This window comes from Achroia grisella, unplaced genomic scaffold (assembly GCF_030625045.1).
Source record: "Achroia grisella isolate CSIRO2021 unplaced genomic scaffold, CSIRO_AGI_Agris_v1 utg2156, whole genome shotgun sequence".
Taxonomy (NCBI): Eukaryota; Metazoa; Arthropoda; class Insecta; order Lepidoptera; family Pyralidae; genus Achroia; species Achroia grisella.
Genome location: NW_026712714.1, coordinates 791618 through 902682, shown reverse-complemented (window position 1 = coordinate 902682; position 111065 = coordinate 791618). Strand labels below are relative to the sequence as shown.

General features: G+C 36.3%; 3 protein-coding genes across 4 annotated transcripts; 1 reads left to right on the top strand and 2 right to left on the bottom strand.

Moving 5' to 3' along the window:
- Window positions 1-5009: 5009 nt before the first annotated feature.
- On the bottom strand, window positions 5010-23984 carry LOC131842291 (acidic fibroblast growth factor intracellular-binding protein). The gene is made up of 11 exons (XM_059190831.1): window positions 23574-23984; window positions 19743-19839; window positions 18913-19014; window positions 17220-17301; window positions 15662-15807; window positions 13771-13870; window positions 12131-12258; window positions 8608-8676; window positions 6947-7033; window positions 6170-6268; window positions 5010-5237 (listed from the first exon to the last, which is right to left on the bottom strand). The coding sequence occupies exons 1-11, from the start codon at window positions 23656-23658 to the stop codon at window positions 5159-5161; spliced, it is 1074 nt and encodes a 357-aa protein (XP_059046814.1). The 5' UTR covers window positions 23659-23984; the 3' UTR covers window positions 5010-5158.
- Window positions 23985-24186: 202 nt separating this feature from the next.
- On the top strand, window positions 24187-28336 carry LOC131842289 (zinc finger protein 808-like). 2 transcript variants are annotated; one of them, XM_059190824.1, is made up of 3 exons: window positions 24187-24246; window positions 25476-25677; window positions 26484-28336. In XM_059190824.1, the coding sequence occupies exons 2-3, from the start codon at window positions 25481-25483 to the stop codon at window positions 28054-28056; spliced, it is 1770 nt and encodes a 589-aa protein (XP_059046807.1). In that variant the 5' UTR covers window positions 24187-24246; window positions 25476-25480; the 3' UTR covers window positions 28057-28336. The 2 variants fall into 2 exon arrangements, with proteins under 2 accessions (XP_059046807.1, XP_059046808.1); XM_059190825.1 differs by lacking the exon at window positions 24187-24246 and adding an exon at window positions 24372-24431.
- Window positions 28337-45267: 16931 nt separating this feature from the next.
- LOC131842309 (tau-tubulin kinase homolog Asator) lies at window positions 45268-108192 on the bottom strand. Its single transcript, XM_059190848.1, has 30 exons — window positions 108137-108192; window positions 93723-93793; window positions 93005-93093; window positions 91405-91466; window positions 90796-90934; window positions 81359-81509; window positions 80182-80323; window positions 79389-79461; window positions 78663-78792; window positions 77083-77222; window positions 75266-75463; window positions 73028-73108; window positions 71815-72003; window positions 70867-70944; window positions 68916-68997; window positions 67797-67886; window positions 66882-66950; window positions 65963-66051; window positions 61141-61242; window positions 57809-57943; window positions 57205-57343; window positions 55852-56068; window positions 54713-54825; window positions 52531-52630; window positions 50299-50376; window positions 49472-49541; window positions 47959-48082; window positions 47588-47699; window positions 46400-46613; window positions 45268-45354 (listed from the first exon to the last, which is right to left on the bottom strand). The coding sequence occupies exons 1-29, from the start codon at window positions 108190-108192 to the stop codon at window positions 46400-46402; spliced, it is 3333 nt and encodes a 1110-aa protein (XP_059046831.1). The 3' UTR covers window positions 45268-45354.
- Between the last annotated feature and the right edge of the window lie 2873 nt (window positions 108193-111065).

The window sequence follows — 111065 nt, the reverse complement described above, 5'->3', positions numbered from 1 at the left end:
TAAATATCTAATTAAACACTCCAAACAACACATTCTTACGAATAATATTTATTGTTTTAATTAAAAAAAATACAGTTATATTCATGTATTTAGCATTTTATAGTATTCAATCCACGTTGTAATTGATAACACACTTGACTCTGTTATCCGAGTACTGCTTCAAATCCTGTCGAATCACTGCTATTAAATCTTTCAACATTATATTATAATTTTATTAGCGTTTGCTGGATAAATGATAAAATTTACTGTGATTACACGGTTTGTTAATAATAAAAATATTTAGATTGTAATATGTGAACGTACGAACGTACAGTAGAGGCCGATGAATATCGACCAAAGCGCCAACGTTCAGTGTAATTGCTACTATGAACGATGATTAGCGAACCGACAATATTATGTACTTAATAAATAGTTTTATTGCAATTGTTATAAGTTCTACAGCCTTTCAGATACAACAAACAATACAATTTGTAATTTTCCTAATACTTTTTTTTTCTATGTAGTCTGATACATAGAATAAAAAATAGTTCTTTTTATTCGACATATTTAGTAAACCATATAGTTAGTGTATAAAATGAAGAAATAAAAAACCTTTTTATATTGATATATTAGTATATATAATTACTTTTATATCACTATTTCAATAAAAAACGCGAGATTGTTAACAAAATATGTCTTATAATAAAAAAATGTAGGTTAGAATTAATATTTATGTATTCTACATAGGAAGGGAAATTACAAATTATGTTTGTATTTTAAACTCCATAAATATTAATTACTAGTACATGTGCAACTGTTGTACGTTTTTTTTTTATTATGTACTTACCACCCTCTGCTCTATGGTCCCCACTTTAGGGGAGAAAAATATTACTTAGCGTGATCACATCCATTCCTAACATGTATGATATGAACGTAAATGTGATTTTAGTGATAAGTTACTTAGTTATACATAGCATTTCCAAATGTATTTGTGATTGAGCATTTGTTATAAAAAATATATATAAAAAAAAGTATATCGCCTGTTCGTGACTATGTTATAGGTTGTAGTTTTTTTTAAAGGTTATAGGTACTAAGCTAACAGCCAAGTAGAGAGTACCTCATGAAAGTGATTAGTTACTTTTATAAGTACGCCCTTTCACGAGAAAAGAAAGCGTATGCTTGTAAAGGTTGATAAAAAGAATGTGAAATCATTCCTGCACGATTTTAGTATACAAGCGTACGTGGTTTCTCGCCTTTTTTAAATTAAATAAATATGATAAATAGATAGTAGATAAAAATCTTTATTCGTATCCCGATAACAAAGAGTACAAACAAAATTCAAATAACACATAAGAATGCACATCTCTGCAAAATGACGGATATCTGCCCCTTTTAGCAAAGACCTAATTACAGATTTGTTGAAATTTATAAATCTTGTAATATTTCCACAGGAGAGAATATAAATAATTATTTTAAAGAAAATAAATAGCACTTTGTGTAAAGTAATTAAAAATTTTTCTCATTTTCTACTTTTGCTTCTTTGGAAAGTTTTCATTTTCATTACTTCAATACTGGGTTTTATTTCGGTATACCCTTTAGTGTATATTTAATAGTAAAACTATCGCATAGAAAATATTTCTAAGAGACATGATATCTGGAATGGCTAACCGTGAGTGATAAAGTGGTAACGTGATGTGTGTAGTACTGTTCATAGGCGACGGTTACCACTTACCATCAGGTGGACCGTCGGTTCGTTTAAATATATATAAATGTATCAATGCTTATAACTTTTGTGTGTATTATACTATGAAATTACAGTGGTCTGTCTATGTAAATACATAGTACATTGTTTGTACTTTTAACTCAAGAAAATCTATAGTTTTTTCAACAATCATTCTTTGTAAATTTGGGTTTTCGAAAATGTAATCTATTACAGTTGTAAGCAGGCGATATAAAAAAAAAGTCTCACATTGTATTGTGAGCGACATTCCATAAACAAAATATAAGTTTTCGGAAACTTTTGTTTTTTTTTTTCGTTACCACCTATATACCAGAGTTCAAATAAAATTGCCATAATTAAAATATTTAAATAATTGTATATCAAATAAAAAAACTATTAGATAAAGATTATTTATTTCAACAACAATAACACAAAACAACATTGAAATGACAAGACAGATTTAATGCCTATTTTAAATTCTTCATGGAAGGTAGAAATCGTATTTACGATTTAGGTAAACTGTTATTTATAATTGTACATGTTATATAAACGGAATAATATTATATATATATAATACTAGCTGATCCGACAAATGGTTTACCATATAATTTGTAGTCACATGGCGATTTTTTTATATAAAAAAAATTAGAGTGGTAGATGAGTGAAAATTCAGGAAAGTATATGGTTTGATGTCACATCACAGAAAAACAAAATATATGTCCAAAAATAAAATAAAAATTGGTTGGTCACATCCCCTATGTGTATAAAAATAGATAGCTATTCTCAGATCTACCGAGTATACAAATATAATTTCTTGAAAAAAAATATAAAACCATCTTATCTAATTATCATGGTAAATATTGCATTTATATAGCTAGCTACCCGCCAATGCTTCGCACGGGTGTACATGTATTATACATACATAAACCTTCCTTTTGAATTACTCTATCTATTGCCAAAACCTGCATTCAAATCCGTTGCATAGTATTAAAGATCTAAGCGAACAGACAACGGAAGCGACATTACTTTATACTATATAAATAAAAAAAATATAGTAATATTTTTTTTAATTTCCGCCTATAATCACAGATAAGGTAGAAACACTATCAACTGTCGACGTCGTTCTGAACACATCACCAGACAGCCCACATTACTCTTAGAATATTTCAATGCAAATCTAACTGACTCTCCGCTGATGGAGAACACCGTCAACAAAGTATCTCGGCCCATTTGCGACTGAAGTAATGAAGATATGTATAGATAAATGGAGATAAAATTTCGTCCGTCCCTTTCACACTATTCCACACCGTTCTTTCATATTAACTACTATCCATACAATAGCTTTTGTAAAACATTATTATTAATAATAAATATGTACACTATAATACACAAGTCAATACATAACAATAATTTACTATAAGCTAAATTACAAATACTGTATTTAATTTTCTACGGACCTAACTTGGAGTTGGGACGAATGTGATTGTAATGTGCACTAATAAACCCATTGCTAGCAATGTACCAAGTCAGGTTGCCTGCAAGCGGTCCCTCCTGAAAACGACAATGGTTAAATCGCGGAGAATTCGCTACTACGAAGGGCTAATTAATCTTACTTCGTTCTCATATTAAGCGAATTCGCTGCGAAGGGTTTAATTCGTGTTCATAATAGGCGAATTCGCTAGGAAGGATTTAACCTAACTTCATTCTCATAATAGGCGAATTCACTACGGAGGGTTAATTCGTCCTCATAATAGGCGAATTTTCTACGTAGGGTATAATTCGTCCTCATAATAGGCGAATTCGCTACGTAGGGATTCATTCGACCTCATAATAGGCGAATTCGCTACGTAGGGTTTAATTCGTCCTCATAATAGGCGAATTCGCTACGTAGGGATTCATTCGACCTCATAATAGGCGAATTCGCTACGTAGGGATTAATTCGACCTCATAATAGGCGAATTCGCTACGTAGGGTTTGATTCGACCTCATAATAAGCGAATTCGCTACGTAGGGTTTAATTCGCCCTTATAATAGGCGAATTCGCTGCGTAGGGTTTAACCTAACTTCGTCCTCATAATCTCTAAATTCAAATGGCAAAATAAGTCACCTCATGACTTACAAAAAGTGACTTAACCTATGCTTGAAGCGACAGACAAAATTTCACAAATTACACATTATAAAAAAATCACACTTATATTAATATTAGTTGGCAAATCGAGAATTTTAAAACAGTATATAATCTTTTAGTAGTAGATATACTAAATATCTGCCTTTACTCATACGCTCTTTTAAAGCGAATAAGGGTTTCCCGCAGGAAATAATGTTCATGTGAATGTAGATAGAGAGAACGAGAAAGATCGCGCGCGCAAACTGTGAGCGCGGTCACGCGTACGACAATAGTGCTAGGTTTAGCGCCATTTTGTAATAATTGATTGTCATTGCAAATGGCGGACTGACTACATAGAAAAGACATATTTGTATAGTTACTAGTTGGGCTCGCGGTTACACCCGCATGAAATTTATAGTCTACGTTATTCTGATGAATAAGCTATATTACTGTAATATTTCATCAAAATACGTGCCGCAACACCGACCACGGCAATGTATCTATCCTGCCTACACTACGCTACCAAGGAACAGGACATTGTTGACTACATCCGGACTAAAAGCAACCTGACATTGAGGGTGACGCAGTTGGAATCGAGCCACAACGCGAGCTTCAAAGCGTTCGTGGCCCTGGTCCCCACCAATATGCTGCCAACCTTCATGAAGGAGGGCTACTGGCCGAAGGGGGTGGTCTATCGGCGCCACCGTGGCAGATTGCCGTCGTCAGTGCCGTGACCATAGAGACAATTTTATTTTACATATTTTATTATTATTTCTTATGTATGTTAGTCTATAAGGTATTTATAATATGGGCCATGTAGCCTGAATTAAATGAATAAATAAATAAAAATCCGGTCAGTAGTTTCTGCGTGAAAGAGTAACAAACATGCATCCATCTATACTTACAAACTTTCGTGTTTATAATATTAATAAGATTGATGATTTATGAGTCCTAAATGTTTGGAAAATAATCTGTTGAATAAAAAATAAAATTTTATAAGAAAAAATGAAATGACATAAAAAAATCGCGTTGGTACTCACGAAAGTGAGTATAAAATTATTTAATTGCATTCTTGCGCACGTCCAATTTAAATGGGGATCGAAATTACAACGGCCTTAGGCGAGCTTCAAACCCCCAGCGGTGCCCTCAGACTAAAGTCGTATCCGTCAGATGGGAATTGCTCTTCAGCCGCTCCATCTCCATAAGTCTTCCCTTTGGTTTGGAGTGCCATCTGCACTCGCCGCCTATTGTCCGGTGAAGCTGTAAAGGCTAGTTGCGGCTAACAGCATTGGAGTAGTCCGAAAAAACGTGTGAAAGAACGTGTGTAAAGGCAGTTAATGTTTAACTTATGTCTAGCCGTGATACATAGTTATTAAACATTGTGCTATAACCCTCATGTACCGCTCCCACACGCTTTTCAGGTCCGCCTCTCTGGAAAAACAAACATTTAGGTATATCAAGTGTTAGCTTAGATGGTCTAACGGTTTAGCACACCACCTCTCTTCCAATGGTCGCGGATTCGATTTCTCGCATAGAACATTTTAATTTGTATCGGTCTGCGTGTTTTCTATGTATAGAAAATAGTAATAATAATCTCAGGACAATTCCCACAGCGCCATCTAGACCCAAGTTAAGCTAGCTAAAGTTTATGTTATGGGTACTAGATAACTGATACAAATACATAGACATTTTTTTTTCGTAACATACATACATAATATACATAGAAAACACCCAGACAGACACAAACAATCATACTCATAAATACAAATGTTTGTGCCGTGCGAGGAATCGAACCCGCGACCATCGGACGTAAAGCGGTGTGTTAGACCGCTAGACCACCGAGGTCGTCATAGATATTTACAAATAATATATTTCTAATAGTTGTCTAGTACCCAGAACACATGCTTAGCTTGGGTATAGATGGCGCTGTGTATTGTACAATAAAATTATTATTAAAAAAGCCTTTTCATACATTGAGAACAATTATACACATGACTACAAATGTTTGTGCTGTGCGAGGAATCGAAACCGCGACCATCAGAAGCTACATTTATTATCTGATTACACTAATAATGAGTGCGTAGCGATTTCTATGTTGATTATCGCATGCCTCTTACTTGTTATACTGTAATTAATTATACAAAAAAAACATCTATAACGACATATAAGAGCAACACACAAGTTTCTTGCTCATTCTTCTTGTGATGAATCTGCATTCCGAATGAGTGGTAGAATCAAAATATGACTATTCAAAAGTGCTTGTAATGAGTTTATTTGAATAAAAATTATTTCTATTTCTACATCATTTTCTTTTGTTCCAATTGAAGATTGTTAAAATAAAAGAAAATATACATGTTGCTTACCTTAGTACGTCCATTTGCAATGCGCACTGCTCGTAAGCGCATAAAAACTGAGCCAAGTCAGTCTTGGGCCAGCCGCCCAATCTCAAAGGTTCAATGCATCTGGAAAATTTAAGTTTATTCACATCACCAATATATAGAAAATTTTCAATAAAAAAAAATTTCACTCTATTCTCCCAAATTTGAATATAACTGTATTTATCATAAACATGTTCCACTATTATTTGAAAAAAAAATACGAGCCGAGTTTCTTGTCAGTTCTTCTCATCTCGATATCATTCCGAACTGACGGTAGATTTGACATATCATAAGAGTCTGTAATAGACCTACATGTATAAAGATATTTTGAATTTTGAATTTGAATTTGAATAACAATTAACCTTGAATTTGTCCTTTCCTAATGTACTCAATACATTGGTAGTAAACCCGTCGCTCTGTTTTTTGCTGGGACTGTTTTTCCCCACCCCATCGAAAATAATTACAAATTGGTACCCCATAGAAGTATGGGGTCTCTGTTTCTAGAACTCCTTTCCCACATATTTAGCTTTGTTTTCTCTTATTGCATTATTCATTATACGATCTTTCAATTTTAATCCCAAGATGCTTCGTTGGCAATCTAACATATAAATCATGATTTGTAATCACATAATTATTGTAAATTAAGTCGTAATATGTTTTTACAGTACTTATTACATTCAATGATTTAATTACAAAAAAAAAATTTTAGTTTCTTTAATTTTTTTTCAAACTTTATAAAGACTGCAGAAAAACAACACCAACCTCTCCAATAAATCGATGAACAACGACCGCAATTCTCGTCCCCGATGCAGGTTGCACGCGAGTCCGACCAGCGCCCGGGTGTACAACCTGACACAGACAGACAAACAGATAGATAAAGTATCTATCTATATGTATTCTGAACATGGATTTTTAGAATTTATTATCTATATATATATATATATATATAACTCAAAGGTGACTGGCGTAGTGATCTATCAACGCACAGCCCAAACCACTGGACGGATCGGGCTGAAATTTGGCATGCAGGTAGATGTTATGACGTAGACATCCACAAAGAAAGGATTTTTATTAATTCTACCCCCAAGGGTATAAAATAGGGATGAAAGTTTATATGAAACTTTGTCAATTTTAAACCAATCGGGCAGAAACTTTGCATGCATAAATCTACTATGCCGTAGGCATCCCCTAAGAAAAGGATTTTGATAAATTCCACCCCTAAGGGGATAAATTAACGCGAGCGAAGTCGCAGGCAAAAGCATATGCATAAAAATATATTAATCAATAAAAAAAAACATTACGCACACTATTATATATTCGATACACACGCATATATACTCTTTTGTTTATAGTAATAGTCTGTTGTCAAATTGAGAATAGATTGTACGGTCCTACACTAAGGACTTTTAAATTAAAGGTGATTATGGACTGTACTTGCGTATGTCGGCATCATTGTACTTGGCAAGTCTCAATTCTTAGGAAATTCCTTTTCATTTCTCGCTGATCGGTTATGGAACAAACCACCAGTACGGATACAGGAAAGTCCATCAATTGGTTGTTTTAAGAAAAAGTTGAAATCGCACTATTTATCGACCTTAGTATGTTTAGTTTCATCGTGTATTTTATTATTTGTATTTTATGTAATATATGTAGATATCTATAGTAATTGTATATGTATGTATATATATATATATATAACTATTATTAATGTTTCTTTTATTTATTATTATATAGTTTATTATAATTAGAACATTATTTAATTTGTTGAATTTTAAATGTTTTATTTTTCTCAACTTTTGGACATTTCAACATAATAGTGTTAATTGCACAGATGTTACCTACTCACTACTAGCTATGCCACACTGTTGGGTTGACTGGTAGAGATCTCTCTTAGAGATAAGTCCACCTTTTCTCACTCTGTATATGTTTAAGTTTACAACTGTATCTAAAAGTGCAATAAAGAATATATATAATAATTTCATCATCATTGCCTTGCCTTTATCCCGTTATTTGTGGTCGGCGCAGTATGTCATTCTCTTCCACTGCTCTCTATCGATCGTCATATCTGAACATACTCTTCTTTTATTCATATCATCTTTCACACAATCCATCCATCTTTTCTTAGGGCGTCCCTTTACATCATTTAGTATAACAATTTAAATATAAAAAATACAGAGAGTGATATAATATTGAGCGCCCGTGTAGTAATGGTGCGGTGCTATTCGCACCCCCTCGAGCCGCGCGTAATATATAAACATTCACGTATATATGTATGTATGTATTTAATTATAGGAGCCAATAGAATATCAGCGCTGTAGAGTTATCTGTAACTTCATGCTGAGTTGGTTGCCTCTTCAGCATCATCATTGCAACACATATAAACACACAAAATACTACTTTATCAGATATTTATAGGCACTTACCTAAAGTTTAATTCCAACTCCTGATATGATTTCTCTAACAATTTCGGCTTTAATCTCATGCATATTAAACTGAAAAGTAAATAAATATTATTTCTTACATATACATGTCGCAGAATCAACAAAGAGGCTCAATTGATTAATTTCTACTAGAATAGCGCCATCTATTATCGTTGTCGGAAACGTCAAGCGGTTTGCTTGGGTGAGGTCGGTACAGGGTAAAGCAGTTTTAACAATTACGAAATGGCACTTTTGAATTGGGCGCGAGCGTGAGAGTTTGTGCAGCACTCTGTACCGAACTTGCCGCGTTTCCCTGAATAATCCGTTTTCATCCGGCTGATTGTTGGTGATTTCATTATTTTGTTATCGGGAGTGAGTGAACAGACGATTATATTTTGAATTAAGACTATTATTTCTGGCCTACACCATGCCCAACATGGGTTCTGATGACGAGGTATCCCAAATAAAGGAACTACCCTCGTTAATATAATAATATATACCTAAAGCATTTTTCTATCTTGAACGGGTAGGTTTTTGTACGTCAGATGGCAATCGGTACAGGACTAATATCCAAAAAAAATGGCAAATCTTTGGAAAGAAAATGAAAAGACCATCTGACTACGCTGGCAATCTGGCGCTACAGCTTTCCATCTCTGGTAAAAGAGACAGACCGAGGAAGGGGTGTGAAGATTAATTGCTGGAGACATGGAAGAGAGAGAGAGAGAGAGAGAGAGAGAGAGAGGGGGGGGGGAGAGACTCTACTAAAATAATAGCGCCATCTATTATCGTTGTCGGAAACGTCAAGCGGTTTGCTTGGGTGAGGTCGGTACAGGGTAAAGCAGTTTTAACAATTACGAAATGGCACTTTTGAATTGGGCGCGAGCGTGAGAGTTTGTGCTGCACTCTGTACCGAACTTGCCGCGTTTCCCTGAATAATCCGTTGTCATCTGGCTGATTGTTGGTGATTTTAATATTTTGTTATCGGGAGTGAGTGAACAGACGATTATATTTTGAATTAAGACTATTATTTCTGGCCTACACCATGCCCAACATGGGTTTTGATGACGAGGTATCCCAAATAAAGGAACTACCCTCGTTAATATAATAATATATACCTAAAACATTTTTCTATCTTGAACGGGTAGGTTTTTGTACGTCAGATAGCAATCGGTACAGAACTAATATCCAAAAAAATGCCAAATCTTTGGAAAAAAATGAAAAGACCATCTGACTACGTTGGCAATTTGGCGCTACAGCTTTCCATCTCTGGTAAAAGAGACAGACCGAGGAAGGGGTGTGAAGATAAATTGCTGGAGACATGGAAGAGAGAGAGAGAGAGAGAGAGAGAGAGAGAGGGGGGGGGGAGAGACTCTACTAAAATAATAGCGCCATATATTATCGTTGTCGGAAACGTCAAGTGGTTTGCTTGGGTGAGGTCGGTACTGGGTAAAGCAGTTTTAACAATTACGAAACGGCACTTTTGAATTGGGCGCGAGCGTGAGAGTTTGTGCTGCACTCTGTACCGAACTTGCCGCGTTTCCCTGAATAATCCGTTGTCATCTGGCTGATTGTTGGTGATTTTATTATTTTGTTATCGGGATAGTGAACAGACGATTATATTTTGAATTAAGACTATTATTTCTGGCCTACACCATGCCCAACATGGGTTCTGATGACGGGGTATCCCAAATAAAGGAACTACCCTCGTTAATATAATAATATATACCTAAAGCATTTTTCTGTCTTGAACGGGTAGGTTTTTGTACGTCAGATAGCAATCGGTACAGAACTAATATCCAAAAAAATGCCAAATCTTTGGAAAAAAATGAAAAGACCATCTGACTACGTTGGCAATTTGGCGCTACAGCTTTCCATCTCTGGTAAAAGAGACAGACCGAGGAAGGGGTGTGAAGATAAATTGCTGGAGACATGGAAGAGAGAGAGAGAGAGAGAGAGAGAGAGAGAGAGAGGGAGAGACTCTACTAAAATAATAGCGCCATATATTATCGTTGTCGGAAACGTCAAGTGGTTTGCTTGGGTGAGGTCGGTACTGGGTAAAGCAGTTTTAACAATTACGAAACGGCACTTTTGAATTGGGCGCGAGCGTGAGAGTTTGTGCTGCACTCTGTACCGAACTTGCCGCGTTTCCCTGAATAATCCGTTGTCATCTGGCTGATTGTTGGTGATTTTATTATTTTGTTATCGGGAGTGAGTGAACAGACGATTATATTTTGAATTAAGACTATTATTTCTGGCCTACACCATGCCCAACATGGGTTCTGATGACGGGGTATCCCAAATAAAGGAACTACCCTCGTTAATATAATAATATATACCTAAAGCATTTTTCTGTCTTGAACGGGTAGGTTTTTGTACGTCAGATGGCAATCGGTACAGAACTAATATCCAAAAAAATGCCAAATCTTTGGAAAAAAAATGAAAAGACCATCTGACTACGTTGGCAATTTGGCGCTACAGCTTTCCATCTCTGGTAAAAGAGACAGACCGAGGAAGGGGTGTGAAGATTAATCGCTGGAGACATGGAAGAGAGAGAGAGAGAGAGAGAGAGGGGGGGGGGGGGAGAGACTCTACTAAAATAATAGCGCCATCTATTATCGTTGTCGGAAACGTCAAGTGGTTTGCTTGGGTGAGGTCGGTACTGGGTAAAGCAGTTTTAACAATTACGAAACGGCACTTTTGAATTGGGCGCGAGCGTGAGAGTTTGTGCTGCACTCTGTACCGAATTTGCCGCGTTTCCCTGAATAATCCGTTGTCATCTGGCTGATTGTTGGTGATTTTAATATTTTGTTATCGGGAGTGAGTGAACAGACGATTATATTTTGAATTAAGACTATTATTTCTGGCCTACACCATGCCCAACATGGGTTCTGATGACGAGGTATCCCAAATAAAGGAACTACCCTCGTTAATATAATAATATATACCTAAAGCATTTTTCTATCTTGAACGGGTAGGTTTTTGTACGTCAGATGGCAATCGGTACAGGACTAATATCCAAAAAAATGGCAAATCTTTGGAAAGACAATGAAAAGACCACCTGACAACCCTGGGAATCTGGCGCTACAGCTTTCCATCTCTTGTAAAAGAGACAGAGGCAGACCGAGGAAGGGGTGAGAAGATTAATTGCTGGAGACATGGTGGAGTGCGAGGTTCCTGAAGACGATGTGTGGGACACGGAAAAGTCGCGGAGAAAACAAGGAAAGCTGACCCCATTACCATGTGGCATATATAGCTAGCAAGAGAGAGAGATAGGGAGAGGGAGAGGGAGAGAGACTCAACCCATACTAAAACTATTAATGCGAAATTTACTAACTTCACACATTTTAACTTAAAAATGTAAAATTACAATCATTGTTTAAAAGAGCAACACGTAAGTAAGTTTGCTCTTTCTGAATGAACGGTAGATTAAACAAACTATGGCTATTCAGAAGTGTTTAAATTTAGGTTTATTTGAATGTAGGATTTTCTATTCTATTCTATTCTGTAAATATAAGTGTGCACTTACTGTTTATGCTCCTTCTCCTTGTCGAGGAGTATCCTCAGGTCGCGTAGTTCTAGAAGGAACTCGCGGTCCATCTCCGTGTCGTAGTACTCGGGCCCGGTGCAGCTGTACGTCCAACTCACCATTATTGCCTGCAATTAAACATATTACAAACATTACCAAAAAAATCCTTTTTTTTATGTTTATTTTTTATAATATTTTTTTTGGCCTGAGCCACCCTTAACATTTAGGGGTATAAAAAGTAGTTATAAACCTATTCTCAGATCTACTGAATATACTATATATAAAATTTAATCAAAATCGGTCAAGCCGGATCAGTCGGATCGGAAGATCTGTTTTGGAGGAGTATAAACACGAAATCTCTGACATGAGATTTATATATAATAGAAGATATAATCTGGAATGGGTAGCAATTATGGACGGAAGATAACAAGCCGCTGGATACAGCGAGTAGGGTATATAACCCAGCGGATGTTCAGCTTCAACCAAACGGGGACCGATATTACAATGGCTGGTTTAGGTTCGACCCCTAGCAGTGCCGTCAGAGTAAAGTCGTATCCGTCAGGCGGGAGTTGGCCTTCAGGCGTTCTATAAACCCTGCTTTGGAGTGTCATCTGCACTCGGCACCTATGGTCTGGTGAAACAAGCATATGGCAAAACTAGGCCTATGCACGACAAGTATCTGCAGATTCTGCCAAACTGAAGAGGAAACGCCGCTTCACATCCTATGTGGTTGTAGCCCACTCATGCATAAACGAAATATCTCCTTTGTAAAGTTTACACTTATTCCCGAGGAGATAAAAACCATCGCTCCTAAGAATATCCTTCAATTCTTGTCCCTGACGGGTCTAGGTAGCGAACTTTGAAAAAGGGCGAGCACAATAGATCTATGTAGGTTGCAGTGCTACAGGTGCTACAAACATCTGGCAATAGACCACACAACCCAATCAAAAAAAAAATGGTCTGGTGAAGCTGTAAAGGCCAGCTGCGGCCAACAACAGCAGTCCGAAAAAAAAGGCTCCAATTAGCAGCTCGTTGAAACAATAGCTTATACGGTGAAGAAAATAGCTACTGCTATCTATCTACAAACCTTTGTTAGTGTATACACTACTGTTAAATGAAGCTGTAAAGGCCAGCTGCGGCCAACAACAGTAGTACGAAAAAAAGGCTCCAATTAGCAGCTCATTGAAACAACAGCTTATACGGTGAAGAAAATAGCTACTGCTATCTATCTACAAACCTTTGTTAGTGTATACACTACTGTTAAATGAAGCTGTAAAGGCCAGCTGCGGCCAACAACAGTAGTCCGAAAAAAAGGCTCCAATTAGCAGCTCGTTGAAACAACAGCTTATACGGTGAAGAAAATAGCTACTGCTATCTATCTACAAACCTTTGTTAGTGTATACACTACTGTTAAATGAAGCTGTAAAGGCCAGCTGCGGCCAACAATAGTAGTCCGAAAAAAGGCTCCAATTAGCAGCTCATTGAAACAACAGCTTATACGGTGATGAAAATAGCTACTGCTATCTACCTACAAACCTTTGTTAGTGTATACACTACTGTTAAATGAAGCTGTAAACGCCAGCTGCGGCCAACAGCAGTCCGAAGAGTAGTCCGAATAAAAAAAACCGGTACTTGCTCACCTGTGCACAATGATAGAAATCGTTGAACGACAAATACTGCAGCTTCCGCTTGGCCGTCTCGAATCTCATGCAAGCTATGAACACGACTGCTCCATATTTTCTGTAACACACCAATATATTTATTAATATTAAATTAATTTTTTTTTTTTATTTTATTTATTTAGGTCACCAACAAGGTTTACATCAACACTGTTACATTATATATATTACATTACAATCTGTTTATACTAAGCGGAACCTTAATTATAGGCAACTACGACATTTATGTGACAAATTTGTGCTTACAATTAACAATTAACAAAACATAAATCATGTAGGTCTATTACAGACTCTTATGATATGTCAACTCTACCGTTAGTTTGGAATGATTTCGAGATGAGAAGAACTCTTTATCCATGTATGTTTATTACAGACTCTTATGATATGTCAAATCTACCGTCAGTACGGTAATGATTTCGAGCTGAGAAGAACTGACATGAAACTCAGCTCGTATTCTTTTCAAATATGTTGTACATGTTTACAATAATACAGATTCATATAAATTCTAATTTGGGAAAATAAAGAGACCACCAGTATATGCTATTGAAAAAGCAAAAAGTTTAATCAGTAACCCGAACACACCAGGCCCCACAAGCAGCACCTGTTCACGAGTATGACGGATGCGTCATGGATAATGCGTATGAATAAAGATAATATATTAAGGAAGGTGTTACATATGAATGTGGATGGTTATAAGGGCTGAGAAAGGCCGAAAAAGAGATGGATGGACTGTGTGAAAGATGATATGGTAAGAAAGGAAGTAAATAACGAGATGACTGTGAACAGGGATGAATGGAAGCGAAAAACATATTACGACGACCACAAATAAATGGATATGGCTTAAGGAAATGGTGATGACTAATATAATATTCTTAAAAAAACTCGACTCAACAACTAAACAAACAGGGACCAACCTGAAAGTATATTCTTTCAAATAATACTTCCTTACTGTAATAATAGAGTAAGCCAAGTAGAGCAGAACGTGTATATGTACGGGAAAATTACATATTTGTTCATATTATATATATAAAAAAATAGATAAAAGAATTTTACAAATTTGAATATAATAAATATATATAAATAAATAACCCTAGACAATTAACACAGCGCCATTCAGTTCCATGGTAAGTAGAGCTTGTGTTATGGGTACTAGACAACTGATATAAATACTTACATTTTAAAACAAACATAGAAAACACCCGGACCAATACAAACAATCATACTCATGAATACAAATGTTTGCATCGTGCGAGGAATCGAACCCTGACCATCGGAAGTGAAAAGGTGTGCTAAATTGCTAGACCACCGAGGTGGTTAAAAGATTCTAACTGTGATAAGATTTCTATCTATCTATGTCATATATATAACTTCTTGTTACGTGCTATATTTTTAAAACTTAAAAAAATTCTCGTCATCCCCCCGGTCAGTTAAGGAAAGGAGATGGCAACTTACCCCCGGCAGAAGCACAGTCGGCCGGGGTTCAGGGCCACACCGACCACGGCAATGTACCTATCCCGCCTACACTACGCTACCAAGGAACAGGACATTGTTGACTACATCCGGACTAAAAGCAACCTGACATTGAGGGTGACGCAGTTGGAATAGAGCCACAACGCGAGCTTCAAAGCGTTCGTGGCCCTGGTCCCCACCAATATGCTGCCCACCTTCATGAAGGAGGACTACTGGCCGAAGGGGGTGGTCTATCGGCGCTACCGTGGCAGATTGCCGTCGTCAGTGCCGTGACCATAGAGACAATTTTATTTTACATATTTTATTATCATTTCTTATGTATGTTAGTCTATAAGGTATTTATAATATGGGCCATGTAGCCTGCACCTGACGGTTTACTCACTTGGCGAGTGGTTCTGATAGGAGGAACGTGCTGCGTATATTGGAGACCACGTTTCCAGGCATCTCTTCCACTGTTTTGAACACGCGGCGCACGTTATCGAACTGACGGCGACAGCAGCGGAGCGGCGCTCCAGAACGTTCCGCCACCTGCAATCGACTTTTTTTATATATATATCCTACCTGACCCGCGTCTCGTCTGCATCACACTTACATGACTTAATATCTTTTAAAATTATATCCTATGTGTTATAGCATAATCTCTACCGATCGATCTAACGGTAGAGAATGCGTGCACGCCTATAGCATAATCTACCGTTAGATCGATCGATCTAACGGTAGAGAATGCGTGCACGCCTATAGCATAATCTACCGTTAAATTGATCGATGTAACGGTAGAGAATGCGTGCACGCCTATAGCATAATCTACCGTTAGATCGATCAATCTAACGGTAGAGAATGCGTGTACGCCTATATCATAATCTACCGTTAAATAGATCGATCTAACGGTAGAGAATGCGTGCACGCCTATATCATAATCTACCGTTAAATCGATCGATGTAACGGTAGAGAATGCGTGCACGCCTATAGCATAATCTACCGTTAGATCGATCAATCTAACAGTAGAGAATGCGTGCACGCCTATAGCATAATCTACCGTTAAATCGATCGATGTAACGGTAGAGAATGCGTGCACGCCTATAGCATAATCTACCGTTAGATCGATCAATCTAACGGTAGAGAATGCGTGTACGCCTATATCATAATCTACCGTTAAATAGATCGATCTAACGGTAGAGAATGCGTGCACGCCTATATCATAATCTACCGTTAAATCGATCGATGTAACGGTAGAGAATGCGTGCACGCCTATAGCATAATCTACCGTTAGATCGATCAATCTAACAGTAGAGAATGCGTGCACGCCTATAGCATAATCTACCGTTAAATCGATCGATGTAACGGTAGAGAATGCGTGCACGCCTATAGCATAATCTACCGTTAGATCGATCAATCTAACGGTAGAGAATGCGTGCACGCCTATATCATAATCTACCGTTAAATAGATCGATCTAACGGTAGAGAATGCGTGCACGCCTATATCATAATCTACCGTTAAATCGATCGATGTAACGGTAGAGAATGCGTGCACGCCTATAGCATAATCTACCGTTAGATCGATCAATCTAACAGTAGAGAATGCGTGCACGCCTATAGCATAATCTACCGTTAAATCGATCGATGTAACGGTAGAGAATGCGTGCACGCCTATAGCATAATCTACCGTTAGATCGATCAATCTAACAGTAGAGAATGCGTGCACGCCTATAGCATAATCTACCGTTAAATCGATCGATGTAACGGTAGAGAATGCGTGCACGCCGTTTTATTTCTAACTAGCTCCTCGCCCCGGCTTCGCACGGGTGTACATATATTATATATACATATAAACCTTCCTCATGAATAATTCTATCTATTAAAAAAAATCGTTTCAAAATCCGTCAATTCATACGCGTAGTGTAACAATAAGTTGTAGTGAGAATTAAGATTGTGCCACTGACCTCGTCTAAATCCTTCCGATGTCTGGACGACAGCTTCCGCCCGAGTAACTCTCTAATCACCGCATCATCTAAGTCATAGTATCTGCCATTAAAAAAAATACAAGACTTGAGTCAATTCACATTACTCAAAATCAAATTCTCGTGTCACAATTGTTAGAATTCACATCATTATTGTAGAAAGAATCCGATATTTGAAAAATATATTAAACGAAGGTAGTTTGTTTTTAGTACTAATGAAGTACCCAATGTAAGGATTACGAATACGAATATTGTAAATAGCGCCATCTAGTATTTATAGACCAACCTACTACACTGACTTTGGTAGACCAAAGTCAGTGTAGTATTTATAGTATTTATAGATAAATACGGAGGTCGGTAGTTGAATAATCCTCTTTCGTTGCGTGAACCGCGGCATTCAGTCGACGAGCGCAGAGCGTGCCGGTTGTGTTTTGGATACTAAAGTGAATTGTATTAACAATGGGTTTATCCCGGTCTTAGTTGGGCCTGGGGGGAAACTTCAAGTAGTTTCATGGCCATAAATGATGGTTAACTCTTTTTTTTTTTGTAAAATTTTTTTTACAATGTGGCATTATAAAATACATTTAACTCTAAATTTTCACCCATGTATCACCAACCCTTATTTATTAATTGCCATATTAGTACTTCAATTTATATAGTAAAACAATGTTTGCCGGTCTACTACCGAATTTATAAAAAGGAAATTGTATAGTAAGCATATCCTGAACATATGTCATCTTCGAAACTCATACTTACTAATCTATACATATAAATAAAATTGGAGTGTCTGTTTGTAATATTGAAATAACCGCTTTTTACTACATGCACATGAATATAAATACGGTACATAAACCAAAATAACATTTTTAACCATTTTTGTCTGTCTGTCTGTCTGTCTCTTTGTTCCGGCTAATCTCTGAAATGGCTGGACCGATTTTGACGAGACTTTTTTTGGCAGCTGATGTAATAAGAAATAACTTAGGCTCCTTTTATTTTAGAAAAATAAAGTTAAATTCCACACGGACGAAGTCGCAGGAACGGATAGTCTATACTAATATTATAAAGCTGAAGAGTTTGTTTGTTATTTTGCACGCGCTAGTCTCAGGAACTACTGGCTCGAATTGAAAAATTAGGTTTGTTGGATAGTCCATTTGTTGAGGAAGGCTTTAAGCTATATATATCTGACAGATGTCAAAGGTCAAAAAACTGACATCGAGCTGTACGTGTTGTCACTAATGGCAGGCACAGAATACCAGCGCCGTGACAGTTAGCTGTCACGGCATATGCTGAGTGTCAGCCATGTTGCCAACCATATTTAGAAATAATATAAGATAAATTATTATTGTAATTGTTCTAAGTGTGTATGTATGTATGTATATATGTATATGTAAAAATGATTGACAATAAATGTTTTTCTTTTCTTTTCTTCTTTTTTCTTTTATATAACATTATGCTAGGACCAATAGAAGCGAATCATCAGTGAAAAATGTTGCAATAAATGAGGATAATTATTCACATTTGAGGACTTCTGTTGCATGCGCTGTGCAAAGTTGCAGGCACAGCTAGTAATCAGTATATGCCAGTCTAATAAAAAAAAAACTATAGAAGCCATGATCCTCTAGTCTTCTGGAAAGATGATATAAGTGGCATCAGGTGTATATAAAATAAAACTTACTTCTCAATCAGCATGTGTTTAGTGGCCTCGTCAATTTGGAAGATCATCTGTTCAGACAGCTTTGAAGGCACTGTGAGTAGCCTCTCCAGGAGAGCAAACGTTCTAGAACATTTTGGAAGTAGTATTTAGAATTGTATCGTATAAGATATAAACCACAAAGGCTGTGTCTTGCAGTTCGGCACTCTGCCTTACTTCTGATGGTTGCAGTTCAATTACTTGCAGGGTAAAAACATTGTATTTGTTAGTGTGTTTGTTTATATTGATCAGGCTGTTTTTTATATATATTGTGTATGTATTTACTATTTATACATATATATTTTAAGTATTTCTATTAGTTGTCTAGTATCCATAAACCAAACTCGGCTTATTTATTGATGACTAGATAGTGTTGTGTGATTTGTAGTGGGTTATTATTATTAAAATATTACTAATAGTAATTAGTTTTGGTTAGCTAGTAAGCTGACCAAATTCTGCATCACACATTCTCTTCACATTTATCATTATATTTCATCCAATTTACATATTATTATATTTATATATATATTATATATATTTTTTTCAATTATAGCCTCTATATTATTCGGTTATATAAGTTATATTACTGTAAAGTTTTATCAAAATCTGTTCAGTAGATTTTACATGCCAAGAAGCCAATATGATACAGAGTCATCAGATTAGACAACTGTATAAAAAACAAATTGCCAATTAGCAGTATACTAAAAGAAAAGTAACATTTTATGTGAAACATCCATGGATGGATGTTTGTTACACTAAACCTTTCTCTTCTATTATATTGTGTTTATGATATTAGTAAGATAATTACATCTTACCTGTAATGATCAAGTACATCGCTAGCAATCAGTTCTACAGATGCACCGGTTTGTTTGACAATCGCTCGTTGATGCAATGTGGACACTGCCTCACTGGCTGCAACATAAACAAAATCAGTTAAATTAGGAAGTAATGTATATCCAAGAGGAAAACCAAGAGATTCCTGGCAAACCTCCATAATTACTGTTAGTGTATAATAAAGAAAAGGTAAAAGCATACTATTATGGTATTGTTAGTGATAAAATAATATGTTATACATAAGAGGTCAAAACATAGTACATATATGTATAAATGTTTTTTAGGCAATTAACTTTTTTTTTAATATTTATAAACAAATATATAATACTTATATTAAAAAAATAACAAATACATAATAGTGCCAGTAAAATTCATTGTAGGTCCATTAATTAAAAAAAATGTTTTTTAAATACTTGCAAAGGCAAAGGAAACTAGTTTATTTAGCGAGGGAAATGCCGTCGAAAACTGTCGGGAATGTTATAAACGTGAAAATGAATTTGTTTTTATATCTTAAGAGGCCTTTCACATTTTTTGGCCTAAAAGCAGTGTCTTTGGGGTTCTGGTTCTAAGAAATTAAGAGTCGGATATACATTTTGATTCCTGAATTATATAGATAGATATCTAATCTTAAAAACAACATCTTTGAAATGTTAATTTTCTCTTTGTTAGTCTTCCTAATTTCTAAAATAGTTTATTCAAAAACGCTAAATGACAGAAGTTTGGGGTCGTCGTTCATTAATAAACAAACATAAATTGATATGATATCTTTACTAAAACTTGATAATTACTTTATAAATTGAGACAGCATCGTCCTTTTTTTCATTTTCAACTTAAATATCTAAAAAATTGATCATAATTAAACCCGAAATTTCAACAAAACTTTGCCATAATCATTTCTAATTTTCTCATAAATACAACAAAATTTTTGCATAAAAAAAACATAATAATAAAGTTAATATACTTATAAATTAGAAATATGAAAAAAAAATATAAGTTTCTAAGAAAAAAATAAACAATAATAATAATTGAAAGTTGTATAAATTCCGTTGCGCCAAAAGTAAATTCTCATAACTGCGCTAGCGCTCGTCGAGGTAGTACCTATGCCATTTTTTACAACACCGCTAAGATAAGACATTCGTCAGTGAACATTAGTATAGAGCGACTAAACCATTTTGATAATTTAAGTAATATTTAATTAATTTTGCTAATATATACTTATTTCTACGAATATTAATTTAAAGTTGTTGTTAAATATATATATATATAATATTTATTTTAGCATGCCAAGACAAAAGTACAGTTATGCTACAAATAAAACCTACCTACCCTGCTGGACTATGAAAAGCACAAGAGCATGGTATTTCGTCACACTAATGGCAATTAATTGTTAAAATTAAAAAAGAGAACATTTTAGTATTTTTAAAAATAACGCTTATCTGAGAGAAAAATGTAAGAAAATGTAAACCAATTTTACTCTATGTTTATTTTGTAGTTTTTTTTCTAAATTAAAATAGGGTTATTGTTTATAAAAATACCATTATTATTTTTACGTACATTTGTCTTGTGTTATATAGTGTATATCATCTAGTATGCAATGTGGATTGTAAATAAATTACCAAATTATATATAAATTATATTCCTTAATGTTTAGAGATATTTTATCCAATTTTATTTTATTTTACACAATACAGATATTTCTAAATTGCAGCTATTCTGTTATTATACTCGTTGGACTTTCATTACTGTACAGTTATGTCAAATAATTATGCGTGTTTGGGTGAAAAGTCAACAACATTATAAATGTTTTTATTTAGAGACTAGCTTTTAGCTCGCGGCTTCGCCCGCGTGAATATGGGATATATAGGTTATCGCGCGTTTAAAGATCCGTGTACAGTATTGGGACGTTATATATAAACCTTCCTCTTGAGTCTATCTATTCTGTCTATTAAATAACAACGAATCAAAATCTGCGTAGTTTTTTAAGATCAAAACATACATAGATCTATTACATGTGTAGATGATATTTTAACCGGAAATAAGCCGTTAAAATGGTATTGGCAGATCAGTTGGAATCATCGGTATTCTTGGTATATAAGCTGGTTGCCCAGCTAACGTACCGGTTATAATGGTCTACAATTAAATTGTCTTTCAATTCTTTAGTAAGCAATATATCCAATGGGACGCCATTGCACATGTTCGGCGGGCTTAAATTTCATGACTGGATCATGCTTTTGAGAAATTCCTTCCTCAAGTTTGAGCATTTAGTGTGGGAAATCACTATCTGTGCTTCCATAAAAATGAGCTCTCAAATTTGTCAGTAGTTTTAAACTTTCAATTAAAGTCCATAAGGGAGACGATGTTAATGACACAGAGAGTCTTTCAGAAATCTCCAGCAAAAGTATAAAAGTAATCCCGCCAATGAGAGCAGAGGTGTTTCTAAGGTTTTTAAGGTTCTGTCCAAAATCTCTATAGCTCATGGTGATTTCATTACATATAATCAATGAGGCGTCTTATAATAATTTATAAAAAGGTTTGACATTAACAATTAATTATTTATCAAGAATCAAGAATCGGCCAACCAAGAACGAGAAGCTGCAATATCAGCCAATATCATGCGGCGACGTCAATGATGCAGGAACAGCAATGATAGCAGTTGAATCTTTTTTTTTACAACTTAGAATGGCAAACAAGCTGACGGCTCTCCTGATGGAAAGGGGTAACCGTCGCCTATATACATGAGCAGTACCTGCCATGTTCATATCAGCACATTGTTTCCCTCATGCGTTATGTGGTGTTATTCCCCTGTACCTTGTAAATTCACTACCATATATATACACAGGTAGTCTATATAGATAGATATACATATACACAGATAGTATACCCTGAGAAAGGTCATAGACTACTTTATAGTGTATTGTAAGGGATTAAAAGCGGAGATGAAAGGTTGTATAAAAGTATCGTCATTGTTTAAGTGAAACAAAGAAACTTTTTTGGGTTATAATCTAAATATATTTCCTTTATTTGGTCAATTTCATTATACCACGCTGACGAAGTCGAGGACACACCATATAAGGATGGGACCTTTAAATCAAAACAAAGCCTTGAAAACACAACTATGATATATAAATAAAATAATTATTTGCTAAGTATAATATTTAGAACAAGTGAATATGGCAATAATGTATCCGACTCTTATAATAAATTATATTGTATCTATTAATAAATAAACTGAATTAATACGTAAGAAGAATTAATTAGTAAATTTATGTTATAGTAATTTCGTCTTCCTGTCCCAATTATTTGTTACTCATATTACTTAAGGTTTTGGCTTTTAGTTGTACAATCGGCCAGCATCCTGACATCAACCCTCTAGGAATAATATAATAAAAAAATATGGTCATTATTAGCACTTTGATAATTAAGACAAATCACGTTATTTAAAAAAATACAATAAGTAGTTTATGTTACTTAGTTAAGTACAAACATATCACATTATTAATTAAAATATTACAAGGATCAAAATGGTTCATACTAAATCCACACCGATTGAGCTACACGGTTATTTGCGTCTGTGTGCGTGTATTACTGTATGTGTGCGTAAATCCATGCGATTAAACCTAAAGTTGAGCGGCATCATTTTGTAATAGGCCTCTTAACGACTTAACAGCTCTATTCAGATTTAGCATATCTAAGCTGGAGATGATAATACTGATTACTACGTAAAAAGTGTAGCAGTTCGAAACAGTAAGGGTACAAATTTATGTGATCGGTCGAATAAGATTAAGATTAAATAATATTATTCAGAAACTTACAAGAACAGCCTTCTATCCATAACTGGTATATTTCAGGATCTATTAGTGTGTAATTACTGACGAAAACATCCACTTCTGTGTACATTCTTAAGACTTTTAATAAGCGTTGTTTCTTATAATTCTATATCACTGAAAACGCTGAATACGTAACAAAAATAATCTATTAATGACACAACTATAATTAATAATACAAAATACAGAGAGAATGTTTATATTTTTAGATATACGAAAGTATTCTATCTTAAGATCTGTGATAATTTTTGATATTGTGATTTATTGTGTGTGTCATATTTGTTTACCAGTAACGTCAACCACAAAAGTTGTCAAAGCCTAAAGAAATAACATCAACGAAACATTTTTATTTTTGCTATTTAAGGCGTTTTCTCTCATCTTTAACTTGAACAAGGAAACAGTATATTTAGGTAATATAGGAGTTTATATTTTATATTCTATCTCGAAATAATTAAAACATTAAGCAGCATAGTTATGGACATTGGCCTCGACCCTGTGATACAAACAAAAAAAAATTAAATTGACGTGTGCGGTGTCGTTCTAAACTTATAATTTATTTTTATGTAAAAATATTATTTACATTACGTAAAGAATAATTATTTGTGCAAATATTTCATTTTTTTCTCTTTATTAAATAATTATGTTAAAAAATAATTAATAGGTCAATACAGTTTATAAAATGATCAATATTTGTCGTGCGTTTATTGTTTTTCTCTGTTCATTGATGGAAATTTGATTTGATTACATATTTTAAACGTATTTTTACCATTGATTTTTTTTGGTTCATAAAAATTAATAATTCTAAAGAAATAGTGTTTTGTTAAAAAGTAATTTGTAAATAATTATGTAAGTACGTTTTTTAAAATGTATCAACAGTAACAAGTGTCATAAATAAATGTCATATAAATACGAATAAAATAATATTAGATGTTTGTTTAAGATGTTTTTAGTGCCAAAAATAGAATTTTAATGTTTTAATGTGCGTGTATCTATATTTCGCTGTTGTATCAGTTTGTTAATATTGTATGTATTATCGGTAGAGCACTGTCAATACGAAATGAATAGTTATAAATTTATCTTGAAATGATACCATAATATGTATTGTGTATGTTTACCGGAAGCTACTAAATCTTTAGAAACATACTGAAGTCACTTAAAGATAATAAATTTCAATACATTTTGAGGGTTCTAAGCTTGACATATACGTTCAAAGAAATATTAAAAAAAAACAAAAAATTATGATATTTATTTACTTACAATTTAAAACAGTTTAATGAAGTAGAGTCGTGTACTATATATATAAAACTTACTTAGTTATGAACACCCAAGTGAAGCCAAAGAACATCACTAGTCGTAAAAATAAGTATTATTATGAATGGATTTTTGTTATTATTTACTGTATGATGGATAATTTTTAAATATATATTATTATTGAATAACATAGGGCTATATTCAACATCAAAGGCCTGAATTTATTTCACTATTAAGTTCTTAATAGTTTAATGGATTTAGACCTTTGATGTTGAATATAGCCCTATATTATTTAATAACTAGCTGTTTCCGCAACTTTGTGTGCGTGGAATTTATTTTATTTTTCTTAAATAAATGTAGCCTAAGTTACTCCTTATTACATCAGCTACCTATCAAAAAAGTCCTGTCAAAATCGGTCCAGCCATTTCAGAGATTAGCTGGAACAAACAGACAGACAGACTATTTGTATATATAATTGGTGTATATAAAAACAATTATTTCAATATTACAAACAGACACTCCAATTTTATTTATATGTATAGATGTATAGATAATATAGGTATTAATACTATCATTCTTCTATAAGATTATATAAGTTCTTAATAGTTTATAATAATAAAAAAATAATTTATTTTGCAGACAACATGTCGGACAATGATGATTCTGTACAAGAAACCACATCATCAGATTCAGAAAACATTAAACAGGAACCAGCAAAGTTGAAGAAAGAATCTGATCGCATACAGCCAGACTCCCAGGATATTATGAACATGTTTGCTAGTGTCTGGGTGAAGGTTGAGGTTGACGAGGAGCCCAGCAATGGAGTAAATTCTGAGGAAGTGTAAGTTTTTGTTCTGAATTAATATAGAATGATACGCTCAGCATATGCCTGTTAGTGGGGCATCAGTGAAGGATAGTAAGATGAGTATACAGTCAGATAAGTTAAATCATCATGGTGAATTAACCAGGTATTAATAATCTATACATATAAATAAAATTGGTGTCTGTTTGTAATACTGAAATAACAATTTTTTTACTACGTGCATATGAATATAAATACGGTACATACACCAAAATAACATTTTTTATAATTTTTATGTCTGTCTGTTTGCTCGGCTAATCTCTGAAATGACTGGACATTTATTGGCAGGTAGCTGATGTAATAAGGAGTAACTTAGGCTACTTTTATTTTAGAAAAATAAAGTTAAATTCCACACAGACGAAGTCGCGGGAACGGATAGTAATAAATAACTGTTGACCATATACACAGAGTAAACAGAGATTATGTTATGAGTATATGAACTACTGAATAAATAGAGATATTTTTTTTTCCTGAAATTCATTGAAGACACCCAGGCCAATACAAAGAATACAAATAATAATATACATAGAAAACACCCAGACCGATACAAACAATCATACTCATGAATACAAATGTTTGTGCCGTGCGAGGAATCGAACCTGCGACCGTCGGACGTAAAGCGATGTGCTAGACCGCTAGACCACCGAGGTCGTCGAAATAAATCAATCATATTTATCAGAGCAGATCAGTCCCTACTAGCAAAACTGTAAGACAGTCTAAATACCACTTAAAAATTCTATTTCTTCATGGAATAAAACCTCAAGTAATTTTTTGTATGTTTGCAGAAATTCACTAGAGGAAGGCACCACGAGAAGGATCACAAGGCAACGTCGCTTCGCTAAAACGCTCACCTGCGATGTATGTAACTATTCTACCGTCTACAAAAATTGTCTAGAGCTACATATGCTCGGGCACAACAACTCGAAACCGTACGGTTGCAACCAATGTGAATATACAACGAAGTACCCAACGGCCTTGTACCGGCACGTAATGATAAAACACGAGAAAAAGACGTCCTCAGAAGAAAAGCAAGCGCCTGTCTATAAATGCGACCAATGTGATTACACGTCTTACTTCAAATGGAACTTGAGTGCGCACAAACGCAAGCACAAATTGGAGAAGCAGTTCAAATGCAAGCATTGCTCATATGCAACCGCGTACAGACATAACTACTTGAAGCACGGTAAAATACATAATGACACTATGTGCTTTAAATGTGACAAATGCCCATTTGTGACGAGGTTCGAAGGCCACATCACTAGACATTTAGCAAAGATACACAACGAGGTGACAGAAAGAGCGAATAAGTGCGACATGTGCGATTTCTCAACGATAACAAGATGGCGGTTGAATGTCCATAAACAAAGGAGTAAACAAGAGACACTATTGAAGTGTGGGTATTGTGAATTTGAAACATACTTCATGTGTGAGAGTAAAAAACATAAAGTAACACATTACAACCTTATCTATGGTACTGGCAGATCATTGAATAGTGTACGGAATAACATGCAGAGTAATGTAGAGAATACTATACAGAATGCTCTAGAACCGGTACAGAATCTAGAGAAACCTATGCATAATCCATACGATGATGGCACAGATAATGTTATGAATGATAACGTGATGAATGATGAAGCAGAGAAGTATTCGCAAGATCCTAACTTACAGAAGTATCACTTGGATCCGAATTGCGTTGATTGGAACAGCATCCAAGTTCTGGAGTCTGAGGATAAGGAGAGACCGTTCCAATGCCATATGTGTGCATACACGTCACGATTTAAAGCTTCAGTCCAACGTCACTTCCAAAGGCACCACACCGGCACTCAAAACAGACCCTACAAATGTGTCAACTGCGATTTCTCCACGAAAACGAAGGACCAAATAGCTCTACACAACAAACGAAGCCAATCAGACGTGGAATTATTCTGTGCCATATGTAAATACACGACTACCTTCAAATGCCAGTATGTAATGCATCAAAAACTACACTATGAGCACAAATGTCCGAAATGCAGCTACTCTTGTAAGCATAAATATGAATTACAGAAGCATTTCGCTACAATACACTTGGGGAACGGGCTGAAATGTCAGTATTGTGACTATAAAGCGGCTAGAAAGGAGAGTTTGCTGTGTCACGAAACAATCCATACAGGTATCAAGCCATTCAAGTGCAACTACTGTGACTACATGTCAGTACGGAGGTCGTTACTCACAAATCATGTTAAAAGATATCATACAGATGTTGTCACGGATGTCACAGTGGTCAGCGACAGTCGAGTGGAGGAGCTAAGGCTGCCCATAGACAGTTTGGACAAGTTTAAAAACATAGACTTAGACTCCCAAATAGATTTAGCTTGAGTGAGTTTTAGTTTTTAATTGTATATATGTGTACAGGTTTTGGTTTCGTGGTCTCCAATAAATGCGGAACAGTTTCAACGGCGTATCAAAGTCATATGCCGTGCGTCTTTCTTTGTTTCACAGACTCACAAAAATCGGATGAACAATTTATATTTTTAACTAGCTGTACTCGCGACTTCGTCCGCGTGGAATTTAACAAACAAGAATTTTTCTAAAATAAAAGTAGCCTAAAGTTAGTCCTTACTATATCAGCTACCTACCAAAAAATGTTCCGTCAAAATCGGTCTAGCCATTTCAGAGTTTAACCGGAACAAACAGATAGACAGACAAAAATTGTAAAAAATGTTATTTTGGTATATGTACCGTATTTATATTCATATGAATGTAGTAAAAAACGATTATTTCAATATTACAAACAGACACTCCAATTTTATTTATATGTATAGATTACGGTCCCTCAAGTGCTTTATAAATAAAAGCAATAATTCATGGACTGCTTATAGAGCGCCATCTAGCCCCAAACTAAGCAGATATATGTAATAAATTATATATATACTTACATGTCGACTCAGTTATTGAAGAATAACGGTATATAATATTTCATTTATTATTAAAACTTAATTTATATGTTATTTCTTTTAATAAAAAATCGCAGATTGTGGTGCATATTTTTTTATTAAGAGGTTTGGGCTTACTCGGAGCTTGGACCTGTAGCAATGCTACCTACATAGATCTATTGTGTTTGCCCGTTTTTCAGAGTTCGCTACCTAGACCTCTTAGAGACAAGAATTGAAGGAAATTCTTAGGAGCAATGGTTTTTATCAGAGTGTGTACTTTCCGAAGGAGATATTTCGTTTATGCATGAGTACCACATAGGATGGGTAGAATCATAGTCAGTCGGATATTATCAACCTACTTACTGAGTCAGTTATCACATTTGACTGACTCTGATTCTCCGTTAAACTGACCGACTATATGAACGGCTTTTGTACCAATGTCAGTAAAACTAAAATAATTTAAAAAAATCGTCAATTAATACTGACATTTTTTTACTTATAGTGACTCAAATTTTCTAGTAAAACAACTTAATAATAATAATCTCAGGACAAGTCACACAGCACCATCTAAATCCAAGTTAAGCTAGCTAAAGCCTGTGTTATCGGTACTAGATAACTGATACAAACACAAATATATTTTTTTCTAACATACATGTTATACATAGGCAATATTCAGAACAATACAAATGTTTGTGCTGAGGAATCGAACCCGCGACCATCAGAAGTAAGGCGATGTGCTAAACTAGATCACCGAGGCCGTCAAAACAACTTAATACTTATGAATAAGATATACGAATATGTATATTTATTTCTTTAATATTACATGCCCACTTAGACGTAAAACACTCTTCAAAAGCAGTAAATTGGAGGCCACGACAAATGTATATGTACCGGAATACAGTAGGCAATTTATATGTTTTTGTAATTATTTGTTAATATGAACCGTGAGCCGGCCAGTGGCGTAGTTACCAAATAACCACTGGGGCAACTCAAAAAATGGGGCCCACTGCTCAGCATTAGAGTTTATTAAAACGCACATATCGCTATCCGTCAAATTGACAACACTGCCAATGAAAGAATTTATGGGAATACCGAAGGTAAAACTTTCGAATTTCTCTCAACTGAGTTGCCATGATTAAAGTTGGGATGCAACCTGTCATATTTATTTTGAAAATGGGAGAAATTTTGAAAAGTTCAGTTCGATCGATATTTTCTGGTAAGGGTTCGAGGGCCCTTTTGAGCTTGAGGGCCCCGGGGCACTGCACCGTCTAACCCCTAGGTAGCTACGCCACTGGAGCCAGCAACTGATAAATGTTACCAATTTTCTCCTCGTTGAAAATTTCTAAAAACGGTTAAGAAAGAGAATATTCAAATAAACTTAATATAAGCACTTTTTTAATAGTCATATTTTTTTATTCTACCGCTCATTCGGAATGCAGACTCATCACAAGAAGAATGAACAAGAAACTTAAGATAAGAAAAGGTTGGTAAAATAAAGTTGACGTAAGAATTGAAATGAACTTTGTAGTTTTTGTGCATAAGGTCTATTATTGTAACAAAAAAATTAAACCTTTGTGAGGTTCTTGCTCCTCAAACCAACCTCGGGACCGCAACTGACTTTCCCTTGCCTTCATAATACAACTTCTTTCTTCATCTTAAGCATTTTAGAAGTTTTCAACCGAGAGGAAATGATTCACGGAATTTGTCTCTGGCTCGAGGACTAACTCTATGTGATAATAAAATCACAAAAAGAAATGCTGACCAATTTACAATGGTGTTTGCTTACCATTAGCATTTGATAGCAAGATGGCTGGATAATTACTGTAGTGATTTAGGTCACAGTCTATCATGTTAGAGATGTTACTTGTTTTAAAAAGATAATAAGAGTAGTTTTTATAACGTCGACTGTACAAAATGACTATCTGCTACAAAAATATTTTTTATTATTAATCTTTTCTTAAGGAGATAGACTCTATACCATTTTGTTGTATTCCCTATATATGGCGTTGACTTATTCATTTTTAAATTCTATTAGGGGAATATAGTGACCGATAGCGCATGCTATCGCATCTTTGTTAAAATGAAATAATTTAATTGTAGCCGTGACCCGAACAGAACAGTTCAAGCAGCACCCGTTCACGAGTATGACGGACGAGCCAGCTATCATTGCAGTTAACCATATTAGAAAGATCACATTGATAAATCCGTAGATTTCAAGGAGTTTTCAATGAGATATTTTGATAACATTGGTATATAATTAAGAATTTCTTGCCATCAAATATGTTAAAGCGTAAAGCAATTATATTTGGTAAAAAAAATGTCATATACGTCAAGAAAATAACCTCTTTCTTGCGTCATTGCCTACTAGTCTCTTTCGTTTCAATGGCAACTAAATATATTCTCCCCAGAATGTTGCAACGCCTTTTGCGCATTTTTTAGATCCTCCTTTGTGCAGGATGTTGGGGATAAAGGACAGAACAATAGATGGAACATAGTCTGGGATGGCGCTCCGCAATCGCCTCCCTTGAAGCGACACCCCATTTTACCAAGTTGATCCTGCAGTGGCACATTTGGGTTCGCAGTCTATTAAGCGATTTGAAAGTGGGCCATTGCAGGTCACTACCTGGGGGCAGGTGTTCGGCTGGTTGAATAAAACCTAGTAAGAAATCGTGATATTATTATGTTAGAAATATATTATATCTTTATTTTAAGTATCCAGGTGGGCATTGTTAATTGCATTTTCAATGTTTATTTTATCTTTTATCACTTCGTAGCTAGGGGCCATCCAAAAATTACGATGTACGAGTTTAATGATTTACTGACCTTCCAGTTCCAGTGTCAGCTGGTCACACATGTGGTCACCACCCAAACTTTACTTGTTTAACTAAAACAAAACTTTTTTACTTGTGCATAGAGTTGAAAATATTTTTCAGTATTTCGTCAGTAGTTATAATTTCAGGTTTTAATAATAAATTTTGCAAATACATCAAATCTTATCTGATTGACTCCTACTAACTTTTGCCAGTACGTCAACTATTTCCCCTCTTAGCGTATGGCATAGTTTGCGGATGGTCCTATTATGGATTAAAACACATTTATATTTTAGAAACATGTTTTTTAATATGACTGCTTGTATTGAGGCTTACATGGAATGATTATATTTTTGTACCCTACATATTTGACTTTTTTGATAAAAAGTTATATTGAGGGTGACAATAAAAGACACACACAATTATTGTTATACAACATACCTTTCCCTCAAGCTTAACACTAATATTAACAAACTCTTGAAAAAAATCAACAATGTATGGTTATCCTATTTACAATCTATCATAAGGGAGTTTAGAATGTCCTTTGGGTTTGTTTCTAATCTTTCCCACATTTGATGTTGATGGTATTCCCAGCATGTCCGCCCATTGGTCACAACTGGGTATCTCAATTATATCTTGCTCCTGCACTGTTTCCCATGTCTGATCTTCACCTAAGTTTTCATTTGTCAATTCCTGCTCCACTTCTGCTTCCTGTTCTTGTATTTCACTTTCTGTCCCCTGTGTTCTTAACTCTTCTGTCTCTGTGTCCTTAAGTGTTACCAATTGATCTATGTGTCTATGCATACACTCTCCATTTTCTGTTTCTATTCTATAGCTAGAAGGACCCTCCTTCCCTATTATTGTTCCAGATTTCCACTTTTCACCTTCAGTATAGTTCCTGTACATTACTTTCTTTCCAACTTGAGTTTCACGATTCTTCCTATTTGCATTATCTATAATCTGATTTTCTGTCTTTCTGTAATGATTGATATTTGGGTGAACAGTGTCTAATAAAGTCCGCAGCTGTCTATTCATCAATAATTCGGCTGGACTTCTCTTAGTTGATGTGCAAGGCGTACTACGCAATGTCAGCAAAATTCTTGGTAATTTTACTTCCCAAGGTACATCTGTCATCTTTTTTAGTTTATTTTTTAAAGTTTGAACCATTCTCTCGGCCTGCCCGTTGGTGGCGGGATGATATGGCGCTGTCCTAATGTGTTTTATTTTGTTAGCCACTAAAAAGTCCTCAAAATCCTTTGACACGAAAGATGTACCATTATCTGATACCAATGTTTCACAAAGCCCGTGTTGCGCAAAGATATATCGTAAATGTTTGATAACAACGCTAGATGCCATAGAATTTACAATGTGAACCTCAGGCCATTTTGAATATGAGTCTACTACTATCAAAAATATTTTATTTTGAAAAGGTCCTGCAAAATCAACATGAATACGGGACCATGGTCTAGCAGGCATAATCCATTCATGTGATGATCTTGTTGGCATATTTCTATTTTCTAAACAGGAATGGCAGTTGCTGATTATCTTCTCTATATCTCTGTCCATTTGTGGCCACCATACATAACTCCTAGCCAGAGCTTTAGTATGTACTATACCATTATGAGTTTGGTGTAATAGTTTTAACATGTCCTCTCTAAGTTTAGTTGGTAATACCACACGACTTCCCAATAAAATACAGCCATCTTGTATACTCAACTCCAAACGATGTAACCAATATGTATGTAACTCTTTGTCTGTAATTCGGGCTGGCCACCCTTTTAAAATGAACCATTTTACTCTATGGAGAGTTGGATCTCCAGAAGTTGCTCTTTCAATGTCTTTTGGACCAAATGGCAAGTCATGTGGTGTTTCTGCTATTAAGAGAACCTCCCCTGGAGTATCAAAATCTTGAGATGATACTGGCATTGGCCAGCGGCTAAGTCCATCAGCATTACTAATTTCCTTACCACGTTTATATTCAATTTCATAATCATGTGCTGCTAAGGTCAAACATATACGAGTCAATCGTGGTGAAAGAATATCTGGTATCTTCTTCTTAGTCCCAAATATACCCAGAAGCGGTTTATGGTCCGTTATAATTGTAAATCGACGACCCATCAAATAATTGTTGAATTTTTTAATCCCAAACAGAATTGCCGTGGCCTCTTTATCTAATTGAGAATATCGTCTTTCATGTGGGTGTAGTGTTCTTGATCCCATAGCTATTGGTTTCTCATCACCATTGTCCATAATATGTGCCAGAACGGCTCCTACCCCATAGTCTGATGAATCACAAGTTAAAATCAGTTTCTTCTTTGTGTCATAGTGTGTAAGACAGACATCATTTGCAAGTAGACTTTTTGCGGTATTAAAAGATTGTTGTTCCTCTTTACTCCATTTCCAATCCTGCTTTTGGTTCAACAATCTATGTAGTGGCTCCAAAACTGTTGCTTTGTGAGGTACAAAGCGTTCATAAAAATTATATAATCCAAGGAATGCTTGAAGTTGCTGAACATTCCTTGGAGGTGGCGTGTTTATTATTGCATTAATTTTACTTTTTGCAGGATGTATACCCTCGGCATCTATTAGAAATCCCAAGAATTCAACTTGCGTCTTTGCAAACTTACACTTGTTTTGATTAAGCTTTAGTCTCTTATTTGTTAAACGTTGCAGAACAATATTCAGTCGAGTTTTCATTTCATCTAGTGTATGACCAGTAATAATAATGTCATCGAGCAGAACAGCAACTCCTGGGACATCTGCAAGTAATGCTGTCATTGCTCGCTGGAAAATACCTGGGCTGGCTTTAACACCAAATGCTAGTCTATGTACTGAAAACAGACCTTTGGTTGTATTTAATGTCAGTAGTTTTGATGTCTGTTCATCAACTGGCATCTGTGTGTACGCTCGATCCAGGTCCAAAGTTGTAAAAAATCGTCCTCCAGCCAGGAGCGCAAAAATTTCATTAGCAGTCGGCATCGGGTATGTATCCGATTCTGTAGCTTGATTCACTGTGCTTCGGTAATCACCACACAATCTAATGCTGCCATCTTTTTTTACAATGGGTACTACGGGAGTTGCCCATTCTGAATACGGTATGGGTTTCAATACACCGTCTTTGACCAAATTGTCTATCTCTTGTTCTACGCGATCTTTCAGAGCATATGGTACTGGTCTCGCCTTTATAAATTTAGGGACAGCTCCTGGAACTAAATGTATTGCTACAGGCTCTCCTTTGTAGGTACCTAAGCCATGTGAAAAAATATTTTTATATTTATTTAGTAAGTCTTCACACTGTATGCCCTCATGCTCTATTAAATTTATATTATTTATAGAAATATTTAGAGGTTGAAACCAGTTCCGACCCAATAAATTAGGGCCTTTTCCTTTAGCAACAATAACTGTTAATGGACATTGCTTATTATTATATGTCACATCAACATCTAATTGTCCTAGTAAGTGCAGTGATGTATTTGTCCATGTTGATAACCGTAGAATCATTGGTTGTAACTTATTCCTTAAGTATTTAGGCAATTTTTCAAATGTATTTACATTTATTATTGAATATGATGCCCCCGAATCTATTTCCATTTTTGTCTCGCAACCATTCAATAGAACATCAACCTGTATAGGCGGTATTCTCTGTAGATTATTTATATCATTCACACAATATATACCGTTAAGTGAATCATTATTCTGAATATTCGAATCTTCCTCAGTTGTGTAACGGATATTCTGATTTTTACGTTTCTGTGTACAAATTTTCTCTAAATGCCCAATTTTTTGACAAAAATTGCATTTAGAGTTCACATGTCGACATGTACCACTATGTTTATCACCACATCGATAACAGAATCTGTATCTATTATTGGTGGTATTTTTGTCACGTATGGCACCAATATCCATTGGTTCAAATGTTGAACTGGATGTACTTGGGGTCGGCTGCACTGCACGCATCATTGTGACATCACGATGTGCTGTTTCTGCTGCTGTTAAACAATCCACCACTTCCTTGTATGTTAAGTTGTCTCGTTTCAGTAACTCAAATTTCAATTTCTCATCTTGCATCCCACATACTAAACGATCACGAAGATTTCGTTCCAAATTACTAAAGTTACAATGTGCAGCTATTTTCCTCAATTCTGTTAAGTAATCGAGCGCCTTTTCGCCTTCCCTTTGGTTGCGGTTGTAAAATTTGTAGGACATGGTGATTTCATTAGATTTAGGTGTATAATGTTTTGTCAATAAATCAACCACATAGTTAAAACTGACTTCATGTGATTTTCTTGGTATTATCAAAGCTAGCACCGTTTCAAACACCTCAGAGCCACAAATTGTATAGAAATTAGCAAGTTTCACATTATCGTCGCAAATTCCATTTGCCACAAAACAATAATTTAGCCTATCTATGTAGTGGCTAAAATCTTCATTCCCGGGTCGGTACTCGTGGAATTTAATTGCTTGCATGTTTGTACATTTATTATCACTATAAATTTATCACTCGTCGCCAATATTATGGATTAAAACACATTTATATTTTAGAAACATGTTTTTTAATATGACTGCTTGTATTGAGGCTTACATGGAATGATTATATTTTTGTACCCTACATATTTGACTTTTTTGATAAAAAGTTATATTGAGGGTGACAATAAAAGACACACACAATTATTGTTATACAACAGGTCCCTTATTAGTTTTGTAGTGAACGTAATTTTGGGAGTTATTATTAGGAGTATTGACCTTGTTTCTCTTGCGTCGACTTTTCTCTTTATTCTTAGTATGATGACACGTTGAATCCTCACAAAATTGCGTTCCTTGAGTCTGTCCTTCGATAAGTAAATATAGAGAATACCTAAAATACTTGTAGGTATAATATAATTATATATATAATTCTCAAACTATTTTAAATGAGTAGGGTAGAAATAAATGTTTTATTTTCAATTCAAAATTTAAAATTTATATTAGGATTGTTAACTTTTTCGAATTACATTATATGTGATTTAGAAAGTATAAATAAAGAGCACAGATTTTAAAGAGTATATTTTTTACTTTTTTTTTCTAGCTATCAATGTAAAGGGTGTTTACAATAGAGCTTCGGAATACCTCTTCCCCTAAATGAGATCTTGTCGCCAAGTGACAAGACAGTAAATTATCTATTAGTTTTTAATGGATGATGATGTGATGGTCCATCCTCCAATGCTTGATACGGTTGACACTGGGGGAGCACCACTGGATGCTTAGATGAGCTCAACGTGACAAAATCGCCACAAAGGACCCCATCTGATGATATCGCTAGCAATGGAGTCATTAGTCCATATTACTGACAGTGCCTCTCCCTCTCTATCTTATAATTAATAACACATTTCTACTGTGAAGTACACTTGCTGATCTATTCATAAATTATATTGCCCAACAATATTCTCTTTGAGTTGAGATGTTGTTGCGGATTATTCTCAAACATTCCATTGTCTTCTGGACAAATATCAAATCAAAATCTGTCGTAGGTACACTGTGCTGGGCTTGGGTGTAAATAAAACCACAATATCAAGGACAAACCTTTTATTCAAATTTCATTGTGCATATTTCTGTAGATATAAAAAAATATGGCAAAATAAAATTAACAGCGTGCATTCACTTTCAAATAAAATAAAATACAGCGTTCGCCAACCACGCTCGTTCAAAAACCATTGAGAATAAAAAAATGTCCACTAATTATAACAACAATTTTATACATAATTATCATCTGACAAAAATAATTGTCTCAACTTTTTTTATCGTCGATATCCTACAGACGGAAGCTGGTCATAGACTAGATTGTACGGAATCTGTGCACGGCTTTCCATAAAATGAATGCCAACACGAACCCCAAGCAATAACAGTTACGTTCGCGCCATTTTTATTACAAAATAACATTTTGGTAAACAAAATGGCGTCTGACATAACCTCTTAATTTCTTTCTTCATAATATCAATAATGCTTAGAATCTATCAATCGATTAGTCCAAAATATTTCAAGTAAACTGCATTTGAGTAATGTTTATTACATGAAGTCAAACTACCATGTACAGAAAGACGACTTTCCATATTCAACAAATCTATTTTAAAATGTTTATATTTCTCATTTACAACTAAACTATAAATCATTACCATTTACTTGGAATATTTTCGATTAAGAATATGTCGTATATATATTTAAACAAATTACATACAATTATCTATTCTAAGCAGCGAGAGACTAGAATTTAAATGGCATCTACGTAACGTATATATATAAATATATATTATAGTTTTTACAATTTTATAGATCATTGTTTTTGTTATGTTATTTGTATTTTTAATTGCACATACGAGTAATTTCATTTAAATTAAGCACCAATTAGAAAATACTTTATCTTATAAGAAATGTCAACTAATATAATGTATTAAGTACTTATTTAAATAGGTTTTAACGGTTTTCAACAAGGGTAAGATCATTTTTCACATATCCCACGCGAATGACAATAAACTTAGCTGCCACAATTGCCGTATCTATTTCAACGCTGCTAGGTTTGTTAACTCAGTTATATTTTCGGTAGATTCCTTTTGATATATCACAACCACCGGTACTGAAAAAAATCATAGCCATTGAATATGGCTATATAATTTAAAATGATCTATATTTTTTATTACTATATACCTTCTTATACCATTTCAAGTCCACTCTCCGTTTAAATACAATAACATAACAAAAACATATATGACAATTTAGAATTCAACGTTCTATCCGTGCCAACGTAAGATTTGCCAAATTTCAAAATGTACCGCAAACGTACAACACACTTTTTCATTCATTTTTAACTACAGCAGTCCTTTTATTTACGCCACATACCCTAACTCTTACGAAAAATATTTTTTTTTTTACAATACTTAAAACATTTTGTTGTGGCTGTATCGAAGTTATAACAGTCGAGGTTTAAGAGCGACCAATCACATGGCTTTAAATTACAAGCATTTATAAAAAAGAAAAAAATTGAAAAAGTAATCTAGATTTTTTTTCAATATATTTTCCATATTTTAAATATGTTTCAAAGACATTTTAGTCTTTATAAACAAAACGACATAAACGTTTAATAAATCTAATAAAAAATTGTCTTTTTTATTCAAAATTTGAAAGAACATATCATATTCTTTAATTAAATAGGATTCAAGTTTTTATGAATAGCTTAAAATGTAAATGTATGTGATTGGTCAGTTTTTAGGTTAGGATCAAAATACGAAGATGGTATAATGGTATTTCTGCGCAACAGACTATCAACTTCATATTCACACAACCATAAAATTGAAACCGTATAACTTCAAAACAAAGCCCCGTATTCATAAAAATTAAAACGTATAAAACACTTAGATAGTGTTTGATTAGATAGTAGTTACAGTGTTTTGTCACTGTCTTCTTCAAACCAAGAAAAAGGACAGAGCAATTGTAAATCCATTTTTATGAATAAGAGGCAAGACTTACCGAATCGAATTAAATTAAAAATATGTTAATTTGTTTGTATAATAAAAATTAAAATAGCACGTTCATTATAGAGATTTCCTCTCGTTTAAAAGCCAAATATTTAAATCCGCTGTACATATATTTTATATAACAATAATTTATTCACAATTTAAAACAAGTCCTTTACAAATTAAATAATATATATTCGGTATATAATTTCAATATCTATATATTATAAATAATTCTAATTAAACGTAATTATTTGTCATAGAAAAAAATATAAATAAATTATAAACTCCTCCAAGTACGACCGACTAAACATTGAAAGTGTAGAAATAACAATGTATTATATAAACTTGTGACAATAAATATACGTTACTAAATTAGCTAAGTGTATTAAAGTGCGGCGGAGTGTTAGGGGTAATCTTCTGCCAGGATGAACTGTACACACCCCCCCTCCCTGAAAAACATCGCGGTTCATAGGTAGACGAATGACTTTGCATTCTTTCGTCATTCACTGATGCTTTACCATGGTATACTGTTACCATAGGACGGAATGCCACGTAATAAAATGTTAGAATATATTATTAATATTTTATTTTATTGTGTGGTTGGTACCCCCGCCTGTGGTAATACCAATTTTATTCCAATTATTACCGAATTGTATCATTTAATTCATAAAAACACATGTAACTAAACTAATTCGAAAACTATTGTTGAACAATTAAATAAATAATTTTGTACAATCGTAACTTACGTATCGACATTTATCTCTTTCACACTTGTTGGTCTACCATAATTTAGAGCGAGACGCAGCTATATCGTCATCTAACAGTTGTCCGTTGAAATGCATTTAACATTTAAAAAAACATTTTAAACATCAAGTTTTCAGTCATAACTGTCACTTTGATGTTATTTAGTATTTGTGACATTATTAGCACTTTGGGTAAATTTGTTAGGGTCAATTTTAGCAAAGCTTTCTTCACGGGGAAGGGTGGTTATATTAATAAATAAAAATAGGGGTAAAATGTCATGCAACACATTTGTGTATCAACCTACCCAAAAGGCACAGATTTACCCAAAATGTACAGCAACCATTTACATACATTCCTATATTTTATTGAATGCAAATTTGCATATAGTTCAGTTATTATATGTTATATCACGAATAGTTAAAAGCACCTAAATGAAATAAATCACCAGATATAGTACTAAATGTATCTGTAGTTTTGCTATTCCGTTTAATAAAGAGTAGATACCAATAATATTATTCAACACCCTAGATTACATAGTTTTATATTTATTTAGTACTAAATCCAGTCTTAACATACTTTAAATGTTGCATATAATATAGATATAGCTCTAATAAATGCCTGAAAATATTTTATAATATATAAAAACAACCGACGATCTGGTCAAGATCGCGGGAAGGCATTGGATGCGAGCAGCGCATATATCTTTGGGGGAGGCCTATGTCCAGCAGTGGACGTCTTCCGGGCTGCGATGATGATGATGAAAAGCAATCGATTTGTTTGTATATATTTTATACACTGCTACACTGTTCATTCGCATTTCGATAAAACTTGGCAACATTTTGCGTTACTGTAGATTAAACGACGTACATACATATGCAGCTAATGTGTATATATATACATATTAACTGACCCCGCAAACTTTGTTTTGTCGTATAATACTAATATCGCTATTAAAAAATAGGGGTTGATAGTGGAAGGGTGAATTTTTCATTGTAATCATAACAAAATATTTTTTCAATGGACCACCCTTAACGATTAGGGGTATGTAAAATATCTCTAATTACGTTTACATCCTATTCTCAGACCTACTGAATATACGCACAAAATTTCATAAGCTTCGGTCAAGCCATTTCGGAAGAGATTTTTTAAAAACACGAAAATTTTATAGTTAGTTACAATATGTAGTCGTATGTAGACTACATTAAAAGCAACTGGCAATATTATAAAGAACACTTAACAACTTGTTAAGTTGGGTTAAAAATGACTTGTATCCAAAGCTGTATAACATATTAATATAAAAAAACACTTTAGCAATTACAAACAATATATGCAACATTTAAAGTTGAAAATAAATTTACAGTAAAGTAATATACTTAAATTAAATATAAGTAATAGTGAGCTATATCAGATTCTCTAGGTATCCGTCTGTATGTTTAATAGTTATATTCCTGACCATTAAAAAATCATCACCATACAATTTAATACATTCAATTGTGGGTAACAAAAAACGTCAAAACCCAGTATTGTTAGTCATGGCATTATTTTAACGTTTTTAATATCTTTTATGACGTACTATACGTCAAATTAGGTTATAAATGACGTCAACTTAAACCCTAATAACATATAAAGGGGTACATCATACATAAACTAATACAACTCAATTTCTGTGCTTTTCATACAAACATGTCAGGACTGAAAATTCGACAGATTTATTTCTCCTTGACAATTCATACAGCGCCATCTAGTCCCGAGGTAAGCAGAGCTTGTATTATGGACACTAGACAACTGATATATATATATATCGTTTTTGTAAATAAATATATAAATTTACATTGAAAACACGCAAACCGATACAAAACATCATATTCGTGAATACAAATGTTTGTGCGAAGAATCGAACTCGCGACCATAGGATGTAAAGCACCGAGGCCATTAAATATCTTAATGCAAAGATTTGTACCGTGCGATACTATTCTGTATCCGCGACCATCGGAAGTAGGACGGCGTCGAAGTTACACATGATTTTACATTTACGACGACCTCGGTGGTCTAGCGGTCTAGCACACCGGTTTACGACCGATGGTCGCGGATTCGATTCCTCGCACGAAACGTGCTGAGATTTTTTTTCATGTAGAAACTGTTTTATTGCTTTAATATCCACATGATTACAAGATACTAGTTATATTATACGGCGCTGTCTGAATAGTATACGGGCAATGTTACTAGTTCCTAATATATGCAAAGTTGAAAGGATTTTTAATTGGTTAAAAAAACAAACATAAACCAATATGAGATATAGGTATATATGGTACCTTCAATGTTGTACGTACTTTCAAAATATGATTATATTTAAGACACAGTACATAATTAGACGTTTAAAGACGAAACCTGACATTTTTAATGAAGAATATTGTCAAACACTGGTACATAATTAGCCATTCAGAGAAGATAACCTGACATTTTTAATGGAGAATATTGTCAAACACTGGTACATAATTAGCCATTCAGAGAAGAAAACCTGACATTTTTAATGGAGAATATTGTCAAACACTGGTACATAATTAGCCATTCAGAGAAGAAAACCTGACATTTTTAATGGAGAATATTGTCAAACACTGGTACATAATTAGCCATTCAGAGAAGAAAACCTGACATTTTAAATGGAGAATATTGTCAAACACTGGTACATAATTAGCCATTCAGAGAAGAAAACCTGTCATTTTAAATGGAGAATATTGTCAAACACTGGTACATAATTAGCCATTCAGAGAAGAAAACCTGACATTTTTAATGGAGAATATTGTCAAATACTAAACACAAAATCATTGGCACTGTAATACTCGTTGGCAACTCTACCTCCAATCTCAACATAAAGACGGACACCTTAACATAAAATTAACATAATTTATACATCCTTCAATCCATCCCTGTATAATCTACAAAATTGCATCAATGTCGGCCCCGCACTCGATGCGTTCCGCGTTTTCAACAGGCCCGTATTGAGTCAAACGGTTGTAGCTTGCTCCTCTACAAATCGTGAATTCATATTACTTTAATAGAACTCGAACTTATCTGCCCATATTATAAACTACCTGTGATCGCGACTACGTCCGCGTGGAATTTAAATTTATTTTTCTAAAAGAGCCAAGTTACTCCTTATTACAGCAACTTCCTGCCAAAAAAAGTCCCGTCAAAATCGGTCCAACCATTTCAATGATTAGCCGGAACAAACATACAAACAAAAATTGTAAAAAATGTTATTTTGGTGTATGTACCGTATTTATATTCATATGCATGTAGTAAAAAATGATAATTTCTATATTACAAACAGACACTCCAATTTTATTTATATGTATAGATGTTGGATATTACTCTTGAAGTCATTACATCACATATTTAATTGTTATTTCGGAGTTCTCTGCTCAAACCATTTGACTCAATACATCAACAAGGCGCTTAAACACAGTAGTACGCGCTCATCTGAGCAACACTCAAGTGAGCCGTATTGCTCATTATTGCTCAATAGGCATCTAAAAGCCAAATTAGTTCGAAAAGGCAAGTCCTACCTAGAGAGAGATCTAAACATTTTATTTATAATTATGTACCTTACGCCGTCGAGGTAAGGTGCAAATTTCAATATCTAAGAATTCATACTACTAGAAGTGACACCGGTACAAAAAATTCAAATTATATTTGATTAAAAAATAAAAATAATCAACTATGCAATAATATTTTTTTGTATGTCTTACATACACAAACATATATATAAAAAAAAACAACCTATCATTCAACAATAGAGTGGCAGGACGTATATTATTAAATAACTATCTAATTATCGTTTTTGAAACGTAAAAATAAAAAACAAAATCTTTTATGTCCACAAAATTAATAAATTCATTAAAGTTTTATTTATATTTTTTTCATATCAGTGTTTTAATCGCCATGATTGTTACCATAATTATGATTTTATGTAAACACCGGTAGAGTAAGTACATATATGAAACTCAAACTGATAATTCGCTGTTATTTTTCAATGTTAATTTTTTTATAGAAACTTTTATTTATTTCAATTCTTTTAACCGCAGTTTAACTATACAGCTTCAGCGTACGTTAGGGGAAGGGAAGGATCTCCGTCCCGAGTCTACCCCCCACGGGGGCCGGGGTGAGTCTACCCCCCATGGGGGCCGGGGTGCATGCCTTGAGAGAGGCATCACCCCACCACCAGACCCCCTGGAGGCGCGCGCGTGTGCCCACGCGCGTCCATGAGAAGGTAGGGTGCAAGTCATAGCACCCTAACCAGAGAGAGGGGGCCTGTCCTACAACACCTACAGGACAGGCCAAGCCGCCGAAGTCTGGGTTGAGTGCCAAGTACGAACCCCGGACTCCGGCCCACGGCACCTCGAGGTATACCGTGTGGTTTTTTAGTGGGTACGAGTCCCACACACCACCTCGCCATCCCTCCGGCGGGGTGACGGTCTTGTTGAAGATTTTTCCACACGTTAAAAAAAAGAGGAAGGGAAGTACAACATGAATATTACAATTATAAAGGTGATTTTAACAAAATATTACTTTCTAGTTAATGCATTGATTTTTAAATAAGATATTTGTGATTCCAGCATCAGTCGTTTAGGCTGTGTGGTGTATATCAGTCAATCAGTCACGATTCTTTAAGTATATAAATTATTTGCCACATTAAACTAAAGTTTAACCCAACGTTCATATATCACAAACGAACACACGGAGATTCTTAATGTTGTCACTTCTAGTAGCACAACCTCCCCGTTACGTTACCAGCCATTACCACACTTATTTGTAGAGAAATAAGAATTAAAATAGCTTAACACCTCCATTATGGTACAATCACATTGTTCAAAGGCGTATATGAACCAAAATTATATACAACATGAAATATATTACTATGATAACATTTTGTAATTTAGTATATGTTGGTATATATTTGGCTCAACACGACCTGACCAAACTATATAAAATATGAACTAACATGTACTATATTACTATATTTTATAATTGTTTTGTATATATTGTACATTAAATGTAATTAAATTTACGTTCGCTCCTTGACTATGTTGAATATTAAAATATAGTCCAAGAGCTCTGTTATTTTTTTATTACTAGCTACTCGCTGGCTTCGCACGTGTGTACATGTATTATATATATAAACCTTCCTCTTAAATCGCTCTATCTATTAAAAAAGCCGCTTCAAAATCCGTTTCGTAGTTTTAAATATTTAAGCATACATAGGGACGGACAGACAGCGACAGCGACTTTATTTTATACTATGTTACAATTCTTGGACACAATACTAAAACTTACAAACTCATTTTAACTACAGCAGTCTTTCGTCACTATCCATCAAATGAAGAAAATACATGTAAGAAAAGGACAAAGCTATTCAATCTAAAATACGCTCTCAAGATATTTGGCGTTATTATAAATAAGAATGTATATTAAGCTCTTAGACTATATTCCAATATAAAGTCCAGGAGACTACGTCCAAAGTCTAAACTTGTAATAGGATATGTTAATTTTAATTTTTTTTAGAAAAAATATATTCATATTTTATATAGTTTATCATAATAATTACGTTCGTAAGGCATATAAATATAGAATATATAAATATATATGTAGCGACTACATAGTACAATATTCTTGCTGCGACTGCACTCGGTGGGTCAGCTCCTATGGATAGGAAAACAGATTTTAATGTATAAAATGATATTATTATTAATATATATCCCTAAAATATGGTCGAGCGCAGTGGTGGCTGGCTCATCCGTCATACTCGTGAACGGGTGCTGCTTGTGTGGACTGGTCTGCTCTAATCACTATGACTTATTTTCTCTTATTAATTGTTTAACCAGTTGTTGTATATCGAATGTTTTTTCTATTTTATTATTTCATTGAATTAGTGCTTATCGGTGGTTTGTATTCACACACTTAAACTTAAATTGTAAGTAAGAATAAATTATTTAAAAGAGAAACACACAAGTTTCTTGCTTATTCTTCTTGTGATGAGACAGCATTCCGAATGAGCGGTAGATTAAAAAAAAACTATTCAAAAGTGCTTCAATGTAAGTTTATTTGAATGAATGATTTTCTATTCTATTCTATTCTGTAGTTAAATGGATTTTAAGATGAATAATTTTATGGTACGAAAATTATTATTGAGTGTTCGAGCACTATCGAAAACACAACTATTGAAAGCCGCCCGGCCGGCTCATTTTCACTTTGCCGTGGGCCTACGATGTCACTGCACGCGTACCTTATTAATTAAATAGTTCCAGGTAACAAATATAACTTCTAGTATTAAATATAATAGTTCAGAATCCACTAATTATTTTATTTACGAGTTATAAACAAACTGAAGGAAAAATCAAGCACATTAAAGACAAAATGGGAGTCCTGTCTTATCAAGGATTGAAGAGTATGATGGAAGATCGTGGAAAGTGGCACGAGCTCCACCGACAAGAGCGTCGCTCTTAAATTATGAATGAATGAATGAATATTTACCTCTCTCGACGTTTCGACTAGGCACGTCCCGTCGAGGGAGATAAATACCAAAATTACAAACAGACTGAACTGTCTGTATTTAATTTATTTGTGTACATAACACTTTTAGTCGTCTGCCAGATTCAAACTCATGACTATCACGAGCTCTTTCTCACCAGAAAACCACTAAGCCAAGACGCTTTTTAATAATTTCCTTTATTATAAAAAAACTCACCTATGGCGCAATAGACAGAGGTCGAAAGCGCCTAGTTCTGGCCGCGTTATGGTTGGCGTTGGCCGGCAGCGAGGGCGGCGGCGGGGGCGCGGGGCCTCCGGGGCCCGGGGGGGGCGCGGGGGGCGCGGGGGGCGGCGACCCCGACGACGACGAGCCCCCCGAGGGGGGCGGCGACGACATCAGCAGCGCGGGCACCCCGCGCGACCCACTTCTGCTGCTGACAATTCTAACGTTCAATGTCGTTAGATATTGTTAGAGTTAGTCCTGTTTTATTAACTACGTCTCTAATGCTGCGATTTGAGTAATATTAATATTAATTTAATAATATGTACATTAATTGGCAGTAACAAATATAATACAGAAGAAATCTATATGCTTATAAGTTAGTAATTTATACATAAAATTCAAAATTCAAAAATCATTTATTCATGTAGGACATTTTAGCCGCTTATAAACGTCAAAGTTTTTATATTATAATTTTAATTTATTCCAATTCGGTATATTGATCCAATTGAGAAAAACTAACAAGAAACTCAATTGAATTACTTTTTTTTTTAAAGCCAGTTTATTTACAACGTATATTTATATAGTTGTCTATGTCTAACATTAAATGAAAATCTATTGCCATGCACGTTCGCCATTCAAGTAATCGTTTAGTGCTCAGTAAATATGATTAAACAGAAGTTTGAATTTGAAAAAAAATACTAACAGATTTTTTTAAACCACGATGGAAACTCTTTTGTGTATCTTAAATTTTATCTATGTTTTTACAGCAGATAAAATACCCGGCACAGCGAGATGAAGGGAAGTGATTATAAACATTAAACATATCATTAAGACTGTTATGCCATACAGGGTAGTCAGATTCATTTGTTAACTCTCTACGTTGTGGTACATGTACATACCGATATTTCGCTCGATAGATTTAAAATACAACGTATCAGGGGGCGAGCCTACCCACGGGGGTAGGCCGATTATTAATAGATTATTTTTCATTTGTTACCGGCTAGATTTGAACTCACGACCTCTTGGGCGTAATTCACGGTACCAAACCACTAGGACACGACGCTCTCAGAAAAATGTGTTTCTATATTACTTATACACTAGTTGTTACCCACAGCGCTGCCCGCCGTTTATAACTAGTCACAATTATTTAACAGAAATCAGATAGTTTCAACTCGCGCTTACCTAGTGTGCTGTGGCGGCTGTCTGTGCCGCGGCCTCGCGAACCGTAGGTTCAATTCCCGGGTGGGGTCTGATGAATATTTGTCGTTTGCATTCTGCCGCCGCCGGCGTAACGCTGCGAGTTGACACATTGTTAGATTGAAGGTAATAAATATTAGCAATTAGAATCTATAGAAATCAGAAATAGAACAGAATTTACGTGTTCATTACGTAGGTTTAAATAGTTACGTGGTTCACGTATAATGGAGCCCGTCGAGGGAGTCCAGGGGTCCGTCCCTTGGAGTCTGTCGAGGGGTCTAGGGGTCCTTCCCAGCTCTAACACTCGGCGAGGTGGGCTGCAGTACAGTAGAGTAGAGTAGAGTGGCGGTACGTACCGGGCGTGAGGTCTGCGTCGCCAGGCGCGGGGTCCAGGGGTCCGTCCCCGCTCCAGGAGGCACACTTGGCGAGTCTCGCCTCTCCGAGAGCTATCGGGATGCGAGATGCGCTCGTCGACGATCGCTGTACAAACAATTTATCATTTTGTTGCATAACCTCCCGACGACCCCATAACGGCGGTTAACCTCCCCAGGGGTCCACCCGTTCCGCCCCGACCACACTTTTAAACATACACACGACACCGTCCTCGCCGGCGAATACGATGACCCTAAACTCACCATACCGCGCATTCAACCGGCCGCCTGCGCGCGCCCGGGCGCTCCACACCGGCGCCCCGGTCGCCCCTCCGATCGATCCCCGTCCAATTCAAACGGGGATCGATATTACGACGGCCTGAGCCGAGGTTCGAACCCTATCTCTATCGTCCGGTCAAGCTGTGAAGGCCAGTTGCGGCCAATAATATTAGAGTAGTCCGAAAAAAATGTTGTATAATAATAATTGTGTGTGTCTTTTATTGTTACCCTCAATATAATTTTTTATCAAAAAAGTCAAATATGTAGGGTACTTAAATATAATAACTGTATGTAAGTATGTATGTATCTCAATATTAAAAAAACATGATTCTAAAATGTAAACGTGTTTTAATCAATAATACATTTCAAGTCCCATGCCAAGACGGCCTCGCCGGTGTAGCGGTTTAGCACACCGCGATACTTCCGATGGTCACAGGTTCGATTCATCGCACGGTACAAACATTTGTATTCGTGAGTATCATTGTTTGTATCGTTCTGAGTATTTTCTAAGTATATATTTACAAATCAAATCTATTTATATCAGTTGTCTAGCACCCATAACACAAGTTCTGATTACCTTGGGACTAGATGGCGTTGTGTGAATTGTCCAGATGTATTATTATTATAAAGCTTTGTTTACACGAGTTCTTTATGCGCGAGAAAACCAGCGCCAAAAAAAATGTATATTGCGGGTGAGTGATACTATGTTGTTGGTCGAGACGATGTATATTACAGATGATAATAAACTGAAATATGTACATAAAAATAATCATCTTATATACTAAATAACAATAGGAAATTGTAAGGTGGGGTGACACAGTTTAGACACAGCCGTGCTTAGTACACAATATACAATTTTTTTTTATACTGATTTATATGTGAATGTATTTTAATTTATATTTTAACTTAATTTAATATTAATTTTTGATATTATTTGTATTATTATTATTTTTGTGTGTGTATTTTGTGTCTGTAGTACTGTTAATACGTACAGACGTATTAACATTAATTATAAGAAATCTGTAATACTAACAAAGTGGGCAATTAAGCCTGATAATAAATACATTATTATTATAATATTGAATTTGTCTTACTAGACATTATTAAATGCAATTATTATTTTGATGTATCTAGGTGACTGTGTCCCATATTGGATAATATTCATGGTTAAGTTAATTAAGTTAATAAGTATGCGTAACATAAAGTAAGAGTAACTCACGTCCCGCAAGCTCTGGGAGCCGTCGCCGGCAGCTCCACTGGTCACGTCCCGTTTCACACCCGGACTGCCCCTGTCAACAAAACATACCGTTACTAGCTGTAAAATAAACTCTATCCCCGTTGACATAAGCACAGATTACTATATTAGAACTTGTTAATTTGTCCCCCGTTATCTGTGACAGCACAGACCGCCAGGTCGTAGCGTACGTTCCGTTGTGTTAACTAAAATATTAATTGTGAATTGTGTGGAACAAAGTGAAAATATTACTAAGACTAGTACATGTTAAGGAGCCCAGGAAATCCTAACAGGAGTAAATAGGAAGGATGAGGAAAAAAGCCAGTCAAATATGTCTAGCCTTTTTCCTCACATACAGTATTTTTCCAAATAAAAGTTGTTATACGCCTTCGTCTGCTTTTAAAATTAAATATTAGAATAGAATAGAATCACCTCGTTGGTATAGCGGTCTAGCATACCGTCCGATGGTCGCGGGTTCATTCCTCGCACGGCACAAACATTTGTATTCATGAGTATGATTGTTTGTATCGGTCTGGGTGTTTTCTATGTATAATATGTATGTATTTACGAAAAAAAAATCTATGTATTTGTATCAGTTGTCTAGTACTCATAACATAAACTTTAGCTAGCTTAACTTGGGTCTAGATGGCGCTGTGTGAATTGTCCTGAGATTATTATTACTATTATTATTGTTTATGACATTGTAGTATATGTGGGACAGAGAAGGAAGCATTATGTCGTCTGTTGCGCACACTGCTGGCGTCATGTGGGCATTACGCATTATATTATATACGGCAGCAGGTATCACTCACCTGTCTTGAATGGCGTCTAGTCTCGTTCTCTCAACTGCTGGACTCTGACTCTTCTCCCCACCACTCCGAGTTGAGGAACTGCACATTGTTTTATAATTACAAGACGTTGATACATCATTACATAATATAAAACAAAGTCGCTGTCGCTGTCTGTCCCTATGTCTGCTTAAATCTTTAAAAGTACGCAACGGATTTTGCAGTGGTTGTATTTAATAGATAGAGTGATTCTAGAGGAAGGTTTATATATATAATACACTAGCTTTTGCCCGCGGCTTCGCTCGCGTTAATTTATCCCCTTAGGGGTGGAATTTATCAAAATCCTTTCTTAAGGGATACCTACATCATAGTAGCTTTATGCATGCAAAGTCTCAGCCTGAACGGTTTAAAATTGACAAAGTTTCATGCAAACTTTCAACCCCTATTTTATCCCCTTGGGGGTAGAATTAACCAAAATCCTTTGCCTACGTCATAACATCTACCTACATGCCAAATTTCAGCCCGATCCGTCCAGTGGTTTGGGCTGTGCGTTGATAGATCACTGTGTCAGTCAGTCACCTTTGAGTTATATATACATATATATAAATGTGTTTACTGAGATAGAAAAGAAGATATAATAATATTTATCTATCTATTTGTATACAGGATTAGTCTTATAAACTATAGTCTGTTTTTTTAATCCTGAAGCCTAAATTGACAGGTGTAAATGTCAAATTTTCAAATAATGTTACCACCTACAGCGGGGTAGTGGTGTACCTGCGATACCGATTTGTTTAATCGGAATCTTTTATTTTAACATATTAGTTTTAATGCTTTAAATGACATTTACACAACATTTTTTTTAATTAACGTACATATATTAGTGTTTCCATTACTGTTTTCGTATTACACAGCATAAAAATACATTTTTGTCGTTTCCGTACAAATAGTAATTTTTACAGTATTAGGTTACAATACAAAATTTTTCTTTCAAACGGCTAAACATTTTGAATAAGTATTTGTTTTATGATATATAACACTATAAAAAGTAATTTCTTTTATAAAAAAAAAAAGTTAGGTCATTATTTTATCTAAAAAAATTATTTTCATACAACAAAATTTATAAAAAATTGTGTTAAAGCTCTAGAAGTATTTTGTATTAAAAAATGAAACGACGTTGTGTCTTCACGGTATATTGATATTAACAAACGGTGGCCGGCCGGCACACACATATTAATGTTATAGACCAACCAACCTATACATTATTAATGCGTTTTAAATAAGCACCCACACGCTATTTCTGAATCATCTATAAAAAATGGGTAATTAATATTAATTTCCGATAGTGCCACAACCCTATTTAGACAATGTAAAAGCCTGGCAACATTGGATACATCAAATTTGTCTCCGGGTATAAAAAACCATATAACAAGCCGTAAGGCAGATCGTATTAATAGAAATGAGTTTATCAAACGTCAAATTTGTCTCCGGGTATAAAAAACCATATAACAAGCCGTAAGGCAGATCGTATTAATAGAAATGAGTTTATCAAACGTCAAATTTGTCTCCGGGTATAAAAAACCATATAACAAGCCGTAAGGCAGATCGTATTAATAGAAATGAGTTTATCAAACGTCAAATTTGTCTCCGGGTATAAAAAACCATATAACAAGCCGTAAGGCAGATCGTATTAATAGAAATGAGTTTATCAAACGTCAAATTTGTCTCCGGGTATAAAAAACCATATAACAAGCCGTAAGGCAGATCGTATTAATAGAAATGAGTTTATCAAACGTCAAATTTGTCTCCGGGATAAAAAAATATAACAAGCCGTATATAACAAGCCGTCAAATTTGTCTCCGCAAAAAACCATATGACAAGCCGTAAGGTATTAATAGAAATGAGTTTATCAAACGTCAAATTTGTCTCCGGGTATAAAAAACCATATAACAAGCCGTAAGGCAGATCGTATTAATAGAAATGAGTTTATCAAACGTCAAATTTATCTCCGGGATTAAAAAACCATATGACAAGCCGTAAGGCAGATCGTATTAATAGAAATGAGTTTATCTAACGTCAAATTTGTCTCCGGGTATAAAAAACCATATAACAAGCCGGAAGAGTGTGATATTATTATTAGTAATGAGTTGACCAAAGACAAAAAGAGGTTCCGCTTGTCTACATTTATTTATTTTGCCGGTTCGCGCGCGAAAGTGTTAAAGTGACTGAATCGAATAAACGTACAGTGGAACTTACCGTTTATCTCTTTGGTGTTCCGTAGCGTCGTAATATACGGATGCCTCTTCATGATTCAACCGGATTGGCTCCCCACCGCTCACCACAGAATGGATTTTTACTATAACAAAAAATTAATCAACATTACTTTTCATACAAAATATCAGGGAATCTGGAATCCAGTGATTGGTTTAATTAAACAAAAACATAAAACGCTATCGAAAAGTGTATTAAATGTACGTGAAGATACTGTGAGTACAGTTTGCCGAGATGAATATCGAGCGAGTTCCAGTAGTAGCAACAAACGAAGACGTGTGAAGGTAGACGCATATGTCTGCCCATAAAAAGATTTCATTTTCCATCTACCCGCTGCTCTTCAGTTTACCCGTGATCATGGTGGTTGAAACACTGCCGAAATATCGGGAACTCAGCAAATAAATATAAAACGTGGTAAGATCCCGTGATTTTTACTAATTATACGTATAAATAATGACCGCTTCAAGTTTAAAACAGTATATAAAATATACGGATGCGGATATGAAATTATTTCGGATTATCCGTTACTTTCGGATAATTTCGGTTACGGATATTAATTTTTTAAGGAATTTCAAAAGTAAAATACAAATAGCTAATAAAATGGTTACATAACGTGTCTCAATTAGGCTCCGCCCCTATCCGATATTTTCCGAAACGTTTATTTCGGATTCGGTTACGGTTACGGATATTTTATTATATCGGATATCCGATAGTTTTGGTTACGGTTCCGTAGCTCTTTATCATCCCTGCAAAATATTATGATTCGTAGCGAAGAAACGGTACAACCATATGCTTATCTTTAAAACTACGCAACGGATTTTCAAGCGGTATCTTTTAATAGATAGAGTGATTCAAGAGGAAGGTTTATATATATAATTCATTGTTGTAGTAATAAGAAAAAAGACTTGGTAGAACATAGAAAATATATTAAATAATAGAGAACTAACATATTGACAACAGAAAGAATGAATTGAAGTATCAAAAACAAGAATGTAATATAAAAAAAACTATAAATTCAAATACAAATTTAGAATATAAAATACATATCTGATTAGCCAGTTACAACATTCATGTGCACCCGTGCGAAGCCAGGTTGGGTAGTTAGTAATATTATACACGCGAAAGTTTGTATGTATGGATGGATGTTTGTTACTCTTTCACACAAAAAGTACTCGACGGATTTTGATGAAACTTTACAGTAATATATAACTTATACATCAGAATAACAAATAGGCTATAATTTTAATAGATATTATGTATATAAGTGTGATGCAGACGAAGTTACGAGGGTCAGCTAGTAATCATTATATAGTATAAAACAAAGTCGCTTTTGCTGTCCGTACCTATGTATGCTTAAATCTTTAAAACTACGCAACGGATTTTCAAACGGTATTTTTTAATAGATAGAGTGATTCTAGAATCACTCTATCTATGAAGCTTTATATGTATAATACATCTACACCTGTGCGAAGCCGGGGCGAGTAACTAGTAATATTATAAACGCTGTGTCTGTGAGTATGGGTGGATATTTGTTACTCTTTCACGCAAAAACTACTGAAGGGATTGTGTTGGCTATTAGGCTATAATTTTAAAAGGTATTATGTAAATATAATAAGTGTGATCCAGACGAAAATACGAGGGTCAGCTAGTAATTTAATAACTAAATGGGAGATATAAAGCAAATAAATAAATAAAATAAATATATTTGAGACGCATAAGGTCAATAGGAATCATTGTGGCACTGCACTCACTGGGCCCAACTTTCTGCTGCGTGCTGCTACACCGACCACGACAATGTACCTGTCCCGTCTACATTACGCCACTAAGGAGCAGGACATTGTCGATTATATTCGTACCAAGAGTAACCTGACATTGAGGGTAACGCAGCTGAAGTCGAGTCACAACGCGAGTTTCAAAGCGTTTGTGGCCCTGGTCCCCACCGACTTGCTGGCCACCTTCATGAAAGAGGACTACTGGCCGAAAGGTGTGGTGTATCGGCGCTACCGTGGCAGATTGCCGTCTTCAGTGCCGTGATCACACAGACAATATTATTGTATTAGTTTTTAAATATTATATTATATGTATGTTAGTCTATAAGGTATTTATAATATGGGCCTAGTTGCCTGAAATAAATGAATAAATAAATAATAAGGTAATCAGTACAGACCGGAGTGTCCCGGGGAGGTGGTGTCTGGCGCGCGCACTCGGATCTCGAGCCGGCTGGACACCGTGGCGCCCTCCCCCGCGCCCTCCGCGGGGCCCGCGGGGCCCGGCCCGGGGCTCCCGGGGCCCGGCCCGGGGCCCGCCGCCGCCGCGGGGCCCGGCCCGGCCGGCGGCGACTGGCACGACGACGTCGACAGGCTCTGACGATACACAAATGTTCATTTACTAGTCGCACACCATGCTGTTAGAGGTCTACGTCCAGCAGTGGACTGATGATAATAATAACTCTATTATTATAAATTATATACAAAATTTATCATTACATATGTTCGTACATATGTTCGTATTATCCTTTTGTTCTTGTGAAAATATAACAAATGTTCTGTACTAATGTAAAGGATCTCGTATTTTCCCTCCATTAATTTAGCTCTGAATGTCAAATTTAAAATTAGAGTGTTCTTTTTTTTAAAGTTATATAGTACAATGTAGGAAAATGAGGTTGCAATACTTATAAGTAACAACATCTAACATCTTAGACAACATACATTTTCGTACCTATTTATAAAATGGTCTTAACCGTAACGTTTTATTATCTTTATGTACGCTGTCTTTTGTGTCCCACTGAAAATCAGTTTATATCAATTTATATCTTCTAATCCAAAACTATGAGTAGATCTGGTATTATGTTTCGGATAGAACGTGATTTATAGTAGATCCCTCATCACGTCCACGCAGTACCGCAGTACCGCACCCCGCGCCGTGTGTAGTGCACGTGTACTCACTGGCAGGCTGCGGGCGCGCGCGCGGCGTGCGGGGGAGGGTGCGGGGGAGGTGCGGCGGGCGGCCACGCCCCTCATCACGTCCACGCAGTACCGCAGTACCGCACCCCGCGCCGTGTGTAGTGCACGTGTACTCACTGGCAGGCTGCGGGCGCGCGCGCGGCGTGCGGGGGAGGGTGCGGGGGAGGTGCGGCGGGCGGCCACGCCCCTCATCACGTCCACGCAGTACCGCAGTACCGCACCCCGCGCCGTGTGTAGTGCACGTGTACTCACTGGCAGGCTGCGGGCGCGCGCGCGGCGTGCGGGGGAGGGTGCGGGGGAGGTGCGGCGGGCGGCCACGCCCCTCATCACGTCCACGCAGTACCGCAGTACCGCACCCCGCGCCGTGTGTAGTGCACGTGTACTCACTGGCAGGCTGCGGGCGCGCGCGCGGCGTGCGGGGGAGGGTGCGGGGGAGGTGCGGCGGGCGGCCACGCCCCTCATCACGTCCACGCAGTACCGCAGGGCTCCGCCCGCGCAGCCCGCGCCGTCGAACGAGGCCTGCTGCACCAGCGGCGGACGCAGCTCGCGCACGTGAGATCCTGGACGACACAATCATCAGCTCAGTGACCACGCAAAAGCTTGTAATATTCCGCGCCGTATATATATATATCACTAACATTATATATTATATTCGCGCGCGGCGTAGCACATCGATTATTTGTATTAAACTATGTTTCCCATATTATTATGTATGTGGTTATAAAAAATTTCTAAATATATTTATCAGTTGTCTAGTATCCATAACACAAATTCATCGTAGTTTAGGGCATTACAACGCTATGCAAGTTTAATATCCAGGGTTGTAATTATATATTTTTATTCTTGTATATTCACATATATTCAGAATGAAATCCTGCTCGAAGGACCAAATAATTAAAGGCAGATTTCTGCAGTTATGAATACTACTTGCTGATGTTTAAAAAAGTAGAATCTTATCAATTAACATTAAACTGATACTGAATGTAATAAAAAATATCTCAGTATATTTATCAATTGTCTAGTACCCATAAAAAATGGTGTTATGAAACTAGACAACGCTTATGAATCCAGCTTATAATTATTATTACCATATGTTGATTCTGTTAAATTACGATTTTAATTTAGTTTGGGAGAAATGGAATTTTATATTTGATTTCAAATAATTAACGATGTCTTTTATGAATACTGATGATGTGATGTTTGATAAATCGAAGCATACTGTTTATCAATTAACATTCTGCTATCAAAATGTTAATTGATAAATATAATTTATATATATACATAGAAAACATACAGGAAGTAAGATGGTTTACTAAACTGCGAGGTCACTGAGACCGTTACATATACAGTTAAAAAATTTAATAAATTCAATATTGTCCACTAAGCACTGCCGTATTTAACTGCGTCACCCCACCTTACATTTTCCTATTGACATTTAGTATATAAAATCATTATTTCTATGTACATATTGTCAGTTTATTATCATCTGTAATATATATCGTCTCAACCAACAACATCGTATTTTTACCCCGCAATATCAGACAATCTCACGGAGTGAAGTCGTGCTCGAAGGACCAAAAAATGGCTCGCTCAATACGAGGAATCCCAGTGCCATCGGAAGTAAAATGTTGTGTTAAACTGCGAGCCAATTAAATAATTATATGTAGAGTCAATAAATTAGATAACAGTTTCTCACCGATCGCGGGCAGCGTCCAGCAGCGCGGCAGCAGTGGCTGCAGCTTGGGGTAGGCTTCGATGCCCGGGATGTACAAGCACCGCGCCCGGCGCCGCTCGCGGGGCGCCTCCCGCGACGGGGACTTCTCCGCCGTCGCCGGCTGCGGGGGAAGGGTGAGGAATACTATGTAATTATAGTGTTCATTGGTGAAAGACATACTTCGGCTGAAGACCAACCATAGTGCCTGACATTTTCTGAGCACCGCCCCTTTACATTTTTAACACTTTTAAGATACCGACAATTCCGGTTTTGTATCAAATTACTGCTAGACATAAACAGTTTATAATTTAAAAAAAAACACTAGTGCTTGCGCGACGGTTCGTTTCTCTGCCCTTTACTATGCCGATTGTAATCAAATCAAAATATCTTTATTCATGTAGGTCTATTACAGACTTATGATATGTCAAATCTACCGTCAGTTCGGAACGATCACGAGATGAGAAGAACTGGCGAGAAACTCAGCTCGTATTCTTTTCAAATATTGCAATTTGGGAGAATACAGTGACCCTGATTGGAGCTGAAATGCATAAGTTGGTTATTAGAGGAATAATTTCCAGAGTAGTACCTGTTGCGTGTGCGTGTGCGTGTGCGTGTGGGTGTGCGTGAGTGCAGCCGAGGCCGGGTGCGCGGGTAGTTGCGTGCGCGCCGCGTGCGAGCAGCTCGACACCACGCTCGTCACACGCGCTCGATGTTCCGGAGACTGCACACACGCACACAGACTTACAATCTAATATTCAATCATATTCCCCACTATTAAAAATTTGTCCGTGAATCACTTATTCAGGGTTCCACTGAAAATCAGCGTCGTGTCTTTTGTCATGGCATAATTAGATTATTACACACATATATATATATGACGCGGTGGCGATGCCCCGCAGTGGTGGATAGGCATTTTTTACTTTATTATTATTATTGGTTTTTTTATTATTATTATTATTTTTTCTTTGTATATAATGATTTCATCTCTAATTTAATTAATTGTTTTTATTTACGTTTATCTTATATAATAATTTATATGCAGCTGTCGGCATCTTTTTTATTGTGTTGAGATGTGTGATGTAATAAATGTAAATGTAAATAAATAAACACGGTAACAATGAACCTGTTGACCTGACCTGAATATCTGCTTAGTACACTACACAAATAATGAAAGTGTAGGATTAGTTCCTGAAATCCTCTAACGAACGGACGGACGTTCAGCGCGTCCGTTCCATAGCTACCGTACCAACGTGACGTAACGTTTCACATCCTTATTGACCCAAACGACCCTATAACGGCAGTTAACGTCCATCCTTACCTATCTCGCTCTCACACACACGACACCGTCCTCGCAGGCAAAGGCGACGACCCCAACCACACCATACCATGCAATCAAGCGGGCGCTCCACACCGGCATCCCTTGTCGCCCCTCCGATCGATCCTCCGTTCAATTCAAACGGAGACCAAAATTATGACGGACTAAGTTGAGGTTCGAACCCCTAGCGGTGCCATAAGACTAAAGTCGTATCCATCAGGCAGGTATTGGCCTTCAGTCGTTCCATAACTCTTTGCATGGGTTTAGAATGTCATCTGCATTGGCTTCCTATCGTACAATGAGCTGTAAAGGCCAGCCGCGGCCAACAGCATTGGAATAGTCCGAAAACAAAAACCAACCTGCCGTCACCGTGTTTGCCATTCCAGTCAATGATGACTTGCTAGTCACACTAAGAACAACACCAGGAATTCTGGGAGCTGGCTGGGAGAGTATTGGTATTCTGTAAGAGTTTTATCAACTCATTTCACTCATCGCTTGTCAAATATAAAGTTCCTAATAAGCTATCGAGTTTGCCTATACAGTGGACCCGCGGTAATCCGGCCCCCCTTGTAATCCGACATTGTCTATTATTTGTTATTGAATATTACTTTGACAATATACTTCAGAGTGCATATACATACATACATATATAACATAGAATCTTATCACTGGATCTGTAATTTGTCGGATTACAAGATACTCTTTTGTAAAAAATTCCGGACTATAAGCAGAGGACCCTTAAGGGGGTCTTCCTATGTGATGGGTTGAAAAAATCGATTTTTTTTTCATAAATTGCTCCCTTAACATGTCTAGAATACGGTAGTAAAGCGATTTTAGAAAATTCGAAGTCGTTTTAAAGATACAGCAGGTAAAAGAAAGAGCGGTTCGGAGCGGTGAGTTGGCAGTTAGAGACCGGGCCTATTGTGTACCGTCGGCTTTATACCTGGCCTCCCTTTTATTAATATATTTGTTTATACAAGTTTAGACACGTTTCTACAGACTTAAACAGAAATTTCTATTGTTATAATATTTTACCGAAGTTATTTTAGTCTATCCAAGAAAGTTATCCAAGAAATTACAAAATTCTACGGATTAGCAATTCGACGCCATCCAGATTCGCTTGAAGATATGAGAAAGGAAGTTTGGGCAACGTACTATCACAAATGTTCTTCTGATGAAAACCCTCAGCATCAATTTTGTCCAGAAGGCGAAGACAGTTGGTGTAAATGGCGTAAGGCTGAAGCTAATAATGAACTGGACCAATTTCATCACGATAAACCACCTCTAATTCCGCAAGTCCAAGAAGCTATCAAACCGGTTTTCGAAGATTTATCGAAAGACGAATTATTAATTCGTTGTTTAGGAGCAGAGACACAAAACAATAACGAATCTTTGAATTCTTTGATTTGGACTTTCGCTCCTAAACATCTTCATTCTGGTCCCAAAGTTGTTGAAATTGCTAGCTACTTAGCAGTTATTATCTTTAATGAAGGTTTTCAAGGTATTTTAAAAGTTATGTCGATTATGGGATGCCCTGTTGGTCGTGAAGCCCAAGCGTATGTTGAGAAACGGGATGAAAAGCGAATCTTACGCTCTGAGCGGCGCGTAAGTGATGTCGTTAAACAAGCCAGGATTGACTCAAGAGCTGAACAATCTGCTTTAAAAGAGTTTCACGAGGAAGAGGAAGGAATACTCTATGGACCAGGCATCGCTGATTGAGAGTAAGTTGATATTTTAATAGTTTTTAACGGACTTGAAACTTTAAACGCGTTTTTCTCAAAACTGTGTTTTTCAAACTTTCCTCCATTGTATCTCAGAAACGGCTGGACCGAATTACTTGAAATTTAAAGGGCACACTCAATATATGTAAACGCATGGAATGAACTATTATCAATCGAAAATTTTCAAAACTTCGATTTTTTTATAGCAAAAAACAAAAAAACAAACGCCTAATTTGCAACTTTTATTTCAAATGTCTATCAAAAATCCAATTTTTTTTATATTCATTTGATTATAGGTCATTCCGTGCTTTTAAGCCTACAAATTAAAACGCCGTTTTTTTTTTTTTTTTCAGATAAGCCGATCAGCTGGAATCGTGGAGGAAGTGGGAGCTCTTTTTTTCGAGGCGGGGGTGTTCAGAGCGCTGTAACTCTAGTTTGACTGAATATTTTTAGCTGAAATTTTATATTTATACTGTCCAAATATGTGTTAATAAATGATAAAAAACTTGAAGCTCTAAATATTTACTGGTCGTAGAAAAAAAATCCTAAAATATCCCTAAAAAACAGGCCGTCACATAGGAAGACCCCCTTAAGCAGCACTCTATAATCCGACAAATTCGATAGTCCGACACTGCCCTGCAAAATGATTGTCGGACTACCGGGGGTCCACTGTATTTCTAAAAAACTTCAATAGTGCCTGTTTTCCTCCACCCCGCTCTCGAGCGGGTGGCGCTGCAGTCGCTGTCGAGTTTTACAGTAAACCAACGTACAATCTCCGCTTTCGTATTCCTAAGTAATGCTTACAGAAAAGCTCTACAGCTCGGCTCGTTTAAATACGAGGCTAAAAGCCGAAAACTGAGTCTAATGTCCATTTACAATTACCTGTAGCTGCTCCTGTTTCCACTCATTGTCCGTTGTCTCTTCCGAGTCATCGAACTGCGACTTCCACAGCGATACCAAAGTTAATGCACCGCCCTTTGTCACCTGCAAATACAATATTTACATTTCAGTTTACATTCATCCTGCTCAATAATGCTGGACAATGTTTATTAGAAAGAGTATTATTCTGTACTGAGGGTTTTTTAAATGTATGATAATGGAATTGTGCACCAGCCTAACGGTTTACGCTGGCGGGCCACCAGTGGACGATGATAAGATCGGCATGAGGTCAGGTCGGTTAGCACATCGTGGTAAATTCACAAGGAATTCATCACGATGGCTTCCAGGGGGAACCGCGTGGATCTCAACTTGTCATTTTTTTATAAATGTGTGAAAATTTTGGCCGTCACTTCAAGCAGGAGACCATAGGTAATATCACATTTTGAGGGTCATGAGGTGACTTATTTTGCCATTTGAATTCAGAATGGTGTACCAGTGGAGGATGATAATATGAGGACGAAGTTAGGTTAAACTCTACGTAGCGAATTCGCCTATTACGAGACTCTTCGTAGCGAATTCGCCTATTATGAGAACGAAGTAAGGACAATTAGGCCTTCGTAGCGAATCCTCCGCGATTTAACCATTGTTGTTTTCAGAAGGGACCGCATGGATGTCGACCTGACTTGGTACATTGCTGGCAATGGGATCCTTAGTCCACATCACTAAATTGAAGGGTAACCTGTAGCACTGCGACCTACATAGATCTATTGTGCTCACCTTTTTTCAAAGTCCGCTACCTAGACCCGTCAGGGACAAGAATTGAAGGATATTCTTAGGAGTGATGGTTTTTATCTCTTCAAGAAAGAGTGTATATTTTCCAAAGGAGATATTTCGATTATGTATAAGTGGACTACAACCACATAGGGTCTGTAGTGGCGTTCCCTCTTCAACGTTGCAGTGTGCAAATTTTTAAGAGTGTAAACTGCGAACTTTAGATAACTTCTTAATGACAAATATACTTCAAAAGATTGTTTCTATTTGTACTAATTTTATAACCGTGATAGTTTAGATGCATGGATGTTTGTTGCTCTTTTATGTAAAAACTACTAGACTTTCACCAGTGGCACTCAATGAGGAAGTAGCCATTATTATTGCTAAAAGTTGCATATAGATGGCGTGATTGGTATCGATGGAATTCTTCATAGTTTTGCAAACGTTTTAAAAAACAAAACTGTGTTTTCAAAAATGTTTAATCAATTTTTAAAAAGTTATATATACATGTTAAAATGAAATAATGCGTTTAGAAAAGTAATTTTCATATATTTACTCATTTTGTTATTTTCCAGTACTTAATTACACTTTAATCAGTGCTAATATGGGGCTTAATGTTTTCAAAATGCTTTCATAGATGGCATTGTCGTCATTTGTATCGGCCTAATTAAATGTCTTTTTTATATTTTCCAATAATAAGCACTTAATATATTATTATTGTAAATTAAACATATAATTTTTTTTTAAGTAAATTAAAAATAGCCGAACAAGCAAGTAATACTATTTCCAATAATACTTATGTATGAAGTGTTGTCATATTAAAAATAAATACATGTATTATCGATTTTTTTGAATAATCGATAACAGGATTTTATTACAGCGCATTATTCGATGATGCTTTTAATGAGTCGTTGTGAACAGTAAATTTTCATTATTTTGTATTATAGCAGTGTTCCGTTTCAAAGAACGGAATATAGTAGTACATTATTAGTGTCGTTGGTTATTTACATTTGTACTGAAAAATCGATTACATAATAATTTAAAATATCGAGTACGAATCGTAGCTGTCTTCGAATACTGGCAACTGGTAAGATTAAAATATTTTTAAAAAAAATAGAGAAATCGACCCTAACTCGAATACCATAAAGTTGATTTTCCTTTCTCATTAATATCATAGCAGTTTGTTTTTAACTTGCGTATGACTCTGTGGTATGATGTTTAACGTGTATTGTTATTGTACGGTGCATACATTTCAAAAATTATATTTTAATGTAGGTACATACATTTCATACATGTCAAAAATTATCTTCTAATGTAGGTACATACATACATTTCTTTCATACATTTCAAAAATGAACTTTTTATGTAGGTACATACATTTCTTTCATACATCTCATACATTTCAAAAATTATCTTTTAATGTAGGTACATACATTACTTTCATACATTTCAAAAATTATATTTTAATGTAGGTACATACATTTTATACATGTCAAAAATTATCTTCTAATGTAGGTACATACATTTCTTTCATACATTTCAAAAATGAACTTTTTATGTAGGTACATACATTTCATACATGTCAAAAATTATCTTTTAATGTAGGTACATACATTACTTTCATACATTTCAAAAATTATATTTTAATGTAGGTACATACATTTCTTTCATACATTTCATACATTCCAAAAATTTCATACATTTCAAAAATTATCTTTTAATGTAGGTCCTTACATTTCATACATTTCAAAAATTTCATACAATACATTTCTTTCATACATTTCAAAAATTATCTTTTAATGTAGGTACATACATTTCACACATTTCAAAAATTTCATACAATACGTTTCTTTCATACATTTCAAAAATTATCTTTTAATGTAGGTACATACATTTCATACATTTCAAAAAGTATCTTTTAATGTAGCTACATAACACCCCATGTCAGACCCCTTATATTTGGAAGAAACTTAAAAATAATGCCAAAAATATTAGATGAATATATTTTAATACGAATATTGTTTTATTTTTGTTCATCAACTTTATCCCTCACTAACAATACTAGTAGTAGTACATAACCTGGTTTATACCGCTAAAGATATTGAAAGATATACGAGTAATTCAGAATGTTATCAACTTCAAAATAAGCACACATTACTTGCTTAGATAACAGAGTAATATTACTCGTAATAAAAACATTTGTAACACCCATATGTATACTACGTATGTATAGTAAGTACTTACGCTGCGGCGCCGAAAGACTCGTGTACCTCATCTACTCATCTACGCGTGGTAACCGCGCCGACCGACCAATAGGAGCGCGCCTCTCGTGTTTCCAGAAAGTTCGCGACTAACGGACGTTATAGTAGTAAGGCAATGAGTGTCCCAGTGACATCATTATAATATTTTCTCGTTAAATTTTATTGTAATATACACAATTTCGCACTAAATAACGTGTTACCCCGTTACACATTTCTAATAATGAAAAACCTAGACCGACCCTGTTCACTTAATCTTACAAGATCTGACTTTAAAAATTACGATATCCTCATATAGCCTTTCATTTCCCCTTTCAATACTATTTCGCATTAAAAAGTAGCCTTTCTCAGGGTCTACATTATCTGTCTACCAAATTTCAATTAAATCAGTTCAGTAGTTTTGGCGTGAAAGCGAGACAAACAGACAGACTGAGTTACTTTAGCATTTATAATATTTGTAAAAATATCGCTATTAAAAATAGGGGTTGGTGAAAGACGGGTGAAAATTTAGGCGTGTATGTATTTTCAATGTAACATTATAAATAAATAAAAAATTGTCCATAATACAAAAAAATTTTTTTTTCGGGGTAGGCCAACCCTATGACTTAGGGGTATAAAAATATATAACAACCCTACCTCAGACCTGGCAAGTATACATATCAAATTTCATCAAAATGTGGGAGAAATATGGCAACTAACACTGTGATACAAAATTTATATATAAGATATAGCGGAATTCTCATTAGGTAAAAGAGGGGTACATCGTAGAATACATGAGGTATATACCAGTAAATTAATTGTAGCTAAAATCAGTCTCATACATATAACGATTGAAATAAAAAATCGTATAGCCCGATTTTGATACGTACGAGTATAAACGTATCAAAATCAGGCTATACGTATAGCGCAGACGCGTTACAACATATCAAAAAAATAGGCATGGAATGTAAAATAAACCATAACACAATAGGTATACACATTGGCACATAAGAGAGCAGAGTGTCGGCTAACGATATTATACCTACACATTTACATTGAATCTTGAATCGTCCCTAATGAGGTACACGATACAGTTACCTACATATCTATTATATACATATCTTTGCAAAACAGATGTCATGTAGACTGAATTGACTGCCATCTATTTTCATGCTTTGTTACTAAGCACCCACTAGTAATCCGAACTGCTTCAGATCTAGCGTCATCTAGCGGCTACGGTGGCGAAATAAAATAGCCCGAAGAATAGCCCGAGTTAGGAAGGAACCATTTTCTTGTATGGGATGGGGTATCTGTATGTAATATTATGTTATCTGTGCTTTCACTAAACTTTGCAGTAATATACATACATCAGACTGTTAACCAATATTACTGTATGTTAGGGAAAATACTCTCTGCTACCAAAATGTTAGGGAATTTACTATATATATATATAGGGAAAAATATGTGGAAGCGTCTGTCACGTACCTGTATGGTTCTGCGGATTTCTTGGGCTTCAGGGTCTCGAAGATATCTTCGCTAGCTTTCCAGTTTCACAGTAGGTTTAACTCAGTTCTAATTTATTTTAATTCACAACACAAATGCGCGCGCGTCATGGCCGCCATACGGTCAGTTCAGTACTGGAGGTAAGGGAGGGGAAGAGAAACTAAACGGACTCTAATATAATAATCTGTGCTTACGATGGTACAGGGTAGATTTTGAACACTGTACTATGAAACGCAAACTGAGCGGCCGGATTTTAACATTCATAGATGGTAGTAGGTTGTTTGTATGAACTGTATGAATGAGGTGAGACCGACCTGCTGCAGTGCGGAGACGTTCTCGTCGTCCATGACGGCGAACTGCGTGTAGCTCTGGTCGGCTCGGGCGCGGCCGGCGCGGCGAGTACCTGCAATATCGTAAACATGTTTTCTTACAGACTTGTCTAACGCTGTTGGCCGCAGCTGGCCTTTACAGCTTCGCCGGACGATAGGGGGCGAGAGCAGATGACACTCCAAACCAAAGGACATATGGAGCGGCTGAAGGTCATCTCCTGTCTGACGGATACGACTTTAGTCTGAGAGCAATGCTAGGGGTTCGAACCTCGGCTCAGGCTGTCGTGAACTAGCTACCCATCCCGGCTTCCCACGGGGGAACATGTATTGTATAGGTAAACTATACGGAACACCAATAATCAAGTACAATAATCTTATTAACATTATAAACACGAAAGTTTATAAGTATGGATGGATGTTTGTTACTCTCACACGCAAAAACTGAACGGATTTTCATGAAACTTTACAGAAATATAGCTTATACATCAGAATAACATATAGGCTATAAATTTCACGCGGGTGAAAGCGCACAGCTAGTAATCATATAAATTACTTACGCAGCACATTTAATTTACGGGACGTATCTTTTATTTTATCCTCCCCGAAGATTATCATTATCAACAAGTGTAGGAACAACCACTACATTTTTTTGGTCCTTCGAGCCGGATCGAAGTCACGTACTGAGCACTTGATATTACATACTGATTTGATTTACATAGTGAAATTATATATATGATGTTATATGATTATTATTGTACGATGTACCGCACATAAATCTTCCTCTCGATTCACACTTGAAACTATTATTTAAAAGATATAAACGAACTGACAGCGGCGGTTACTTTTTTTTATATTATGTAAAGATTAAAAGATTAACAAACAAATAGTATGCAAAACAACTGACCTCTCTTGAAATGCGTGTCTGAATGTACACTGTCCACATCTGCGACTATCCTTGGACTTACGGCTTCACCTGGACCACATACAACGATTATTTTTATATGATATATATATAATTTATTCACCTAAACATACACACAAAAGTACAGTCATTGTAAATAATCTTACTAATATTATAGAAGCGAAAGTTTGTATGTATGGAAGTTTGTTACTCTTTCACGCAAAAACTACTGAACGGATATTTATTTTTATTTAAATAACTTTAATGCGACGTGCATTAAAGTTATTTTATACACAGGTAAAAAGTACATATGGCGGACTTAACACCTAATGGCATTTTCTACCAGTCAACCATGAGTTGTGCAGAGATAAGTTGTTGGCGGTGCAAACAATATTATAATATTTTATAGAATATACATGAATAAATATATATATATAGACACATGTAAATACATAAATATTCCTAAAAATATACACAAATATATATATATATATACAAAAATATATATATGATTCGTCTTGTAGTAAAAATGAAGAAACTTAATGCTAAAGAGAAAAATATATAAAAGATAATATATGATAGTATACAAAATTATATGTTAAGACAATGTTTCCGCAATCTTAGCTTGAAAGAAATTTTACTCGCAGCAGTCCTGATGTCAAGGGGTAAGTCGTTCCAAAGTTTGATAGCCTGAACGGCGAAAGAATGATGGACAAAACCGGACAAATGTGCCGGGGCATGAAGTAGAAATCTTCTAGTTGTGCGAAGGGAGCGATTGGTGTTGTCCCCATGGATATTGATGAAAGTTTACAGTAATATAGCTTATGCATCGGAATGACACATCGGCTATTATTTTTATTGAAATTTAACGTGGGTAAAACCGCGGGTACAGGTAGTATGGTACCAAATAAGTGTTACCGGTGGCGGGCGGGTGGTGGTGCGCGAGGTCCTGCACGCAGGTCGGCGGCGCCGTCACCACGCGCAGCCGCGCCAGCGTCGCCCCGCACCCTGCGGACAGACAGACACACACACACACGCGCGCTACCGGCTGCTCGACACTTACAAAACCTACCCTTAATTATGAAGGTAAAGATTTCCAAGCAGTAATGCTCTTTGCGTAGCAGTTTAAAGACAATACACATTTAGACAAATTTTAAGGGCAGGTTACGTTCTGATGGACCAGTGTTTTTATGAATTTATTGGCAGCAAAATTTTCATAATATCAAACAATATATGCTGTTATTGATAATGAATAAAAATAAAAAGAAATCACAACTGCCCGAGCCGAGGTTCGTACAGCGGTGCCCTCAGCTACCTTTCGAAGCTAGTCTAAGATTTTTAACAATTACTACCGGATATTGTCGACATTGTTGATTAAATATAAATAGATATGACATTCAAAGTTAGCCCAAAGTTTAAGGAAGTAAAATAAAATAGATGATGAAAATTTGTAAGTAAATTCTCAATTATGCCTATCTCAGACACCAGCTCCTCACAGCAAATCGATTAAAATAATAAATTTAAGTATTTTACTATAAAAAATACTACATGTATTGTTGCCATTATGTTTGTGAGGAGAAATAAATAAATCATATTATTAAAAAAAAAAAAAATTCGTTATGTTTACGGCAGGGCGGCACGCTCTGTCTCTCGGGCCTCGGGCCGGGACCGCCGCCCGAGTTGTCTCCCGCACTATGTACGGGCAGGTAGTTACCTGGTGCGGGGGGGCGCGGGCGGCAGGGCGGCACGCTCTGTCTCTCGGGCCTCGGGCCGGGACCGCCGCCCGAGTTGTCTCCTGCACTATGTACGGGCAGGTAGTTACCTGGTGCGGGGGGCGCGGGCGGCAGGGCGGCACGCTCTGTCTCTCGGGCCTCGGGCCGGGACCGCCGCCCGAGTTGTCTCCTGCACTATGTACGGGCAGGTAGTTACCTGGTGCGGGGGGGCGCGGGCGGCAGGGCGGCACGCTCTGTCTCTCGGGCCTCGGGCCGGGACCGCCGCCCGAGTTGTCTCCCGCACTATGTACGGGCAGGTAGTTACCTGGTGCGGGGGGGCGCGGGCGGCAGGGCGGCACGCTCTGTCTCTCGGGCCTCGGGCCGGGACCGGCCGCCCGAGTTGTCTCCTGCACTATGTACGGGCAGGTAGTTACCTGGTGCGGGGGGGCGCGGGCGGCAGGGCGGCACGCTCTGTCTCTCGGGCCTCGGGCCGGGACCGCCGCCCGAGTTGTCTCCTGCACTATGTACGGGCAGGTAGTTACCTGGTGCGGGGGGGCGCGGGCGGCAGGGCGGCACGCTCTGTCTCTCGGGCCTCGGGCCGGGACCGCCGCCCGAGTTGTCTCCTGCACTATGTACGGGCAGGTAGTTACCTGGTGCGGGGGGGCGCGGGCGGCAGGGCGGCACGCTCTGTCTCTCGGGCCTCGGGCCGGGACCGCCGCCCGAGTTGTCTCCTGCACTATGTACGGGCAGGTAGTTACCTGGTGCGGGGGGGCGCGGGCGGCAGGGCGGCACGCTCTGTCTCTCGGGCCTCGGGCCGGGACCGCCGCCCGAGTTGTCTCCTGCACTATGTACGGGCAGGTTGTTACCTGGTGCGGGGGGGCGCGGGCGGCAGGGCGGCACGCTCTGTCTCTCGGGCCTCGGGCCGGGACCGCCGCCCGAGTTGTCTCCCGCACTATGTACGGGCAGGTAGTTACCTGGTGCGGGGGGCGCGGGCGGCAGGGCGGCACGCTCTGTCTCTCGGGCCTCGGGCCGGGACCGCCGCCCGAGTTGTCTCCTGCACTATGTACGGGCAGGTAGTTACCTGGTGCGGGGGGGCGCGGGCGGCAGGGCGGCACGCTCTGTCTCTCGGGCCTCGGGCCGGGACCGCCGCCCGAGTTGTCTCCCGCACTATGTACGGGCAGGTAGTTACCTGGTGCGGGGGGGCGCGGGCGGCAGGGCGGCACGCTCTGTCTCTCGGGCCTCGGGCCGGGACCGCCGCCCGAGTTGTCTCCTGCACTATGTACGGGCAGGTAGTTACCTGGTGCGGGGGGGCGCGGGCGGCAGGGCGGCACGCTCTGTCTCTCGGGCCTCGGACCGGGACCGCCGCCCGAGTTGTCTCCTGCACTATGTACGGGCAGGTAGTTACCTGGTGCGGGGGGGCGCGGGCGGCAGGGCGGCACGCTCTGTCTCTCGGGCCTCGGGCCGGGACCGCCGCCCGAGTTGTCTCCTGCACTATGTACGGGCAGGTAGTTACCTGGTGCGGGGGGGCGCGGGCGGCAGGGCGGCACGCTCTGTCTCTCGGGCCTCGGGCGGGACCGCCGCCCGTGTTGTCTCCTGCACTATGTACGGGCAGGTAGTTACCTGGTGCGGGGGGGCGCGGGCGGCAGGGCGGCACGCTCTGTCTCTCGGGCCTCGGACCGGGACCGCCGCCCGAGCTGCTCGCCTCCTGCAAATAACACACACATAAACATACATAGACATATAATAAATACATATATGTATAAGTAAACTGTTATATTAAAAAATTAAAATATCTTTATTCATGTAGGTGTATTACAGACTCTTATGATATGTCAAATCTACCGTCAGTTCGGAATGATTTCGAGATAAGAACTGACAAGAAACTCAGCTCGTATTCTTTTCAAATAAATGTTGTAAATGTTGTAATACAGTCATTTAAATTCAAATTTGGGAGAATCTATACATATAAATAAAATTGGAGTGTCTGTTTGTAATATTGAAATAACCGATTTTTACTACATGCATATGAATATACACCAAAATAACATTTTTTACCATTTTTGTCTGTCTGACTGTCTGTTTGTTCCGGCTCGTCTCTGAAATGGCTAGACTGATTATGACGGGACTTTTTTTGGCAGGTATCTGATGTAATAAGGAGTAAGTTAGACCTCGTTTAGTTTTAGAAAAATGAAGTTAAATTCCACGCGGATGAAATCGCTAGTACAGCTAGTAGTTAATAAAAAAAAATGATTGTTATAAAATTAAAATTATTTTACCTTCGCATGTCTGTCGGGTGAGGGCGCCGGGGTGGTTCTCAGTTCTGACTCTTTGTCCGTTTGTTTGTCTGTTGTTGACTAAAACAATGCACATAATACAACATTAATTCTAATAAAAAAAAACTATATGATGACGGTTTTCGAACAAGCTAATGGTAAATAAGGTGTGGTAAAGGTAATGAGTGTGATGTGTAAGGAGTGTGACAAGCGTGGTACTCACGTATTACTCTATATACGTATAATACTTGTAAGTCTGATGAAAATAGTAAATGTTACGAGTGTGATGTGAAGTGTGAAGAGTGTGACAAGCGTGGTACTCATGTCTTACTTTATGTATGTATAATAATTGTATATTCGATAAAAATAGTCAAAGTAACGAGTGTGATGGGTAGTTGAGGGTGATAAGCGTGACATTCATGTATCATTCTATATATGCGTAATCCTTGTATGACTGATAAAAATAACAATTGTGCCGAGTGTGATGAAAAAGAGTGCGAGCGTGGCGAGCGTGACATCCATGTATCACTCTATATACGTATAATACTTGTAAGTCTGATGTAAATAGTAATTGTGAAGAGTGTAATGTGAAGTGTGAAGAGCATGACAAGCGTGGTACTCACGTATTACTTTTTATATGTATAATAATTGTATATCCGATAAAAATAGTAAATGTGACGAGAGTACGCATAATTTTTATCTTGATAAAAATAACAATTATGCTGAGTGTGATGAGAAAGAGTGGCGAGCGTGGCGAGCGTGACATATGTATTACTCTATATACGTATAATACTTGTATATGTGACGAGTGTTATGTGTAAATTTGGCGAGCGTGGCGAGGCGTGGAACTCACGTTTCACTCTATATACGTATAACACTTGTACGTATTATGAAAATAGTAACTGTCACGAGTGTGATGTATGTGTCGAGCGTGGCGAGCGTGGTACTCACGTATCCGTTGAGGTGGTGGGGGTGGGGGTGCTGGTGCGGGTGCGGGTGCGCGTGGTGGGCGTGGTGGGGGTGGGCGTGGTGGCGCGGCGAGGCGGGCTGGCGCCGCTCCCCTGTGACGGCGGTGGCGGCGGTGACGGCCGTGGCCGCCGTGGCCAGCGTGCCAGCTTCCGTGTCCAGCCGACGACGACTCTGCAGTTCACCAAATATATTATATACTACTTCAGAGATACTCGATTGCAAGTATTCTGTTGCACCTGAGCTTTGGGGATGCGTTGTTTCTCTTTAATATTTGCTGCCGGAGATGTTAAATAATTTCATAAATGAGAAAGTTTACAACTTATTATAATAATAATAAATAAATAAATAAATATAAAAAAATATTCGTAACCGTAACCGAATCCGAAATAAAAGTTTCGGATGATATCGGATAGGATCGGAACGTAATTGAGACACGTTATGTAACCATTTTATTAGCTATTTGTATTTTACTTTTGAAATTCCTTAAAAAATTTATATCCGTAATCGAAATTATCCGAAACTAATAATCCGAAATAATTTCATATCCGCATCTGTATCCGTATCCGGTATAATAATCATTCCTATATCCGAAACCTATCCGTATCAGAAATTTCATATCCATAACATCCTTGGTCAAAACCACATAATGCTTCCCACATTATAATATCTTTACTTCGTTACTAATATTATAAATGCGAAAATAACTATCTATCTGTCTCACTTTCTCGCTAAAACTTCTGAACCAATTTAAATGTAATTCGGTACACAGTCTAGACCCTGAGAAAGGACATAGGCTACTTTTTAATGTGAAAACAGGGTTCTAAAGAGTTGAAAGGGATGCTGAAAAATTGTATGAAAGTATTGATATTCTTAAAACTAGAAGCTTGAAATTTATTTTTAGGCCGTTGATTAAACATAAATAAATATTACATTCAAAGTTTGTAAAAAAATGTTACCCTAAATTGGGTAAAATAAAACAGGGAATGAAATTTTGTATGGAAATTCGTCATTTTTGTAGTTAGAACAATGAAAATTAATAAACAAATAAAAAGCCAAAAGCTTACCCTGCCTATTGCGTAAGGTAGCTGGCACGAAGACAGATAGACAGGGGATAGATATTAATCTATTAGATAGTATTAGATAGATAGACAATAGATGTCAGACACTGCACAGATGTGTATAGTTGTATACTCACATTGTCCGGTTGATTGTCCGTCGCAAGCGCATGCTCTGGCACCGGGTGTACGGACGCTCTCGTGCGCGACACAGACACCGACTGCAACAACACATACACCGTTACACGCCAGGGGAATGACATTCAACTGCAGGGGAATGAGCGGAGACGAACAGGGGAATGATATATGAATGTTTGTTTGTACATTGGTAAATGTGTTATTGTATGAGTGTATTGTGAATGTGGTATAGTTTTAATACTATGATATAAAAATTAATAACATATATATTACACAAAACTACTATAATGTGACATATTCATTCTTGCTAATATAAATGCGTATACCATACTTTGTCTGTTTATTATACAACAAATAACTAAACTTTGGTTTAAATCCTTAATTTTTTCCTTTGTTGCTATACAAAAAACTCGCTAAATTATAAAGTCCTTTTATAGTCCCACATCTTTTTACACTACGATGGTGACAATCAAGCCCTACCTATATGATGGTAAACGGCCCATGGACGCTTGGAACACCAGGGGTATCACGTTCGCGTTGCCGACCCTTAACAGTAGCCAACGATGGTGGTAATTAAGGGCACAATATGTAAAAATAACAGTATATTACAAAATATACTAGCTGTCCCGGCAAACGTTGTTTTGCCATAAAATAAAAAAAAAAATTGGGATGGACTACCCCTAACATTTAGGGGGATGAAAAATAGATGTTGGCCGATTCTCAGATCTACTCAATACGCTCACAAAATTTCATGAGAATCGGTCAAGCCATTTCGGAGGAGTATGGGAACGAAAACTGTGATACGAGAATTTTATACATAAGATGTTTTAACGAACTATATGAAACAAGAGCAATAGAAGGAATAACAAAACCATAGCAACCAATATAAAATATAAAAATAAGGAATTGTCGTACCAGCCAGGGCCCGATTGTAAGGAGTCCTGTACAATACCCGTATTACGATTTAGGGTCGGTAAAGGGCACGTGACACCCTTGTCGTTTCTGGCATCCGTAGACTACGGTTTCCCATTAAATGGGCAGTATGCTTCTTTGCCACCATCGTAGTATAAAAAAAAAATATAGAAAAAAGTGATATCTCTAATATATTGAGTACTAGCTACTCGCCCCACCTTGCACGGGTGTACATGTATTATATATATAAACCTTCCTCTTGAATCACTATTAAAATCCGTTGCGACGTTTAAAGATTTAAGCATACATAGGGACGGACAGACAGCGACAGCGACTTTGTTTTATACTATGTAATGATGTTGGTACACAAACACTCGATGATTTTTATGCATTATTACAAATGTATGCAGTCAACTCTAGACATCATAATCCAATTTCTCACCAAACAACATAGTTGTAGCCGTATGTGTTAAAGATACGCCTGTGGAATAAAATAGTCGTATACAATCCTGGCTGTGGGACACATTCAGTTTAGTAGCATGCTCTCTTTAGGATGTAAATACTACACGCTTTCACACGTGGCATCGTCCACTTTTTTAAGATAAAAGTCCTCGTGAAACAAGATATTAACAGTTGTAAAAAGATAACAAACAAACATACCTAAAAAACACAGTATAACATAATCTTTACATATAATAAAATCGTTATTTTCACGTTCACATAAAAATGGGATGAATTTTTCACATTTCACATTTCACAAACTTCGAGGATAGCTTTGAAAATATGATAAATTTTATGAAAATTTTCATTACACCATATATTATAATTTAATTTTCAAAATAACGAAAAAATGCCATTATATTTAGTGTAATCAAAAGAACGAGAAAATCCGAGTAACATAACATATAAAGGAACATAAATATTTCGATTTCTGAATAGAGATAGAAGAAATGTCGAAGAATCGTAATTTTATTGTATGGACATAACAGATGGACCATTATAGATAAAGTAATTGTTATTTAATATACTATTCCTCGGAATAGAGAAGAACCTAAAAGTTTTTTTTATTTTTGTACAGCACTGTATGGCTGTGGTTTTCTGCTTGGTGGAGGTACTACGCCAGTTCGGGCCGCACCAAGTCGAGTAAGATGTATCGAAATATATCTTGCTGTGCCCTCCCTTCTAAAAATATATAACTCGAATGGACCTGATGGTAAGCGATCACACTTCTACTAACGATAGAAAATCATTTATTCAAATAAACTTACATTGAAGCACTTTTGAATAGTCATTACATTTTTTTTTAATCTACCGCTAATGGGACTCACCTCTTTCTCCCAGTCGTAAGGGTCAGACTCTCTAATCCCACGTCGCTTGCAGCACTTCTCCAGGATGGTGGTGAGCAGGCCGTAGTCGGGCGTGTCCGCATACTCCAGCTGCTGCACGTGTTCCAAGAACTGGCGCAGCTCGTTGGGTAGATGCTTGAGGAGCAGCCGATGGTCATACTTTTCTTTCATCAGCCCGACCTGTTCCATTATGAAGTTAGTCTATAAATTCGTAAATAACAATATTGACTGATTGATTGACGACCTCGGTGGTATAGCGGTCTAGCACACCGCTTTATCTGATGGTCGCGGGTTCGATTCCTCGCACGGCACAAACATTTGTATTCATAAGTATGATTGTTTGTATCGGTCTGGGTGTTTTCTATGTATCATATGTATTTATTTACAAAAAAAAATATATCCATGTATTTACATCAGTTGTCTAGTACCCATAAAACAAGCTCTGCTTAGCTTGGGACTAGATGGCGCTGTGTAAATTGTGCAGGGTTATCATTATTATTATTACCTTACAGACTATTTTTTTCTCTCTATTTATTTAGAAGCTTAGCATAATGGTGAACATTTTAGCTCCGTGTTGACTTCTTAATCAATTACATTACATCTAAAATTTAAATTACTATAGAAACAAATATTACCTACTTTTATCTACAAATTTATAAATTAGTACCGATTGTTTTGATGCAGGTTCTGATAAAATACTCTAAAAGATTCCTAAATTAATTTTGTTTGAATTTATTTTTTTCAGTAATTTCTGCCTTTCAGTGTCATTCTTGACGCATTCCATCAACAAATGTTGAACATCATCAATACCACAAGTTTGACAATTGGGGGAGTCTACTCTTTTCATCACTCCACACCGGCGCCCCCGGGCGCCCCTCCGATCGATCCCCCGTCCAATTCAAACGGGGATCGAAATTACGACGGCCTGAGTCAAGGTTCGAACCCCTAGTGGTGCCCTCAGACTAAAGTCGTATCCGTCAGGCAGGAGTTGGCCTTCAGCCGCTCCATAAGTCCTTCCGCGGGTTTGGAGTGCCATCTGCACTCGCCCCCTAACATCCAGTGAAGCTGTAAAGGCCAGCTGCGGCCAACAGCATTAAGGTAGTCCGAAAAAAAAAAACAGAAATCCAAATTTGTTTGATGGAATGTGCCCTGAACGCAATCTAAGTGCTAAGACTACATACTTACGACTAATATACATAACTTTCATAATTAATAATTCATAATTTAAGTGCTACGCTCTTGTCGGTGGAGCTCTTGCCACTTTCCGCGATCATCCATCATGCTCTTTAATTCTTGATACGACACGACTCCCATTTTGTCCTCAATTTGTTTGATGTAGCTATTCCTTGGTCTTCCCCTCCCCCTCTTTTCTTCTATTTTCCCCTCAATAATAATTTTCATGAAATCATCGTGCCGTATCAAGTGCCCTAACATTTTTCCTCGTCTATTTTCTATGGTGTTCAATACATAACATGGGAATGGTATTAAAATAAAATAAAATAATGATACTGCATCATAGATATTATTGAGAAAAGGCGGGGAAAAATGTTGGGGCACTTGATACGACACGACGAACTAATTAACAACATTATAGAAGGAAAAATAGATGGAAAGAGAGGAAGGGGAAGACCAAGACACAGCGTTTAAAGAAAAAGCTGGAGTCGTGTCGTATCAACAGCTAAAGGGACTGATAGAAGATCGTGGAAGGTGGCGGGAGCTCCACCGACAAGAGCACAGCTCTTAAATTATGAATGAATGAATGATACTGCGGCATCAGTATCATTATTTTATTTTATTACCTGCTCCTTGTCCTTGATCTTCCTCCACGGCAGCTGTCCGTTGACGAACTCCACAAGCATGTAGAACAGCGACCAGAGGTCGTCGTGGCGGCCCATCTCTTTGTTCTTGTGTGCATTTATTGAGGCGTACCGGACGGTGCCTGGGAATGAAATGAAATAATTTATTTGCGAAATATTGGTACAGTACTATAATTAATACGATGCCACATGAAATCCATTGATCAGCAATATTTACCATACAGGCATGCAAATTACGTGAAGGCGCTTGTGCCACTCAAATATTCTTGGACACTGTAAAAATTACCAAGTGACAGCCAATTATTTAGTTTGCGTTTGAATAACGTATGAGACCCCAGTTCTTTAATCTCTCTTGGAAGATTGTTGTACACTTTGATTGGCATACAGTATACATTTCTCTTATGTAAGTCTAATCGACACATTGGTGTGTATAGTCTATCATTAGGTCTCGTTACTCGCAGTGTTGTGTCTGTTAATTTCTTAAAATAGTCAGGATGTTCCCTTACAAATATACAAATGTCTTTAATATACATACATGGCAATGGAAGGATGTTTAATTTTTTAAAAAGAGATCGACAACTTTCTCTTACTTAACAAAGAATATATATATACTCTTTATCATATAGATCAGTGTTTCTCAATTTTTTTTAATTTTGCGATATCTTTACAGGATAAAATATACTAGATATTATATATATTTTTATTATTATGTATATGTTATTATATATATTCATAGAAAACCAAAGAAACAATTTTATTAAAAGCCTACATACGTAGTTGAGTAAAAATTTGTGTTTATTTTCGTACATTTATCTATTACTAGATACCCAATATATGTATTAATATATATATATAAATATGTATTATACATATAAACCTTCCTCTTGAATCACTCTATCTATTAAAAAAACCGCTTGTAAATCCGTTGCGTAGTTTTAAAGATTTAACATACATAGTGACGGACAGACAGCGACAGCGACTTTGTTTTATACTATGTAATGATTTACGTCGGCGCTGGCGGCGTTGATATATGAACCTCGACTTTTTCTTTCAGCCGACGACCCCCAGAGTTAGGTTTCGGGACCCCCGTAGTGGTCGCGACCCACAGATTGAAAAACACTGGCATGGATAATGCAAGTAATAAATAATTTAGAGACAATGTAAGCAGTGGTGGACTTATCTCTAGAAGATTTGTCTTCCAGTCAGCACAAAACAGTGGGATAAATAGAGTTTGCATTATTGGTAGTACACAACTGATATAAGTAAATACATTTTATTTAATAAGTAATACATCCAGATCCATACAAACAATCATACTCATAAATACAAATATTTGTACCATGCGAAGAATTGAACCTGCGACCATCGGTGCGTTAAACCGCTATTATATATATTTTTCGTGTTTATTAAGCAGATTTTACTAAATATCGCCTATTATTTTCAGTGGGGGCAGAGCCACTGAGGGCCCCGTGAATACAAAGGGCCCTGGGCTGCAGCCCAAAAAGCCCTTAAGTAGATCCGCCCCTGGTTGTGAGGAAACCAATAAATCATTTTCATTTCACCTCTGAACCCGGCCGCCGCCCTGGGCGGTCGCACGGTCCCGTTGTTGGTGGTGTACTGCCGCGCCAGCCCGAAGTCCAGCATGTACACCTTGCGACAGTTGCTCGGGTGACGACCGATGCTGAAGTTACTCTGAAACCATTCAATACTCTCATCAGCGGCGATCAACAAGGTTAAGCAATTTTATATGTGGTCACAATTTGGATGGGTGTTCGATATTATCATGAAAGGGATAAAATAACAATAACTTCAAAAGAATAAAAGAGTACTCAATAATTTTAGGAGATCAATGGATACGGACATCCTTATGACAAGACAGCTTAATACTCAAGAATGGCATTTAGAGTGCCATGGGCACCACTTGGTGAACTGATGTCATGACACTGTTTATGTATATTGGTGACTAGCTCACCCGCGCAACTTCGTCTGCGTTTCATTTCCCCACTGTTTGCAATATTTTTCATTGCAGCTCCGCTCCTATCGGTCGTAGCGTAATGTTATATAGCTTAAAGCCTTCCTCGACAAATGGACTATCCAACACAAAAATAATTTTTCAATTCGAACCAGTAGTTCCTGAGATTAGCGCGTTTAAACAAATAAACAAACAAACCCTTTAGTTTTATAATATTGGTATAGATGATTACCATTTTCCATAAGACAAGCCGACATAAGTTTGTCTGTTATTTTAGTTATTTATATGATGAAATTACATGAAAATATATACTTACAGGTTTAATATCTCTGTGCAGGAATCCCACTGAATGTATTGAGTCTATAGCTCTGAGTATTTGTAAGCCCAATCTGTGACAAATATACAAAAAGAACATAAATATTACCGTGCCCGGGATATATGAATATATTAATATTATAAATTCTGATCAGGAACGTCTGATTTCCTACAGTTAACTCTTTAAACATATTTAAAGCAGCTGTCAGTTGTCAAACAGTTCAATCAAATTTTTGACAATACAATATCGGGAATAAAAAGAAAATTGCCAGTTATATAAAAAAAATCCTCAAAAATTATTTTTCTACTAGTTTATAGCTAAAGGTTGTTGTTTTATACTTTGTAGTCGACGGTACTTATTAAATTAAAAATTAATAAACTTATCCTAATTATCACATGATTGAATTATAAATATTTCTTAGAATTATTTTATTTAAATTACCCATTGCATCAAATATTATTTTATGAGCGTGTAACACTGTGAACGAATGAAAATCTAAACTTCATTTTGGTAAACGCGATCTGTATAATGTTTGTAATTCTATTTAAAGTAAAACGAGATCAACGTCGTTCTTTTTTTCGAGTTCACGCTGAACTCCGTTTCCTTGAACGTGTTTATGCTACGATTGGTGAAATCTGACCTGAGTTTCTTGCCAGATTTCAATTGGATCTATAACTGAAGTGGACGGTAAGGAAAAAATAACAATATAAAAAATTTGATGTTCATAACCGACTAAAATGTCCTACATGGAATAGATGATTTTTGAAATTGAGTGGCACTGGATAGGTCGAACCTGAGGGTGGTGGATATGGAGAAAGCGCCGCGTGGCTGTGCGCGCCGCAGCTCGGCCAGGTTCCTGCCCTGCAGCTGCATCACCACGTAGTTGAACCGCGCGTTCCTGCCGCACCCGATGAACCGGCACACGTGCTCCTTACCTGCGCCATAATCACACATGGACATATCTATCTGTAGAATAGAGACTAAAAAAACTAATATAACCCATATTATTTTTTTTTATTAGCGATATTAGTACTTTAAGTACTAATATTATATGGCAAAACAGCGTTTGCCGGGACAGCTAGTAAAAATATAGATAGATCGATAAATCGATTATTTCATCATTGTCATCATCAATTACTATATACAATACTAGCTACTCGCCCCGGCTTCGCGCGGGTGTACATGTGTTATATGTATTATATATATAAACCTTCCTCTTGAATCACTCTATTTAAAAATACCCGCATCAAAATCCGTTGCGTAGTTTTAAACATTTAAGTATACATGGGACGGACAGACAGCGACAGCGACTTTGTTTTATACTATGTAATGAAGGTGCAAATGGAAAGCTAAACAGACAGCCCACCTAATGGAAAGCGATAACTGTCATCTATTGATTTATAAATGAAGAATTACTAGTATTTAAAAATGTAATGATACCCAAGACTTTCAGACGCATAGAGGATACAAGGAGTAGATCAGTCTTCATAAGTAGTAAAATAATAATTAGTAGGGGTCAAAAGAATGCGTGCTTTTCAGATACGGCCAGTATATCCGCGTTGGTATCATCATCTCAGCCTGGAAGACGTCCACTGCTGGACATAAGCCTCCCCAAGAGAATGCGCTTCTCGCATCCATCGCCTTCTAGCGATCTTGACCAGATCGTCGGTCCACCTTGCTGACATCCACCGGTCCGTGGTCGCCACTCGAGGACTTTATTGCCCCAAAGACCATCTGTCCTACGAGCTATGTGCCCTGCACATTGCCACTTCAGTTTTGCAATTCTTCGGGCTATATCGGTCACTCAGGTTCTTCTGTGGATCTCCTCATATCTGATTCGATCACGCAGAGAAACTCCGAGGATAGCCCTCTGAGTGACTGAGCTTGTTCATGAGGGCCGAGGTTGGTATGGCCATGGGTCATTGGAGGGTTGTCACTTCAGACTACAAAGGTATAAATGAAATGCCCACCTTGTAATTTCTTCAGCACGGCGACTTCCATCTTGAGCACCTGTTTGGGCTGCCGCGACGACTCCACCTTGAGAGCGACCTGTTCCTGGGTTACCAGGTCCAGGCCCTCATAAATCTCACCGAAACCTCCGCCGCCGATCTTCTTCACCACCTGCAAAACGTGGAGAATACTCAGCTGCTTCTTGTCAGTTCTTAGCTCGAAAGCTTTGACATATTGTAAGTCTGTAATAGACCTACATGAATAAAGATATTTTCTTTTGATTTGTTGCTCTCAAGCTTACAGAGATATCTATCTTTTCTTCATATGGCAACATTATTTATATCTAACACTTAACTATTTACGTTTAGTATATTATTAATATAGTTAGTAGGGTCTTAAAATGAATAATTTTATGGTAAATATGTTATTTACCTCTCTCGACGTTTCGACTTGCACTAGCCGTGGTCACGACCTGACTGGAGTACAGCGATGTCAATGTGGGTAGTTGAGAGCAGTTTGTTCAACTACCGTCACTAGATTGTTTAAAGAACGACACATACGGTTTCCGTACATTTATGGACTGCCACTATTGAACTTATATAATTAATCATTGAATACCATAACAATATTATAATAATAATAGCTCAGGACAATTAATTAATTAATAACACAGCGCCTTCTAGTCCCAAGGTAAACATAACTTATGATACGGGTACTAGACAACTGATATAAATACATAGTTATTTTTTTGTACATATAAAACTTCCAGACCATATTTTTTAGTTCTATCACCTATAATACCAATCTATCATAAATAATATCATTCGTGCCGAATAGTGGCAATCCGAAGGGAAAACTTTTGACGTACTAATTAACCTCTCATCTGCGATCCAATCATTGGACTCGGACACTATAGCCCCATCGAAAAGGAGTCCTGTAATTGGTCCCACAGATGGGGCTGACAGCTAACAGTTAAAAGGCTGAGATTGGTCCCGCAGATGGGGCTTTGTCTTTTGACAGCTAACAGTTAAAAGGCTGAGATTGGTCCCACAGATGGGGCTTTGTCTTTTTGACAGCTAACAGTTAAAAGGCTGAGATTGGTCCCACAGATGGGGCTGTCTTTTTGACAGCTAACAGTTAAAAGGCTGAGCTTTGTCCTGGTATTTGGCTGTATGCTCGTGTTAAGACCCTAACTAACTATATTAACAATTTCTAACAGCGACTAGTTGAGTGTTGGTGTCACTCCCTGTAAGGAATACGCCTCCAGACTCCCCAGTCCACAGTATAGGACATCACTTCCGGTCAGATATTTCAAATGTATATATTACTGATTCGAAATCGACCAGTGAATATCCCGTGAAGCTTTAATCGATTTAATATCGATTAAAAATTATTTATTTATTATTTTACACACAAAATTCTATAGGTACATGATAGACTTAATGCCTACATTCTCTACCAGTCAACTGTCGCGTTGATCAGAGATAATAAGGCAGTGCAATTTAATAACTAAACATTAAAATAATTATTTAATTTCGCTTAAAAATTTGTTTATGATTTTTATTTACAAAATATTCTATTAATTTCTGCTTGTACTTCAAAATATATACATTCATATGTAATAAAGATTTTATCATCTGTATATATTTCTTTTTTATAACACGTTGCTGGCAAACAAACATACGGTCCATTTGATGGTAAACGATTACCGTAGCCTATGGACGCCTGAAACACCAGGAGTGTCACGTCGTTGCCGACACTTAAGAATATATATCTGTATATATATACTGAGCGATATTAATAGCAGTTAATATAATATATATAGCAGAAAAAAATGCTTATAAAGCTGATTGTACTTAGCTAAAATATGCTGTCTACCCGTTCAAGGACGACAGTCGTGAATATTCTTTCCATCCACTTTCCCATATTACGTATAGCTGTATGATCAATTGTCTATTTAAGTACATACAACTCTGCTTTTGAACGTAAACTCGTGTTTATGAATGGTAGATGGTGCTTGCGCTAAATGTACACGCAGGACACCAGTGAATGATGAAAGGATGAGCATGAAATCACCTTATTCAGTCCATCTAGGTCAATAGATTGACCAGGATGGTTTCAAGTGAGAACGTGTGGAGGTCGATATGACAGGATATATAGCTAGCAATGGGGTCGGTAGAAATAATTTTTATTAGAACATTTAGAAGGCATTACGAGAATGGTTGAAGAGTAAGGAATTTTATAATTTGAAGGTTATTTTTGACAATGTATAATTATCTACTGGAGAGATCCTATTATTAATTTCTCTCTGTATAGATGTTAAACAATAATATCTTGCATGCCATTGCTATGGCAAAACACATGATAACTACTATGCTTCGATTATCATCTTTTGTACTTGTGTTTTTGAGCAAATAAATTATTATTCTTATAATAAACTTAATACAAACACTTTTAATAGTGTTATTTTTAATGTAACTGTGATTGAAAATACAGATTCAGTTATGAATGACCAATAAACTTGTCTGTTGTTATTTTAAACAATTGTTTAAATTTACATTTTTAACTGTCTCTGTGAACACGAAAGTCAACCATACCGCAATTAGTTTATGGTAATTACTTATTTTTTCTTTGTCTATGACTAATACTATATGGTTCTTAGTGATGTTCAATTTGTAATAGTAATTTAAAAAATATAAAAGTCTCTTTGCTGGACATCTCTCATGTTGTAATCAAACGAATCTCAACAAGAAATTTGCAAAAAATTTATTTATGATTTAAATTTGCAAATATAATGTATTTATTATTAATAGAGGCAGTAGATTATTTATTAAACGTTACGAACACTGATTAGACTATTTGCTTTTGCAATAACATATGCTGGTGGTCACTCTATTCTCCTAAATTTGAATTTAAAAATGAATCTGTATTATTGTAAACATGTACAACATTTATTTGAAGAGAATACGAGCTGAGTTTCTTGTCAGCTCTTCTCATCTCGAAATCATTCCGAACTGCCCGTAAATTTGATATACATAAGCGTCTGTAATAGACCTACATGAATAAAGATATTTTGGATTTGAATTATTATAATTCATTCAGTCAAATCACAAAGAAGTTAATTTAAAGTAAAGAATTACTATCAGCTATTACGAACTATCCCCATTACTAACTATTCCCTTGCATTTATCGAAATCACTTCATATTCGGTGCCAAGGTTCTTACCTTCCATCGCTCCTTAATCATTTGGCCGGAATGCAGCTCGTCAGGCACCACGGGCGGTTCAGTATTCTGTGGCTTGGGTGCCTGCAGGATATCAGTTTACCTTTAATCAGCTCCGATGAACGACGTGGCCGCCGGCTAAAGTTTATTTGAGCTTTGCAATGCTGTTAGGTCAAGCGCAACTGTCGACTGCCATTGGTCGAGTTTGTAGATCCGTACATTACAATACTTAGGAGTACTATGCTAATAAATTATAGGGTCATTCGTAGTGAGTATACCTTACACAGGGTAGGTCGTATAGGGTATAATAAAGCTGAAGACAGACACAGAATTGTATAAATAAATGTATATGAGACAAAATTTTAAAACCTTAAAGGAAACAGTCTGAACAATGGAGTATGAAAAGGCCTACATAAGTTACTTTACACGAATTTCATTACTACCAAATGTGACGACATGTGACAAGGACGGGAGATCTTTGTCACATGTCGCCACATTTGTGACTCTCACTGCCTATTGTGTCTTCACATATTTTAAGATTTCACTATGTTTATTATTAATAAACAAACAGCAGTTTATTAGTTAGTTTTAATTCCATTTAAAATTATATTTTTAAATGTGATATCACAAAATTACGTCTCCTCCTACCCCTTGTCACACTACGTCACACTTCGTCAACCTACTCTCTATCTCTTAACATATATCATTATTTATGGATGATATTAAAGTTGATAATTTATTTTGATATTTCCAGTTTATTTCGTGATGAAACTGGTACCGCTTCTAGTGTTTTCTACCTCTGTTTTATTTATAACTTAGTAGACCCGGCCACGCGTTGCTGTGGCTAAGGTTCTTGAATAAAATAATATTGCGACTATAAATTGAGATGTAAGCTATCCTATCTTTCAAGTTGGATCAAATTGCACACAATGTGCAAATCAATTTTGCAATCGATTACTAGTTTAGGAGTCCATCACGGACAAACAACGTGACACGTAATTTTTATATATAAAGATTTAGTAGTAACTTAATAAAGTTGTATTTTATTAATTAATTACTTGATATACCCTTTACGGCTCACCTTGTATAATTTTAAATGACTAATCATAAGTTTTGCTACCAGTATCCTAATCTGCAACTAGGTGGAAGGGATTATTAGTAATAGGAACTGTGCTACACCATGTCAGATCAACCTGCAGGCCATCTACTGGAAATCGTGGTTAATGGTTAATTTGTCGCGATAGGCTACCTGGCCTGACTTCACTATCATTACATCTGCATAGGCACTCTGCTAGCGCATAGCAATGCACCATCATGTGTTTACAAAAAAACAATCTATTTCTTTGCCATTTTACTTGTAGTATCTAAATAAATGCACCAAATGGAAATCAGAGCTGGAATTTCATGTACTTTAGGTCCATATTGGCTCTTAATATTGTCAGATTTTTATCATGATCTATTTAAAAAAAAACATTGTATTATTTACCATTTCATTTGAAGTATCGTAATGTATGAACCAAATAAATATCAGAGCTGGAATGTCATGGACTTTAGGTCCATATTGGCTCTTGATATTGTTAGTTTCTGTTTCTGGATATGTTCTGATAGTGCTGTATGTTTACATTAGTATAAATAAAACATATAAATCATTACGTTTTAAATTAAAACTGGTTCTTAGCAGCACTAATAATTGTGGAAGATTATCATGTGATTTAATTGAAACATTATAAAATACACTATATTTGCTGCTAATTTTAACATCTCCATCAGATTATGGGCATGTACTAAAGTGTATATAAAATTGTGAATTCTAAATAATACTGGTGAAAAATAAAAATGTCAGAAATAATTGTTAAAAATTAACTATATTCTATTTTTGTAAAAGTCAACAACAACATTCTATTCTAACAACAGAATACGGAATATCATTAAAATCCCTTCAATTTCTGAAGTATTCCTTTAATATTTTCTATATATTTCAAAGATTACTATTCTATATCTTTTAAAGAGTCAACAGATTCTATTCTATCCTAACAACAGAATACGGAGTATCATTCAAATTCCTTCAATTTCTGAAGTATATCTTTAGAAGAAAGAGTTTTCATTTCCTGAAGTATTATTTCCTGTATCTTTTAAAGATTACTATTCTATATCTTTTAAACAGTCAACAAATTCTGTTCTATTCTAACAATCGAATCCCCAATTTCACTAACAATTAGAAGTCTGAAGTATTCCTTAGGTATTGTAATGTAGGATTGGGTGTAAAACGACACTGCACAGTGGCTAATCAGCCCCACCACCAAGCTGATAGTGTAATACCACTATATATGGTATAACCAAAATAATGCTCAATAATTTTGGAATTCGAGATCATAGGCGATATCTATACATATAAATAAAACGGAGTGTCTATTTGTAATATTGAAATAACAGTTTTTTACTACATGCATATGAATATAAATACGGTACATACACCAAAATAACATTTTTTACAATTATTGTCTGTCTGTCTGTTTGTTCCGGCTAATCTCTGAAATGGCTGGACCGAGTTTGATGGGACTTTTTTTCGCAGGTAGCTGATGTATTAAGGAGTAACTTAGGCTACTTTTATATTAGAAAAAATTTCTTTTATTTTAGAAAAAATAGTTCACACGGACTAAGTCGTGGCTGCAGCTAGTTTCATAATAAAAGTATTAGTCCGCCTCTGGTGCACCCGGGTGTTTTATGAATATGACTTTTGAATATATTAACATAATATATAACCTATATCATCACACTGGAATAATATACTTTTCAGACATGGAAGGATTTCACAAATCTAAATATATTTATATTATATTTATATCTAAATAAGTATTCATTCCATTCCTTGATAGATTTGTATTGTTTTGTTTAATTCTGCTACTATTAGCAAGTGAGTGTGACCACAAATATGTGTAGCAACCTGATCACCACTACCATAAAGATTACGACCTTCTCTTGTACCTTCATGACCTTTGGTGATCAAATTACGAGCGTTATCGGATCTCCAACCATATTATGAATAGAATAGAATAGAAAATCATTTATTCAAATAAACTTACATTGAAGCACTTTTGAATAGTCATCACATTTTTTTTAATCTACCGCTCATTCGGAAAGCTGTCTAAGACAAGAAGAACAAGCAAGAAACTTGTATGTTGCTCTTTTAAATAATTTATTCTTACTTACAATTTAAGTTTAAGTGTGTGAATATAAACTACCGATTAGCACTAATTCAATGAAATAATAAAATAGAAAAAACATTCGATATACAACAACTGGTTAAACAATTAATAAGAGAAAATACGTCATAGTGATTAGAGCAGACCAGTCCACACAAGACACGGGTTTCGCCTCTAAACGAGGCATCATCAGGAAATTATAGTAATAGAGTTTGGATATATTGGAGTTGGTCACACTACGACGACGGCTGGTTGGATTGATCGTAAACATTAGGCTTCTATTGCTATATCCGAGCTCTTCACTTCATTCTATGCAGATAAGAACATTGTCCGTTACGTATATAACAATCTCATTCATTCATTCATTCATAATTTAAGAGCTACGCTCTTGTCGGTGGAGCTCTTGCCACTTTCCGCGACCTTCCATCATGCTCTTTAATTCTTGATACGACACGACTCCCATTTTGTCCTCAATTTGTTTGATGTAGCTATTCCTTGGTCTTCTCCTCCCCCTCTTTCCTTCTATTTTCCCCTATAACAATCTCAGCAGTGGTTTTTTTTTCGGACTACTCTAATGCTGTTGGCCGCAGCTGGCCTTTACAGCTTCACCGGACGTTAGAGGGCGAGTGCAGATGGCACTCCAAACCCGCGGAAGGACTTATGGAGCGGCTGAAGGCCAACTGCCTAACGGATACGACTTTAGTCTGAGGGCACCGCTAGGGGTTCGAACCTCGACTCAGGCCATCGTAATATCGATCCCCGTTTGAATTGGACGGGGGATCGATCGGAGGGGCGCCCGGTCTCAGCAGTGGTATTTCCAAACCGATATGACATTGAAACCTTACAAGAGTGTATTCTTTTGTTCACCCGCTGGCAGCTTGCTTCGTAAACTGTGTTTTGGTTGTAAGGTACTTGCTATATCCGAGCTCTTCACTTCATTCTACGCAGGTAACGTTGCATAAAGTCTATCTTGGTAATATTTAATTCTCATTAGACATTAGATTAGTTATTGTTTATTCAAATCTTCTGCATCTAGGGATTGACTTTTTTTTTATTCTTTCTTTTTATATGACTATTCAAAAGTGCTTGTAATGAGTTTATTTGAATAAAGATTATTTCTATTTCGGTCGATCATTTTATGCATAGTGAGAGAACTTTTTTCGAAATATTCTTGTCTGGCCTTTACCGTACGAAAAAGTGGGAGGGCTATACATTACAATTTTTTTTTAAGCTGTAACAGTTTCTTTTTTTTTTTATTGAGCATTATTTTGGTTACTTACCCGTTACTGACCAATTTGTGACTAATATATTTTTTATTGTAAGATAATTTAACAAACTTACTACGTTTTTATCTTACGCGATAATGATCTATGACAAATGTTCTGCACTCATCCTGAATAACACTTCCGGATGAGGACAAAACAAATGTCGTAAGACGAAGATCTAGTAAGTTAATTAAATTCCCGGACATACTAGCAATTATATACACATTTCTATAAATACAATTTTAAAAATAAAATTAAAACTAATTTTTAACCGACTTCAAACACGTAAATTTTGATTTCAACTTAAGTATCTTAAGTGTATCTTAGAACATTCTTATAAGTGTACCGATTTTGATGATTCATTTTATATTTCAAATGCCTCTCATGGTTTTCTCACCTTTAATAACACCATTCTAGTAGATTTTAACGTATACTGACACAGCCAATTAAGGTATTAAAGATTTTTTTTTAATTGTTATAAAATATTAATCGAACTAATCCACCAATGGGAATTGTGTATATATTTTTTTTAATCATTGGTGGCGGGGCGTGACGTCACTGTACACAGTATACATATAAGCTAATGGGTTATATATATATGTATGTATATATAGAAGGTTACTGCGTGCACGGCAGTGCAATCAACAAGTGTTAGTTGTTACCTGCACATCCTTAAGTTAGAGACATTATAATATTAAGAAGTCAGCTTTGATAGCTTCCAATGCGATACGAAGCTTATTACATGCTAGAGCTCGTTTGACTCTCAAATAAATTCCAAATATAGTTATTAACAGTTTAATATAATAATAAATAAATAATAAATAATCTCCGTACAATTCACACAGCGCCATCTAGACCCAAATTAAGCTACCTAAAGCTTGTGTTATGGGTACTAGACAACTGATACAAATACATAGATATGTTTTTTTTCGTAAATACATACATATTATACATAGAAAATACCCAGACCGATACAAACAATCATACTCATGAATACAAATGTTTGTGCCGTGCGAGGAATCGAACCCGCGACCACCGGACGTAAAGCGGTGTACTAGACCGCTAGACCACCGAGGTTTATTTATATTATTAACCGGGTTTTAACAAAAATTACTATCAATTTGCATATGATTATTAAGTTTGTACAATTTTAGAGATAAATCATATTTAATACTATATAAAAACAATTTTATATCAAAATCATCACATCAATACGTGAATCAAAAACTTTGGGCCCCTTTTACGAAAGATACGTGGACGGACGGGTGTGAAATTTCGCAAACTTATAGTTTATATGCATTCTATATAGTTTTTTAATTAATACATAACAATATATTAAATAATAAAAAAAGACTGCACACACCATGTTTTTAACACACTTTTATTTATTGTTAAAGTCTGCGGTCAAATTGAGAATAGATAAATATTTTAAGTATTATTAATTTATATAATGAATTTTTCTTTCTACGAGAGGACAATAAATATATTTTTCAATAATTTAAACATTATTAATTTACGTATTTCTTTTTCGATCTACAAAAACAATAAATAGTTTTTAATTTTGTTTATAGTCTTACTGAATGTTTTTATTTATCGAATTTCGACGGGCGATCACTTTTTATTATTATATATGTTAATATATTAATTTGGAATTTACATGAGAGACCAAACCAGCTGCCGAATGTACAGTGCTGTAATTATGTTAGGGTGGTCGCTAGGTGGGCGGCGCATGCACGGCAGTGCGCTCGGCCAAGTCCGCTTGTTTACCTTCCAGCGCTCCTTGACCACGTGTCCGGGCTGCAGCAGGTCCTCGGACGCCATGGTGATGTGGTGCGCGCGGCGTGATGTGTCGCAGCGGGACGCCTCGCGGGATCGGTGCCCGCCGAAGTTCGGGAGGGTACGAGATCTGTTACATACATTTTATTTATTCGTGATATACAAACAAAAACTACTTACTTTGTATATTTATTTCTACAGAAAGCGGTCCGTACCCTTATTAATTTGATATATTTTTATGAAATTTATTACTATTAATTTTAATAATATAAAATTGTATTTATTTTTTAATTTTAATACATATTATGATCTTAACCGGTTCTGAATATGAATAATTTTATGGGAAATAAAGGTATAATAAACCTCTCTCGACGATTCCACTTTGTCAATTATACTCATGAATACAAACGTTTGTACCATGCGAGGAATAAAACCCACGTTCATCGAAAAACGCTGTGCTAAGCCGCTACTTACTAGACTACCAAGACCAAGTTATGTAGTTAACTCAATAGACACAAGTTAACAATGTAACTTAGGTTCCTGTTTAGTTAGGAACTTGTTTGTGAGGATAAGTAAATAAATTAATTACAGATTCCGTACCTCAATAACGGATTAGGCTGTACCCTAAGCGCGCTGGCGGCTTCCTCACGCCTCTCTTCTCTCTGTAAAAATAAAAAATAACGTTGTTAGTATTTACAGGTGACACGACTTATCACAAAATCAGTGCTGTAAGCTCATTTATAAGCTTTAAATAATTTGGTGTGTTATCATTACATAGTATAAAACAAAGTCGCTGTCGCTGTATGTCCTATGTATGCTTAAATCTTTAAAACTACGCAACGTATTTTGAAGCGGTTTTTTTAGTAGACAGTTATTCAAGAGGAAAGTTTATATATAATATATAATACATGTACACCCGTGCGAGCCGGGGCAAGTAGTTAGTTTCTTATATAACATTATAATAAATTTCTTATAAGAATAAACAATCTTCAATTGTGACAAAATAAGACTAATGCAAAAAGCACGGTGGTGCTCGGTGATAGCTTACTTAACCGTCATACTCGTGAAGTGACTGACTGATTTAATCTTATTTAGTTATTCAACAATTTGATTATGTATTTAAATAACTACTATCAGACCCGGCCACACGTTGTTGTGGCAAAGGTTCTTGAGTAAAATAATATTGCGACTATAAATTGAGATGTAAGCTATCCTATCTTTCAAGTTGGATCAAATTGCACACAATGTGCAAATCAAATTTGCAATCGGTTCAGTAGTTTGGAGTCCATCGCGGACAAACAACGTGACGTGTAATTTTTATATATAAAGATTTTACTCTAATCAATCAGTGCTATTTGGTAGTTTGTATTCAAACATGTCTACTTAAAAATGTAAAGCTACAACGATTATTTAAAAAAGCAACACGCAAGTTTCTTGCTCGTTCTTCTTGTGATGTGTTGTGTCTTATCATAACAGCTTTCCGAATGAGTGATAGAATAAAAAAAATAAAGTAAGACTATAGAAAAGTGTTCAAATTTAAATTTATTAGAGTAAAGAATTTTCTCTTCTATTCATAGTGAATTTTTATGGGTTCTGTTCATACATTGAGTTTTAGCATCTGTGACTCTTGAGTATGAACTATTGAAAGGTGCTCAAATTTAAGTTTATATCAATAAAGAATTTTGTATTCTATTTTATTCAGTAACAATTTATTTTTTGCTGCTAAGAAATTCATCAACACTGTATAATGATTATTGTGTTTGAAATTATACAATTTTTTGCTGCTAAGAAATTTTGCTCCAACAGAAAACAACGCAACCTCCTCCTAAAAAGCTTCCAATTATGTATTTTCTGTTAAACTGTTGGGCAAAGAGTTGTAAAGCCTTACTGCTTGGAAACCCTCACCATGCTTCACAATATTAAGGGTAGGTTTTATAATGTTAGGGTAATCCATTCTGCGAGTATTTTCTCTTATAATAGGTCCTAATAGCTCTTTTTTGTAATATAAACGCCTTATTTATATTGTATTTATAACTATTGCCCCTTTTTTTTGATTCCACTAGAGCATAATAAACAGTCAATTATACATTAAACTTTAGCATATGCCTCTGGTGCCTCTGGGAGTATTATAGCATCGTATTACTGGCTAATGTGAGTATTGTTGTTACAGCACTTGTCTGTATTTCTGTCAAACCCTCACCTGGGGTTCATGGCGACGGAGACGCGGCACCGGGGCGGCGTCCGAGCCCGACCCCTGTGACGCTGTGTCTGCTGACGATGATGACGATTCTGGAATCATTTACGGTGATATCATTAAAAAGTGTATCATTACGAGATATTTGGAGTTATTATGTCATTTATCATGTATTTACCATGTTGTAACTGGCTAATCAAAAATGTATGTACAACATTTAAAAAAAAAAATACGAGCTGAGTTTCTTGTCAGTTCTTCTCATCTCGAAATCATTCCGAACTGACTGTAGATTTGACATATCATAAGAGTCTGTAATAGAGATGAATAAAGATGCTTTGTTTTTTTTTTATTTTGTATTTTTTATTCTAAATTTGTATTTTAAATATATAGTCCTTTTATAGTACATTCTTGTTTATACATCTATATTGTTGTCAATATACTTTCTGAATATATTTTCTCCGTATACCTAATCTTTTTCTTTTACCTATACACAAATGAAACAAAATTACAACTTATCGCATATCTAGTACAATAATAGTGTAATTAAAAAATTTGAAATTTACCCGCTGCTCTTCAGTTTACCCGTGATCATGGCGGTTGAAACACTACCGAAATATCGGGAACTCAGCAAATAAATATAAAACGTGGTAAGATCCCGTGATTTTTTACTAATTATACGTATACTCTACTAATGTTTGTATAAATTAAAACAAAAAAGGCTCACCTGATCTGTTAGATTGGGGGTGACCTTGCTGCTGGAAGGGCGAGTCTCGCTCGCACTTTGGCTCCTGTTCCCTGCAACAAGATGGTCATTTGTAATATAGGCCAGAAGTATCATCTTAAAGTAATTTTGTAATTATTATACTAATATATGAAGCAACAAATATTTAATTGAATTAGTGCTAATTGGTAGTTTGTATTCACACACTTCAACTTAAAAATGTAAAATAACAATAAAATTATTTAAAAGAGCAACACGCAAGTTTCTTGCTCGTTCTTCTTGTGATGAGACGGATTTTCGAATGAGCGGTAGATTAAAAAAAAATGTGATGACTATTCAAAAGTGCTTCAATGTAAGTTTATTTGTATAAATGACTTTCTATTCTATTCTGAACACTTTTGCCTATTATTTCATTATCTCTCAACATTACAGCTCACAATTTTTCCTGTTTTGCTCCAAAAATTACAGCGTTATGGTAAGTAGCTCATAATATCCCTCAATCGCTAAACTTATCGTTGTATCTATACATATAAATAAAATTGGAGTGTCTGTTTGTAATATTGAAATAACTGAATTGAATATAAATACGGTACATACACGAAAATATTTTTTTTACAATTTTTTTCTGTCAGTCTGTTTGTTCCGGCTCTCTCTGAAATGGCTGGACCGATTTTGACGGGACTTTTTTTTGGGAGTCAGAGTTCTTTTTTCAGGGAGGTTATGTAATAAGGAGTAAATTAGGCTACTTATATTTTAGAAAAATAAAGTTAAATTCCACGCTACCCTACGGAACAGCTAGTTTATACTAATTTTATTAATGTAAGTGTGTCTATCTGTTTATTTATTACCTTTTCACGACTAAACGGCTGAACGCGTCGTAATAAAATTTGACGTTACAATAGATCGTATCTCAAGGCACTCCTTGCGATATCGTCTACTTTGACATAGTCCATATTTTGGCTCAAAAAAATCAAACGAAGTAACGGGTCCATAAAAAGAAGCTTTTTATATGCAACTGTCAGTTGCAGAGATTAGTGTTAAAAAAACAAACATATTCTCACTTTGGTAGTAAATAGTAGAAATGATGACGTCCTCGGTCGTCTAACGCTTTAGCACACCGCCTTACTTCCGATGGTAGCGGGTTCGATTCGTCGCACGGTACAAAGATTTATATCGTACCAATCATACTCAGATTATTCGTATCGGTCTGGGTGTATTTTATGTGCGTGTGTATGTGTGTATGTTGATGGATGCATCAGTGGAGGATGATATGTTAAGCATGAAGTCAGGTTAGTAGCTAATTCTCCAGGAATTAACCACAATGGCAATTCAGAAATAAATCGTAACAAACATAACAAGTTTTCTATGTATAATACATACATATTATACATAGAAAACTTGTTATGTTTACGAAAAAAAGAAAATGATCTATGTATTTGTATCAGTGGCAATGGTCAGGGCACATAGCTCGTAGGACAGATGGCCGTTGGGGCAGTAAAGTCCTCGAGTGGCGACCACGGACCGGAAGACGCAGCGTGGGAAGGCCTCCAGCAAGGTGGACCGACGATCTGGTCAAGATCGCTGGAAGGCATTGGATGCGAGCAGCGCAGGACCGATCGTCGTGGAGATCTTTGGGGGAGGCCTATGTCCAGCAGTGGACGTCTTCCGGGCTGCGATGATGATGATGATGATGATGATTTATATCAGTTGTCTAGTGCCCATAACACAAGCTTTATCTAGATTAACTTGGGTCTAGATGGCGCTGTGTGAATTATCCTGAGATTATTATTATTTTTGTGTTTCGCTTTCTCAGCCTTTTTGCGCTTTGTGGCGTATACCATTATTATTATATTATTATACAAAAATTCTCATCGCCCCTCTTAAGGAGAGGAGATGGCAACTTGCCCCTAATTATTATTATTATTCTTACCACTTACCATAAAATTTATTTGTTCATTACTTAGACTAAGCTGGTATTATTTTTAAATACCTAACTATTTAATATATGCACTGTTATTCTATAAAAATAGAGAAGATTATCTGTTCCCGCGACTTCATCCGCGTGGAATTTAACTTTGTTTTTCTAAAATAAATGTAGCTTAACATCTTGTGATGTTGTTTTTAATAACCTACACATACACACATAATTCTGCCGTCGTTGCCATGCAAATAAACAATACAAGTAACTCCTTAATATTCCCTCGCGTAATAAAATTACCATAGCGTAGGATTATGACTCTTCAATATTGATTTTAAACTTACCCCCATATAGCGTAGTTGTGTATTAACTCGCTTATCTATACATATAAATAAAATTGGAGTGTTTGTTTGTAATATTGAAATAACCGTTTTTTACTACATGCATATGAATATAAATACGGTACATACGCCAAATTAACATTTTTACAATTTTTGTCTGTCTGTCTGTCTGTTCTGGCTAATCTCTGGAATGGCTGGACCGATTTTGACGGGACTTTTATTGGCAGGTAGCTGATGTAATAGATAATTTAGGCTACTTTAATTCCATGCGGCGATGTAGCGGGTACAGCTAGTTATGATTATTTGGTAAATAAATAAATAATAATTATTATTATTATATCAGTTGCCAAGTACCCATAACATAAGCTTTGCTTAGCTTGGAACATGTGGCCTTGTATGAATTGTCCAGGATTATTATTATTCACTAGCTGTCCCGGCAAACGTTGTTTTTCCATAAAATAAAAAAAAAAATTAGGTGTGGACGACCCCTAACATTTAGGGGGATGAAAAATAGATGTTGGCCGATTCTCAGACCTACTCAATACGCTCACAAAATTTCATGAGAATCGGTCAAGCCGCTTCGGAGGAGTATGGGAACGAAAACTGTGACACGAGAATTTTATATATAAGATATTCGTTATGTTACTGTTAATGCCACACTTGTAACCGCTAAAATTCTTTGGGTGGATATATTTGAATTCTCATCATCATCATCATCATCTCAGCCTGGAAGACGTCCACTGTTGGACAAAGGCCTCCCCCAAAGATCTCCACGAGCAGTCCTGCGCTTCTCGCATGCATCGCCTTCCAGCGATCTTGACCAGACCGTCGGTCCACCTTGCTGGAGGCCTTCCCACGCTGTGTCTTCCGTCCGTGGTCGAGGACTTTATTGCCCCAACGGCCGTCTGTCCTACGAGCTATTGAATTCTTATGGGGTCAGTTTTTTTTTAACTAGAACAGCAAAAGTGTAAATAAATGATAGTAAGTAGGAACAGCGTGTTCCTCGAAAAATGTACAATTTAATTGACAACCTACTTTTGATTTTTTAAACCATCCTATATTTGTACTGCTGTCCGTCGGTCCATTTGGTAGTCTGGGCGTGATCGAGCGCGACAATGACCCTCATTAACACAGGAGAGCGTGGGTGATGATACGTACTGAGTGATGATATCAGATGATGTAATGTATTTCGGTGAAAATGTTTTATACTTGCTATATACATATAAACTGTCATCTATACATATAAATAAATTTGGAGTGTCTGTTTGTAATATTGAAATAACAGTTTTACTACATGCATATGAATATAAATACGGTACATACACCAAAATAACATATTTTTTGGATGCAGTCATTATAATTTAGAAAACAATAGCACCGGCAACAGTGAACAGAATGGGGAAATCCGATAGAATCGATATACAGGAAAAACCCATGTATCCAACATTATATCAGTTTTTCAGTATATGTTTCAGTATTAGGGTGTCGTTTTTGTTCAAATAGAATAGAATAGAAAATCATTTATTCAAATAAACTTATTTAAGCACTTTGGAATAGTCATAACATTTTTTTTATCTACCGCTCATTCGGGAAGCTGTCTCATCACAAGAAGAATGAGCAAGAAACTTGTATACATTTACAAGTCGAAACGTGTGAATTGGTAGTTTACCAACCAGCACAAATTTATTAGGGTCGAATATAAATATATAATAAGATTAAATCAATCGTAGTGATGAGAGCAGACCAGTCCTTCCCAGCAAGCAGCACGAGTTTGACGGATGAGCCAGTCATCACTGCGCTCGACCATATATTATGAAACTACAGTACAATGGTGAGTAATGGTATCCGGAGTCCTCGGATAGTTTGAAGGCCAGAAGAGCACAAATATCACATTATATGATGTACTTCTAGATGAAACTTATGTATGTATGTCCATTCATTAATTTAATCTATAGGATTTCACAATTGTTTAAAAAAATATTTATTTAAAAGAGCAACACGCAAGTTCATTGCTCGTTCTTCTTGTGATGAGTCTGCGTTGCGAATGAGTGGTAGAATTCAAATTCAAAAATCATTTATTCATGTAGGACATTTTAGCCGCTTATGAACGTCAAACTTTTACATTCTAATTTTATTTTTTTTCCCTACCGTCCAGTTCTATATACCGAACTGGACGGTTGGGATAAAAGAATAAAAGTGTGACTAATCAAAAGTGTTTATGTTAAGTTCCTTTGAATAAAGATTATTTCAATTGTATATTAAAGGTACTGAAGCGGAGGTATCTAATGTGTCTGACGAGTGAGAGGTGCTGAGGATTTTAATAAGGAAAATACGGAGATAAAATATAATGCGACTAATACAAATGACAGCGATATAAATACGAGCTGAGTTTCTTGTCAGTTCTTCTCATCTCGAAATCATTCCGAACTGACGGTATATTTAACATATCATAAGAGTCTGCAATAGACCTACGTGAATAAAGATATTTTTAATTTGAAATTTGAATTTGAATATATAATAGAAAGTAACAATAAAGATAATGTTAAAAAAATAATTATAAAATTAAAAAATAGTATAAAAACCTATCAAGAAATTCGCTACAGGTATATAACTATTTGCAATTATATACCCATTTTGAAGTTTTTCAAGATGGCAATTAATCATCACATTATTTTTCCTACAAGACAGTTACTTTAACCTAGGTACGAACAGTTTGTATGAGTAAAGAAAATCGTTGTTTTTACTACTTTCCATGCAATTTCATGACATTTTCTCACCATTTAAACCTTCCTTTGACTTCTACAATGTTTCAAAACCAAAATTAGTCCAATCGGTCCAGGCGTTCTCGAGATTTATCGTGACTAACAAACGTTATTTCATTTTTATATATTAGACGAAGAAGACAATAAGAAAGAAGAAGAAAAGAAGAAAGACGAAAAAGATAAGATAATTAAATTGTAATAAACAATTTGCAATTTTAAAGCATATTCTTGTTCCTAAACTTTGTTCTTTGACGACCTCGGTGGTCTAGCGGTCTAGCACACCGCATTACGTTCGATGGTCGCGGGTTCGATTCCTCGCACGGTACAAACATTTGTATTCATGAGTATGATTGTTTGTTGTTGACTTGTATCAGTTATCTAGTACCCGTAACACAAGCTTTAGCTAGCTTAACTTGGGACTAGATGGCGCTGTGTGAATAGTACTGAGATAAAAAAATAAAAAAAAACAAGCAAGACAGTTCTTTTTTTTGCAGGTGAATTCAGTAATATTGATGGCGCTGTGTGAATAGGTTCTTGGATAAAAAAATAAAAAAAACAACAAGACATTGTGCTCGCCCTTTTTCAGAGTTCGCTACCCAAATCCGTCAGGGACAAGAATTGAAGGATATTCTTAGAAGCGATGGTTTTTATCACCTCAGGATAGAGTGTAAACTTTCCGATGGAGATATTTCGTTTATGCATGAGTGGGCTACAACCATACAGAATGTAGTGGAGTTTCCTTAGACATGGGGTGAGGTGAGATTATTATTTAAATTTAGGGTGGATACAGCAACCACTTGATGGTATTAAATTAATGTCACTAAACAAGATAACTTAATCATCTGACACAACCTATTATCTTTCCAGATAGAAACCAAGTCAAGCTTGAAAGGGTCTCAGATTTTAAAGGGCACATATTTTATTCATACACTAGCTACTCTTTCCGGCTTCGCACGGATGTATTGTACGGGTACGGGCGATTCACTGTTCACGGATACGGGTGATCTATTGGTAAAAACTGCATTAAAATCCGTCCCGTAGTTTAAAAGATCTGACAGACAGCGGATGTAACTATATTTTATACTATGTAAGGAAGTACTAGCCGCGCTTCACGGTTTCACTCGCCGTTCAACTGAAAGTAGTCTCTTTCTTTCCTCGTCCCCCGACTCACTCATCATCATCCACCTATTATTTTATTTTTATCACTTAGAAGTCATGTTCGTTATATTTTTTATAATGTACGATAATGGAATGGTGCACCCGCCTGCGCTAACGGTTTACGCTGGGCAACAGTGGGGGATATTCAGATGAGCATAAAGTCAGGTTAGTTAGCACATCGCAGCAAATTCACCAGGAATATAACATTACGATTTCTAGAAGGGGTTCTCCCTTGCGTGTGGAGGTCAACCTAACTTTGCTAGCAATGGGATCGTACTAACACATTACTAACTATCAGCTACCCTTTGTTATGTAAGATTTAGATGATCGTCTTCATAATAACTATTATTATTCATATTTATTAGTCATAAAACATACTGTAAGGTTTTTTTAATTATTTTACTTTTTGAAACTGACATGGTACACTGCTAGCAATAGGGTTGATGACCCACATTACTAATAATCCCCATTTCACCCCCACATTATAACACTACTAGCTGACCCGGTAAAAAATTGTTTTGCCATATAAATTAAAATCGCTATTAAAAAATAGGGGTTCATATTTTTAATGCTACATTATAAAAAATAAAAAAAATATGGCGTTAGCCACCCTTAACATTTAAGGGTATAAAAATTAATTATAAACCTATCCTTAGACCTACTGAATATAAATTACAGACAGGTCTACGAAGTATAAACACGAGACTTTTATATATATGAAGATTGAGATTATTGAACAGATTTAGATGAAATATTATCATCATCATCATCATCGCAGCCCGGAAGACGTCCACTGCTGGACATAGGCCTCCCCCAAAGATCTGAATATTACATTTTATTACATAGTAATAAGATGAAATATTATAGTAGAGAATAAATATTATGCTATCTTACAAATCTATAGGTAGAGAAAGATGTAGGAGGTTAAATTAAAGGTTAGATTGACATTTAAATGGCGACCAACATGTGTTTTATTTGCTGGGGTCGGAGCGTTGTAGCACACTTAATTAATAGTTACACGTGGTATAGTCCTCGCGCAACCCCATCTCACACCAAGGTCACAAGATCTATTCTTGCGAACAAAAAATAAAGTATATTGGATTTTGACGCAATCGCATTATGGTCAATCTAAATGTATATAACTCAAAGTGACTGACATAGTGATAGCGACAGCCCAAACCACTGGCCGGATCAGGCTGAAATTTGGCATGCAGGTAGATGTTATGACGTAGGCATCCGCTAAGAAAGGATTTTGATTAATTCTACCCCCAAGGGGATGGAAGTTTTTTATGAAACTTTGTCAATTTTAAACCGATCGGGCTGAGATTTTGCATGCATAAACCTACTATGACGGGGGGAAAGGGATTGTTAGTAATGTGGACTCATGACCCTATTACTAGCAATGTACCATGTCAGGTTGACCTCCACGCGGTTCCCCCTGGAAACCATCGTGATAAATTCCCGGTGAATTTATCACGATGGGCTAACTGACCTGACTTCATGTTCATCTTATCATCCTCCACTGGTGCCCCGCCAGCGTAAACCGTTAGCGCAGGGGGTGCACCATTCCATTGTCATACACACAAAAAAAACCTACTATGACGTAGGCATCCCCTAAGAAAGGATTTTGATAAATTCCACCCCTAAGAGAATAAATTTTACAAGCTAGTTCTATATAAATTGCATGATTACTATCCAGGCAGCAGAGACAGCGCTGCTCACGACAGGTACTCTGTAAATTTATGCTGACTTTCTTGAACATTTATTGGGACTTTGTAAAATAGCCGTATCACATGGTTGGGCATGAGATGCTTAGATTGAAAACTGCAGAAAATATTTTAAAGAAAGTATGAATGTGGATGGTTATAAGGGCAAAGGAAGTCCGAAAAAGAATGCATATATATCTGTCACAATAGATTATATGATAAGAAAGGGATAATGCGATGACTGCGAACAGGGAAGTATGGAAGAGAAAACATATTCCGCCACAAATAAACAGAATAAGGAAGAAGCAGATGATGTATATGTTTATGCATGAGGTGGAACGTTGCGTGAAAGGGAAACATAGTATGTTAGAAAGAGTAAAAGTAACCGGGAGAAACGAAAAAAGGAAATAGAACGAAAAATCATAGACAAACAAATGGAAGGTGCAGACAAAAGTAAAAGCTGTTATTTCTCCCACTAAATCATATACATGCTGTTACAGCACCTGAGTTTATTTAACTAATCTGACAGCCCATTTAGTGGTACTTTACATTCAGCCGCTTCCCCTGCCACTCGCGCTGTCGGAAATATTCCCGGGCGACAACTGAGCGAGAGGGCTGAATGTAAACACACGCTGCCAGTCCTTTGACTCGCGCACAAAAAACACATCGAGGGAGCGCCGGGCAGCGCGAGTGACAGCGTCAATGGCATGAGAAGTATCGTATTTACACTCTCGCGCTGCTCACTTCCCTGCCCACTAGGGCTGAGTGTAAATTGAGCTTTAAAGATACACGAATAGCAGCATGGATAAGTCATCAAATAACCTATGGTGCTATTCTGAAGAATCATGAAGCCATGCCTCTTTACCCTGTACTGCCTTTTAATTGAAACATATCTCATAAAGCAAGCAAGTAGAGCATTTTAGACGCATATGAATGTAATTTTTTTATATTATATTATTTTTTTCTACCATCCACATGATCACATGATGATGCAGTTCTGTAACAGGCGATGCTTACTGTTTACCATTAAGTGGTCAGTCAGCTTCAGTGTCAAATTTATATTTTTTATGAGTGTAAGCCACTTTATTTCCACTGCCCCATGTATATACCTATCTAAAATTATAATATAATAATAAAACATCTCAGGACAATTCACACAGCGCCATCTAGACCCAAGTTAAGCTAGCTAAAGCTTGTGTTATGGGTACTAGATAACTGATACAAATACATAGATATTTTTTTTTCGTAAATACATACATATTATACATAGTAAACACCCAGACCGATTAAAACAATCATACCATGAATACAAATGTTTGTGCCGTGCGAGGAATCGAACCCGCGACCATCGGACGTAAAGCGGTGTGCTAGATTGCTAGACCAGCGTTTTTACTACCACTAATTTCCTCTAATTTAATTGTTTGACTTTTATTTTTTGAAACCGAGTAACCGTCCTCCCTCTGAAATCCGCCCTTAGGACGCTACCGCCCCTAGGACGCGGCCTATATGACCTATATATAAATCCAGGACTGGGCTTGTCTGACTTTCCAACCACTACTATACTGTTTACTTTGAAACTCATGTGTTATCAAATACATGTATTTTCTTTCTGTTATAAATATTTCACTGGAAATAACTACTGACATTACCTCAGTTCGGCGTCTGTGCCAAATTACAAATCAATAGCAGTCATATTTACAGAGCAATGGTGATGATATACAAACAAACAAACACACAGTATTTTGTACAATATGACAAACCAGGATGAGGTTGGTTTTGATTTCTATAAACATCATCATCTGCTTCTTCCTTATCCCATTTATTTGTGGTCGTCGTAATGTTTTTCTCTTCCATACATCCATGTTCGCAGTCATCTTATTTACTTCCTTTCTTACCATATCATCTTTCACACAGTCCATCCATCTCTATTTCGGCCTTCCTCTACCCATATGACCATTCACATTCATATGTAACACCTTCATCAAAATATTACCTTCATTCCTACGCATTACAGGCCCATATCACAACAGATTTCAATAAAATCAACATAACAATATTATCTCAGGACAATCCACACAGCACCATCTAGTCCCAACCAAAGCAAAACTTGTGTTATGGGTACTAGACAACTGATATAAATAGTTAGATATATATTTTTGTAAATGAATACATAATATAAATAGATAGGGGGGAAAGGGATCGTTAGGAATGTGAACTCTCGACCCCATTGCTAGCAATGTACCATGTCAGGTTGACCTCCAACATCATGATAAATTCTTAGTGAATTTGTCATGAGCTCATCTTATCATCCTCCACTGGTGCCCCGCCAGCGTAAACCATTAGCGCAAGCGGATGCACCATTCCATTATCATCCATAAAAAAAAAAATATAAATAGATAGGGGGGATAGGAATTTGTCACGATGGATGATAATGGATCATCCTCCACTGGTGCCCCGCCAGCGTAAACCGTTAGCGCAGGTGGGTACACCATTCCATTATCATCCATAAAAATATATATATATAAATAGATAACACCTAGACAAATACAAACAGTCATACTTATAAATACAAAAGTTTTTATTGTGTGAGGAATCAAATCCGCTACCATTGGAGGTAAGATGATGTCCTAAACTGCTAAACCATAGGACCGTAATAAATGTTTGGAAATAAATGGCAGCTCCATTTTTTACTGACTATCTGATGACTATCTGAACCTTTAGTCATATATTTAATATTAACACTATAACTAGTCTGTGTTTTTTTATTAGAATGAGTAGAATAACTCATATCCTATTTTAGATACAATGTACATTTAATACAATGTTTATACCCCTATTTCACTCAAGTTTTCATGTAAAATTTGCCCATAACCAACTCTACAATCCTATGTCTTTCCCTCTCTAATACTATATACTAAAATATAACTTATTCAGCCATTCAGCAGTGAATGCATAACATAAATTATTAATTTATTTTATGATCATCAGTAATGAACAAAAACTAATTTAAAAAAAAAAAATTATCCATTTAAAACAAAAAAAATTAGTGCAGGATATAGAAGCATTTAGTGAGATAAATAACCTAGGACCAACCATGTAGTCTCTAATTAAACAGAGCTTGTATTATGAGTACTTGGCAATAGAAATGTATGTTTTTTTTTGTAAATAGATACATAACTGCAAATACTCAGATCTGACACAAATAATTAGACTCATCAATATAAGTGTTTCTATTGTGCGGGAATTGAACCCTGTACGATATTCAGATAAAATAAGTATTTATTTTAATGATACGATATATAAAAGATGAAAATCTCTTTAATAAAATGAAAATCCCGCAAAACTCGCTATAATAAATGAAATAAACACGGATTAATAACAAAACTAATGAAGGAAGCGCAAAATATGATATAATTCGTAAATTCTTTTTAGACTGAATTAGCGTCAATTAGTTTCTATTTAGAAAATGATTCTAATAATCCCAAAAGCCGAAAAATCACAAAATAAAATAACTCTACATTAGCGTTAGAACGGGACACACATAGTTAACCGAACCATTAAGAAACACTACGACACTATGCGGTAACTAGATATTGCGTCACTTCTTATCGCGGTCGGATTATAAAATCCCGAGACAGTTATATATCCATACTAACCCACCCACTTACAATCGATTTTCAACAATCTACAAGCCAAATTCTAACAATAAAACCATCTGTTTAACTCATGTAATACACGATAATCTCTTTCAGGGCACACTCATGTGAAAAACATGGCTGGAAAATTTAAAAACTCACCGTGAAAAATTTTAAATGTCGCCTCCACTGACAGAGAATAAATTTAGATACGCTCAAAACTCACAGAAAAAACACACAACTAGTGAACTGTTACACTTTATATAATTGTTAAATGTTACAGAAGGCAAAAACGACGTCACACACCGCATAGCGCCACATATTTTCTATGTTTTCCCGACGTTTTTAGCGGAGTTCCAACATCGATCGCGGAGCCATGACAGGTATATTTTCTACTGTGTGAAGTGAGCGCTGCTCGCTCAGCTGACGGACAAGTTTTTTTTCGGATTGGCGCATTGAAGTTGTTGCGGATTGCAGCGCCGAGTTCATTGACCTTTTCTTAGAAAATTAAAAATATATTGTCTATGTACCAACGTACTTTAAAATAAATAAATACCTTTTTAATTTTACAAATGACGGAATAGACTGTTTTAGTTAAATTTTAATAACTTAACTTTATGCATGACCTATATAATTAAGTAGGTGAGTACCTATTTAAAAATGTAAAGTGCGAGTCGATCTCGCTTAACAAACTTTTCCAAAGTTCCACTGTCATCTAGAGTTGGATACTTGAGCAGTTATATGGCACTTTTAACTTCTCAAGCAACGTCTTTAAGGAGCGAGGTCAACTTCACACGTCACTTCTGCAGATTTACCAACCTACTGAACGTAGATCCTATCTATATACAGTACGCAGGCATCCGCTAAGAAAGGATTTTGATTAATTCTACCCCCAAGGGCATAAAATAGGGGATGAAAGTTTGTATGAAACTTTGTCAATTTTAAATCGATCGGGCTAAGACTTTACATGCATAAAGCTACTATGATATAGGCATCCCCTAAGAAAGGATTTTGATAACATCCACCCCTAAGGGGATAAATTAACGCGAGCGAAGCCGCAGGTATAAGCTAGTTAATTAATATAATACATATGATATGCAGGCCCCTCTTCCGCACTGGGCACACTGGGCACGAGCCCAGGGTCCCGTGATCGTGGCCCCCTAGTCTAGTCTAGTCTCTACACCATTACCAAACGATAACCGATAGCTACTCTACTCTCGCCTGGAAATCAGTCTTAACAAATGCTTACCGACTATGGACAACTTATAAATGTCTAGTAAGAACTTGGGCCCCTCAAAACATTACGACTTTTTAAAATTTTTTTTTTCTGGTTTGTTTTGAAGGTGGGGATACCTTCAAAACAAACCAGAAAAAAAATAATGTACATATCTAAAGAGTTATGTTCAAAAATGACTTTGTCTGTTTTAACAAAATATTGCTTTATTACTATGGTCTTTATTTCTTTTTTTTTTTTGTAAATACAATTTTCCACAGACATATTCGTCCGTGCCTTTTTTAATTTACTTTAATATTTTTTAATTTACTATAATATAATTTCTTTAATTTCCACTTTTGTACAACTCCAGCCGAGATGTTACAATTTGTCTAACAGTGGCACCGAGGCAGACCTTATCCGTCTGGCCCAGAAACACCGCTGGCCGCCGGCCGGGTGAGTTGACAACATGCAGTGTCACCTATCTTTATTAGGAGCCAGTTACATTTACCAATATGCAAATACAATTATATAAATCTTACACCACTACTAATTTCACAGTTTTCATTACATTGTGTTGTATTGTTACATTATGAATTCTTACATTGCATACACAATTATATGAAATCTTATTTTAACACTATTTTCAAAGTTCACTATTTGTTATAGTCCAGGTTTTGTTTAATTTCACAGTTCACTTTTTGTCGTAATTCCGGAATTTTTTTTTCTTTTTTTTTTCTTTCCATTTTTTATTATACTTTTAGCGAGTATGTTCCAGCCTTTCCAGTCCAAAGCGCCATTATCCTAATGTGCCCTGGGTCTCTAATAAGTGAAAGACGGCCCTGATGTGATGTATAAGTTCAAGAAAATAAAGCTATGCTAGCCCAGTTATAATTCGAAGGTTGTCACTAATAATGTGGGCATCCTTGACCTATCTTAGCACCAATGCGCTATGATAAAGGCTAACTTTTTTATTCACAACCTTGGTAACATTCTTTTATAGCCTTCCACTTTTCACTAGCGTTTCACCCTGGATTCGGACGACCGTATTTACATTATTGCAGATATCACTAACAATAATATACTGTATTATTTGTAGATGCGTATTTTTAGAAGTAGGTTAAGTATTTTTAAGTTTATTTATTACAAACTAAGAAAAAAATAAAAAAAATCTACCACTTATATGCTCGCACGGTGCAAACATTTGTATTCATGATGTATACATATCTGTTTTTATCGGTCTATGTATATTATATATGCATTTATAAAAAAAATCTACTGTTATCAGTTGCTTAGTACCCATAACACAAGCTTTGCTTACCGTGGCACTAGATGGCGCTGTGTTAATTGTCCAGGGTTATTTATTTATCAACATGACAATTTTAATTGTTCGGACTATATCGGACTACTCTAATGCTGTCGGCCGCAGCTGGCCTTTACAGCTTCATCGGACGTTATGGGGCGAGTGCAGATGGCACTCCAAACCCGCGGAAGGACTTATGGAGCGGCTGAAGGCCAACTCTTGCCTGCCGGATACGACTTTGGAATTGGGGTTTGAACCTCGGCTCAGGCCTTCGTAATTTCGATCCCCGTATGAATTGGATGGGGGATGGATCGGGGTTATTTTAATTGTATTAAAATTAATGCTGGTTTTTTTTCTCTTCCTTAATAATTAGTTACTTACCATGGTATGGCGTGAGTCCAGTCGAGCTGGACTCGCCTCGGTGCCACCAACGACATCTCCCCACTCTTTCTATCAGCCACAACTGTATAGCACTTTCTCTGTCTAGCTCTTTGCTAGCTCACATCCATTTATTTCGATATTCGTTATTGAAATAATTTTACGTCACAAGCTTCCCATTTATTCCGTTTTTAATTTAATAATCTATGTGCTGATTTAATAGATTTTGAGTCAACGATACGACCTGAAACAAAGTAAAAATACGTTAGAATAATATATCGCAGTCCCTTCCGATCGAGCCCCCGTCCAATTCAAACGGGGATCGAAATTACGACGGCCTGAGCCGAGGTTCGAACCTCTAGTGGTGCCCTCAGACTAAAGTCGTATCTGTCAGGCGGGAGTTGGCCTTCAGCCGCTCCATAAGTCCTTCCACGGGTTTGGAGTGCCATCTGCACTCGCCCCCTAACGTCCGGTGAAGCTGTAAAGGCCAGCTGCGGCCAACAGCATTAGAGTAGTCCGAAAAAAAAGGGTAAATAGAAAAATGGCAATATTCAAAATATACATTTTTGTCTTATCTAATGCCCATAACACAAGCTATAGATAGCTTAACTTGGTTCTAGATGGCGTTGTGTGAATTGTCCTGAGATTATTATAATTATTATTTACTCTGCATTTTCTCAGCATTTGCTGGTTTTTTCCACACTTACGGGCCGAAACCAAGTATGTGCAGTGGGTGTGTGTGTGTGAGTGAGTACGTACTTATTGTGTAACTGGTGTGAGTAGTGTTATATCCTTTTCATCTATTTCGAGAAAATTCCGGACAGTTATTATTATTATTATTATCTAATGTTACTATTCCATGCAGACCAAGTCGCGGGTACAGCTAGTAATATATATAAACTACACCATCAATGTTACCATAGCACATGTGTACTGTAGTATGTTCCTTTTGTTAAATAGTCTTTGTAATTATTTCTGTGGGACGTAGGCGTTCACCTGCGGCCCAACCGACACAAATATCTTGCATCTGTCCCAAATATTTATTCTGTGGCCCAGATTAGTGTACTGATGGATATTTGACGTTTATGTGTCTACATTGAGCTCTCCATCCATTAGTATAATATCACTGATATAAACTTTACTGATATAAAAATTACTATTGGCATAGGACAATGTGATACGACAAGTAACATGTAAAATTAGATCGTTAATCTTCCTAAATAAATAAATAAATAAGGAATGAGTAATTCTTTACGGCCTCGGTGGTCTAACTGTTTAGGTCACCGCTTTACTTCCGATGGTCGCGGATTCGATTACTCGCGCTGTGCAAACATTTGTATCTATGAGTATGGTTGTTTGTATCGGTTTGGATGTTTTCTATGTATATAACGTATGTGTTTACAAATAATATATCTAAGTATTTATATCAGTCGTCTAGTACCCATAACACAAGCTTTGCTTATATATGTAAAATGTACCAATGTCAAATGTGTATGTTCATATCAATAGTGGTTGTCAATAAATGTTTTTCTTTCTTTCTTACAATGGGACTAGATGCGTGTGTTAATTATCCAGGGTTATTTATTATTACTAATTAGTATAGCTTAGGGTTCATTCCCGGGAATTCTCGGGTCGAGAATTCCCGGGAAATCGTTGGGTTTTGTTCCCGGGAAATCAAGCTCGAGAAAAGTCGAGAACTCGAGAAATCAAGTACCTATATAGAAATTAAATTGCCGTTTGTTTTGTTGCGTGGCGGCGCAATAATTCAAGATATTTAGGTTTTCTTTCATGTAATTTTTTTTTTGTTTTACAGAAACTATTTTTGTTTACAAGTTTAAGGTAGATTTTTTCTAAATAACCAGCCAAAAATGGTGCTGTCATTATAAAAATAACTCTGAATAATATTAGGTAATACATAAGAAAGTGGTGTTTTGACGGGGGAACGGGAACATTTGGACATATCAATAAAATCTTTGAAGGTATTTTGGCCTTTAAAGATTTTATTGATATGTCCAAATGTTCCCGTTCCCCCTTACAATTACAATTAAAACTTAAAATTTACATCCGATGTAAATTTTTTCCCAATCAGTTATCCAAATTTCGAAAAAAAATGGTAATCTGTTGGAGCAAGGTCCGGGGAGTACGGTGGTTGTCTTAGACATTACAATTGAATCTCTTCTAATTTGGTAAATGTCAGTTGTGCAGTGTGTAGTCTAGCGTTGTCCTGAAGCAGCAGTGGCCTACGGCGATTGACCACCCTCGGTTGTTTAGCAGCTAGCCATTATGGTTTCTCAATTGCTGACAACACACATCTGCCGTAATCATCTGGCCAGATTTAAGAAAGCTGAAGTGAACAACACCGGAACTAGTCCACTAAACGCTCGCAAGTAACTTTTTTTGAGTCAATTTTCGCTTGGGGCAGGATTTAGTTGGTTTGCCAGGGTTCAGCCATTGCAATGAGCGTTTCCAATTATCATACAAGATGCACCTCATCACAGATAATGATTCGATTTAAAATCCCTTTATTATTATGCCGGTTGACTAATGTAACGCAGCAGTCTACGCGCGTTTGTCGATCGAAACGCGAATTGTCCACTCAATTCATGAGGGACCCACCTTTCAAGCTATTTCACCCTCCCAATTTTCTACAAGTGGATTAATACAGTTTTGTCACTATCACCGCACCCTGCAACTAACTCGGACGTGGTTCGCGATGGATCTGCTATCACAATAGCCTTCAATTCTTCATTACCAACCTTGGACTCCGGCCGCCCACGGGGGTTGTTTTGCAGGTCGAAATTTCCAGAACGAAAACGTTGGAACCAAAAATGCATTGTGTTTTCTTTTGCGACACCACCGCCATACACATCATTAATCCTTCGAGCTGTTTCTGTAGCACTAGTGCCATGGCGGAAATCGTACTCGTACTTGT

Bases quoted from the DNA above. Each gene is read 5' to 3' on its own strand.
- LOC131842291 (XM_059190831.1), bottom strand. From the start codon at position 23,658: ATGTACACAGAAGTGGATGTTTTCGTCAGTAATTACACACTAATAGAT. The intron at 19,840-23,573 runs GTAAGTTTCTGA...TTTATGTTGCAG, and splicing joins ATGGATAGAAGGCTGTTCTT to CCAGTGAGGCAGTGTCCACA. The intron at 6,269-6,946 runs GTTGGTGTTGTT...TAAATTTTCCAG, and splicing joins TTCATCGATTTATTGGAGAG to ATGCATTGAACCTTTGAGAT.
- LOC131842289 (XM_059190824.1), top strand. From the start codon at position 25,481: ATGTCGGACAATGATGATTCTGTACAAGAAACCACATCATCAGATTCA. The intron at 25,678-26,483 runs GTAAGTTTTTGT...GTATGTTTGCAG, and splicing joins GGAGTAAATTCTGAGGAAGT to AAATTCACTAGAGGAAGGCA.
- LOC131842309 (XM_059190848.1), bottom strand. From the start codon at position 108,192: ATGTCGTTGGTGGCACCGAGGCGAGTCCAGCTCGACTGGACTCACGCC. The intron at 70,945-71,814 runs GTGAGTACCACG...GCATTGTTTTAG, and splicing joins CCCACCACCTCAACGGATAC to TCAACAACAGACAAACAAAC. The intron at 57,344-57,808 runs GTACTACTCTGG...CTTCCCCCGCAG, and splicing joins CGCACACGCACACGCAACAG to CCGGCGACGGCGGAGAAGTC.